We start from the raw sequence: 144,179 nt of genomic DNA on the forward strand, positions 1-144,179 counted from the left end.
GTTGTCAACAAATAGCTCTGTGTCATCTGTATTATTCTTCATTTTATCACCAAGTAGTATCGTTTTATATCAACATCAGTTTTTGCAATGGAGACTTTATTAAAGAGATTACAGCAACTGGAAAGCAAAGTTAAAGAACTGGAAAATAAACTTGTGCATCAGCAGCCTTGCAAATGCAAGAATCCAAAGACAGTGAATGTTTCTTCGACTTCAAATGTTTCTACCTCACCTGATAATACACCTGTACCAATAATTGCAACAAATGTTGAGGAACTGTGAAATGGTTTAACGTGACTAAAGGGTGCGGTTTGTTACCAGAACAGACAATGCAGAAGACATTTTTATTCATAAATCAGGAATTGCTAAACCGAACCCTAGACACAAGCGTGCCAGTGTTGGACAAGGTGAAATTATTGTCTTTGACATTATCAGTGTTTCAGGAAGGACTTCAGAAGCAGTAAATATAACTGGATGTGATGGCAATTGTGTCACTGGTAGTAAATTACCCACTAAACATGCCAAAACAATTCCTCCAAATGGATCATCAGTGTGCAAAAATATACAACTCTCAATATCAAGTTCACCAGTTGAAGTACTACATGTAAGCACTTCACCCACCCCAGCTGTAGACAAGTGTACAGGTAGGACCATGGATTCATCACAACCACGGAGTTTGGACATTTCAACTCCACCATCTGGGATGCCCATCTCTTCTCGTACTCCGTGCAATTATATTTCTTCTAAGGCAACTGACTATCATCGTGAACCTGAACCACAACGCGTATCATCAGAATCTGAAAACTCTATTCGGGTCTGGAGGACATTTGTTTCACGATTTTCATCTTCGCCACTATAAATATATGCCAGAGACCAGTTAATAACATGCTGAACTATAAAATATACAGAATTCATTTTTATACTGACTAATTTTGACTGAAAAATCGGGACTATAAATTGCTTTTATTTGTGATATGAACTTGTGATATATACTTTTGTTTTGTTTGTGGAAAGAAAAGGTTTGTGTTGTTTGTTTATCGTAATGTCCAGGTTCAAAATAGTTTTGCAGCTTTGAAGTGATCCAAAATTTTACTTCAGATATGACACTGTTTACATTTTGGATTTATCTTTGTTTTAATATTTGTCTATGTGCGAGAAAATGTTTTGGTGTAAAACCACGCTAAAACTAGCCAATTTATAGAGTGCGAATATTTGCACTGTTTATTTATTTTTATTAATATCCAGAGGGACTTAAAAATCCCGCCCACGCCTCCTCATTTTCGAACCCCCATTCTTTTACAAAATGGTGTCAGAAGTGGGATGAGGTTTTTTGGATATTTGTTTTGTTGTGTGGGATGGGTCGGCAAAATGTGTAAAGTGAGATTGTTTGGTATACATTGTGCCATTCATCGTTTTATACCTTTGGTTATATGTAGGAATTCATATGCTCATTTATTATTGTGTACTGGCTGGTACTGTTATCATTATTATTATGTCATTACACTGATCGTTAACTCTTGTTTTGTTTAACCCATTTTTTTAAAGTTACATGATGTGTAGCAGCCCAAATTTTGTTCCTTTTTGTTGGTGTCAGTGTCAGCCTTTTATGCCGGGCGGCATCGTCTTGATGGGGGCTCTGTAACAAAATTTGGGCGAGTAATTAAGACAAATGTAGGGTATTTTTTTACATTGCGAATTTTGACGGTTAATTTAGATAACTAATTAAAGGAACTGTATGAGTGTGACTGCAGTATGATTTTTAAAGAGGACTAGCCTGTGTTTAGGGAGAAGTATGCTCCGCCAATCATTAAACTTGGTCATTTTCTGTGTGGTTTGCCTGAAAAATCTTAATGATCTCTTCCCTAAAAATTAATAGGGCTGCTAAAGGACATGTTTTGAGCTTTACAAATTTTCTTGTTTATTTATCTTTTCGCATGGTGTCAAATCCATCATTTCTGCAATCATGTAAAACCCTGCATTGTTAACGATCAGCTGTTTCTAGATGTGTATTATTTTTATGTTATTATAGTGTTATGTGCCCTGAAAAGTTTTTGGTAGTATGCGCCCTTAGTGCAAATTCGCATTGTAAGGTCATCAACTTTGGTCACTAATTAATATTATTTTGTTTGGCTGAAAGGTTTATGATTGTTTTTGGTTGAGGATCATTAAAAATATTGATCTAATTGTGTACACAACCAATTTATTTAATTAATAGCAATCAGCAGAATTTGATTATGCATTGTTTTGTTTTGATATTTTGAAAGTTTATTAGTTTTGTTGTTTGGATATGTCATTTTGAAGGACATGATTATGGTAGGACTTAAAAATGTTCTACAAAGTGACAACATTTCTAAATTTAGAAACTTTTTATTAAGGTCATCACCTGATCTTAATTTATCTATTATTTTGTGTTATCTTATTAATTAAGGTATACTTCCTCATAAATGTGTTGGAAGTGACAAATATTGTTTTCATTTTGGAAGTTTACTTGTATTGCAAATCATGTGTGTTTCTTTCCTCAAAAATGCATTGTTCCAAGTTCAGTCAAGGTTTGTTTACATCAATTTGACCCCAGTCATGCTTTAAAGACATGTGCCTATCTCATGTTCTCTGCCTGGAAACTGATTATGTAATGTGAGTTGACCTTTCCACTTTCTAGTATCATGTTGCTCTTATTTGCATAGGTCACCCATCTCTTTAACAAGGTCAATGCCACTCAGTGCCTATGGTTATTATATGTTTTGGTGATAATAAAATTTGTAGTAGAGATTATATAATTAGCATAATGCTACCTATTGTTTTTGACCCGGTATGTTTGTCAGTCTAGCTCTGGTCTCCAACATGCCAGTTCCTTGCTAGACCACCTCCACCACTTTGCATTTGAGGACTTTTCATATAAAATAAATATATTGTTGTCAACAAATAGCTCTGTGTCATCTGTATTATTCTTCATTTTATCACCAAGTAGTATCGTTTTATATCAACATCAGTTTTTGCAATGGAGACTTTATTAAAGAGATTACAGCAACTGGAAAGCAAAGTTAAAGAACTGGAAAATAAACTTGTGCATCAGCAGCCTTGCAAATGCAAGAATCCAAAGACAGTGAATGTTTCTTCGACTTCAAATGTTTCTACCTCACCTGATAATACACCTGTACCAATAATTGCAACAAATGTTGAGGGAACTGTGAAATGGTTTAACGTGACTAAAGGGTACGGTTTGTTACCAGAACAGACAATGCAGAAGACATTTTTATTCATAAATCAGGAATTGCTAAACCGAACCCTAGACACAAGCGTGCCAGTGTTGGACAAGGTGAAATTATTGTCTTTGACATTATCAGTGTTTCAGGAAGGACTTCAGAAGCAGTAAATATAACTGGATGTGATGGCAATTGTGTCACTGGTAGTAAATTACCCACTAAACATGCCAAAACAATTCCTCCAAATGGATCATCAGTGTGCAAAAATATACAACTCTCAATATCAAGTTCACCAGTTGAAGTACTACATGTAAGCACTTCACCCACCCCAGCTGTAGACAAGTGTACAGGTAGGACCATGGATTCATCACAACCACGGAGTTTGGACATTTCAACTCCACCATCTGGGATGCCCATCTCTTCTCGTACTCCGTGCAATTATATTTCTTCTAAGGCAACTGACTATCATCGTGAACCTGAACCACAACGCGTATCATCAGAATCTGAAAACTCTATTCCGTCTGGAGGACATTTGTTTCACGATTTTCATCTTCGCCACTATAAATATATGCCAGAGACCAGTTAATAACATGCTGAACTATAAAATATACAGAATTCATTTTTATACTGACTAATTTTGACTGAAAAATCGGGACTATAAATTGCTTTTATTTGTGATATGAACTTGTGATATATACTTTTGTTTTGTTTGTGGAAAGAAAAGGTTTGTGTTGTTTGTTTATCGTAATGTCCAGGTTCAAAATAGTTTTGCAGCTTTGAAGTGATCCAAAATTTTACTTCAGATATGACACTGTTTACATTTTGGATTTATCTTTGTTTTAATATTTGTCTATGTGCGCGAACATGTTTTGGTGTAAAACCACGCTAAAACTAGCCAATTTATAGAGTGCGAATATTTGCACTGTTTATTTATTTTATTAATATCCAGAGGGACTTAAAAATCCCGGCCCACGCCTCCTCATTTTCGGAACCCCCCATTCTTTTACAAAATGGTGTCAGGAGTGGGATGAGGTTTTTTGGATATTTGTTTTGTTGTGTGGGATGGGTCGGCAAAATGTGTAAAGTGAGATTGTTTGGTATACATTGTGCCATTCATCGTTTTTATACCTTTGGTTATATGTAGGAATTCATATGCTCATTTATTATTGTGTACTGGCTGGTACTGTTATCATTATTATTATGTCATTACACTGATCGTTAACTCTTGTTTTGTTTAACCCATTTTTTTAAAGTTACATGATGTGTAGCAGCCCAAATTTTGTTCCTTTTTGTTGGTGTCAGTGTCAGCCTTTTATGCCGGGGCGGCATCGCTTCGATGGGGGCTCTGTAACAAAATTTGGGCCGAGTAATTAAGACAAATGTAGGGTATTTTTTACATGCGAATTTTGACGGTTAATTTAGATAACGAATTAAAGGAACTGTATGAGTGTGACTGCAGTATGATTTTTAAAGAGGACTAGCCTGTGTTTAGGGAGAAGTATGCTCCGCCAATCATTAAACTTGGTCATTTTCTGTGTGGTTTGCCTGAAAAATCTTAATGATCTCTTCCCATAAAATTAATAGGGCTGCTAAAGGACATGTTTTGAGCTTTACAAATTTTCTTGTTTATTTATCTTTTCGCATGGTGTCAAATCCATCATTTCTGCAATCATGTAAAACCCTGCATTGTTAACGATCAGCTGTTTCTAGATGTGTATTATTTTTATGTTATTATAGTGTTATGTGCCCTGAAAAGTTTTTTGGTAGTATATGCCCTTAGTGCAAATTGTACATTGTAAGGTCATCAACTTTGGTCACTAATTAATATTATTTTGTTTGGCTGAAAGGTTTATGATTGTTTTTGGTTGAGGATCATTAAAAATATTGATCTAATTGTGTACACAACCAATTTATTTAATTAATAGCAATCAGCAGAATTTGATTATGCATTGTTTTGTTTTGATATTTTGAAAGTTTATTAGTTTTGTTGTTTGGATATGTCATTTTGAAGGACATGATTATGGTAGGACTTAAAAATGTTCTACAAAGTGACAACATTTCTAAATTTAGAAACTTTTTATTAAGGTCATCACCTGATCTTAATTTATCTATTATTTTGTGTTATCTTATTAATTAAGGTATACTTCCTCATAAATGTGTTGGAAGTGACAAATATTGTTTTCATTTTGGAAGTTTACTTGTATTGCAAATCATGTGTGTTTCTTTCCTCAAAAATGCATTGTTCCAAGTTCAGTCAAGGTTTGTTTACATCAATTTGACCCCAGTCATGCTTTAAAGACATGTGCCTATCTCATGTTCTCTGCCTGGAAACTGATTATGTAATGTGAGTTGACCTTTCCACTTTCTAGTATCATGTTGCTCTTATTTGCATAGGTCACCCATCTCTTTAACAAGGTCAATGCCACTCAGTGCCTATGGTTATTATATGTTTTGGTGATAATAAAATTTGTAGTAGAGATTATATAATTAGCATAATGCTACCTATTGTTTTTGACCCGGTATGTTTGTCAGTCTAGCTCTGGTCTCCAACATGCCAGTTCCTTGCTAGACCACCTCCACCACTTTGCATTTGAGGACTTTTCATATAAAATAAATATATTGTTGTCAACAAATAGCTCTGTGTCATCTGTATTATTCTTCATTTTATCACCAAGTAGTATCGTTTTATATCAACATCAGTTTTTGCAATGGAGACTTTATTAAAGAGATTACAGCAACTGGAAAGCAAAGTTAAAGAACTGGAAAATAAACTTGTGCATCAGCAGCCTTGCAAATGCAAGAATCCAAAGACAGTGAATGTTTCTTCGACTTCAAATGTTTCTACCTCACCTGATAATACACCTGTACCAATAATTGCAACAAATGTTGAGGGAACTGTGAAATGGTTTAACGTGACTAAAGGGTACGGATTTGTTACCAGAACAGACAATGCAGAAGACATTTTTATTCATAAATCAGGAATTGCTAAACCGAACCCTAGACACAAGCGTGCCAGTGTTGGACAAGGTGAAATTATTGTCTTTGACATTATCAGTGTTTCAGGAAGGACTTCAGAAGCAGTAAATATAACTGGATGTGATGGCAATTGTGTCACTGGTAGTAAATTACCCACTAAACATGCCAAAACAATTCCTCCAAATGGATCATCAGTGTGCAAAAATATACAACTCTCAATATCAAGTTCACCAGTTGAAGTACTACATGTAAGCACTTCACCCACCCCAGCTGTAGACAAGTGTACAGGTAGGACCATGGATTCATCACAACCACGGAGTTTGGACATTTCAACTCCACCATCTGGGATGCCCATCTCTTCTCGTACTCCGTGCAATTATATTTCTTCTAAGGCAACTGACTATCATCGTGAACCTGAACCACAACGCGTATCATCAGAATCTGAAAACTCTATTCCGGTCTGGAGGACATTTGTTTCACGATTTTCATCTTCGCCACTATAAATATATGCCAGAGACCAGTTAATAACATGCTGAACTATAAAATATACAGAATTCATTTTTATACTGACTAATTTTGACTGAAAAATCGGGACTATAAATTGCTTTTATTTGTGATATGAACTTGTGATATATACTTTTGTTTTGTTTGTGGAAAGAAAAGGTTTGTGTTGTTTGTTTATCGTAATGTCCAGGTTCAAAATAGTTTTGCAGCTTTGAAGTGATCCAAAATTTTACTTCAGATATGACACTGTTTACATTTTGGATTTATCTTTGTTTTAATATTTGTCTATGTGCGCGAAAATGTTTTGGTGTAAAACCACGCTAAAACTAGCCAATTTATAGAGTGCGAATATTTGCACTGTTTATTTATTTTTATTAATATCCAGAGGGACTTAAAAATCCCGGCCCACGCCTCCTCATTTTCGGAACCCCCCCATTCTTTTACAATACCAATAAACTAATGTTGAAAGTTTTACATGATAGAATAAATTTTGATGAAGTCATTCATGTAACAATATCTCAAAAACCAAACAAGACATTGATTTACTTTTAAACAAATACTACCTGGTTTTGAAGGGATAGCATCATCTACTAAAAGTATTTCCCCCCAAAGGTATTGGCTACAGGTCTACTAACCAGAAGCCAAAGGGTGAGGGATGGCTTGTAGCCAATACTGGAGGGATGCATTGATTCCCTATTTCTTTGAAAGCTTGCGATTTCCAAACGCACATTTCAAATGCCTGTGCATCTATTCAAAATCGCTCTCATTGGATGGGATTTCGATTAGATGCACGGGTGTTTGAAACATGCGTTACAAAATGGTAAGCTCTCTATTGTAGCTATTTTTACCATGCTGGACTATGGGGATGAGTTGTATGGATATGATCAAAACTACCACATGGGAAAAAGTCCTTATCATTTGTGATTGTTCAATAAATTGGCATGATTAGCTCATGAATATTTATGAGGCACTGAACAGTGTTTTCATGAACAATTTTGAATACATCTACACAGATCTTGAAGATCATACAGAAAGATTTAATCACATACATCTCAAATAATTATTAAAACACAAGAATTTAAACAAGAATTTACATACAGTTACAGTTCACTTGCATCATATAGTACTGAAACATTTGATTCCTTACAAATCATCATGAATTTGACAGGCAGGTGAATCTGGAATAGTCTCTTTGTTAAATTCATGTTACGCACTAATTCTCTTGAATTAGTGAACAGGAGATCGGTGCTTCTGATCCAGAGAGCACCATATCAATTTTTAAACAATGATCAGCATAATATAAGTGAGTAGAGGGTGGTATAGAGTTAGCCAACAGTACAGTGCTAGGCAGTCAATCTCCTGTGCGCTAATTCAAGCATAACATAAATTGAACAAAGAGATTAATCCAGATTCGGCAGTCTGCCAAACTTGAAACAAAAAGTTTGCCTGAGTGAATTATTTCAAGATTGTATTTATTGCACTTCAAATTTTGAGTTGATATATAGTTTTGATTATTTGCACATCAGATAAAATTGATTAAATTGGCTGGTATTTTACATTTGAGTGAATTGTAACTTACGTATCAATATACATTATACCTAAGTGACAATTCTCGCATTTCACAATACAATGCGCCTCCATACAATACAGGAACATACATCATTTTGGGTTTAAATGTCATTATAATGATGATGTTACATGCGAATGCACACTAAAACAACAATTGGCAATATAGTAGATCCATTTTTGTCTCGCCTGATAAGGCAGGAGACTATATAATCACTTTTCCGTGCAGATGTGTGTAGGGGTGTATGTGTGTGTGTATGTGACAAATTTGGTTAAAGTTTTGGTTAAAGTTTGCCTTCCGCCTATTTTCTCGGAGACTATGAGTGGCATGTTCCTCAAACTTGGTGGGTGGGTGCATCTTGACCCGAGACAGAACCGGTTTGTATTGGTTAGTGCGTCAAGGTCACTGAGGTCATGTAGGGGTCATCTGAGGTCAAATTAGTAAAAACTGTCGTATGGGCATGAAACTTGGTTGGTACAGTCAACATTTAAAGCCAAATTTTTGGAAGGTCATTTCAAGGTCACCAGGGTCATCTGAGGTCAAATTAGTAAAACTGTCGTATGGGCATGAAACTTGGTGGGTGCAGTCAACATTTAAAGCCAAATTTTTGGAAGGTCATTTCAAGGTCACCAGGGGTCATCAGAGGTCAAATTAGAAAAAACTGTCGTATGGGCATGAAACTTTGTGGGTACAGTCAACATTTAAAGCCAAATTTTGGAAGGTCATTTCAAGGTCACCAGGGTCATCTGAGGTCAAATTAGTAAAAACTGTTGTACAGGCATGAAACTTGGTGGGTACAGTCAACATTTAAAGCCAAATTTTTGGAAGGTCATTTCAAGGTCACCAGGGGTCATCTGAGGTCAAATTAAGTAAAAACTGTTGTACGGGCATGAAACTTGGTGGGTACAGTCAACATTTAAAGCCAAATTTTTGGAAGGTCATTTCAAGGTCACTAGGGGTCATCTGAGGTCAAATGAGTAAAAACTGTTGTAGGGGCATGAAACTTGGTGGGTACAGTCAACATTTAAAGCCCAATTTTTGGAAGGTCATTTCAAGGTCACCAGGGGTCATCTGAGGTCACATTTAGTACAAACTGTTATACGGGCATGAAACTTGGTGGGTACAGTCAACATTTAAAGCCCAATTTTTGGAAGGTCATTTCGAGGTCACCAAGGGTCATCTGAGGTCAAATTAGTAAAAACTGTTAGTCGGGCATGAATCTTGGTGGGCATGAAACTTGATGGGTACGGTCACCATCAGCCAGATAATTGTGCCCAGCCGATAACCACCAAATTCATTTACCTCTACCAAAAGTAATCGCAAAAGCAGGTGGTCACGAAAGCAGGCGAGACTCGTGGTTCGAGAACCGCCTTGTCTATCTATTGATCACAGGGTCCCCGCTAGTTGAGTAAACGGGAGCGGTTAGTAAACGGGAGTGTTTAGTAAACGGGAGTAAACGGTGATGATAATCATGCTGTCTTGGTGTAGATTATTCATCCAGTAATAATCAAATGTTGATAATCATGTTAGCTCCTGTCATGTAAGAAGCTAAACTTTTATTTAAGTGAATATCCAGATCTGTGATAATGTTGTTATACTCACTCAATCCCTCAGATTTATTTTGCAAATCTGTCACCCAATGACCCCTTTTTTCACCAGCTTACACCCAATGGCTCCCTTTTTTAACCAAATCTGCAAAGACTGCAAATATTTTAGGTGCGCGCATTGTGAACAAATTTAACATTTTTGTAGCAATTTCAGTTTAAAAAAGGCAAATTTTCACAAAACGTTGCCCAGAAAGTTATATTTTACTTTTAATGGCACTGAATTTTAGCGTTCTCAAACATTTTCTTGGAGGCCCCACTGAATAACCCCTTTTGACCATAATCGCCTTCGACAGACCCCTAGTGTCATACTCTGGTAGGGACAGGTACGTTACTTTCATATTCGAGTGCCCCCTCCCAGCGCACCCTCCATCAGACACCCTCCCTCCGCGTATTGATAAGAAGCTTGTTTTGGACATCCAATAACTACTATTATAGTGTCAAAGTGGTCGCGAAATAGCTTCAATTCGAATCACCAGGAAAACAAAAATATCTAAACTTGATTATTTTTGAAGCAGCCTATAACAACTATAACTGGCGAGTCGGGGTCAACACACAAGCTGTATTCTTGCGTTTGTCAGCATTGCCATGGTAGCCCCGCGCGAGTGCAATGGAAAATTGACTATTGAAGTCTTTTTGTAGCTGACGCTATAAATAGCAAAATGTATTAAACTAAATGGGCATTAAAATTTGCAATGCATTTTGGGACAGTTTTGGGACATGTTGTAATCTGACCTATTGGGGAAATTGTTTTTGTGCGTACAAAATATTGTTTTAAATGTTTTAATTTAATGATAACATTATTACAATTATAAATGAATGAATAATAATTAAGCATTTTCCCCGATGGACAGAGTTCAAAGTGTCCCTAAACTGCCAAAACCATTCCACAATGATTTAGGAATTTGTAATGCTGATGTGAGTTATATATTTGGTGAATATTTCCAGTAACAGTAGGCTATATCTTTTTATATCTTGTTATAAGATCAAGCAATTTTAATCATTCATTTCATAGGCTATATGCTGAACATTCTGTCCAAGTTGGAAAGATAAAAATGTTTTTATTGCTGAGAACAACTAAAAGAAAAGTCTTACAGGATCGATTATAACAATAATTGACTAATTTTGCTTGATCATAACTTGATGTGAATAATTACATGAAATAATTTTGTGCATGAAATCAACTGAACCACACAACAAGCTGATATTCTTAAGTTTTAAATAAGCATACATGTATGTATAGTTTCATAAATAAGACTTGCGCACTATATATTTTTGTGCAATTTGAATTTTACATTGGCGTGGAAGTATAAACATTTTAATAGTGTGGTGTAAATTTTTATGTTAATGTTTTTCTTTTTAATGGTAATTTGTTTTTAAAAAACAATTCAATAAAAAAGGATATTCCTCAGAGTTTTCTTTTATTGGATCAGCAGGTGTATAAAATTCATAGTAAACAGAAACTTAAGATATACCAAAGGATATATCGCTCATTCTACAAAATCCGGTGCCAATAGCCCTTTTTCCATTCTTTGGTCCACAAATACTTTGTCGAGCATTTAGGGCATCAAATATGTTGTTTTTCTGGTCGAACTAAACGAGATCTACACGGACATATATAGTTGTCCATACTTTAAATGCTTTCTTCAGCCTGATTAACCCTTGCAAAGGCTCGAAAATCGCTAAAATTGCGTTTCCACTGCTCAAGTGTCAAATCTGATCCTTAATATTTTCTTTTAATAAATGCGATATCTTTACATATTTGTTGTTTTTAATTAGATAAGGCGTCATCATATTGCATATCAACATTATTTTTAGTGATTAAAACGCCTTTGTGTAATTCTAAAATAAATTGCACTTTCCACAAAACGCTGTGAGCTACGTTACCCCTTTTTAACACACGTTATTGGAAAGACGTAAAACAGAGGTATCAACGTAGTTTACGGTTATTGAAAGGAAACACTCACAGGTTTTTAAAAATAACAGTAAAAATCGTGATGCTGTAGCATTTTTGGCATAGAAATGTTGTAAACATTGAAATTTCGACCGACCATGTTAAGATTGGTGAGCTACGTTACCAGAATTCCATAGTATGCACTTGTATAACAAGTACTTCCTAATAATATGTGATAGGTACCAGTGATCGAACCCCATTTATATTAGAATTAACCGACATAACATTCTAACTTTCGCAAATCACATCAAAAACATTAAAAACCCGTGAACTACGTTACTGTGAGCTACGTTACGCACTCATTTATGCATCTTCAAAACTTCTATGAAATGGTGAAATCGGTGTTACATTTCACTCAAGTGATCTTTCGCTTGCTTTTTATGACCTTGGATTAAGTAAAACCAGTCCATTTTGTAGCCGTAACGTAGCTCACATTACATTGAGTTTTAGTGTTAAAAACATCATGAAGTCCTGAAAGAAAAATATACAAGTGGTGTTGACAATCTTTTACATCTGAAAGTAGTGATACATTTGCTCTTAAAAAACACAAAAAGCAGGTCTTTTTGAACAACTTTATTTTTTTCAATTTTTACAGTGGATTGGCACCGGATTTTGTAGAATGAGCGATATACATGGTATTTTGTCCAAAAATACTGTTTTGTTGAAATAAAAGCATAAAATGTTATGCTGTGTACATAACTGTTATGTAGTATATAAAATCTTAGTGTTATTGTATTATTTAATGTACTGCAAGGCTAAAAAAAACAAGTTTGCTTCCTGTAGGCCAAGTGCATTTCGTTTGTGGGAGCAATTTTTTATTCGAGAAAAAAAGCTTAACTAAAGCAAAAAATAATGACAAGAATATGAATGGGCATTTTGAGTTACAAGAAAACCCTGACATCTGCTAAAAAGCTGTTGTTGAGGTGGTGCTACACCCCTTGATAAATTTGTGACTATTTTTGCATTTTTCTCAAAAAATAATAACACACTGGTAAACAAAAGTTATGTGTATTATAGGGGCAGCGAATCCAGTTACTACATTGGAATTTCAGAGATATGATATATTTTTGATATTATTTATGACAAGAAAAGAGGTATTGATAGAATGTACCTCATTTCTTAGCATATATAATGAACCACTTGTCTTGAATCACTGAAATTTCAGTGAAGTAATTGGATTCCTTGCCCCTATAATATACATAACTTTTGTTACCAGTGTGTTGTTATTTATTGAGAAAAATGCAAAATTAGTCACAAAATTTTTCAGGGGGTGTAGTACCCTATTAATATGAAATAATGTGTCTAAAACAATTTTCACATCTAACCTACTGTGCACTGTAATTTGACACCATAATTTTTTGCCATACTTCCTTCGTGATTTAAAAATTTAAAAACAAAAATTGCTATTGAGGTTTTGAGGCCACCTACATGAAACAAACTTTTTTGCCCAATATGGCTTTCACAATTTGACCAATTGACCACCTGTCACATTACAACACTCCCTCCCATCTTGGAGAATCAAGGATAAGAATATAAACACAAATTACCATACATTTTTGGGCAACACAGCTCCAAAAGACCCCTGAATTTGATCAAAACAGCACTACCAGACCCTTGATTTAAATAATTTCAGTTCTAAAAGACACCCAAATTGCTCATTCCTCTGTTACCTGGGGTAATTGCAAGTGATTTTCAACCTAAATGCCAAGAAAGATTCTTGATTTTGACAGTTTGGAGCTCCAAAAGACACTCTTTTACCGATATGCTATCAGCTCCCAAAGACCCACCATTGAGGAGCATTGCCACCACTAAATTGATGTGCCCCCAGGGTTTCATAACTTCTCAATATTACAAGACTCACACTTACATCTGAGCAATGCTGACAAGATCATTTTCTGGCTTCAACATACTACAGGCTGTATCAAAATGATGGGTACTTAAAGTTTCCTATTATTATGGACAAGGCTGCCATGCCAAAATGCAACATAATATCCACCTAATTTGTTGGTTAATGCTGTGAGAGGTTATAAAACTATACATTCTGATTGTTTCAAGAGAACCCAGTGCTGTATTTGACAGAAACAGGCTTTTCAATAACCATCAAAACAGATGGGTACCAATCATTTTGATACAGCCTGTATCAGTGGACAAAGGGGGAAATCCAATTGCACAAATCTGACCTGTGATATTCACACAACATTAATAACAATTTCAACAAATTTTGTGAAAAAGTGTTTTATTGTGACCAGGTTCTTGTTAACAGTTTTAATACAAAAATACAAAATATAATTTGTTTTGTTACATTTTACATGTTTATTTATTTATACCAATAAACTAATGTTGAAAGTTTTACATGATAGAATAAATTTTGATGAAGTCATTCATGTAACAATATCTCAAAAACCAAACAAGACATTGATTTACTTTTAAACAAATACTACCTGGTTTTGAAGGGATAGCATCATCTACTAGTATTTCCCCCCAAAGGTATTGGCTACAGGTCTACTAACCAGAAGCCAAAGGGTGAGGGATGGCTTGTAGCCAATACTGGAGGGATGCATTGATTCCTATTTCTTTGAAAGCTTATGATTTCCAAACGCACATTTCAAATGCCTGTGCATCTATTCAAAATCGCTCTTATTGGATGGGATTTCGATTAGATGCACGGGTGTTTGAAACATGCGTTACGAAATGGTAAGCTCTCTATTGTAGCTATTTTTACCATGCTGGACTATGGGGATGAGTTGTATGGATATGATCAAAACTACCACATGGGAAAAAGTCCTTATCATTTGTGATTGTTCAATAAATTGGCATGATTAGCTCATGAATATTTATGAGGCACTGAACAGTGTTTTCATGAACAATTTTGAATACATCTACACAGATCTTGAAGATCATACAGAAAGATTTAATCACATACATCTCAAATAATAATTAAAACACAATAATTTAAACAAGAATTTACATACAGTTACAGTTCACTTGCATCATATAGTACTGAAACATTTGATTCCTTACAAATCATCATGAATTTGACAGGCAGGTGAATCTGGAATAGTCTCTTTGTTAAATTCATGTTACGCACTAATTCTCTTGAATTAGTGAACAGGAGATCGGTGCTTCTGATCCAGAGAGCACCATATCAATTTTAAACAATGATCAGCATAATATAAGTGAGTAGAGGGTGGTATAGAGTTAGCCAACAGTACAGTGCTAGGCAGTCAATCTCCTGTGCGCTAATTCAAGCATAACATAAATTTAACAAAGAGATTAATCCAGATTCGGCAGTCTGCCAAACTTGAAACAAAAAGTTTGCCTGAGTGAATTATTTCAAGATTGTATTTATTGCACTTCAAATTTTGAGTTGATATATAGTTTTGATTATTTGCACATCAGATAAAATTGATTAAATTGGCTGGTATTTTACATTTGAGTGAATTGTAACTTACGTATCAATATACATTATACCTAAGTGACAATTCTCGCATTTCACAATACAATGCGCCTCCATACAATACAAGAACATACATCATTTTGGGTTTAAATGTCATTATAATGATGATGTTACATGCGAATGCACACTAAAACAACAATTGGCAATATAGTAGATCCATTTTTGTCTCGCCTGATAAGGCAGGAGACTATATAATCACTTTTCCGTGCAGATGTGTGGGGGTGTGTATGTGTGTGTGTATGTGACAAATTTGGTTAAAGTTTTGGTTAAAGTTTGCCTTCCGCCTATTTTCTCGGAGACTATGAGTGGCACGCCCTCAAACTTGGTGGGTGGGTGCATCTTGACCCGAGACAGAACCGGTGCGTATTGGTTAGTGCGTCAAGGTCACTGAGGTCATGTAGGGGTCATCTGAGGTCAAATTAGTAAAAACTGTTGTATGGGCATGAAACTTGGTTGGTACAGTCAACATTTAAAGCCAAATTTTGGAAGGTCATTTCAAGGTCACCAGGGGTCATCTGAGGTCAAATTAGTAAAACTGTCGATGGGCATGAAACTTGGTGGGTGCAGTCAACATTTAAAGCCAAATTTTTGGAAGGTCATTTCAAGGTCACCAGGGGTCATCAGAGGTCAAATTAGAAAAAACTGTTGTACGGGCATGAAACTTTGTGGGTACAGTCAACATTTAAAGCCAAATTTTTGGAAGGTCATTTTAAGGTCACCAGGGGTCATCTGAGGTCAAATTAGTAAAACTGTTGTACAGGCATGAAACTTGGTGGGTACAGTCAACATTTAAAGCCAAATTTTTGGAAGGTCATTTCAAGGTCACCAGGGGTCATCTGAGGTCAAATTAAGTAAAAACTGTTGTACGGGCATGAAACTTGGTGGGTACAGTCAACATTTAAAGCCAAATTTTTAATCGCCTTCGACAGACCCCTAGTGTCATACTCTGGTAGGGACAGGTACGTTACTTTCATATTCGAGTGCCCCCCCCCCCCTCCCGGCACACCCTCCATCAGACACCCTCCCTCCGCGTATTGATAAGAAGCTTGTTTTGGACATCCAATAACTACTATTATAGTGTCAAAGTGGTCGCGAAATAGCTTCAATTCGGTCTTTATTTTGAATTTTTTTTCAAATAGGGCCTAGTCAGGGGGCCACATCCCCTGGGTATTAAGAAGTGTTCGTTTTTGCTTCTGCTTCGGACAGCTGTACACTTATGTTTTAAACGATGATAACAACATTAGTGTCAAAATGGTGCTTCAATTGAGCCTTTATTTTGATTTTTTCAAATACTCAACCCCCTTGATACCCCCTGCGATAAAGAAGTGTCCGCTTTGGCTTCTGTTTTGGACACCTGTACACTTTAAAGCAATGACAAATGGCTTCAATTAGGCCTAGGCCTTTATTTTGATCGAGTGTTCAATTCTGAGTGGACACCACCTCCCCCTCCTCAGACCATCAGACAACCCTCTGCGGCTGCGACCTATAAACCCAGACGCAGTACGTGTCAGGGTGCGTGACTCGCCACTAATCGCGCGCGTGCATTTGACGCGTTTTTGGTCATGACCTGAGCCCTAAGGTTATTGACCTCAACAGTCTAGCAACCGACCAATTTTTTTGTTATTTCCATAGTGATTGAATAGTTTTGCAAAAAAGAACCTCAGATGGTTTAATGGCAATATGTACCCGATCAATGTATCGAATAAATCAGAGCTGAAAGTGAAATCATCTCTGAGTCTATTCGCGAACAAGATTTAGCGACTTCCTTTTATTTATATAGATAGTAACCACAGAAGCACTCGAGTGAGGATGAATCAATGCAAGAATACACATGATTTGTCAATATTATCCATGGCAAACCTGTGTAGTGCAGCTAGTGTATGTATAATTAACTCTCAACTAGAAGTGTGCTGGTTAATTCCCACCAGCCCTGAAATTTGTTTTTTCACACTCTCGGTATATTAGGCCTATATGTCATCCCCCTGGAGTTTGCTCCCTTCACATGTTCTGATTTAAAGGGACATTCAGAGATACAGCAATCCTAAACTACACACCTTGGTCTGGGGCAGACATTTTAAAAATGAATTTAGAAGAGCAGCAACGGCATCACTTGCATTACATTCCAGATGTTGAATCTACATCATATGCAAAATTTGAGGAAATTCGCATACGAGTCCGCTTTTTATTTTAGGGCCATTTGTTTATAACTGGTCTTTACATGTAGCCCTATGGAGAGAGTGCCCGTTGAGGGCGCTTATAACCCCATTTTAGGAACAAAAATGTGATTTAAAAAATGGACTCGTGCGAATTTTCTAAAATTTGCAGAGTATGTAGTATGAACATGTAGAAATATTATCAAGTAGTTGCCCTACCTGCTCTCCTCCGAAAAAATAAAAAGTCCTATACCTCAATGATAATGAAACCTAGGTGTACCCACTGTCACTTTTTGCACTGTTAAAATATTTATGCAGCAAATAACCCCTACAGTGAATTATCTAAACACTGTGTTTTCACGTCAAGTCGTCAAGAGAGGTAAATTGTAATTCTTAATGCCCAGGTATACGGAATTCCATTGAGAAACCAATACAGCATAAGCTATTGGTTTTCTTCATATTTTGACAATATTGCTGAAAAGAAAATGGATTAAGGTCGGTTTCCTCAATTCGCCAACCATTTGTAATTAGCAACAGATTTTTGATCCTCCAGGAATCTCTGAAAATCCCTTTAACCAGTAATGCAGCATGTTGACATTATCAGGATACCAGGATTCAGGATCCCCTGTTCTGATAATCGACATTCGGCACTCTGTCAATCTAATGACAATTGAAATCAGATTGTTTGGCCATGTAAAAACATCTTATGCTAACAAAATGGGATAACAACCACCTTTTAACTTGGAACGTATCATTAACTTTGCCGTCCACTGCAGATGGACGGCTGTGGCTTAATTCCCAGTATCATGGCATATAGTTACTTGCCTTGGCTGCCAATCAGACACCCACATATTACCATCTCTATCTAATACCAGATAGTATGGTTTAATAAGGACACATATATTTGAGATGTTTTTAAATTGAACAGTGATAGATATATACTAATTAAGTCAACAAAAATACAATATATATTCATGATCAAAATGTAAACTATTTTCAAAATAAATACAGTAAATATTACAGGAAAACTCACCGTTTCTAGTACTGCATTTCTTTTTTATTAGAAACTGTTTAATACAGGGTGAGTCAAAAAAAGTGCAATAGAGCAAAGAATCAATATTTATGTAAGAACCACGTTGAACTTTCCAATTATTGAAAGTTTCTATAAATGCCACACTCAATAGTCACCTGTTGGGAAAAAATGAAGTCAATCACATCTACCGTTTAATTTTTATGAGTCCTTTTGCTACAATACCCAATTTCATTATTTGTCCACGAGGTACCATGTATTTTGAATGAGAGCACACAATGCACGATAAAGGCACCAGCTCTGAAACTGACTTTAACTTAAATAAGGTTGATTTTTGCGTTATCTTAATTTCTTTTTTCTGTTCAAACAAACTTTCTAACATTACTTTAAGTCCTTCGTACCTCACTCGACTCCAACTCCAGTTTTTTTAAATCCCAATATGTCCAACTTACTGGATATTTTATAATTCACTCCACTTCAATTTGCGCGCATTTCATTTCGACATTTGGAAAAGTTCGCCTACAAATGTGTATGTTTTTGATAGAGAATAAACATCTTTAAAGTAAAGGTAAAATCAAAATAACAACAAATAATGTTTTTCCTTAAACAAGACCAAGGACAATAACAATTTGGGTGCTGTATTTTATTTCAATGCCAATGAGGTTAAGGGGGTACTACAACCCTCGATAAATTTGTCTCTATTTTTGCATTTTTCTCAAAAACTAATAACACACTGGTAACAAAAGTTATGTATAATCTAGGGGCAAGGAATCCAATTACTACACTGGAATTTCAGTGACCCAAGACAAGCGGTTCGTTATTTATGATAAGAAATAAGGTACCGCTAGGATGTACCTCTTTTCCCATCATATATACTGAACCGCTTGTCTTGAATCACTGAAATTTCAGTGTAGTAATTGGATTCCTTGCCCCAATAATATACATAACTTTTGTTACCAGTGTGTTATTATTTTGAGAAAAATGCAAAATAGTCACAATTTACCACAGGGGTGTAGTACCCCTTAAGGAAATAGCAGTTGTTCCAAATCTACCTTACACAGAGTGGGCTGACATTCAAATTTGAGATGTCTCTTGGACAAACGTTAAAATTGGGTATCGCTATAAAATGTGTCATAAAAACAAAACGGTAAATGCTAATTCCTTGGTTTTTTCACACAAGGTCACTAATGGGTATATCATTTATAAAATGTTTTGAAACCTAAAAGGTTCAAATCAGTTCTTAAATAAAAATGGATTCTTTTCTCTATTGCACTTTTTTTGACTCACCCTGTATGTACAACATCAAAAATTTAGGCTTGAATGTGTGTCTTGGATGAGACTTGATACTGTAGCAAGCATAAATAGTATCCAGATGAACAGTTTCAAATAATTAATTTACTTTATCTATCTACCTGGATGATTCAGAATATTCACAAATATTCATAAGACCTCACTAAAGGACAAATAATTGAGTTCTACAAAGCACTTACTTACCCTAACCTCATCATAATACTAATTACTACAACATACTAGTATGTGACTGCCCTGTGTGCTTCCCAAGTATTTTGCCGTTTTTTTAACACTAAGAAAGTAAAAATGCATGTTCAGGTTTAATATAAGTAGTTTGATGTTTCCTCATGTTTTACCCTACGATGTGTTTGATAGAAGCCAAACATAGCATATTTCACCCTTTTTTATTTTGCCATTAAACTTTGGTACCCTAAGCAAGTATTTTGCTTGGAAAAGTATACCCTTTTTCCTGATTTTTGGCGTTTTTGACACCCTAAACAGGTACAGCGCTGTACTTGCCCAATGCTGAAAAACAAACCTTTTTACTTGTTTTTGTACCCGAGCATGGTGTCCACCTTGAAATACATGTAGCCCACAGGGGGGTACTACAGGACTTGTGAGAATTTGACATCATTGCATGGTTAGATCAAACCCATGTTGGCCACACTTCTTTCCCGCAATCTTACAACCAAATGTGATGGCCTCCAATAACGACATATCACCTTTGTTAAGTGCATGAATGACAGCTGCATTGAATGTGTCCCCTGCTCCCAGTGTATCTACTAATTTAGCAGGAGGAAAAGCAGGACTACTGACAACAATGCCATCAGGTCCTATTGCACAGGCTCCATGTTCACCCCAGGCACAAATGATGGTGCAGCTGCTGTATGAACATAAGGAAGAGAATGTATTAAAATTAATTATATTTACTCATAGATCCAACCTTTTTTGAGGTTGAAGTTAACCTTGGTCACATAGTGTTAACCCCCGATCGGGGGTGAATGACCCCTAAATTTAAAAAATATTAATTTTTCACCCTCTATATTGGGAATATGTGCAAGCTCGGGGGTGAACTCTGACCCTCTACTTTTGGACTTTATTCCTACCCCTGACTACACTGCAAAATATTTTTCACCCCCGAGATTTAATTTTCACCCCATGTATTTGGATTTTCTGCAAGCTCGGGAGTGAAAAACACGGGAAAACAACCCCCAACTTTCGGGCCTTAATGCTACCCCTGATTAGATCTTGTCAAAAACACAATCAGTATTTTGGCAAGAGTATGAGTCTGCATTTTGCAAAGTATCAATTACAACCTCTAACAGGAAGCCCAGCTTGGCCAGTTTGCCACAGAAGAACTGGCTTAAACCTGTTACTTTGATGACAGCCAATAGAATTTACATGGATACATTTTAACCTTGACTAATTTCTTAAAGAACAAAAACCAGGGCTTCCACTTTTTAACAGGCATATATGTGGATGTTTGTCACTGCATGCAAAGATATGCTTGGGTCCTGATACCAGGCAAAAGAGCCTGTATACAATTTAGTTTTAGCATGTTGGCTTATGGAAAGAAACAGAATTGAAAATACAGAACATTGAAAAGAAGACCACTCCCATAGCCTTTGGGTCAAGAGAGAGGAAATTTTGAATCCAATTTCAATTGCCACAGAGGATTATGTGGACATGTTGATCATTCTGAGAATGCAGTTGTCATATTCAACATAGTAATTATGCAAGGAGATTCAAAACACATTACACATTTATATTTTCAAGGGCCTATTTCACTTAACTTTATGAAGCTTCCTAAGTCTCAAAATCGTTTGTAACTTATGACGAGTCTTAAGGGATGGGGCCATTTTGTCTCAAATAGCTCCGAAATGGGAGAAATCTGCCATGTTTGCTGTGAATTTTTGCCTAGCAATATGTATCTCAGGTGCAAAATTTATGGTGCACATGAAAGAATGAAGTCTTTAGATTAATATTTCAGCATCCTTAATATTATTAGCTTATGGGAAATTCTTCAAATATGCCTGTACATATAACGATGCAAAACAGCCCACGACTTTTTTTTATACGCCGAACTGTTTTCGAGTAGTCCGTGTTGACGATGACCCTATCTTTCTGCTGAGGTATTTACAGGACCTTAAAATAAGAATTATGATAGATATTTGTGACTTCGAATGCGACGAAGGCATGTTCAAGCTCGTCAACAACACAAACTTCTACCTGATTTTACAGTCTCGCTGCGACCACTGTCTGGCGATGTTATTTTGTTACTCTAAATTCAACAAAATTCCATTTTTTATAGGCAAAAAGACTTCTGGAGATACCATCCTGCATGTCCGTGTTCGATTTATGGTAATACAATTAACCAATTTTGAAATATCAATATTTTCAGATTCACGGAAGCCATATTTTGTACATTTTCGACAGTAACGAGTTAACGCCAATTTTGGTACAAGTTTGTCAGTTTTGCGAAGTTATTTATCCGGTTAACTAACGAATATCAGGGTTCATAGGCGAGCTAATAGCGCTATGTTATTATATTACTTTTACTTACGATCTTCATAATGATTCCATTTGAGAACGAATATAACTCCTTATAGGTCTTCAACTTTGTCTTCACATGACTAGCCATATTTTATGGAGTGTTGCCAGGCAAGTCAAAAGCAAATTGGGACAAATCGGCACTAAATATGGCCCGTAACTACGCTCGTACATCAACATATCACCCAAATGTCCATGTTATTTAGGGTACAATGTTAATGTAAATACATTGTAATATAAAATTTTAAAACATTGTTGAAAATGTTCTAACATGCGTATCTTGCGATTCTTTCTCCCGCTTGAGTTTTAATGTATACCTAGTATAAGATATTGACAGTCAATTCATAAGAAGCCCAAAGTTAATACTAACACTGCAGCGCTGGCAATACGACCAATTCTGTAAAACGATATGACAAGAATCGTTCCGCTTGATTTATCAGGTCTATAAAGGTGACAAAGGAACAGGTCTCTAGTTTGATTCCACAACCATTCAAACCGATCTCATGTTTTATTGTATTATCATGTATTAAAATGAGGATGGCTATGTCATAAATGGATCGGAACAATATAACCGTATACTACCACCTGTGTTGAAGGACAGTTCTAAGATACAGGGTGTTCCAGAATGATCTATACCATGTTTGAAAAATTAATCAACAGTGTATTTAATTTTAGTACCGGTACATGGAATACAATGACATAAATGTCACCTACTTATTGTGTTACTTTCATTTCAAAAACTTGATTCGTTTTGGCGTGATATTGATATTCTTAAAACTGGACAAAAATTGCACGTGTGTAACTTACAGCACAGGCTTCATAAGCACCAGACATTGACCTGCTTTTATTTATCACTATCGCCCAGACGTAGACCTACTTTGCAATATAGTGTAGAAATCATTCAGTTGTCAAAGGAGATACACCAAATTTGGCACAAATGTAGAGCTTGAAACACTGAATAATTCTTAATATTGATTTAAGTGACCTTTTTCATGTGTTTTCAATATTAGTCCCGATATTTGTGCTGAATTAAAAAAAAACATTTTACGATAAATTTTACGCCAAAAATGTAATTCTTATAGAGGGTATAACTTGTTTAAGAAAAACTTGCTGCAAATGTAATCTTCACCTTTTCCTAGTTGTGTGTTTGCCAATAGGGACATAAATACATGCTGTGGCACAAGGACGAATCTCCTCTATAATATTTTTATAATAGGCCCCTAAATCAATCTCTGCCGGCATTTCAAATGATGAAACTCATACACCGCAATCATTATTTTCAAAACTGCCGCTAAAGACGACATACATGCAGTATTAGGTCAATCAAGCTTAACAAATCCTTTATACCATGCATGCTAGTAATCGATAGATCATAACAAAATTAGCTGCAAAACTTTTTCCAAATAACTTTGTGCTGAACGGTTATTCATTATTTTCATAATAGATTGTATTGTCAAAACTTAAACTTCACCATTGTACGCAATATTCTGTAATTTATTTTAGAAACATTCGATCTTTAAAATCTTAAATTACCAAGAAAGCTAAATATATGTAATATTTAGAACTCAAAACAATACGACTGATAACAATGCTACCTACAAAATTCAACTTTCCGGTATGGATCTTTCTGGGACACCCATGCAGCTTAAGATGACAGCGAGACAGGTTTCTCTAGATCGATTACACGGCCATTCATACCTATTACCTGTTTTAGAAAAAAAAAAAAAAAATCGATAACGTCTTATAAACGAAACCAGTTTCGCTTTAAGGGGTAGGGGTAAAAATACTCGATTACGCTTTGTACAAAAACATCGGTCTGAAGAATGTGTCATTATTATTATTTATGTCAACATGTTCCAACATTTCATTATTACGTTTCTGGCATGGAGGCTAGGGAGGGTCGGCTGAGAAACGAAACTAGTTACGTTTATTGGACGTCATCGATCTTTTGGTTTGTTCCCTTATTGTAACCTTATAGAAGCCATACTTTTATTTAAATGATAATGGCTCTGTCACGCCGTATTGATTACCCTCTGTACGGAATGTTACATCACAATCTTGATCGACTTGACAACAGGCACACCCGGTACAAATAATTGTAAATGGTGGAAAGTCGATTTATGACAAAATGATTAAAAAGTGATACTTTTAGGTATTATTCTGTTAGTTTCTGTTTGGCAAATCATAAATACTCACGTGTTTTGGTCAAAATGGCAATAATCTTTTTTCTACCCCTACCCACCTGAAATAGCTAAACACAACCCTTAAGTTCCATTTCACTAAACTTACTTACAAATGGTACCCTTTGAAAGTAATTGGGATTTACTACAGGAACCCTTCGTTAAGTTACGTCTAGTATTGGGTATTCATAACTTTTACGAACGGTTACTTGACTTACGAAGGGTTAAAAGTTATACAGGAAACAAACTTTTTAGCCTACTTTCTGTTAGCTTTCATAACTTGATTGTTCTATGGATTATTTCTATAACATTCATACAACTTGGTTTGTTTTGGGTCTACGGGTTCCTCATAGTGTACATACATGTACATGTAGGTGTGACCAGAAATCACGAAAAAAGGGTCTCTTAAGCAATGTGAGTCTGACAAATCACATTTAAGGGGTCGAAATGCCTATGTTTGAGAAAAAGGGATATTTTGTATATTTCTAGGTGGTGCATTTAGGGGTCATTTTGACTGACCTCTCCCCCTTGACCCCCCTGGTTGACCCCCCCCCCCCTCCCCCGGTTATGGCTCAAGAATGGTGATGGACTTACGTAGTGTCGCATTGAGAATGGAATCCTTTTACTGCAGCTTCAGCAGTATTATAACCCTTGTGTTTTGCTACATCTTTACTTATAAAAACCTGTAAAGAGAAGAAATTAAGAAAAGAAACTTACTCCAAAGCCAGCCATTCGCTATGCTGTCACGATGTAGCAACGGTATAATAGCAAAATTTCTAATTTTTGAAATTAATGTCCTATTATGCACAATCCTAAGAGTAGTGTCACCAATCAAAAATGGTAACTTACTGAAGTAATAAATTAACAGATTTTATGGTACATTTAAGTCATTTTGTTGAAATCTGAGATAATATTAATGTAAAATATGTATACCTTCATACTATTTAAAAATAATTTGGTTGCTATATAGTCTCAATCCCGGGTCTCAATATTAAGGGAACAAACTAAAAAGTTTGCTGACATTCTATAAACTAAAGTGCTCCCATTAGGAGGCTGACCCCATCCCTCCCTCCCTGAAACATAAGTATGAAATGTTAAAAATTCCAAACTGAAAGATGAACTTTGACCAATATTTATACTAGATTTTACAAACATAATCAATCAATTGGGCCCCACCTCATAAAACATGACCATATACAAGCTGTTCTGAAGCTCTAAAAATATTTTTCCCCAAGATGTGCAAAATGGCAAATACTGGCCCTGCCTTGCCCAAAGTACATGTACACTACTTTGCTCCCCATGTATATAACAATCCAATATGGATTAATCCATATTTAGTGCTTTATATGAAAATGCAAAAATCTCAATTAACAAAATTTATGACATGTGTCTCATTTACTCACATTGGGTCACATATTGATATGCGACTCAGCTGACCTTTTCAATAAATCCCATAAGCCTTTGTGAGTAGACATGAGATGTCGTCATTTAACATCACACTGACTTGCAATGTGCAGTAACGCTGTTCGCTAAATGATGTGCGCATCAGCATGACTACGTCAAATGACGACATCTCAGGTCTACTCGCAAAGGCTTATGACATTTTCCGAAGAGGTCATTGGAGCCCATAATCTCCTAGTTTAGCCTCATTGGTACTCACAACATGTCCTTTGTCTAATAAGTCAAGTAAATGTAATACTCGAGTTGCTTTCTCTAATTCCACAGATACTGTAATAGGTCTAGGTGCAGGTGTTTGGCTACATGAGTTGGTTGATGCTGATGCTGATGATGATGCGCTCAGTAGTTCCTTGTTAAATTTTTCAACGTTCTCTATCATCAGTAAAATTTGACTTACATTGTTCCTTCCCTGCAATAAATTAATAGTGTGCTATGAATTACATTTTTTTTATTATCATGTTTATTTTTTATAATTAAGTATACTAATTTCTGGGGTTCGTACATGTATCATTTATTGTGACACGCTTGTGTACTACATTTATTATGTCTATTACTGGGAAAACACAAACAAGATCTACAAACTGTAGCACATGGAATACATGACTTTAATACACACCTATGACGTCGCGCTATTGTTTTACCGCTCCATTATTTTCCACGAATGGAGCGATGATCACAATAACACGCCATTCGTAAATGCCTTTCTTTTTCTCTGAAAAGCAAATACTTTTCAGGGAAAAAGTACTGGCATTTACGAATGTAGTGTTAATATCAATTGCACTTTTGAAAAGCAAGTATTTGCTAAGTGCGGTATTGTTATCATCACTTCATTCATGCAAAACAATGATACGAAAAAACAAGAAGAAAATGATTTTCATTAATACAATAAATTGAGGAAGCGGATAGCAACATTTGCACAGTATTGTTATGGGACCTGAGAGCATATCAGACATATCGAATTGCATGCTGAATACGAGGATTGTCCCTATATCTAAAAATAATAATAATTTTGATTTTGTGAAATTCGCGATATAATACAAATTATTAAAATTTCATATTTTTTATATTTTTCCAAATTTAACAGTCCTCTAAGTAAACTTTATAAATCTAATGATATGTAATTAAACTATAGGCCTATGTAGCTGGGATGAAAAGCCGACTCAATTGAAAATTTGACCTTTCATATTGAACTTAAACATTTTTTTTCAAAAAGACCTACATTTTTTAGTGTTTTGAGGAATTTAATAAAAATCTAAATTATTTGATATCAGAAGGATGTGTCTGATTTGCTCTCAGCTGCCACCAAAAAAATACGTAAAAACGTCGCTATCCGAGCCCTTACAATGCAATCTGTGAAAAGCAAGTCAAGATCAAAACGGGCAGGTTAAATTGTTGGCTAAGTTGTACTTATTATGCAAGATGTGTTTTTACCCTCACTTTGAAAATGCTTATTTACGCTTTACTGTGAGGCCCTTTATTTATTTATTTGGAACTTTCTTTCTACGCTTACTGTTTTTTATAACATTTTTTTCTTCTTTATATTTTTATACGTCGCTTTCAGTGGCTTAGGCCCTACATATAATTTGTCATATTTTGGGCAACATTGCTACATACACATAATACACATTCTGTATCAATGGATTTAGGCCTATGAATCTGTTTATTTTCAAATCGTTCTCTTCGGGCATGTTTAATAATGATAAAAGCCACAGTAGGTCTATTTTCTGTATAATTTTTATTCGTCATTAGTATATCTGATGTTTCATCTGATGGTATTTTGGCATGCTTGAATATTTACATACATCGATCAGTAGGCCTATCCGATACCGTAAAATGGGGTAACTTTGGGCACTTTTCAGAGTTTTTAAACCACTGCTTCCAAACAAAATCAAATATATTTCTAATTATCTCTTTTTTATGACATTAGGGTTCCCTTCTACACCTTGAAGTTGAAAAAGATTTTTGAATAATTTTGAAAGGGTGCCCTAGGGGTTGAAAATAGCCTGACCAAAGTTACCCCGCATTTGGGGCAACTTTGGTCAGAGTATTACATTCCATGAAGAAAAAAATGAAAAAATTGATCTTCGCTGTATATGGGCAAGGTTTTGTTTTTTGTGACATTTGACCCCTTGCAAAATTAAGCAAGCACGCATCCTTGCTCACAAATATCGATTTTTATTTTGTCTGAAAAAAATGTAAAAAAATGTCATTTTTGGTCAAAAATGCCAATATTTTCGTAACTTTCAACGAAATTGGACATGAGCGACTTTTATTTCTTCCAAATATATTTCTTAACAAATTGAGACCAAATATGACTAAAAACAATATTGCTGTAATGGAAATATGACCATTTAAAAAATATATTTGAACGACCAAAGTTACCCTCTTACCGAAGTTACCCCATCTAACGGTAATTAAATATTACAATGTTAGGGACGCTCCATTTGATTTCGGAAGGGGACTGGAAGTTGAGGTGGCTTTTATTTCGGCGTCGAAGGCGGCGAAGTTTGTTTTGTTTTTTGCCGACAAAGTTCAGGGACATAATAGGCCTAGGTAAAATGTGTTGTAGTACATTTAAAATTTGCGTACCTTTTCGTACCCGATTTTGGTCCTTCTGCTGCGAATCAACAATATATATCCTCGGAATGATTCCATCACAAAATTATCCAAGATAAACAATAGTGTCCATAATTGCATGGTTGTTCCAAAATCGAACACTCGATTCACAGAGAAGAGTATCATTGCTCAGGTATAGCGATAGGTGTGGCTTTCTTGAGGTACACAACTGTAATGACCATTTCATATGAACCTATATGACCTTTTTGTCCATTTTCCTTATTATGTAAAATAGAGACCTAAACGCAACTACTTCAACAGTTAACGCATTAGAAGTGGGCATAAAGAACTATTGATTGTCTAATCACTTGGATGATTTTACGAATCTACGTTTATTCAATTTGTGTAACAAACATTTTAAATCTTTATAATTCAAGAAGGTGGTTACGGATGATTTGAACTAAACACCTAGATCGTGATATGATGGGTATTTCTATAGAAATTTTACATAAAGCTGAGTCGGACTATTTTTGCACTCGCACCTAAAATTTAGTACGATCATTATATTAGTGTATTGTCCGCATCAATGAGTAATTGATCAATTTGTAAAGAGCAACCTATTTCAATAACACTCCATTCGTGAAAAATAATGGAGCGGTAAAACAATAGCGCGACGTCATAGGTGTGTATTAAGTCGGTTAATGGCGCGATTAGAGCGTGAGTGGATAAGAATGGCTTCGTCGCCCGCGACTCAGCCATTCTTATCCACTCACGTTCTAATCCTTGGCCATTATCCTATACATAATATACCAAGTACAAAGGTGCTCAAACGATAACAAATGGAAATTTCCCAGAGAGTTCTAAGCTATACACATATGGACTCAAAAAATGACACTAAACTGTGACCAAGGACTAGAAATATATCCATTTGTGATAACCTGCTGATGCCCTTGGGGTGCAGCACTACATTGTAACATCCTATGACTTCATACTGTCAATCACATGATGTCGTCAAAAAGAACTATCCTGATTGTGGACAAGATAAAGATATCATCACAGCATCACCATCTGCTGAAGATGCTAGTCAACCTAGCGAACATGTTCCAGGTGATCGAAAAACAATGTAGTGCTGAGGTTTTAACTCTTCAATCAATACATATAATGGTACTGGGTTTTCTAAATGAAATCCAAACCTTTGGACTTGGTTGGAAGCAAACATTTCTAATGTCAAAATTTACTCCACTAATATAACCATGATTACCTCAAAGTGTATCCATTGATAGTTACATAAGTCAGCTTTCATGAAATCTTCTACACACAATTCTGGTAGTGTTCTGAAAAAGAAAACATTAGTTTACTTGTGATGTATACACACATTCATCATGTTCTTCCATGCTTCAACAGACCACTACTTCTGTACAGCAGATAGCACACTGCATCATCTGCAATCTACTGCAGATACACAACACACTTCATACACACATGTGCTGATCCTGGGGAGGGGCACATCATCAATTTTTTGGTGGTATGCTCCCGCAATTTTGAGGTGGTAGGTCTTCAGGAGCTGACAGCGTACCGGAAAAGGGGGTACAGTGGAACCTCATTATAACGAAGTTGTCAGGGACAGAGAAATTAGTTCTTTATATCCAAATTTCGTTATATCAGGGTTGTAAAAACAATAAATAACAAAAGAATTTTGTATCTTGGTTCTGGAAAAATACTTCTTTATAACAGGGTTTTTCTTGTATCAGATTTCGTTATAATGAGGTTCTACTGTATTTCGAAGCTGCTAATGGTAAAACTTAAGTCTTCCTTGGCTTTCTGGTTGAAAATCACCTGAAAAAAAACCCAGAAATGTGGCAACTGAACTAAGGAGTCTTTTAGAGCTGAAATTATCAAAATCGAGGGTCTTTCAGCACTCTTGTTTGGTAAAATTCAGCGGTCTTTATAAGCTGGGCTGTCAAAATCAGGTTGTCTTTTCAGGGGAGCACACCATATGGTCATTTGTGTTAAATGCCCCCCCCCCCACCAGTACTGATAGCCACCATTTATCATCCTACTATCTACTGCTGATAGCACACTTTTTCATCTGCAATCTGCTGCAGACACACAATATACTTCATACTACATGTGTACTGATATAGCCAATACATCACATCCTACTATCTACTGCTGATAAAGCACACATTTCATCTAATATCTACTGCTAATAAAAACTATTTCATCTGCTATCTACTGCTAATAGTACACATTTCATCTGATATTTACTGCTGATAGCACATATTTCATCTGTCATACTCTCTACTGGTAATAGCACAAAACCAGCTACAAGTCACATTTTTGACATTTCATGATTTGAATAAAAATGTAAGCACAAGACAATAAGCTTTATAATACTACCAAAATGATAAAAGTAGCATCAATACTTTTCAAGATATGGATCATTTGTAAATGATACCTTGCTATTTTTGCCAAATTGCTATTCTGAGTAATAGGCCAAATTTTAGTTTTGTGCCTTACACCATAGACCTTACACAGGATTAAATAGGGATTATCATAGTCCAACTGTTATTTATTGGTTAATTAAAGTTCTTCTAGTGCTGATAGCAAATATTTCATCTGCTATCTACTGCTGATAGCACATATTTCATTTGCCATCTACTGCTGATATCACACATCATCTGCTATCTACTGCTGATAGCACACATTTCATTTGCCATCTACTGCTGATATCACACTCCATCTGCTATCTACTGCTGATAGCACACATTTCATTTGCTATAGGCCTATAGTACTGAAAGCACATATTTCATCTGCTATCTACTGCTGATAGCACACATTTCATGTGCTATCTATTGCTAGTAGCACATATTTCATCTCATATGCTATCTACTGCTGATAGCACACATCATCTACTATCTACTGCTGATAGCACACATTTCATCTGCCATCTACTGCTGATATCACACTCCATCTGCTATCTACTGCTGATAGCACACATTTCATTTGCCATCTACTGCTGATATCACACTCTATCTGCTATCTACTGCTGATAGCACACATTTCATTTGCCATCTACTGCTGATATCACACTCCATCTGCTATCTACTGCTGATAACACACATTTCATTTGCCATCTACTGCTGATAGCACACATCATCTACTATCTACTGCTGATAGCACACATTTCATCTGCCATCTACTGCTGATATCACACTCCATCTGCTATCTACTGCTGATAGCACACATTTCATTTGCCATCTACTGCTGATATCACACTCTATCTGCTATCTACTGCTGATAGCACACATTTCATTTGCCATCTACTGCTGATATCACACTCCATCTGCTATCTACTGCTGATAACACACATTTCATTTGCCATCTACTGCTGATAGCACACATCATCTACTATCTACTGCTGATAGCACACATTTCATCTGCCAGTTATAGTCCGGTCTGAAACTATCACACAATATTTTTAACATTAATAACATCACAAATTCGCAACAAACCCAAATTGTGAACAAAATTACCCCGGTCAGATTTTTGGCTATTTCTCCATTTACGATCCTGCCCAAAAGTGTCTCCTTTTGACATGACACGTCACATATTTCATCCACTATCTACTATCTACTGCTGATATCACACACTCCATCTGCTATCTACTGCTGATAGCACACATTTCATCTGCCATCTACTGCTGATAACACACATTCCATCTGCTATCTACTGCTGATAACATACTACTTCATCTGCTATCTACTGCTGATATCACACATTTCATCTGCTATCTACTGCTGATAGCATACATTTCATTTGCCATCTACTGCTGATATCACACTCCATCTGCTATCTACTGCTGATAGCACACATTTCATTTGCTATCTAGTACTGAAAGCACATATTTCATCTGCTAGCTATTGCTAATAGCACCATATGGAAACGTAGTCTCTTTTGCTTTCAAGAATTGTCCACTGGCTCGTACTACAGCAAATCACTATGTCGATTTCAGCCGGAAAACGGGCGATGGTCATATTTTAATTTCTAAAAAAAAATTCAAAAAAGATACCAACACGGGCCATTCAGCATTTAATAGGTTATAGTATTTCCTAATTAAGCTGTAAAAGTCATAAATGTAGGTTATTGTCGCAAGGCGGACGGAAATTACAAGCCCACCTTTCTAGTATCAAAATGCCTCATATTCAGCATCCTCACACAGAGATTTCACGTCTTTCGCCGGCTGGGTGATATTCCTGAAACCAGTATTCCTGAACGGATTGGCCGATGATGGCGGGGTTTTTTATGTTCTCTTCGTAATTTATTCACAAAAAATATTATGTAAAAGTTTTTCTGATTGGTTAAAAAATTTCGACGGACGGTAGGAAAACGTGAAGCCCCATTCCAATCACGATAGTTGTGACATGAGCCGATCACACGAAGACCGTAGGATAGGAATGACTGCGCATGCTCCAATGAACTGGACGCTACCTCGCCATTCATGAGTACGGGGAACACATACAAAATATAATAAATTCAACTGTTGTAATTGTACATGTTTTAATATAATAAGATTCAAATGTAGGCTTACTACCAATAGAAACTAATTTATGCCTTTGATATGCTTCCGTTAGAGTGATAAAAGTATTTTGAACATGAAAATTAATGCTTTATGGTCTCATTGTTTATGTAGGCCTATTGATTTACCCGATGCAAGAAAATGGTATTACCCATGCGATAACAATAGCCTGTCCTTGGAATCATTGATCTGTGAAATGTAAACATGGTAAACACACATGCACTGATAATGCACATAGCTTGGAGCACATCGTTCAGCATTTAAAGAGACTTTTGCACTAAAACATTTCCATATGTATGTGACGTGTCATGTCAAAAGGAGACACTTTTGGGCAGGTTATCAATTCTGAGGTTCTTGCATATCATAAATACAGAGATATTTTGCTCCACAACGACGTTTTCCCCAATGAAATCGGACATTCCTAAGCGAAGATATTGAGTTGGTAAGTTATGGTATTGTAAAATTGGAAATTGAGATATCGGCCTTTAAAAATATTATTGACAATGTTGAGAGTAGGAATTACCTTAAAGAATGTCTCAAAAAATACAAGACGCCAGTTATAGTCCGGTCTGAAACTATCACACAATATTTTTAACATTAATAACATCACAAATTCAAAACCCAAATTGTGAACAAAATTACCCCGGTCAGATTTTTGGCTATTTCTCCATTTACGATCCTGCCCAAAAGTGTCTCCTTTTGACATGACACGTCACATATTTCATCCACTATCTACTATCTAGTGCTGATATCACACATTTCATCTGCTATCTACTGCTGATAGCACACATTTCATCTGCTATCTACTGCTGATAACACACATTTCATTTGCCATCTACTGCTGATATCACACATTTCATCTGCTATCTACTGCTGATAGCATACATTTCATCTGCCATCTACTGCTGATATCACACTCCATCTGCTATCTACTGCTGATAGCACACATTTCATTTGCTATATAGTACTGAAAGCACATATTTCATCTGCTATCTATTGCTAATACAGGGGCTATTTTAGGTGAAAAAGGTCACTGCACGTTTAGCAAGTTTAGTTACTTTTGCCGCAATGGTCATCGGAGTGACTATTCAGACTAATTTAACCCCCAATGAAGGTGTAAATGTTGGTATTGTGGGCCAATGCGCGCAAAATTGTGCAATTTTACGGCCCAAACCACTGTGGAAGTATTTGTCGGACTAAAATGGAAGATGCACATGAAATATTGCTTTAATTTTATTAGGATGTTTAGGGGGGAAGTCCCCCCCCCCCCCGTTACCACTACCTATGCTCGAGATTTTTAAAAATCACACGTTAAAATCTCACATTTTGGCGACACATTTGTGACATCATGTAGACTTTTTTAGGCAGGCCAGCCACATTTGTGACCACAGGTAGACTTCTTTTAGGCAAACCAGGCAGGTGGGGGAACGGCAACTTTTTCGAATTGACTCGCTAATACGCCACTGACATTGGTTACTCAGGACAAATGCGCGCGAAGCGCGTTAAAAGTTGTAAAGTTATAATGCTAAAATGTGCCAAATGTGGACACTTATTGTGGCCTAAAACCTGGCCAAAGAAAGATGCACATTACAGCTTTTGGTTAATTTTGTCCTGGTATTTGGAGCCCGGGGGATGTCTACAATCCATTAACACATGTGGTGGAGGCTCATACTCTACAATTCGTTACGCGAGTAGCGATCAAAACTTCCCACATTATAGTACTAAATTTAATATGGCAATAATGAGGGTCTTAAAAGGGGATTCCTCGAGCATAAGTTGAAGAAAGGCGCATTTGCAATTGTTAAGGGCGTACAACACCCCTATTTAGTGTGATACCTTCATGAGAATAAACTCCCGTTTTTTAGTATTAATGGACATTACACGCGTGAATACATGCCGTGCTTTCATGACAAAGTAATATTTTGCGGAAAAAACGTGTATCTACACCTTCTTTCCACTCGTAACTAAGGTAAACAAAACGTGACTTTGTTTACATCATCGGCTATCACGAGCCAAAATCGTTGATGTACGGTGACGTCATTTTGATTGACAGCATATATTAGCATAGATGAATGATAAATTTTGACCCTGCTGACCTAGGTCACCTAAACCCATTAAGTCAATATTATTCGTGCATAGACCCTGCCCTGGAAGATACCCCGGAAGATACGTGCCAGCAAAGCTTCGTTTTCTCAACAAACAAACTATACTCGGACTCAAAGATGAGTGCTGATTTGGATAGGCTTATCACCACTATGGTGGATATTGGGTAAGTATCAGCCACCAAGGTAAAAAGTGCATTTCTTTTAATGTAAGAAATTCGCGACGGTGCTATGGTCAAGCCTTAAGGTTCCGAATTCAACAACCTAGTACGGCATTTTCCCATTCCTTATTATCCCATTCCTTCCTTCCTTCCTTCCTTCCTTCCATATACGTGCTTACCTCAACTGACTAAGTATTAACGCACGGGCTTTACGTACACAGTTGCCTATACCCGATCCTGGAACCATTGATTTTGCATGAGAAAAAAAAGGGGGGGGGGAATTTGTATAGGGAATTTGATCACTCTGATGAAAAATCATTGCACATTTCAATGACATATGATTCAACATTGCATTGGTCATGTTGGTTGTAAAAGGGGGCCTTGAAAGATTAGGTAACTCTTACTTTAGGGTTTTTGATTTTTACATGTAATAGCTGCCTTCTGGTAGGTACGCTCATAAAATTTTGAAGTTCAATATTTTTAGCTGACAGTTCTTTCATTTGAAAGAGAATCAAATTACCTAAACAATAAGGGGTCAATCATGTTTCTAGTGCATATACTTTTGAAGTTACAGACAAAAATAGTGTCACCAAATTGCCCAAAATTTTGTGTGTAAGATTGTGACAGCGGGCACATGTACAATGTACACTACTGTATGTGACCCCAGATGACCTCCTATTCTTTACTGTAAGAAAGCTGTTTTGGATGGTCTTGATTTACACACAAATTGCTTTTGCGCTTTAGCGAGTGTCCACTTGGTGGAACATAGATTACACTATGTGATAGCTTATGAATCCATTATTATGCTAGTACCAACATAAGTCAACATCACTTAGGTTTTTGTTGTCAAAATTAATTTTTAGTAATTTTTTCCATTGAGCCCCACAGTAAAGCCATTTTTGGACAGTACAGGCACATTCCACTTCCCTATGGACGAATAGCGCCACCTACAGTGTGTGATGTGAGCCTGGCTACTTCTGGGCGGGTTAGGGTTGGGTTATAACCATGGCTCGAAAAAGTGGGGAATTTGGGAAGCTCATTCCCAGGAAATGTTGGTGTTTGGAGGAAATTCTGGTATTTGGAGGAAATTGTGTCTTTATTGTATATAAAAACATGCTATAAATTGTGGGAAAATTAGCTTGCTTCCGGAAATTAACATTTTTCGAGCCCTGGCTATAACCAGGGTTGTCACCAGAGCCAAAAAAGTATTGGTCGAAATATTTCACTTTTTAGTAAACGCTAGGGATTGGGGAATAGGCTTTGAGGGTACCACCCCCCTAAAAACAATTTTTTTTCTTGCTCTTTTTATGATGAATTATCATCATCCACTTCCGGAAATGTAAATAAAAATGTATTTTTTATTTTTTGTGAGTGCCGTCCGGCATACAAATGTAGTGACAACCCTGTTTTTAACACTACTTCCACAAGGCAGCTGTAACATGTAAGATTAAAAACCCTAAAGTAAAGAACGCCGAGAACTCTAGCTTCAAGTTGCACACGATACTCGATAGTTACACATTCGATGCTAGAGTGTGTTGCTTTTCGGACAGCGGTGCATACGCAGTTGTTTGCAAGGAAAGGAAAGGTATTTTGATGAGTGACCTGTATCTTTTGAGCAAGATTTACCTCTTTTGGACAGTCTTAAAATTTTGTGTAGGGCCTACCGGTAATTTTATTTTTAGCAACATTTTTGATGCAATCGCCTGTCGTGATCGGCTGTGTTTAATTCTGAACTTCCAATACACAGTGTCATGCTTCAGTGAATCCGACTAGATCATGTGTAGATGTTTAAGATTGAATGCTGGTCTCTAGCCTAGACAGGGTTCGAATTCGTTTACAAATTTTGTGTAGCAGTTTTTGACTAATTCATCATAATCAGGTTACTTCCATATACTAAAGCACTATAAAAAGTGCTATACAAATGCAAAATTGGGTAGCAGTTACTTCAAAATGTGGAGCAAACTGCTATGCAATACAGCCGAATTCTCACCCTGAGCCTAGATCGGTGAGCAAATTCTTTGCTAGACTTCTCGAGCAATCTCATGGTTGGCAACTTTTGTGTTGAGTTGGGGGACTGGGAACGGGGATGGTCCCTTTCTCTTTTGAATATTATGAACGTGCACATACACCATTGGCACTGAGTATGGAAGAATAGACTTTTTGCAGAACATCCTCCTATTACACTCGTAATTGGAAGACATCTTTCATTATGTGACTTATATGGTAAAATGTGTCCTGCAATGCGAGGGGAGCGTGGCCGAGCGGTTAATGGACTGTGAATCCAAGGGTCCCGGGTTCGAATCTGAGTGGGTCCACTTCAGCTCGACTGTCTCTTTGTGTCCTTGAGCAAGGCACTTTACTCTACTTGCTTAGTGCTTGGGAGGGCACTTTAAGCCGTCGGTCCCGTGTACATGTATTTTCTCACAGTAATGTAGTGTGCATGTTAAAGAACGTCACAGGCAATTCGAAAAGAGCAGGGGATCATCCCGTACTGTTGACTGTACTTCAAAAATACACTCATCTACTCCAGAGTAAAAAATAAGTACAACTTGTCAGTACGCAGTGCGATAATACTCATGAAGGAGGCACTAATAATATAGAAGAAGATGTAAAAACCCTGTTTGATGCAATGATGCTATTAATAAATGCAACTGGCCATTTGGCCAGGCCAGTTATTCAGCATCGAAGTGGTTACGTAATTCTCTTGGTTACCGGATCACGCTATTTTGATATGCCTTCAAGTGCCATATACTTTGTGTGGTGATTGTTTCGATCGTGGTTCATAACTCAAGCGCGTGATCCCGTTGACATAGTAACATTACGTAACTTCGATACTGAATTATGTGGCCTCTTGCTGGCCAGTTTTAGCCCTAACGCCGAAGTATACGTTCCTATAATTGCATGAACTTTGATTTACACAAAAATCCACTTGTACAATTGGCAGACCTTTTCTGCAGCAGATCTGATGTTTTGATTTTCACTTTAATTTTTTTCATCAAAAAAAATTGTTTACATGCAAAATGGTAAACAAACCAAACTGGTTTTAATTTTGGAATGGCAACAAAATGTAGCAGTAGCCCTACTAGTATAGCGCATTTTCACTGTGGTGATCCAAAACCATGCTATCATAAAACCTGGCTTTATCCAGAGAAATGCTAAATAACTCATTGACTGCTATTCCCCAGAAAAAAGGCCCTACAAATCTTGCCAAATCAATACAGACTTTCCAGTATTTGTAATCTAACACCAGCAATGCAGATCAGCCAATGGTAGCAATGCATCAAATTTGTTTGACAGGTAAGCTGCCCCAGCTACATGTAGCAACATGCCGTGATCATTATGTAATACAATTAGCAAACCCAAACTTCAGATACCCCTAGTGGGTTTTAAATTTGTCATTGGTAAAATTTTAACTTGACACACTGGTGGTACATGTATGTTATCAATATACCGTACACAAAAGTTGATGTCAAATTTAGAAGTTGTACTTCATGTTTAGGAAAGCTTGAAAACCAACTCCAAGGTGATATCTATTTTATATGTTTTAAATGAAGGCTAAATATTTTAGATATAATTAAATGCAGCAAATAAATAGTAAGCCTATTTTCAGAGTTCTAAGTATTTTTTGACGCAGCCACGTAATGATATTGCGGTGAATGACCGTAGACATGCTATGAGAGGAGGACGTAATAAATACGGGAAAAAGATACAAGTCAATGAAGGACAAAAAATGTACTGGTATGTGGGTTATAAAAAGAAAATGAAAACAGGAATAAAATAGGCTAAATAAGGAAAGAAAGAAACTAATCAGGAAATGTAAGAAGAAAAAAAATAACTAAAATAAGAAACTAATCATGAAAGAAATTAAAAAGGCTAACTGAGAACAGAAAATAAATGAATAATCCAACCTACAAGCGGGAAATCACAAGCTAAGCAGCAAAAATTAAAAAGAAAAAAGAAAAAACTGGCCCATGAAAAAGGAAATGTAGGCCTAAGGAGGATCATATTTAGATTTAGGAAATTAACCTTTTCAATGATTCTACCTGTGCAGTAATTCCTCCTGTTGTAGTGAACGCTCCCATTTACTCATCTATGATCTAGCGCACAGTGTCATCGCCCCGATATCTTCATGGCAGAAATCGCCATGATGGTAGATCAAATCCACTTTTTCTTCAATAGCCACACATTTTGTTCAAAGACACCAAGTAGATTTTGGACTTGTTGAGGGTTAGAATGGATGAGGTCTGTACTCTAGCACTGATAAGGATGATTCGTGGAGTGAATTGAGGTGTAAGCCAACTAGGCACTCACAGTCATTCTAAATATGCAAATATCCTATTCCCTGAATGATTGTGTGCATTTGTGCTATGCATGATATGTAACCATAATTTTTGTCATCTCATTGTATGTAGGTTGCAGTTACAATATCACCCAAAGCTATATACACTTTCATGCATGCTGCACCAGACCACAGAACCGCATGATGTATGCATCAGGAACAGGGGATGGTGATTTGCAGGACAGGAGTGCAACCAGTCTGCAGGCTGATACTTTTTAACTTAAAGCACTCAAACAGGAATGCTGATAGAACTCATCACCCGATGTGGAATCACATCCGAAAGACTGGCAATTCAGAAAGCAACTTATCAGATCTGAGGAACAAAGTCTCAGGCTTGTCTGATTTCAAGTAAGCAACCAATTCTCATGTATACTGCGTCCAAAAAGTATCCTTACACATGGAAATAAATCACAATTTTAAAACTAAACCATATTTGCTTAATTAAAATTTTTTTTAAATAGATGCACTATCTAATCCTGCACATTATAACACCCTGGCATTGTATGCAATGTGACCTCAGTAAGTCAAGTTACAAGCATTTGATTACACAAGGGTCCAGTTTTCAAACTGACAAACGGGCTTATTCAAAAATCCATGGACTACATGTACACTTCTGGTTTGAGTGTGGTGGGTGGCTCGTTTATACACGCCTTTTTAAATTTAAAACAAAAGGAACAAAAAGAAAATTGAAACAAAAAAACTGAAAAATGAAATAAAAGATGTGAAAAGTACAGAGCAGAAAAAACTGAAACAAAAACTGCTTTTTTTTAAAAATGAAGCTTGACTAAGGAAACTGAAAAAACAAATGTATCCAAATATGGTTTAGTTTTAAATTTTTTTTTGACAAGTGTAAGGATTCTTTTTTTGGCGCAGTATATTTGCTAATTGTAGCATGGGTCAGGATGTCCTGTATACAGTGGCCAAAAATGTTAAACACACTTTTTAGACCGTGCCCACAAAATTTGGTTGCTTGAATTATGAGAAGGAAGTGGCTTCTGCTGGAGCATTGTCTCAAACTTGGGTTAGCAGTTTGAGTCTGGGTCTGAGTGTATGCTACAATAAAGAGTACATGTAGGTAGCACTTAACGTTGGCATACAATGTCTACAGGTCCCCAAGCTAAGGGTTGTGTGAGCAATCTAACAAAATAGAACAAAGAAGAAAAGTGGGGTGGGGTGAATCGTCTCTCCAAATGTCATCAGCATCAGCATCTTAACTCTGCAAAGGATTTGGATATAAGTAACTTGTCAGTAGGACTAAAGGAACCTTTCAAAATTGTATGCCATATATGCTGGACTGGGACCTAAATTCAGATCTTAAATTATATGAACTCACACTCTTGACTCATTTCTTTGATCCTGCTGGAAGACTGTTATACCTGACCTTGCATCTTGAATAACTACTCCAAACACTTTTACTGCATGTACATTGTTTGACATGCAAGTCTGATACTAATGACCAGCAATATTTTTTTCCCTTTGCAGGAAGTCAAGAGACCTCAACTGGGAATAGGTGGTGAAGCGGGTAGATATACAAGTGGATTTGCACAAACAGTAGGACTTCAAGCAACCAAACATGTGGATTCCAAATTTGAAGCCATTTGACAAATATATGTCACGTTGAAGACAGAACCCTGAGTGCTTAAAAAAACAATAAACCAAATCATATGCATGACACAATTGTCATTGGATATCACTTACACACATAGATTTGTAATGTATTCTAAATCGAGGACCTCTCCAGTATCAGGCGATATCGCTGTCGTGATACAGTGGCTTGAAGTGAGCCCTCTGTTTTTCCAGGTACCATCAAAACTTGCCTGTATGCTAACTGGAGTGTTTGATGGCTCACTGGCAGGGGAAACCTGAGAAGATAAGGGAGCTTGATTTTTCTCTTCTTTGCCTTGACTCTGTCGGCTAAGGAAGAAGGTTTACCACCTTTAGGGGAACGCTCAGCATTGACTGGGGGCTGCTCACGACCTGGTGTTGTCACCATGGTCACCACTGTGTCGACATCTGAAGTATGATGTTGAGCGGCAACAGAGGGCTCCTGAGAAGACACATCAATTGCTGATGGGGAACCTTGAGAAGATGGTTTATCCTTTGGAATTGCTTTCACCTTCATAGCGGCCCGCTTCTTGTCATCCTGTGACAAAACTTCCAGCTGTCAACAAGTAGATAATAATAGTACAAAAAATAACAGAATAACATGTTAAATTTCAGCCATGTGCCAATTTGGCAGACATTTGAAAATGTGACCACAAGGCTGTTGCATATTGTTGTGGAGTTGGATGAACTTAAGCCTTTGTTAACAAATAAACTCAACCAATAAAGTATCGAAACGATTATAGATGGTCAGATATATCGGGAAATGAAATATATAGCAAAAACTTATTTAATGTATATAAAGCGCAGCTTTCTCCTGCGCATTTTGATACCTCTTTTGTTGCTCTCACGATATCATTTGGTCGAAGTTATGGGCTAGAGTGGCTTCAAGTCGGATTTTGAAAGTTGCACTTAGCTCCTATTCACGCCAAATGCGTTCGTCGTGTACACATACCCCCACACACAAAATCAAGACAAAGATGTGCTCTGTTTACTTAACCATGAACTTTACTTTATTTTACTCCTTCTACTTCCAACTTCAATACTTGCTACCCTTTACTTATCTCTGACTTATCTCATGAACTCTTTCTGCTGACATCTCAATACTTGGTGTGCCCACTATAACACACACTCATTTGAATTTGGCGGACACAAGCAATTATTGGTTACAGTACAACGCATTTGGCTTGAATAGGAGCTAAGTGCAACTTTTAAAATCTGACTTGAAGCCACTCAGGCGCCCATAACTCGACTAAATGATATCGGAGAGCAACAAAAGAGGTCTCAAAATGCGCAGGAGAAAGTCGCGCTTTATATACATTAAATACGTTTTTGCTATATATTTCAGTTCCCGATATATCTGACCATCTATAATCGTTTCGATACTTTATTGGTTGAGTTTATAAGCATCATGTCCATTAAAACACACAGTGAACCTGTTACTGCTCATTATTGTTCAATGTGTGGAGAGTAAAAATTTGGCAAATTCATAGTAAAATGTACAGACTGTGAATGAACAAATGGGTTAGGAGATTGTACCAAATTTTGACATGTTTATGGAAGAAAGTACCAACTCCAGCAAACAAAATGACCTGTAGTGTTACCATGGAACAGGATTGCTAATTTTATAAAGTGGTATTAAATGTGTGTTCAGGTACCAAATCTTCCTTCAGGATTTCCAATGCAACTTGGTCATAAATGTAATGTTGGTTCTCGAAACCCTGAAAAGTAAGTCAATGGATTTGGGTCTTTCTTCCACCAATATATTCATTTGCTAAAGGCAACCTAAGAACCACTTGACACATTTTAATATTATTCATTTTCCAAGAAACCTAAAGAAGGGTCTATTTTTGGCTAAAATTCTCTAATTATCGGTCAGTTTGTCAAAACTGACTACAAACTTCAGGTACGTAATGTTAAACCAAAATATGTTTATATTGTGGCAAAATATGGGTGTGCCATTTACTAAAACGTTAAACTTATTGGGCTAGGGTCACGGCCTTTTGTCATAAAGAGTCTGTGTGAATATTGTGTGCATCCCTAATCCCTATTGAAAACCATCAGTAGTAATGCATATTGTTAATAGATCGTTGTAACTGTGCCCAAGTCATGCCTTTCTCCATTTTAGTGACTGTGTAATGATGTTCCAGGTTATCACATCCTGCTGCGTAGCTGTCACTATGGTATTATTATGCTGTGCACTAATCAATACTTAATGAAAAACCCAGCAGTTTACTCAATGCAAGGTATGCGCATCAACCAAAGATTACCAGTATCTCAGTATGACTCAGCCCTTTTCCATGGAAACATTGAGCAAATGTATATATGAAGAGCTTTGTTTCAAAACCCCTTACATCCACTTCAGAAATTTTGAGAAAACATTAATAAATCATCAAAAAAATCATTGATGTAAGGGGGTCTGCAACAAAAGCAGTTTTTGGCGGGATGCCTGGGTAGGATGAGCATCCCGCCAAAAACTGCTTTTGTTGCAAACCCCCTTATATCAGTGATTTTTTGATGATTTTCTTATGTTTTCTCAAAATTGCTCAAGTGGATGTAAGGGGTTTTGAAACAAAGCTCTTCATATGTAAGTGAAGAAACCAAAAGTTTTATGAAGTCATTTAAACACAATTATAGTGCATTTATAGTTTCAGACCAAGACATCCATATTTACAAAATCCAAGTGGATTTTTAACCCCTCTATCCCTAAAGCAAGTACAGCTGTAGTTGCGTTTAAAGCACAGCACTGATCTTGTTGGCTTCAATAAACCATTGGAAACCAATGACTCTTGGACCTCTACTTCTGAGGAAGAGTACTTACTTGTTTGCAAATAATGTCATTATGCTTTTTCCATCTGCTGGCTCGGACAGGTGGTGGTAGATTGATCTTCCCTGCCCTTACCTATTGCACGCATGCCCAGGACAAGTGCACTTTGAAATTTAGGGAAGGTGACATAAACAATTGAAGAAAAAAAAAAGTCTGCAAATTAGGTCATTATATAATCAAACACAACATAGTTGAGAAAACGCAATTTTATGGATATTGGAATTTTTGTATATTTGCCTGTAACTACCGAACTGTTCAGCTATAGAACATATGTATAAGACTGCATGCTGTTTCTCATATCCGTATCATTTTGACCCGAGTTACGTGGATGTTTTTGCAAAAACACATGAGCATTTCAATTCTTTATCGGGATGGAGAAAAAAATTCTGCTTTCAGGTTTGGCAGTGTCATTTTAACAATGCAACAAAACCTGTGATGCTCACCAAGGCCCTATTTCATAGATCACATTGAGAGTTGAGAACGGTCTTAAGTCTTGTGTGACTACAGCAGCACTGATCAGTAAGGTATGGAGTGGCAAGAGGTATGGCAAAACACCATGGTTTTGTTACAGACGTTCATGAAGATCTTAATATCTTTTCAGGGAATGTGACCGAGTTATGATCATCTTAAATAGGGGAACGTAAGATGGCAAAATGTTTGTTTTAGATTGGAGTGTATCTTAACTTTAATTTTAACATAACTAGTACCAATACTTTGTTCATAAATTTATTCTCAGTATTTCCTTTGTGTGGAAGTATTGGTTTCAATTGTTTGTAAGTTTCTCAACAATAGGTTGGGCCTTCCTCTTCTATGACATTCATAATAACATGTGTGTTCTATCTACCTGCTATAAAGTTTTAAAGGAGTATTTACGTGATCCTAGCATCCTCTATTTATGTCATTTTTCATTAGATATCCACGTAAAAACCTATTCCCAAAATTTCAGTTGATTCCGATTTTATGCGTTCATGAGTTATGCATGATTATGTGTATATTACATTGCTCCATAAACAATGCGTTGTCGTTCTGGTGCACCAGAACGAAATTCAAATTTCACAATATCTTTGCTGAACGAATTAATCTGCAAGAAATATTTTGTACATAAACATTATGTAGCCAGAGGTTTCCAGTGATATAAAAATCTCAACTTTTTTTGAGAAAAGTGGGGGATGAGGCTGTGGATCACGAAATGCCCTTTTAATGTGAAATGTGTTCTTGTTTTCTGTCTTTTTCTTCTTTTTTATGAAATAGGGCCTAAGTCTATTATTAACTTTTATGAAATAGGGCCTAAGTCTATTATATTGCATAAATCGTCATGTGAATGCAAGAAAGTCATAACTGTCATATTTAGCACAAGTGAGTTTTTATATTGCAATAGAAAGTGCTATAAAAACACATTTGAAACTTTACCCCATGTCTGAAATCAAATTATTAACAATTTTATGACCAAAAAAAAACACCTAAAAACTAAGAAATACAACAGAATATTTAGCATAAAAGGGCTTCTCCTCAACAATTACAAAAATGCAGACCATTTTTTGGTATTCACATGACAACATGCATCTTCCGGTGTATTTCTGTGGCTAATGATCTGAATACCCCAAATTTTGTCCTATGAGAGGCATCTATGGATTATGTATGTTGCTAATACTAAATTTGTGACATGAGATAATTCATGCCCTAAAACCACTTACCCAGACATTATTTTCAGTCTAGGGTGGAAATTAAAGGTGAAGCATTTTAAGCTTTTATTGGCCCCCTGCCGCAAAAGTCATGCTAAATATTTAATATCTGAATGGTTTGTTAATATCTTATCAGTTCTTTCATAAATTACCGATTGATTTCTTTAGCTGCAGATTTTGTGGACTGACTGGACTCTGCACCATTAACATCACGTGAAGTGGGGAAGGTGGTGTAGGCCCCACAGCCCTTGCACTCAATACCGAAGTGGCTGGCCCAGCCTTCAATTGGTGCGTCTTCCCATAGCTGGAATCCCTGCAGTATTTACACTGCAGGGCATCATTCAGAGCAAACTCCATATTCTCTACATTGAATATGCGGTAGCCTATTGTCTCCTCCTCTTCTTGATCTATAATCAGATTTGTAAGCTACAAGTTCAAAAAAAATGTATAAATAAAAAACATTTATAGTGGTTTTGTTCCTGTTCTTTAGTTGCTCTTGTAGACCATGTACCAGTATATAATGCATTGTAATGAAGGTAAATGCATCATTTGTCAGCAGTATGAAATTTCTGTTGCACAATTGTGACAAGAATCTATACAAATATTTTTGAAACATTGAAGGTTGGAAAAGTAGTTTTGTATTCTGTTTGTATTGGATGTACAGATTTTGATCATTAAACCTGCTATGAAAATGACAATTATTGCACCGTGAGGTTATTTTCATGTACAAGGGCTGGTCAATCAGTTCCCCCAACTATGGTATATCTCCGCTCATGCATGACTTGGATGACTGTTACTTACGCTAAATACAAACTGTACTTTCGTCTTTCAAAACAAATATGTATTAATTAGGGATGTTGAATATTTGATTACGTAATGACATTAGCATAAACACAATAGCGTGTGGACACTGCGGATTTATGGTGAAAAATAGTCAAAAAATCTCGCGCCAAATTGAAGTATTTATACATAATTCCAAATATCTTGAGAAAAAAAACCTGGGGGGGTCATTCCCATTGTGGCCTGTACACCATCCATGATAATAAAATAAACTGAGCTCAAAAAGAAACTTATAATTTTCACAAGGTCATATCTTGAAATCCTGTCCATCAAATTGAACCAAAATTACACACAGATTTACTTCAATACTCTACTCTTAACACATGCCAGTAACCAAGCAGTTATCCAACTGACACAACAGCAAAATGCACTGACATGGAACAGCTTCCTGGACCACATTCACAGCCAGCCCTGTTTCATGAAAAAAGTGTATGAAAAGCAGCACCGTTTTATCATCTGTGCAAGGATCTTGTGTACATTCTCACAGATATTTTGTCCTGGGTGCCAAATGTTGGGTTGTGAAAGTGAAGGAAGTCCAGAAAGCTGTCCCATGACAGTGCATTTTGCTGTTGTGTCAGTTGGACAACTGCTTTGTTACTGACATGTGTTTTGAGTAGAGTATTAAGGTTATCCTGTGTGTAATTTTGGTTCATTTTGATTGACAGTATTTTAAGATATGACCTTGTGATTCACAAGTTGTAAAAATTATAAGTTTCTTTTTGAGCTCAGTTTATTTGTTTTGGTTTAATTTTGGAGATAATTTGGATTCTCGCTTCTACCTTGTGGGCTCTTTTCACACCATTTTTGTTTGTCGTTAAGACCTATTTTTTGGTGAAGTTCAAAGATTCGGTCCTTTCTTCATCTGTTGACAGATACATTTGTTCTTTCACAATTATGAATTGAATATACTTGGATTACCTCATACCAAAAATAAGGCTTGTAAACTGCTTTGGTCCTTACTGCTGTTTTTTTTTTATTACACATTCCTCAACTACTACAGGGTGATTTAAAATGAACTGTACCGTACCCAAGTTTACTCATTTTATATATATATTCGCGGAGATTGTACATATCAAAAAAAGAAATTTTTAATTTTGATAATAAGTGGTTTTAGTCAAAAGATATCGCATTTTAATTTATCATCCCATTTTTAGACCAACACATGGAACTAAGTTTATCCGTGTTCTCTACCAACAAAATTGGTGTGATACAAATGTAGTATGTACTTTTCTGCAAATGAGATTACGTAATCAAAGGTACTCTAATACTAATTGTGATGTGTTTTGAAAGACAAAGGTATAAACTTTTATTGATATTAATTAGTAACAGCCATCTAAGTCATGCATGAACGGAGATAAATAATAGTTGCGGGTTATTATTGACCAACCCTTGTATGTTTTATACAAAATGCAACACATGATTAATTTGCAGCTGTTCTTGATGACACCTATATACATGTACATGTACAAAGGGGTTGGCCTGTAACTTTTTGGCCTGGCCGGTAACTTTTCTGGCTGGCATCTAGTTGCCAGCCCGGCTGGCCGGTAACTTTCAAGCCCGGCTGGCCTGGAACTTTTTGAGGCATATTTGAACACTGGTCCACAACTCCTCCCCAAATACTTTTTAATAAATCGAAAAATGACGAAAATGCAAATGTGTAAAAAGATATAAGTAGCCGTATTCGTTTTACACATATGGACCAAATTATGTCGTCACACGTCACTGCGTTCAGTGTTAAAAGTGGCATCTGAGTCCATAGGAGTCAGATCTCAAACAATAGAGTAGGCCAGGCCTATTCATGTCTTTGTTAAAGAAAACCTGACTGCTATGGACTCAGGTGCAACTTTGAAAATGACCTCTTTTATTACACAATTAACCATTGTGACTGAACGCAATGATGTGTGGCGCTACAAATTGACCCACAGGGGTAAAAACAAATAGGGCTATATGTATCTGTTTACATTTTTTTATTTTTTAAAATATTTTTCGACTTATTTAAAAAAGTATTAGGGGGGAACTTAAAGTTGTGGACTGTATACAATGCATGTTATGCACATGATAAACCTTTGTGTGTCGCACCTTTTGTTGTGTGGTTAAAAACATGGTCATATCGCGACATCATGATGGCTGCAGCCATTGCTTCCAACTTCCTTCCACACAAGTGATGAAAGTGTGATACTAGTAATACTTTGCGACTGTGCACAAAATCAATTCCATTGCCAGCACACCTTCCCAGAGGTGATATTTGTAACCCTTTCCATGTTACGTAATGTCCCCAACCCTATTTCATTTCTTTTGCCTGAATGATCTTGGTTAATGAGGAGTCACCCACAGATCAGTGTACAGTGGGGGAGCATGAGGGGGAAAATGCCCCCAGTCAGAACTCTTCCCAACCCCTGTTTCTCCCCAGTAAAAACCCAAAATTACGAAAATTTCAGCTTTTTCCGCCAATTTTGCACCTCCCCCTGAAATTCACTTTGCCCCCCCCTGGAAAAAAATTCCTGGCGCCGCCACTGTCAGTGCACCGTGTATGTGGAAGGACCTGGCCGGGAAGGACAGCGCTTGTAATGACACTGAATATACATGTATGTGTTACGACGACGTTTGACTGATAGTCCTCAAATGCAACTGCATGATAGAGCATATTTCCTGTTTGCTATACGTGACCCAAATGACCTGTCAAATATGCAGTATGATACAAGTACCGGTACCAAATTGTGTTACAAATGGTTTTGGCATTTTCACAAAGTACAGATTCAGCTGCAGTACTTTCAATACGATTTGTTACATGGCAATAAAAATACATTCCTCATGATACATGTATATGGTCTTTTTGTTTTGGGTGGTCACTTATATCATACTGTCCATTTGACGTAGAATGTTCACAATAACGAACCACTATGATAACATCGGTTTAGTACTACTTGTTTGTGTTATTTTTATTTTTATTTTGTTATGATACATATACGTATGGCAATTCTATGATAATGAAAAGTTGAACATTGTTAGGGCAAGAAATAAATTACATTGTACCCAACAGATAATACAGGGTTATTTTTCACTTCCTAATTACATGTATTAGCCTGAAAATATGGTTATGAATACAAGATAAGAACAAGACAAAATTAATATTATACAAAAACACCTTTCATATTGCATATTAGGCACAACTACATCTCTGATGGACAGTGTTGGTGGAATTAAACTTAAAAATACATCATGAAATTCCACATAAAAATGGTGCAGCTTTCATTAAAGGGGGTACAACACCCTGACAAATTTAGTGACTATTTATGCATTTTTCCTCATAAATGTTAACACTATTTTTGCATTTTTCTCAAAAACTAATAACACACAGGTAATAAAAGTTATGTATACAGTGGAATTTCAGTGACCCAAGACAAGCAGTTTGTTATTTATGATAAGAAATAAGGTACCGCTAAGATGTATCTCATTTCCTATCATACTGAACCGCTTGTCTTGAGTCACTGAAATATCAGTGTAGTAATTGATTCCTTCCTAAAATAATATACATAACTTTTGTTACCAATGTGTTATTGGTTTTGAGAAAAATGCTAAACTTACCATAGGGGTTATAAATCAAATATTTACTTTTACACATTTTTGACTGCACTTGAACAAGTTACTGCTAATGTGGGATGTAGCCTTTGGAAGCATAATAAAATCTGCAGTGTGCATTTACTTCAGGCAGATACATCCCACTATTTAACAAATAAAAAGCGGTCAATATGTTGACTAATTAAAAATATTAGATCATAAATAATTACATAAATATATTACGTTTGCCAACTACTACAAACTTGAAGCCTTTTTATGTTTACTGTGCAGATGAACATGCGTAGAGACAGCCAGTCCAAAGTTGTCATCAAATTCAACATCACACTATTGACCAAGATTATGTGCTTGCAAAAGTTAGAAAATGGTGATAAAATTTTGTCAAGTGATTACTTTCTGCCAATAAATGTCATTTATACTAGCATTGGCGTGTGTTGCATCTCTTTGTTGCTCCCTCTCAACTTTCCTGCTCACAGCAATCTCCTGCAGTGCTGTGCCACAATTAAGTGAAATACATATGTTAAAACTTGAACTTGATGCACAAATTGCGGCAGGAAATGATCAACTGGTATAGACGAATCCAATGGGCCAAGTCATGGTCAGGATTTGGTCGGCCATTTTGGTAACCGCTAGCACCAACCTGGTGTTTTGAGCGCCCCATTGTGCAAATAAAAGCCGCCTAACACCTAGAGAAGATGCAAGGACGAGGAGGGTTAATAGAATAATATATACAATAGAGATAATTCCGCATCTATTCATACATAGTCCTTTTGTTCGCAAGTACAACCATTTGTAGCGTTTGATATGGTGTATGAGACTGCCATGGTTGGTCAATTCCAATGTTTCTATAGATAATTGGTTGGAAAGTATTAAAGACCCTAAAAAAAAAAAAAAAAAATTGTAAATAGGCCTATAACTTAAGTTTATGATTGTTAACATTTTTCAGAGAAGTGATGATTATTGATCATTTTTATTTAGATTTTTTCTGTATTTTTGGTGGTTTCCTGAAGCCTGATAACCAAGATATTCTGGTACAAGCACTACAAGCAGGTTGCACTCATCACCTGTGTATGTCTGCAATCATGTCTGAATACAATACCGCTTTTTCAAAGACACTTTTCGTTACAGGTGCAAGCGATCAGAATTATATGGTTCAATGCATAGATACCGTGTGTAGTTAATCCGATTATTATGTCACTTCAACAGCGAATAGACCATGTAGAAGCTGTGTGTTTTGCGAAGGAGGGCCTATTGTGTTGTAAACTTTCATCATTCTTTGGTCTACCTGTGTTTTTCGCGGAAGGTGTAAAACGGGTGATGGAAAGCAGTTTAAAATTTCCGCCAAGGCGAATCATTTCACATTTTGGGTGCACTGTAGCCGACGGCTACCCAACTAAAGGCTGCTAGTCAGGTGTAGGAATGCGTGGATTTGGATTCGTCGATATGAGAAATTTGCTAGTATGAATGGACATGTAGATGAAAAGTCAGTGACATTGGCCTATTCCACCTATATCCCCCCTCCTAATGGAAGGCACTTCTGGAATTTAGGGTGAAAACAACAGCTGGAATTCATGTCACAGCAAAACTCCATGGAAGGCGAATATAAAATACGAATATACGCTATGTGCGGACTGTACTATATTGGAAGAAGAAGAAGAAGAAGGCACTTCTGGAATTGGGGATGAAAATAGAAAATGGATCGCTAGAATTCTGATGTGTCCAGCAAAATTGCATGTTAAGCGCAAACTGGTGGAAGGCACTCGGGAAATAACACCTGGAATTTGCTTGTCTTCCAACTGGAAGTATTCCATTTGGGTCAGTCCATCTCAAATCACCTAATGGGTTGGCTGGTCACCCTCTCAGATTTTGTTTAAAATCACTTATATCATAGCCCTATGTGCCAAATGAACACATTTCAAATGGTAGGTCTCTACTCCTTGTCGTTTCCGAGAACCGGCCTATTGAAAATTGGGTCAGACCCCCCCTTTTTGGGCATGCGTGTCGCGACATTAATTTTCTTCCGAGTTTAGACATCCATATCTTCCCCTAGGTGTAAGGTACAGCGCTACAAATTGGAATCCAGGGTGTCTTTGACCCAAATAACCAGATTCTGGACTCATAAACAATGTATCTCACCCCCATTTGCTGATATAGACATATAAAAATGTATGTTCGTGTTGATGCACATGACAAATTCCTGTTTTGACCCCCCTCCTCTTCATCCTAGATGTCAGACATCATCTATTTTGCCTTTAGTAGGCAATATAGGTTCAGGTGTGACCCCTATAGCAGAGTAGACCACTCATTGGCTTAAATTAGTGTTTGAATCTCTCATTGAAATACAAAGTAAATTGATGAACTTTGCATTCTGGGAATTAGAACATTAATGGCAATTACTGTGTATTTCAATGCGATCTCCAAACAGTCATTTAACCATGAAGATGGCTTGACACCACTTTGATTTCTGGTACAGAGGAACATCATAGAAGTATTTTGAATATGTGTGAGTTTGATTATGGTGTCTCATTTCCCACATAATAAAATTTGGGTTGGTATTTAGGACAATTTTGTGTGTATTTCAATGGGAAGTGGACAAATAGCATCAAAAAACATCAAATATTCAACGAGCCATAACTCAGAAACGATAAGGAGTTGAGACCTACCATTTGAAATGTGTTCATTTGACCCATAGGTCTATGATAAGTGATTTTACAGAAAATCTGAGAGGGTGACCAGCCAACCTTCCCTGAAAATTAGGAGATTTAATATGGAATGACTCATTTGGACATGCCTTCCATGGGGTGGGGGTGCAGAATTCATCTGGAATAGCCCATTTAAACAAGCCTGGGGAGTTTGGGACCCTGAACAGGTAAGGGGTGGTGCAATAATTTAATTATGTGTATTATAGGGGGAGGGGAGATTTTTTTGGCAGGCCAAAAGGGGGGAGGGAGCATTTTGTGGCAGGTCGAAAGGGGAGTCAAGCAATTTTGGCCGGTCGCAAGGGGGGGGCAAGCGATTTTTGGCACTGATATTTTGGGCACCGTTTCTATATTACACCCTAAAAAAGCAAACTTGTCTTTGAATTTGGGTTCCCAAAAATCTTAGTGTGTAAAGGAGGGAGGGTAGGCAAAGATTTTTTGGCACGTCAAAAGGGGGGAGGGCAAGCGAATTTTGGCAGATCAGTTTGAGAATTCACCACCCCGGGGTACACATAATTATTGCACAGCCCCTAAACCTGAACAATCAACTATTCACAGGGCTGTGAATACCCCTAGCTTCTATCATTTACTGTTCGACTGAGGTTTGCAGATAAACATATCCACCTTATTTGCAAAAGCTATGAGATACAGTTTCATACTGAAATATATTTCCACAAAGTTAGGCCGTGTAGTTTGCTGTGTCACTAGTGCAAGTGGATCTCCAGGTGGATTTGTTAAATACTGGATCTCAGTTTTCCTGACATATGTGAATGTGATTGACATCAAGTGTTAGATCTTGCGTAATCCTGCTGACAGTGGACACTGAAGTCCTACCATTCTCCCAGATGTAGTTAAAGCTTCAGGTGTTTTTCGTCCTTTCCGCCCCTTTCTCCGAGTCATCTGCATTTAAAACAAAGATACATTGAAATGTGAGTTGTAATCATGCATGATCTCATGCCATCCTCTGTTCTTGAAGGCATTTTAACTCAAGATTGGAATTTTCCTAGGTTTATTCTGTCTAACTGTCTCCAATCAGCTTAAAGGGATACTCACAGATCCTGCATGGAGGGTCATGTGAAGATGTTAGATTCTCCTTTTTGATCTAATTTGGTTGCAAACTGAGACAAAAATACTGATAGAATGTACCTTTTTTTCTTATCATAACTAACGTAGGTTTAACCGCTTGTCTTGAGTCTCTAAAATTCCAGTGTAGTAACTGGATTCCTTGCCCCTATAATATACATAACTTTTAAAACCAGTGTGATATTATTTTGTGAGAAAACTCCTAAATTAGTCACAAATTTATCAAGGGGTGTATTACTCCCTTAATTAACCACAGCCTGGTCAAAGTACTAAACTCAAACTTTGCCATCATTGTTTATATTTATAGCAGCATGGTTGTAACTGTACAAGAAAGCATGACACACGTCAAGTTCATCGCACACATAATATTAATATTGCGTATTCCCTCGTTTTGTCGTCAAGGACCCAAAAACACCTAAATTTTCGGCATGGTAAAATTATACATGGGTGTTATTGAAGCTTTGGTATCTCCACATCTGTAATCCCAACAGTCACTACTTCGTGGCTCTTTAAGGTGGTACTACTTGTACACCCCTTGATAAATTTATGAATATTTTTGCATTTTTCTCAAAAATAATAACACACTGGTAACAAATGTTATGTACCGTAGACTGTATTATAGGGGCACAGAATCCAGTTACTACACTTGAATTTCACTTGACTCTAGACTAGCAGTACATTATTTATGATAAGAAAAGAGGTACTGCTGTACCTTAATAATGAACCACTTGTCTTGAATCACTGAAATTTAAGTGAAGTAATTGGATTCCTTGCCCCTATAATATACATAACTTTTTTTACCAGTGTGTAGGGTGTGTGTACCAAATTAACCTAAAAAGGCTGATCAAGCATTGACATTGGCAAGCAGTATATAAACTAGATGACCGGGGCGGGGAACTCAACTCTGGTTTGGAGTGCGAATGTGCCACACAGATTTCAAACACTGGGGCATAGAGTGGCCAAGAGGCCAAAAAGGCGTCTTTGGAACTGAAATTTAATTTTAAAAACAGGGTCACTGGAACTAAAAAATTGCAAAAATATAGTATGTTTTTGTTCAATTTAGTAAGCGAAATTGTGGCAAATTTGAGAAAATTTGACACACATTTTAACTTATTTTAAACCCATTTTAAAGGCAAACTCACTTAAAATTGTTATAAACTGAGCATGGGGTCTTTGGAGTGGAAAATAAACATGCATGCAACAGTTGCACATTATATTGCACAGGTGTAAAGTATACAAAACTTGTGCACTTAGGCGATATTTCAAAAATGAACAGAAATACATGTATGGGCCAAAGTTTACAACATGTTCATTTTTCTTTTCTGGTTAATGTAAAGCTTATTTTTTATTACATGTATATATGTATGTACAGCACCCTTGACACACCACCATTTGTGTTACATTTGTGTACATTTTCACAAACAGTAAAGGGTAAGTGTAATGAAAGCTGATCCAGTTTCCTGATATTCATTTTTACATTTCATATAGGCCTATACATACCTTGCCTATGTAACTCTACTTTATCTTTGGTAGAATTCACTCAAACTGGAAAAAAAAGAGAGCAATATAATGGTCAGCAAGAGACGTCTCATAATGACCATTGTACATCTTGATCTGTGAATACTGTAAGTGTAAAGCATGAAGATTTCGCATCATGAAATTGTGGCAAAAAGCGTCAATTAAACATTTACATGGCATTAAAATTTCAAGTGTTTTGAAGTCATCAATATGTTTGCCAATGTATGAAAACATTCAAGTGTGCATTTGAATTTTGCAAACTGCAAGCCTAGTATGAAATGGTTTTCTACAGGATCTTGTGACATTTATTGTCCTAAATACCGGGGGCACTCAACTTTAGAAGTGACGGGTATGTGCCTACCGGTGTCGCAAAGTAGGGGCCTATCAGTAACAAAGCGTTATTTTAAAAAAGGGGGTGATTGGGTACAAAAAAAATAAAAAAGGGGGTCATTGGGTGTAATATTTTGAAAAAAGGGGGTCATTGAGTATATTAAAGATTTCAAAAAAAGGGTCATTGGGTAGAAAATTTTGAAAAAATGGAGCAAAATTTTGAAAGTTTCGGCATAATTTTGAAAAAATGGAGCAAAATGGGAAAGTTTCGGCATTATTTTGTTGCATTTTGATTATGCTCTTCTAGAAAATCTAGCAAAAAAGGGGGTCATTGGGTAACCGCAACGAAAAAAAGGGGGTCATTGGGTAGCCGCAACTAAAAAAAGGGGGGGTCATCGAGTATGACTTTTAAAAAAAGGGTGTCATCGGGTATAGTCGACTTCAAAAGAGGGGGCCTATTGACAGGCACATACCGTCACTTCCAAAGTTGAGTGCCCCCCCCGGGCCTAAATACCAATTAAGACAAGGTAAAAATGGAAACCTAACCAGGGTCGGTACGGTAGTATGTCAGTAAAAGGTATTTGACTTAAAGTCAAAGTGAAAAATATGGACTGGGTCCTGGGTGTTCATTCAAGATATCTGCATTTAGGGTAGGATTTGCAAAGGCCTGAACAATGATATCTCCCTTTTTTTGGAGGGTAGGATTGACAAAGACAAGAACGATGAACACATGACTGTTTGTAAGTGGCCCCCTGGGGTAGTGGTACCATCAAGTTCTGGGCCCAGGTCCAGCCTACCCTCTCATTTTTTCATTGTACTTATTGCAATTTGCCTCCACACATTACGTGAGGACTAGTGAGTGGATAAGAAATTGACAGCGGAGGATACGAACGACACACTGATTTTTAGTTGTCATGAATTGCTGCAACGTTTTAGTATTTTACTGCATGGCATTCCGCAAGCACCATGACAAATTATGCCGTATTTTTCCAAAGATCATCTCATACATATGAAGTAAGCTGAATGCGATCTGTACTTTGTAACATTCCGATCACTTTTGATCACCTATTATCGGCGAATTTGCTTAAAAACATGTGAGTTCATGTTTATATGTACATAATTAGCATGGACACAAATGAAATTACGATACAATACAATGCAATTTGAATGTGTAGCAGACCTACAGAAATAACGCGTGCCGGTTTTATGCAGAATTAGACCACGTCTGCTCGAGGGCTTTAATTTGATATAAAATGATGCAGCTTGAATTCACCTTTCATACCTGCACCATATGACATCGGTTGACACGAGTCTGGTCTGCAGGTACAGGTTAGACTTAGTTTTAACATAAAATGCCATATAACTGAATTAGGGTTCATTCATATATTTTCATGACTAAACGGTTGTTTATGCCCGAGGGTTCATACATACCAAAACATTTTGTGATTCCTATTTCATGAAAATAATAACAAAAAATTACAAGTAACATTATTAACAAACACGATTTTCCTTCATTTTCCCTACCCAGTGATCGCACATCCGGGATACCGGGCATAAACGCTGTTTATGCCCGGCTCGACCAATCATGCGCACTGTTACATAGCGTGTATGTATGAACCCAAAATATCATTATTATAATATAAGAATGCCATCTTAATGATGTACAATAACTCTTGTGAAATGCTTGTACATGTTAGTCTTACAGTTCAGTTGTCACGCATACATGTACTAAAGTTAATTTTGATTACTTCCGTGGTCCAAGCTGTGTGCCAGCGTGAGCGGCGTACATACAGAAGAAATAAACAATCACGCTGATTGGCTGATCAATGCACTTAAGTTAAGACAACAAGCCGGTTGACCCATTGGTCGTCGGCGCGGCGCGTAGTAGGCGACCTTGTCACTTCTACGCGATCGCAATTCACCAGCGCGTACCCGGACCACTGAAGTAATAAAAATTAACTTTATGTGTGTATATTTAATTTACATTATCATTATTTATTAATTAAGCTTAAGCATACTCACCCGTACTGTTGATCACAGATCAGTCTATACAGTACCATCAACTTGACCACTCTCTCCGACCCACCTCCAGTTAAAACTCGCTTTGGAGTATTTACGAGGATGCACTACCAAGTACTCAAATTAAGTCTTGATGTAATTTACATGGCTCATGCACTGCATGTATGTTTTGATAGATCACATCACATGTTGTAATTCAGTTGTTGATGATGCACGGTCAGCTGTTTCCGGGTCAAACTATTTATAATATTCAATATTTATACTGTCTTTTCAAGACCAGCCCACAAATTCACCGCTCAGTGAGAACAGGTAGTTGCTGTTTCATTTACAAAACGTCTATTTTTAACTAATATGTCGGTATGCGCTTCGCTGATTACCATATTTCATAGATTAGAGGAACTGCGCACTTCATGGTGTAGTAGTTTCAATAATTTTCTCGAAATATGTTGCATGAATCTCGTGAAGAAGTACTGCTGATGACTTTTTTTCATTAATTTGTTTCTTATTATGGCCAATTTGCAGTTTAAAAATGAATAAAAATAGCCAAAACACGACTTAAATGCCAACAAATTAGTATGACACTGGCAAAATATATTTGTGTAATCCAAATCCATAAATAGCTAAGGTCTAACTCCAGAAATTGTTTCATTTTAGCAACGGACGATGAAATTATGTTAATTGTAACAACCAATGTTATACTTGCCTGCGCTTTCATGATCTAACGATCGCTATTGACGTCAGCGAAGCTATGAATGTTATCGATGGGGATTGTATTACGCAAGGTGAGCGACTACAAGTAACACCAAGTATAAACCTGGGTCCACATTTCAGAAATCAACAAAAATTCAAATCAAATATGGCGTGTGTGGAAAAGCTGAATGTCATCATTTTGCACATGGATTTATATAAAATGTTCTCAAAATGGAAGGATTTCAAAATATCCAACAGGTAAATGATGAAACCGTTATTACACATGAGTAAGTAGGATGTTTCACCAGTTTCAAATTGAGGGGTTACCATTGTGAACATAACGGTTCACATTGATATTCAGCGTTCGTATATTTCCGAGAAGACAAGCAAGTGCACTGCCTAAAATTCACATAATACTTAAAACCAACAATTGTGTTATCTTAAAGATTCTACTGTAGCAGACCTGAAACTTATGTGCTGGCTTGCGAACACAAATTTTGCATATCAATGTCAACTAGAAGGAAAAAAATAAGTTACTTGTCCTCGAGTCCTGAAAGTGATGCCCTTTTTGAACAAGCACATTTTTCCCAAAGCTGTGCATAATTAGTGAATTTCCCAAAAAAATAAATTTTAATACTTTTAGGGTCGGGCATTACTGCTAAATATGTGTGTGTAAGCGGATTCACGATAGAAATTCTGAAATTCAAAATATACTCCTGGTTCTGAATGTCGCCTGACGTACCTCCTTTTGGCTTCTATCTTTAAAAGCATGTAAGCTACATTGATACCGATGCCACCAATAAAACGAGAAGATTTGCCCCTTCATTTTGCATACCACTTTGTCCATTTTTTTTTTTCGAATTTCTTCACAAAATGCAAAAAAGCCACAAAAAAATGCAATGGGTGTAGTACCCCCTTAAGCTTTTTTTTCACACCAAGTTTTCCATTAATTATGATGAATGTTTGTCATAAATGGCCCTAAAAGAAGATGTCCAAATCCACTGCACTATTATGTTTTATTGTCCCGATATTAAGGCGGATGGGTTATCAATTATTTGCCTCATTATCGCCTACATGCCATTCCAGGCTGCGTCCTCGCTTTTGGACTCTCGTCGGGCCATCGGGACAAGGGGAGCGCAGTAACATTTCCAAATCGACCCAATGACCTGCTACATGGACTAAAATTACTTTACCGGAACAAATGCATGCAAAGCGCACGAAAATTGTCAATTTTGACACTAAAGGGGCACACTGCTAAATAATCGCCCATTGAAATACATGTAAAAATGACAGGTTTTTTTCGCTCGTATAATTACCAGTCGATTACAAATCGATGAAAGTTTTACATTATGTCGTTAATATTATGAGTCGTCTTTAACCTCGTTTTCCCCGTACGAGCCCATCAACAACGGATTCACTGTTTTTTGGCTTGCTCTCAAGACTGCAAACCTGTTTTTTAATTTTAATTTTAATTTGCGGACCGATTTTCTCGATAATTGTACAAATGCGACTTTGGCGATGGCGATTCAAACTCATGTATAGGCTTTACACTTTTATTTAAGCCATAACAAGCTACTCTCTCTCTCTCTCTCTCTCTGGCTATTAGTCCAAAGAGCAGCCCAAAATATCTCAAAACAGTTTTTGTACTTTTACTCACTAGAGTTACACAAATGGCGCATTGATTTAGTGTGCTCTTGGGTTTAAAAATGTGAACGATTGTCATGATTCTGGCCTCAACCTGGAACATCATAAGATGCTGAAGCATTAACATTTAGAGGGGAGGACGATCATAACTTTTGCCGGTTTTACTGGGACATCTTTGCGCGAAGCGCGCGAAAAATGTTCAATTTCAGACTATTTTAACTCAAAATAAAGGTGACGACTGGTATTGGATGGAACAGCAGTGTGCGCAAAGCGTGCAAAATTTAGCCATTTTACTCTATTTTTGCCCAAAATACAGTCTTGAATCTCAATGACATTGACACATATATATTTTAAGCACGGATTTTGAATTCTCACTGCACGGATTTTTAATCTCACTTAAATAGCCCCTGTGCTAATAGCACATATTTCATCCACTATCTACTATCTAGTGCTGATAGCACACATTTCATCTGCTATCTACTGCTGATAGCACACATTTCATCTGCCATCTACTGCTGATAGCACACATTTCATCTGCTATCTACTGCTGATAGCAAACATCATCTGGTATCCAAGACAAAAATCCTACTGTCCTACATAATTTTATTATAGACAAATTAATACCACTAACTTGTTGGCATGCAGAATCGTCCTTGTTCCTTCAGCAGTATTGAGAATCACACAGGAAGTTGGTGTCATTGTATCCTTATGGTAGCGACATAGATCTGAACTCACTCCATATTTTATCAGATCATCAACAATTAGACTTGAAAATTTAAAAAAGAAGAAAATTTTAAGTTTAGAAGAAAGTAATGCAAATATTCTCTGTTGACCATTTCAATCATAACAACCAACCCAATGTAATTTGTAAACTTACGAATATCTAACCATTTATTTACTAGTTTTTACAAAACAGATTTAAAGTCACAATTAGTGAAACAACACTTTTCTGCACCAAAGTGTTTTGTATTCTTAAAATAATTTGCTTCAAAACAAAACAAAATCACATCAAATTCTGATAATTTATCCTCTCCAGTATTAAAACAACCCTCTGCACACTTTCAAACAGTACCGTAATTACTATAGTATTTTGGAGCTATGGGCTTTTTAAGCACAGTGCATTCAACGAAACAGTTCCATAATTACACAATGAAGAGATGATCAGTATTTAAAATGTAATTAATTTGGTCAGTGGTCTAGCTGATGGTAGCCGAATGTCCTCTAAACATTTCCAAAAACTATAAATCAATTGTAATCTATTGCAGCTTACTCTGATAGCCTGTGTTTTGCTAGTGTGCCCATAAATGCAGTGTGAGTTCCCAATTGTGACAGCACCACAGCTGAGTTACTTGCATTGCCTCCACGACTCCAGATCTGCTCTTTTAACCTGAACAAAAAAAACATGAACAAAGCATCATAATAAATCTCAAGTATCGTATGGACAAGTCAGGGATTCTGGCAGTGCGTGCACCACAAGTGGCGCGTCGACACAAGCCAAGTGGCGCTTGAAAAAAATTAATAATAATAATAATAATTAAAAAATCCGAAAAAGAGCTAGATTCAGTGATAGCATAATCGAGGAAATGTAACTTCAGTCACTAATTGCCAGTGGTCATGGTGGTAATTAAGTTCATTTTCGTTTATCATTTTCCATCGATCATTAACCATAATTGTTACATAACTGTTTATATGCCATGTAAAAGCAACATCAGTTCAGCTCAGCCTCCCCAAATGGAGAGTTTTATTACATGTAAATATAGTCCACCAGCCCTTTTCACATCTATAAAATTACAATATTTACCAATTATAATTATGTTGGGTTAATTTGGAATGTTAATGTTAACAGGCCATTCAACAACTCTTCCTATACCTTTGTACACGAGCCAACCGTTGTTAAAACGTGATGAACCCACACTTTTACTGTAGCGTATACGCCGAACGCTGAGCGAGACTACGCGACGCCGAGAGCGCCGTAAAATTCGCCATGCCTGGAACCTTTGTGCGTATGCCAGCTTACAAGTTGAATTCAGTATTTTTCAGGTAGCGGCTAAACATTGCCGTTTTATTCTGTAGTTTTATTGCTGATATCAAAAGAAAAATCATCGAAGTTTTTGTTAGGCTGAGTGGCAATGATTAACTGACATTCCCCGTAAAATAATCGTGAATTATACAATATTTTAGCTTCTTTTCGTTGTTGAAAGGATTCAATCATGTTTCACGTTGTTCATCATCGTTTAACAACTCGCGTCCGGCGCTAAAAAGCTGCCCTCGCGAAGTAAACCACGCAGACGACGCGGCCGCATCGTTGTTAAACGGTGATGAACATCGGTGCAACATGATTGAATCCCTAATTTACAATATGTATAAAACCCATGAGCTTCAGGTGGGCTCATCCACCTCAACCACCACCAGGGCTTTGACCTTTACCATGCCCTTAATTGGACACCACGCTGTGATGCTTCACTCGCTCGCTAGGATAGTGGAGTTTGAGCAATTCTATTTTCTAAAAGTGGAACTTCAAATACTTTACTTGCCCCCCCAATATTTTTGTTGCTCCTCAGTTCCCAGTTTGCCCCCACCCCCCACTTTTGAGGCAAAACCCCCAAAATTACATAAATTTCCACTTTTTTGCGGCAATTTTGCATAAATTTTGCCCCCCTCATGAAATTCACTTTGCCCCCTAATTCCCCCCTCAAAAAAAACATTCCTGGTGCTACCACTGTCTAAAGCTAATAATCTAAATGGGCCTGAATAAGTTCTTTACCTTACATCCGTGTCTTCTGCAGGAAAGCCATCACTAACATTGACAATGTCAAGACAAGCTAGTCCTACCATAAGGACCTTCTTCATATCGTTTTTAGCTGTTGCCATTCTGAAACATAAAATCAGGGTTTAAAACATAATTTGTATAATTATGGTATATTATATGGTGCCCAATTATTTTAGGCAAAATAATTTACAGGGTGGGTATTTGTGGGCAATGGGGCATATCAGGCTGAATTTACTGGATGGGCAAAATAATTTACTGGTGGGCACCTTTTTAAAAAATAATATTAGTGAAGTAGAATTACACGGTTATTGTCCGACCAATCAAGAATTTGTGGCTATGCATAATTTGCATTTATCTCTTTGCCATTTGAAGACTTAATTTCTTGTTAGCAAATATTTCACACAAAAGCGGGATTTACTGGGCCAGTACCACCTTAACGGCCAATGAATCATATGACATTAACCTCCCTGGGATCTTCTCAAAAAGAGAACCCTTTTCACTTGGACAAAATATTTTGTTGGTCTGTGTGATATTAGATTGGAGCTGAGTCTGAGCCCAGACTGAGGCCCGGTTCCGGCACTCCATGTATCCGTGGGCACTCATGCTCGTCGGCGAACTTTGAAAACACCCCCTTTTGAATCTCATTTCGCAAAATTTCAGGACAAAAACACCCCTATTTTTAGTGATTTCACAAATGTTTTGCTCTTCTACATGACCACAAATGCCCCTTTTTTTGCTAAAATGGGAACAATATTTCTATGCCCCTTTTTGATGGAAACGCAAATTAATGCACTGCACGGCACTTGCGGTATGGCCTATACATCTTCAATCTTCAATGGTGAATCCTTTTGCAGCTTTAAAACCTATACTAGGATCGTACATTTATGTGATATCAGAGAAGTTGAGAACTCATCTTCTCTGGTTGTAGTAACTACAAATTTCGAACGTTTGAGGACTTGTTCTTATAATTAAAGCCATATTATAACATTTGTTGAGGAGAACGCCCTCAACATTTTTTTAAATTCTGGTTTTACACGATTGTAATGTACTTTAGTCAATAAAGATACTCTGCAAAAATCAAGACTTTAGGTGCTGTAGTGGACGTAGTTTTGTCAAAATCCGAGATTTTGAATAAAACGATGGAACCGGCGTTTTATTATGATGGAAATATTAGTTGAACACGTATGCACAGTACGCATTACGGCGTATGGATACACATACACACACACCCGATGATCGTTATTCGTATCGTATTACAACCGCGGGAGTAACATGCATGGGCGCTACTAGTAAATTCCAATTTTCTATGCTTTACCTCACTTGTTCGGCTCAAAATCCTGCTCAAAATTAAAAGGGGACATATCTGACAGTAAAAGCTAACATTTTATGGAAAATAAATACTAAAATCTATATTTACAGAAATGTTATAATTTATTGAAACTGGTAAGCTTATTATTATCTTAAAAACTACTAGTCTAACTCTAAACTAAACATCATGACATGATTAGACTACTAATCTTACAGTACAATATACAGACAAATTCAAGCAATGGTTCAATACACCGAAAATACTGAAATATATACTGTCTAATACATTTGCATAAATGTACCTGCTATCAGAGCTCATCAGGGAAGATGTAAATGAAGATGTGTTTACCAGAGAGTGTTTTTACTATAAGAAATATAAATATACGAAGGTTGGTTACTTACTATATCCACCTGATCACAAACATTTTCATTAAATTGAATCACCAATAATCACGTTACCTCTCATTACAAATTCACCAAAATTGCAAAAGTAAAGCTTTAATTTATTTATAATAGCTTAAAATTAACTACAAACACTGTTCACCATATTGCGCAATATCCAAGATGTCAGCCTCCATGTGTGACACGTTTTGATCAGCAGTGATCCGGAAATCTCTCGCTCTTGATGATAATAGATGGTATGGTATGTATGGTATGTGGTGATACTTTAATATTTTTTATGTTCTTTACAATTTCGCTGTGTACCATGAATGTAATTGTTGTAAAAGCAAGATATAGCTATATTGGTTTTTGTTTATTTAAGCTTACTTCATGCTTCATGTACTTACTCAACTTGAGTAAGTCTCAAGAATGCAAGTTACTCATACTTTAGGTATGAAAGGCAAACCTCAGTTAACATGTGTACCCCTCCATCAAGTCTTAATGCAGTTTTGAAAAGTTCAGACCATTAGCTTTCTGATGATATAGAGCTTTATGATGTGTATTTCAGAAAATGGCTGATGGATTTTTATACCAATTGAATCAATCAGTGCAGTGTTACTAATATTTTGGTATCACCCTACATGTACACTAATTTTAAGTGTATTTTTGGATTCCTTGGGCCGAGAGGTTTCCAAAAATCATGAAATGTATACTTTTGCTATCCTAGGGTGTATATTTTTCAAAATAAAGCGATGGTATTCTCGGGCAGTATATTGCGCTTGAAAATTTGGGTTTACTGTGTAGAGAATAGGGACGAATTTGTATGTCATGTGACTACCTGTGACTACCAGTCCTCTCATTTTCTTAAAAAGAAAGTTAAGCTATTTAAATGTGTACATGGACAACTAAATTATCTTTTGATACCAAATTTCAAGTAATGAGGACAAATTTGAAGTACATATGAACAATTTTACAATTGAGTGCAAAAATGCAAACTACCATAGTACCCATAGAGATTGTACATGAGTGCACCGCTGCCACATGCACCGCTCGGCACTGCCACCACCACCCCTGACTTAGTCAATTGGATTTGGTGCCATTCTACCAATGTTCCAGATATCTTAAAGGCTTAATGTACGATTTCCTTCAAATTTTAAATTTGTCATTATATACTCAAAATGCTGAAATAAAACTAGTAATAATGATCGGGAATGGTTTCTGTCCATTTTGAGCTGAAATAACGAGGTAACGTGAAAGAAACACTGCTTGTTATTTTGGCCGTTTAACACGCAGTTCTATGATGGACATAAAGTCATAATTTCTTGAATTATGACTTTGCTCTGTTTACCTACAAACACAACAAATTTGGCTGATTCCATTTAGGTGCAAGTTGTGACATGTGTAAACATTACAAAAATGCAAAAAAATCAGGTTTGAAAAAAATTAACCAAATTCATATTATGTAATATAAGAACATACATGACTTTAATGTAATGTTCCACAATTAATAATCAATATCTTAGCTTTCATTTGATAGCAAATTTACTGTCATATCACCCTTCCAAAGATACACTCAAAAAACAAAATGATCACAGTGAAAAGTGTGACACCACCACCCTTTTCAGGGGCGGATTTAGGGGGGGGGGTGCAGCCGGCGCGCGCCTCCTCTATGTTTTGACTAGCAAAGGGCGCCGGTAACTTAAAAATACAAAAATTGTAAGAAATTTTAAAAAGGAACCAATTGGGGTAACCCCTTTAACACATTTTTTTCGTCAATCACCAAAAAGGCGCCCCTTTATCAAAAATTCCTGGATCCGACCCTGCTTTTTGTTCACAGAGTGAACATTTCCCCCATTTGAACCCATATCTCATATGCACAGTTTATCCCTTACATACACTACAATGGATCGAATCCATGGGTTCCTACAGTCACCCATGGAAAACAGGGTACTGAAAAGTAGTACACCATGTCCATATGGGCCAAGGGATGGTTTGTTTATATCACAATCATTCCTTCAGAATAGGCAATACAGATTCCAAACATATAAAACTTACCTCATATCAGTTTTAGTTGCCCCTAAGGCCTAATAACTCCAAATTGACATGACAATTAATTCTATTTGCTCAATTTCATACCAAAATCAAGGAAAACATGGTTTTGTTATTGCAAAATAACAAGAAAATCAGAAAGGTTATATCTGGTCATTTGCAGTAGGCCACTTCAGGTACCGTAATCAATATTGGTACTTGAATTGCATGACTCAGTGACTTTCTGCTCATTGTAAGAGTGATAGTGTTGTAAACTTGATTGCATAACATTAAGATTGCCAACTGGCATCCTTTGTATTTGAGTTGTCTGTTGATGGTATTAGAACTGTCTCCATGTAAACATTTCACAAAATGTCAACAAAACATGCTACTGCAGAACTCTATGCCTGTATGTGTGTGTCTGAGGTCCGATCTGAGGGATGATGACACACATTCGATGGGTGTATACATACACTGTGTCTTGAATAACTATTGTAGCCCATCAACCCTGTGGTTAAGAGGCTAGGAAATAATTCCTAATGTCTCATACCCGGGTTTGTATCCCTTTATCTAATCTTGCTCCACGTGACATGACAAGGACTTTTTGGCACATCTTATATATCTTGTATTGAGACAATGGCAGCCAGGACTATTTTTTTTGCCTTTTTTCTAAGCATGTTTACTATTGGATTGAGCCATCACATGATTATAATAGGCTTTACTGATTGGTGGGTAAGGTCAACGCTATTGTTTATTTTGGGATAAGGCTGAGCATATTACTGATATATGAAAAATACACTGCTATTTTGATACAGGCGATTTACTCAATTTAATACTTCCAACTGACACCATTTAGTTCCTGTTAATGTTTGCTTATCTTAATTGGAACCTAAATAATTATTGGGCCATGTTTATTATCTGCATGGTATATTAACAGTGCCGCCAACAAGTGGGGGTAACCGGGGGCGTTACCCCGGGGTCCGGGGTCCTATGGGGCCAGTAAAAAGTGAAGAAAAGACACTTTACTATGGGGCAGTAAAAGCAAAGAAAACAGACCTCAGGGGCCCGTAAAAGGTTCAGAATAGATACCTTTCAACTAAGGCATATTTTCTTTGCTTTACTGTACGGGCCGACAAAGTTCTGTTTTCTTAGGCCTAAGGTATCTCTTCTTTACTTTTTACGGGTCCTCCGATCCGAGGTCTCTTTTTTTTTTATGGGTCCATTAAGGTATATATCTTTTCTTTGTTTATTAAGCTTTTATACATACCCACTAAGGTCTCTTCCTTTACGGGCCTATGGTATCTTTTCTTTGCTTTTTACCCGCCCACTACGGTCTCTTTTCTTTGCCTTACGGGTCCATTATAAGGTCTGTTTTCTTTGCTCTTTTATGGCCCATAAAAACCAAACAAAAGTAATGGGCCCATAAAAAACAAAGAAAAGAGATGTGCATTTTATAAAAAATACAAGATAGCCTTTGAAGCACACATTCTAATAAATATTTCACTTGAATTTACTCTTTGCTTTTGCCAAAATGATCAAGTGCAGCTTAATCGTGGGAACACAAATTGCAAATTTTCCCTTCTTATTTGATCATTTACTTTAAAATTGGCCATTTTTCCGCGCTTCATACAGAGTTTGTTTCAATACGTCCAATCTGGGAGCAAAAGTCGCTAATTTGAATTAAAAATTTTTGCGCTCTTAGCGCGCACCTGTCCTTTTCACCGGTTCATACTTGGATCAGTTTAGCTTCAAATTGGCTTTAAATTGGCAATTTTTTTGCACTTCGCGTGGAAGTTGTTCAGAGAAACTTAATCTGGGAGCAAAATGCCGTTCAAATTGCAAATCTGTGCGCGCAAGGCGCGCATTCGTCTCCTTCAATGTTCATATTTGATTATTGGCAGCTAAACATGCTACTTTCGCTCCGCTGCAACATATGTTCAAGGATTTTACACCAACCTCCCTCCCCCATTCTACAAAGAAATTTATGCCACTGTTGCCCCCCCACACACACACACACGGTTTTGTAGTGTCTCTGGACCTAGACCTAAATGCTAGGATCATGGTTGACCTAAAAAAAACCATTTTGCACATTGTTTTGTGTTTTTAATATGAAAATTGATACATACCGTATTTCGTCAAATAGTCGCCCCCCCTCAAATAAACCACCTCACCACCTTCTTCAACCCAGATGTTTCAAAAATGCTGATATTTCCATGCTATCTTGTGTAGTAAGCTTACCAAGTTAAGCACATGGTCGATAATAAGCGTCAATTGGCGAAAATCTGGATCAGAAACCCGGAAGTGAGCCAGAAGTCAGTGTTTCTAGTTCATAGTTCGTCATTTTAGCGTGTTTTTAGTTTACCTAGAATGATTTTAATGGGAATTATCGCTCTAAAATTGACCTTGAATAAACGCCCCTTTGGGAAAATGTAACGCCCGGGCGTTTATTTGATTTAATATGGTAGAATGTCATACTCTATTAATGATATCAAAATGCATTGAATTTGAATGCATTTTGATATCATTAATAGAGTATGACATGAAAACTATGTATCAATTTTCAGATTAAAAACACAAAACAATGTGCATAATTCAATTTTTTATTTTTTTTTTATTTCAACCATGATCCTAGCATTAGGTCTAGGTCCAGAGACACTACAAAACTGAAAAAAACTTTGAAAAAAAACTTTAAAAACTTTTTTTTTTTGCAATTTTTTTGTTGTTGTTGCAATTTTGGGTACCCCGTTACCCGCCCGAAAAATGCGCCGGGTACCCGGGCACAAAATTACCCGAAAATCACACCCCTAGTATCAAAAAGTTTTAGAAATCGCCCAGAAGTGAAAGAGCTATATCAATGAAATTTTGTCAGTGCAATCACTGGTCCTTATGTACATGTACACTATGGTGCAAAAATGGTCTCATAAGTATGTTTACTTTTTTTTACAGGAGCTAGATGTCACTACCTGCCCATGGAACCGCATAACCAGCAAAATAGAGAAAATTGAGGCATGCAGCTTGATTAAGTTCCATTTTAAGGGTTACAGTGTTCCTTTTCCAAAAAGCGACAGTGACATATCACAATCACCACCGAAGATAACTTTCATTTCATCATCAATTTTCTAGGTACTGCAACCCTTCAAAAGCAGGATCTTAATAATGCTGCTTGCCTCAAATTTCTCAATCTTGCAGTTTATGTGCAGTAACTGGGGCAGCAGGTTATTGGCATCTAGTGCCACCTGTAAAAAAAGTAAACATACCTATGAGACCATTTTTGGACCATAATGTACATAAGGACCAGTGATTACACTGTCAAAGTTTCATTGATATAGCTCTTTCACTTCTGGGCGATTTCTAAAACTTTTTGATACCCCCTCGTATATTAATTGAATTCCATGATAGTGATAGGCCTATTGATTCGAAAGTTTGTATTTCAATGAGTTTCTTGCTGGATAGAGAGTTATAAGCCAGAGTCAGAATGTAGGTATCATTATGCCTCAAATCACTAATTTATTGTAAGATCAGTGCAGAGTAGGTTAGATATGAAAATGGAAAGTTGTGTTGAGTTCAAAATGCATGGCCATAGTGTAATATAATGATCTCTGTATATTGCTTGTACTTTCCATCATTTTTTCACACAAATCAGTTCAGGAGAATCTTGACAGGCATGGTTTTTGCACTCCCTGTCACAGGCTCATGCATTAGATGCATCAATGATGCACTTTTATTTTGTTCAATGTCTGTCTCAACATGTAACACAGTTTAGAGTTGTTACCTCTAATTGTATTCATGTATTTACCTTTGAAAAACAGCATCCAATAAATAATCAATTTGAAATGTCATTGAACTCTCAAAAGACGTTTCCCCTCACAAGTTTGATACATATTGTTACATATATCACCAGGTGTACTTTTGTCAGACATCAGACGTTGTACATCTCTTACTCATCAATCACCAATAATCACTATGGTTGCTTTGAGATGTTCATGCTCTGATCCATTAACAGTTGTTATGGCTGTTATGCCCTGTTGTAAATGTGGTGTTCACATCGATGATTCACTGATACTACCAATGCCCATCAAGCGTCATCATGCTAGCAGATCTTGTGGCCCCTTGGCTTTGTAAAAAAGCAAGTTGTTTCAGACCATGTCTTAGTTTTAATAGTCCTTTGATCTCCATGGTTTTTCATGAATGAAATCACAAAGGAAAGTGAGAGTGACGGTGTGAAATACTACGGATTGCTATGATCCATCCAGCTATCTGGCAGCCCACAAAAAGCACATGTATGTGACACGATCAGGGGAAATGAGTCGGATGTCGCTAATATTGATTTTGAGATATTGGCAAAGAAAGTATTCAAATTCTATATTGTTTTCAGAGATCGATAAATTGACGTTATTTCGCAAAGAAAAGTCATACCTACATGGGGTTTTCAGATTCTGAAAGCTCTAAATGTCCTCTTTAGAAACTTATGTAAAACTCATTTTCGACCAGGGTCGACATGTGACTCATTCCCCTGATCATGTCACATACAGTCATGTATGTTTGAATTAGCTCCAAAATCTCACAAAATTAGAATCATCAACTTGGTTTAACACTTACTACAAATTATTGTTTTCTATTACAGAGAATTGATTACTAAATTTGCATCCTAGAATCATGGAGGAATGTGAAAATGTGAGAACCAAGAAACAAGGACACACAGATGCAGATAGTGAACAAAGCAACAGTGATGAGCAATATGAAGAAGATAGTGACAGCAATTTAGAAGATGAAGGTGATGAACACCAAATGTACAGTGATGATGATGATGAGGAGGAGGATGACGACAACGATGACGACGAGGACCTGGAGGAGGAGGATGGAGAAGAGCATGATAAACATATGAAAAGTAAACAAAAACAAAGTGATGATAATTCTGACCAGGAAGACGAAAAGAGTGATGACGATTTTGATGATGAAGCATCCAAAGATGAAGATGAGAGTGGAGAGGATGAATCCTCCCCTGGCAGGACTAAAAAGAGGAAAATAACACAGGATACATTGGACTTAACAAGCATCAAGGGAAAGGATAGCAAAAAGCCTACTAAACCAGGAATCATATACCTGAGTAGAGTACCACCATTTATGAAACCCAAGAAATTGAATTTCATCTTTGGTCAATATGGAGAGATTGGAAGGATATTCTTACAACAAGAAGGTATGTATGAAACAGGGCCAGTATACTGTTGAATATGCAGATATATTTTTACAGACCATTTGATTTCACAAATTTTGTAAGACTCCCAATTCATAGAATTTAAAATTACACAAAATTAGTAATATAAACAGTTCTTGAGAAGCAATTAACACATTTAAAGTTGTGAAATGCCTTCAGTCAATGGACTTTTGCTAGTTTGCAAGAAAAGTAGGGCAAATATAACTTGTTTTAGAGGAATATAGTGTTAGTAAAGGCATTGAAGCAATTGCATACTACATAGTTAAATGGTTTTAGGGTTTTTACTTGCCATTTAGTTCATTATGTAAATTACAGTCCAACCTCTTTTACCCAGCCATGATGGGACCAAGCATTGGTCCGATAAGTGATAAATCTGGATAAAAAATTGCAGTGTAATTCTATATTGAATGTGTGAAGTGCTAAAATTGGGATAACAAAAGATTGCTCAATATTGGGCAACAATATTGACAAAATGATGGCACCAGGGGTGAGGGTCACAGGATCCAGTCAGAACTCAGAACCCAGTAAAACCCCAAATAACAAGAGTATGATATGAAAGTGTCAAAGCATTTATTTTCCTATGAAGATCACTTGGCTGGATTACAGAGATCCATATAAGGGAGGTTGGACTCTACCATTATCAAGTAATTGCAGATTGAATAGAAATGTGTGCATGTCCTTGTTTAAGAGCCACATGAGTCCGATTGATTTCTGTAATATTTCATTTGATGGAACTACATGATGTTACATGATCATAAGATGGTCCTTTTATGAACCATGATTTTCCCTTTTTTTACTGCAGATAAAAGCTTCAGGAAGATCAGAAAGAAGAAAGGGGGTAATAAATCCAGGTCCTACACAGAAGGTTGGATAGAGTTCAAAAAGAAAAAGATTGCAAAGCGTGTTGCAGTCACTTTCAATAACACCCGCATTGGGGACAGAAAACGCAGTCGTTACTATGACGATCTGTGGAACATAAAATACCTCCCACGATTCCAGTGGGCACATTTAATGGAAAGAATAGAATACGAGAAACAAGTACGCCAGCAACGGATTCGGACTGAAGTGATGCAATCCAAGAAAGAGACTAACTTTTACTTGAAGAATGTGGAGCAACAGAAAATGATAGACAGAATGAAGACAAAGAAAAGCAAACAAGGAAAAGACTGGGACTTTCAAGGGAGGAATTTTAAGCAGTGGAAGACAGAGGAGGAAAGAAAAGAAGATCAGAGAATGTTACAACAGGAGATGGGTCAAAGGTCAGGGAAGGTCACTCCAAATGTTCTGGGCAAAATATTCAAGAAGTGAATTTAGTGAAATATTAATATGTTCCTAGTAACATTAGACTACATTCTTTCAGACCTATAAGTGCACTGTGACATTATCATGGGTCCTTCAAAATCAAAAATAATTTTGATCAAACAATACTAAGTGCCGATTTTGACGCCCCATTCAACAAGAGGGTCACCACCACTGATTCAATTAAGTTGAAAATGCCCCTCAAAGAGAGCACTTTGTCATTTGGGCCACTTAAATTCCCAATTTTGGTCAGGATCGCCAAACTTTGATGGCCCGCCATTCGCAAACAAAATGGAATTTGTATTTTTTTCTTGTGACCACATATCACCTAGGGGTCCATAAAAGGTACCTTTGAGCCAAAGGAGAGCAAAATCCAAGAGGGTGGGGTGTATACTTAGTCTAATTTGGCATGATCAATTTTGGTTTTGCATGAAACGTTTCAATATGAACATTTAAATGTTGGGTTATTTAAAGGTCATGAACACATTTTTAAAATGTTTTAAATAAAAACATTACAACAATATTTTAAGTGTCAAAATGTTATTGTAAAATATTTGTAGCAAAAGAATTTGGCAAAATATGTTAGAATGTTTTTTATCCTGTTTTCACAAATGTTTTTAAATGTTTTATACTCTTATATAACCCAACATTTAAATATTTTCTGTATAAACTGTTTTGTGTTTGCTGGGCATGTAGTAGCCCTGTAAAGAAAAACAAATGAGTGCAAATGGTGCAAGAAACAGTAGTTGATAACCACAGGTTAAAATAAATAACTTTATTCATTTTTTTCACATTTACATGTAATGTTATAAATAAGACACACAAGTACAGTAGTACACTGGGTAAAACTTTTAAAATTACAAAGTAAGAAATTCATTCGAGAATAATGCAATAATCTGTCTATATATTTCAATATACAATAGGCAGGTTTCTACCATTTTGACCTCCTGCAGTTTCAAGTGTTTCAGGTACACAAAGTAAATCTAAAAGCAAGATATAGTCTGAATGCGACCTGTTTTGTAGTATAAGGTTGTTTATCACCAGTGCTGTCATAGCTGTTACAGAAGAGATGGTTTCAAAATTTGTTTTCAATTTTCTTCCAAAATAAACCTGTTTTTTTCCTTTAAGTGGCAGTGATTCTTTCCAAAATTCGCTGCCAAATTCTCATGAACCTGGATAACAGAGGTGATACCCTTTTCTTATAAAAAGCAGTTTATTTATCATGAACAGAAGTGGCTCTTCTAAACATGAAACTGCTATAATTTGAGACAGAATTAAAGACTAGTTTGCGTCTGACGTCACTGTCAATCAAACTCCCACGACCCTTGATTGGTTATTAGCACGAAAAAAAAGCTTAATTCATCAGCCAGATCTGGTGCCTTCATCGAAGAAAAGGAATCGTAGAAAGTGGCAAAACAGACAGGGCAAAAAGCATTTTTTCTAGGCATTGTTGACAGCAAGGAGAGTTTGTATGTTTGAAGGTGCAAAATTAACCATAAGGCATGCTGTTTCATCGCCGATTTCGAAACTCAATCATCACAAATTCACAACAACTCAAGAACAAATGGTTTCCGAGTTTGATTGACAGGTGAAGTCAGATGCAAACTGGTCTCTTCAATACTGTCTCGGATTATACAGTTGCTTACTAACCTGTAAGATGGCGTGTAGTTGGAAATATTTTTAAAATTTTAATTTGACAATAAGAGGAGATCACCCCATAGAACCCTTGAAAAGAGTTTTGCACAATTTATGTAGGGAAAAAAGTAAGTGGGTAAAGAATGATTCGCAATGGCTTTTAAGAAAGTTACAAGTACCCCAATAAGCCAAATCAGCATGGAAATTTGCAATGCATTGTGGGACAGTTTTTGCAGTTTTGGGACACTTTGCCCTCTGACCAATTGGGAAAATTCAGAAAAATTGGTTTTTGTGCATAAAAAATATAATCTAAAATATTTTACAAGAATTATAACAAACCCCAAAAACATCGTTAATCTATTAAATTTTTTAATATTTTTAATGATAACATTATGACAATAAGAAAGTGATTGATAATAATTACAGCAGTTTTCCTGATATGTCGAGGTCAAAGTGTCCCAAAACTGCTCTCAAAAACCGGAGGTTACAATGCCGATTGGGCTTATTAGGCTATGAAATCATGAGTTATGTTAAACACTGATATCAAGTCACAGATTCTCAAATCAAGTGGTGTAATCCAGTATTTTATTTGTATTTCAAACCCAAAGGTGAGAGTACATGTATTGTATATGGTCCACAATTTATAAGTTCCCCCCTAATACTTTTTAGAACAAGTCAAAAAATATTTTATGAAATGTAAAAATGTAAAAAGATATTTATAGCCCTATTTGTTTTACACAAGTGAACCAATTTATAGCGTCACACGTCATTGCGTTCAGTTACAATGGTTAATTGTGTAAGAAAAGAGGCCAAATTTAAAAGTTGCACCCGAGTCCACAGCATTCAGGTTTTCTTTAACGCGGCTGTGTACTCTAGCCATTGTTTCTTTCTCAAAATTGAGTTTTTATGATATGTTTGTACCTTGTTATGTTTTTTATAAATACAAGGAATGAAAATCCAGATTTGTAAACTCCAACTGCAATATTTTAAGGATTTTATTTCACTATTCCACTCGTGTTTGAAATTGAAAAGGAAAGAAAATCTTTGTTGTACCAGCAAGGTACACGCTTGCAAGAACAACTCATCGCGTTGCGTGTCGCGCAATTTGTTAACGCACAAATCGCCGGGCGCTTATCTGTATGCGCCGGCGCATCTTATGGAAACACCACGGAAGCACTGATTTCACAAAAACCTAGTGGTCAAATGGCTCCGTTTCAGCTGATAAAATGTGGGTTTTTTCAAGTTCTTTCCCCCGATTTAAATATCAAGTTATGAATGGATTTTGCTCAAACTTCTCAAGGGGCTGTGGATTTACCCGATGTTCATGTAATGTAAGTTTCAAAAACGAAAACTGTCGCATTCTCCTGTGAGATTCGATGAAAGTGCAAAATGTGACCACTTTAAACTTCAACGGCCATTATTTCAATGTTCATTTTCTCGGTAAAATGACGATTTAGGTACACGATAACTCAATAAATACAGCATCTATAGGTAAGCAAATATGATCATCGTAAAAAGCATGATCGACTCAAGAAACGGTTTTCTCATTTTTTATATTTTGGTCTATTTCCGATTTTGGGCATCATTTTGTGCAAATAGGCGTTTTGAATTTTAAAAAGTTCATTTTGATGCCTTATATGGTCAATATCTCACAAAATAAGGCCAATATCAAAAAATAAAAAACCGTTTTGGAATGGAGCCTCAAGATTGAGCTAAAAACAAAATAAAATATTTTGGAAAGAGTGTTTTTTGTTATGATGTACCTAACAAATATTGCCAAAAACTCACTTTTTGTGATTTTCTTCAAAATTGTTGTTTTTACCCCAAATCTGTATTTATATTAAGATTTATTGATGTCTTGCCTTCATAAAATGTATACTTTTATATGTTTTATGCGAATAATTACAAAGTTATTGCACTTTTACTACATGCATGTCTGAGAGTACACAGCCACCTTAACAAACACATGAATAGACCTGGCCTACTGTATAATTGTTTGAGAGCTGACTCTATGGACTCATTTCAACTTTTAACACTGTTAAAAACGGTATCTTTTTTACATAATTAACCATTGTGACTGAACGCAATGATGTGTAAAACATATACAGCTACCCATACCTTTTTACATTTTTCTATTTATTTTAAAAAGTATTTAGGGGGAACTTATGTGGACCCTATATACGGAGATAAGCTTTATCACACCAAGTTCACCATATCCCTGTATTGGAGAATCTATTGACTTACTTTTGGTCTGCAAATCACATGAGGCAAGTTATGTATTAAGAGTTAAGACTGCACAGCTTCTAACAGATTACACTATAAAATGTGTACATCCATATCAAAACGATGCACTTGTCGGCTGCTACATGTGTCTCATTTCACATTATAGTTAGGAATACAACCCAGACTCATCTCAAGTGGAGGTCACTTCAAATCATCCCCAAATCACATAGTTTATTAATACTGAGAACATTCCTAAACCATGTGACCAATTGGAGATCATTGGAAGTGACCTCTTCTTGAGATGAGTCTGGTATTTATTCCTAGCTAGTATGTGAAATGAGACACATGTAGCAATCTTACAAGTGCATCGCTTTTGATATGGATGTACACAAATGGTAATATTTCTCTTTTCTCTTTGGGTATTTAATATCCAAAGCAAACAATGTGCACCAACAAAGTAATGTGAATAAACAAAAGTGAAACAAGAAACAGTCAATATTGCTTCCTTCTTTTACGATATTTTTTTTAATTTGATTGATTTTAATTAAGCAGTATTAAGTAAGGGATGAAATCAAAACTCGATCGCCAGTTTTGTCCGGTTGACGCCGGTTTCGTCCGGTTGGCGCCGGTTTCTATTGTTCTAAACAATTGGAACGCGGAGTAACCACCGGTCATCAAGTTTTGATTTCATCCCTTGTGAACCAAAGTTGACTCCTGCCAATTTTAAATGTCTTCACAGAAGATCCTTAGTTTACAAGAATCAAATTCCCATAAATGTCCTCTGAAAGAATTTATCTGTCAATTTGTGAAGACCTAGGATATTCTGTTACCAGTTCATGAAGGCTTACATAGAAACATGCAATTCAACCACTAACCAGGCTCCTAAACTCCCTCGGGAGAGCAACAAATAGCTTACTTGAAATGGACTATTCCAGTTGAAATCCATACACCCCCTATGTAAGACAGGACCTTAATCTCTCATGCAGGGTTTGTAGATTTTTAAATGGAGTCACCCATTCAGGTAACCCTGTTTGAAATTCACACTCCCTGACTTGCATCTTCCATAGGGGGTGTATGGATTTAAATGGCTCTCCTGCTGCAGCCTGTAGGGGTCCTATAAGCCTGGTGTTGCCTCTAAAAGGGAAAGCCATTATCACATACTAGGGCTGTTGTTGGCAAGCTTTTGGCTTGGCGACATGTCGGCAAAAAATCAATCCTGATGTCGACAATGTGTCGACAAAGACAACAAATTAGATCAACCAAATGCACTAAAGGTCCCAACAACCAAAAGACTGTGATTGTCACAAAACAAAGGGAAAAACAAAGTATGAATTTAAAACTTTCTGTAACTTGTTCATCCATCACAACGGTTGTGTGATTCTGGATCATGCTGCTACATACCTCGTAATTTTTTTTCTTTCTTGCTTGTCGACAATTTGTTGACTGTCGTGAAAAAGTCTATGAAGCAACATAAGTAACAACAGTAAACAACGTCGGCAATATTTCATAATCTGTTCATTTCATACTGTTAATTTTTGCAAATTTTAAGTCAAAAATGGCTTAAATATTTTATATTGCTAAATATACAATGTTACACAAAAAGAAGTTGAACACTTGTTTAGAATTTAGAACATCTCTGAAAATCAATTTAACAAGCATCTCAGCTCATTTTATTCATTGCTTAATCACAAAATATTATAGAACTATTACAGAATTAATATGGTTAATAATTTTAGGTTACAAAAATTTAATTAAATTTAAATTAATCAAAACAATGTACATTTTGCTGTCCATTCTGTAATGTGACTTGCGCCCTAATGACCAAATGGTCAACTCATTTGGAGGGGGGAACAAGGGTTCCAATCCACCCCTTGGTGGTTACACCACTGTCTCTAATTAGCACTCCTGTAAACATTTGTTGTCAACATACTTTTTAAAATTCACTGAATGAAAATGGCGTAAGACTAGTATTAAGGTATCGGATAGCAACGTTTGCACAGTATTTTTTGTGGGACATCAGACATACCAAATTGCATTGTGAACGTCCTTCTGATATCAAATAATGTTTTTTTTTAATTCAGGATATAATACAAATTTTAAGGCACATTATTAAAAATTGATATTTTTGATATTTTTGATATTTAACAGTCCTCAAAGTAAACTTTATAAATCTAACGATATGTATTTAAAGTGGAAGCCCCATTTTTGGTTCAGGTTCCTTAGGGAATTAGTCACAGTTAAAATTTATCCATGTAAATTATGTTCTGCCTGTCATCAAAGTAACAGGTGTAAGTGTTTTGTGGCGAACTGGCCAAGCAGGGCTTCCTGTTTAAAGTGTATGTAGCTGGGAGGAAAAGCCATCCATCCATTTCAAATTGAAGATAACATTTACCCCCAAAAAAGACTTTTAAAGTCTTTTGGGGGGGGGGGGGAAATGTTATCTTTAAGTGTTAAAACATGTACTTAAGTACATATCATTGAACTTATCATTAGATTTATAAAGTTTTCTTTGAGGACTGTTGTTAATATCAAAAATATCAATTTTGAATAATTTGCCATAAAATTGGTATTATATCGCAAATTTCGAAAATCAAAATTGTTTGATATCAGAAGGACATTCCCTGTATTCAGAATGCAATTTGGTGTGTCTGATGTGCTCTCATGTCCCACAACAAATACTGTGCAAACGTTGCTATCCGATCCCTGAAATCACAAATAATTGTGCTGGGAAGGTGAAATAGACTTTTTGTACGGGGGAGTGTGCTTGACAAACCCCCACAACAAATTATTACTAAGGAATCTGACCTACACATCAAGGAAATAAAGATAGGCATTAGGCACCTTGGCCTGAACTCAGCATTGCTCTGACCAGAGAATATGTAATAAAGAGGAGGTTGATCAAGCTATCCTCAAACAAAATATGTGTGAGACCGCTCATTCAAAGTAAATGATGAATCACCCTATTTAACTGCTTTACAATATAATACCACAATGGGGTTTGAACCCGGGATGGGTGTGATACACAAGTTGCAGCTAACTACTTTTAGGGATAGGTCATTGTGTGCATGTCATCATGCCATGCACACCATGTATGCAGACCCTGTCATCTTGTCAGATTTCAGATAAAATATGACTGAAGTTCCATGGCAAATTATAATTTTTGCTGCTTGTTGCCACTTTCAGCCTCTATTATTTATGATGAAGAATGTTTTCAATTATCAGAATATCTTTATTAGGTTTGCAGGAAATGACAGGAAAATACATAAAATAATAAAATAGAAAAGATCAACAATCATCACCTCTCTAAAAAATCCTAAAAATTTCTTCTTTAGAAATTTATATATTTGCAAAAAACGGTGGATTTGGGGGGAAATTTTACAGCACTTGATTTCTTTCTAGTATTATCCACATGTGGTATCCCATCCAAGCAGCAGGTCCTTAATACACACGTTTTGTACTTTTTAACAAATTCTCTATAGAAACATTGGAAATATTTTCAATAATGAAGTGAAAATCGGTCAACCATGGGCGGTCACACACATAACATCATAGGATATTTCAAGTGGATGTCTAACTACTTGAGAATAAAGGCCTATGAATAGATGCGACAGGATTACCTACGGGATTATCTCAAGGATATAATTCTGTTGACCCTCTTTATTACATCTCCTCTGCTCTGACACAAGTCTTCCCCGACACACCCTTTAACCCCTACTTTGCGTATAGAAGCTTAGGTTTATGGTACGTTAATTCTTTAACCTTACTACAATAAATGTATGCCAAGTGTATCAATCATCTAAATTACATACATTATACTTGCTCCCTTTTGGCACAATTCTTCTTAACACATGTGAAAACAATTATTGAGTTGATTATAGCCGATACAGAATCAATAAATTCATGCCCATAATAAATGAATAAGAAAATGATATTATGATCATTTTAAGAATATATTCTGAGGTACCGTACTCACTTCATATTATGCAAACAATAGGTTGGGATGATAACAGTACACAGCTTACAATGTCAATTAAAGATGCAATTCTGATACAAACAAATTAATGCAACCTGAAGTTCTCCCCAAAATGGGGGTTAAATTCTGGCATGCACCATAAATATTATCTTTTTTTGTCAAGGTAACCTTGTTTATATTAAATGTACCATACTTAAAATGAAAGACATAGAATTACACCTTTTAGAATCACATGTATTGATTAACTCCTAGCTAACAGGTTAATTTTCACACTATAAAATGAAACAGTTCAGCCCAAAAATTTATAGAAAAAAACAGATGAAAAGTGAAACTTTCCAGTAATGACTGACAATAGTTGCATGATGTACAAGATACAAAACTGCTAACTCCACTCTGCATCTCGTGAATATGCAAGAAACACAGCTTCATTCGCCTATTGCACAGTTCCGTCATGATGCAAGGAGAGCCTCGAACTGGCATGACATGAAAGGAAGAATTACATAACTTTATACAATGTTATATAACTGGTTCAACTCCCATTCATGCATAATGCCAGTTCGAGGCTCTCCTTGCACATGGCGGAACCATGCAATGGGTGAATACAATTAAGCCATGAAGACTTGACTAATCTATATGTAATCTATCTCTGGTCCAGGCCTGGTACAAAGTGGTTTAAGGTGCACCTAAATGTTTCATTACCTGATGTTTTGCAAGCTCCTGACATCAGATTAGCTAATTAATGATATTAACAAAACAGTATTGATGCAGGTTATATACTGTAAAGCATGATATTTTCGCTGCATTGAAACTTTCATACAGTACTTTAAGACTTGCATATATTATTTTGTATAAGTCCAGAATTTTGCTGACACTATAGATGTTTCAACTTCCTTTCTTGATGAGACAGTCTTCAGCATGATAAAATATTGAAATGGCAAGTAGAATCCTGAACTTGTACAACATAATTTACCACTTTTTACAACCATACAAGATTACATTTATATTCTTCAAATCATTACATGTATTGTATTGAGCTATACTCGATCTTGTCTCAAGTTGAGAGTAATGCCATGTTGGATTTTGCCGTGGCAGATTCGAATTATGCACGCTAACCTTATCTTGCAGGGCTTACACACAGGTGTAGAGGGATGATTTGGACGTACGCTGGCGACACAACCGCATAAATGCGCCAATTCAAATCTGCCACTGATACATCCAACATGGTGTAATTGGAGTTGCCCTTAAAACTTATTCTTAAACACTTGAGAATGTTCCTGCAATCTTATTGGTTCTTACCCAGCTTTACCCGTGTGATATGACACGATATCACACGGGTCAGCGCGTGTGCGTCAACGCGATACGCATACTCGCTATTTGGACCAATCTGAGGCGCACAGCAACATCGGGACTGGACGATTTTAAGCCCTAGGGAATTCCTTGCAAAATGTAGATTTAATTTGATTAAAATTCGTATAATATTTTTATTTGAATTGAAGTGTTTAAGAATGAGAATAAAGGTATTGTTTTTAGTCGTTGTCGTGCATCTATCGTCTCATATAACACGGCGACATCATTATTTTTGGCGTAAACAACACGGCTTCGCCACGTTGTTTTACTTAAAATAATGATGTCACCTGTGTTATATGAGACAATAGATGCACTCCAGGGGCTAAAAACAATACCTTTATTCTCTAAATACAAGACACACTATAGTCAGGTGACATATCACAGCACAGACATTTTGTTTGCCCACAGATAGAACAGTCTTTCTCCTCAGTACAGGTGTCTGACTTGACATTTTTGGTTTTATACGACTAACAATAGAGGACATTTAATATATATGATGTCACATATGACAGACTCAACCTCATTTAAATAAAATTATGTCCTCCATGAGGCCTTACCACGGGGCAATTTGCATGATAATACAATAAAACAAGTGATCGGTATGAATGGTTGACACCTGTCCCTCTGTCATCTTAAGCTATTGTAGAGCTGTCCTTTAACATGGCTACCATTTGAATTGTTATACCGTTCTGGTTGGTTTATTGCATACACTTTATACTTGTTTTGGCTACAGTTCATTGTGGTGACAACTAAATTTGGAACTACATGCCACTAACAAAACTGCCCCATTGACACTGTACTGAATTTCAATCGGCAGTCTGGGTATACGCACTTTGATATTTGCATAGCTAATGACACTACGTCCATGTGCAGAATGGGTCAGACAACACATTTTACCATTTTACAGGCCCGAATTTAGAGCTGCAAAACTGACTCAAAAGACTGATGAAAAAAATGCTGTAACTTATATATGCTGGTTATATTTATCAGAATTCGCCAGGGTATAAAAATATTTTGTAGAGCTGGGCTCACATACATACAAGAAAAGACAACACAGGAAGGGTATCACCATCTGTTTCGCACTAGCAGTAGCAAGTAAATTTTTGCCAATCGGGAGATCGATTGATTTGCCCAACTATTAGCTAAAATCAATTCTAGAATGACCAATTAACCCTAACCGTGCCCATGGTGGTACCCCCGGGATTCGAACATCAGACCCCCTCGCATGCCACGCAGATGATCACCAGCCTCTAACCACAGTGTTATGCTGGCCCAGCCAGTGATTCACTGGGTATAAGACTTGGGCTGACTGCGTCCATTTTTAGGGAATATTGGAATGTCATCTTTCCCTGGGAAAGATCTGACAGCAGGCCAGACCATAGCCAGAGGGTAACATGAGTTGGGTTTCTTTCACCTTGAAGACAAGGATAGTCTTGCAAATATGGGCTAACTTTCCCCTCGGCCATCCAATATGCCATGAATTACAGTAGTAGGACTACATACTCCTATTTCCACAGCTGTTATTTTTATGTGCGCCTTTAAGGTCTAAGTAAATTAATCTCAATCACAAATTTTATTTTACCCTTTCTAGCCTGAGCCATTAATTGATCAGCATATTCTTAACACAAGTAGCTTAGGTACTTTTTAAGAATGCAACAGATTTGTTGGGCCCCGGAGACACCCTGTACTTTGATAAGTACCAAATAGGCAGATCTTGTACATTGCACATTAATAGCAGCATCTCTGTTCCTGCAATAGGTGATATTGTTGTTTGTTTGTATTTTCAATCTTGACACCAGATTTGGCCCTAATTTGACTAATTCCCACTTTTTTGGCACTAATCAAATTGTATACGGAGCTGATTCGCTGAATGCAACACAAATGCAACAGACTTGGTCCATGTAGCATAAACAACATGCACAAGGTGGGAATTCTTTGATCGGCAAGTGAACATGCAACTACAGTTTTCAGCAAGGTTCTTCAGCTGTCTGCCGATTTGGTACTGTTTACACCGTAAACACTAATGTGGGTTCTGATTGGCCAATGAAATCCCATCATCACCCTATCTGCACCTCATTTGATGTCATCGATGAACAAGCTGGTGATAATCAGAGCAGTCAGACACTGACCTCGCCGGAAATGATACACTTTTCAATGCTGCTAAGGTGTCTTGATACATCTACGAGGAATTACAGAGATCAATTAAGTAGCTTCACCTGGATGTTGTTATCATCAAAATCAACATTCTGTTGATCTGTTCTTCATACATCTTGATGTTGCATGTTAACTCTGCCCAAATAATCAGCAAGACTTGGTCCTGGCGTTGGCGATGGCGATGGCTCCATTACATTGCTACCTGGTCTACACACCTACAAATGTAAACAAGATCAAGGTACTATTAAGGTCTAAAAACCTGTACATATACTCTAAACCCTTTCACTCCCCTACATTGTAATCTGCTGAGTAATAAGACCTTAACACACATATACTTTGATCAGCTCGTAATCAACCCGAATTATTAGGCTTTTACCACTACGCCGAAAAGTAGACCCACGTTAAGTAGGATGTAATTGATCTGCCTGGTCTATATTTTGTGTGTTAAAGAAAGTAAGACTTCAAATAATAATTTGTAATACTTCTGGCGAGATGTCACAAGACAACTCTCCAAATAAAATATTTTGATATTAATCCTCGATGTTATAAGGCCCGCCGATTACGAGCTGATCAAACTGTAATACTCTAGCCACTACCTGTGCTCTTGCAAACCAGCCCCAAGTATACATGTACCTGGGCTTGTGCCTGGATACTATACTAACGTAATAGTGTGCAAATAGTGCTAATAAAACTCATTCCAAAATACTTCATTTATAATTTGATCAACTCTTAATAGGCGGAAAACGTTAGGCTTTTACCAATACGCCGAAAAGTAGACCCACATTAAAAGTGCTATTAGTTGACCTGACTGGTCTATATTTTGTGTGATAAAGGAAGTAGACAAAGTATGGGACTTGAATTAATAATTTGTGATGCTTCTGGCAAGATGTCACAAGACAATTCTCAAAATAAAATATTTTGATATTAATCCGCGATAATATAAGGCCCGCCGATTACGAGCTGATCAAACTATAGATTCTGCACTCTGCAACATAAGAGGTCTGACCTCTCCATCCATGTCATCATTGTACACAGGTATGTGCTGGTGTTTTTAAATATGATTATGATTTTCTTAAGTTTCACATCTGGCACAGATTGAAAATTGTCATGCATGCAAATATTTGCAATTGCCCACAAAAAAACCTGTCAACTTACTGTTGCAGTGAATTGCCTTATAACAGAGAAATAGCCTCTACATCGCCATGTCTCATTGTGTGTTCCCTCTTCAAACCTGGCCATTTGTTTTGATGGAGCTCCACATATCTGAAAATTAATAGAAACAGGTATTTTGATTTATTTTATAAACTTGATGACCGAGTGGCACACAGACAAAATGTCGCACCTGCTGTTCCATACGTGTGTTTAATGTCCGATACATGAGATAACCCATGCATATCAATCATATACGCTATACATACAGCAGCTAATGGACATGTGTCTTTGTGCCGCTACTCCGTTGGAAGTTATAGTAATAAAGCTACTTAAAAAAAATGTTTTAGATAACTCCGGATTGGAAAGTTGCAAACTAATCTTTTTGGCACCATAATATCAAAATTCACGTTAGTGAGCTTTTTCCTATTTATAGGTAAACCTATTTGTTCCAAAAACCCTGTTTTCGTAGGTGATACATAACAATATCGCCAGGCATTGAGTTTTAAGGCGCGCGGGTGCGTTCATACACTATCGTACACCTTAATTAGCCTTTCCGAGTGTGATTTATAGCACACCTCAATTCCTAAACTCTCACAGAGTTCAATTTAATAGCACACCTGACAGTACACCTGAACATTTCTACAAGTGCAATTTGTAGCACGCTTGTTATTTTCAAAACTCAACTCCTGTATTGTTACAGTTGTTTTCATAAACATTATATTAATTGCACACAATTGCACAAATTGAGACAATATAATAACAATATCCTACCCGAAATAAAGCTTGCATCATTTTTGGAGGCACTAATTCATCTGAGGACCCTGATAAGAAGAGTGTAGGCACCTGTATTCTAGAGACTTTCCTTATAGAAAAATACTGAAATGAAAACAACATACAAACAGTTAGGATCACAGATCATATTAAATACGCACACACAAATGCAGATTATTGAAAAAGTATAATGACCGCATCTTGTCACGTAATACATAAGTAAGCTTTAGGATTGAGTGACTTAACACTAATAGCACTGATAGCCCTGTATCAGACTATCCTCCTCAAAGTAATTTGTACAAATAGAAAAATTTACAAATATTAAATGTTAATTAAAAGTTGATTTGGACATGGTCAAAATTCTTCACCGGGATGCTACACATGTAGATACTAGTACTTTGAATGGAGTGTGAAAGAGTCAATTTACACCAGAATCAACCAACCAACACTCAACCTCAACGGGGGCCGATACAAGTTACCAAGAGTATAAGACCAAGTTTTGGGGTCAAATGTCCACAAGGTAACTAATCCCAAAATTGGGTTGCTAGTCTCCAGATGAAGGTCAAAGTTGTGACCGAATATTTGAGGTATCTTTTGTGTTGAGATCTTGAGTTTAAATTATTAATTATGAAGTCTACCATTAACAGAGATGAACTTTCATACTAGTATTAAATGTACTCCTTTATGAGAATCATCATTAAGTACTGAACTATTGTGAGAAGAATTCTGCCCAGGCTGCTTTTCTAAAACACCATTCCCAAACCCACGATACACATACAATTAAAATCCAGATCTAACTTACCTTATTTTTTATTAAACACAAAGGCATCCACCTGACAAAATCAAGGTTAAATAGCACACTGCCCATGTCTGGTATACTAGTAAAGGTGTTCTCTAAAATTAATCCTGCTAATTTGTCTCTATTATGCCTGTGTGCTGCAATGTGAACGGCAACAGCCCCACCAAGTGATCGACCAAATAAAATGATGGCGCTCTGGTCTATGTCACTCCTAGAATGGAGGTAGTTCACAGCTGCTTCAGCATCGACATATAAACCTGAGAAGAGGAAGAGAATATGTTGTCTTATTTGTATTGACACTAATCATATTTAGTGGTATAAACTACCTATAAAGACAAAGAGAAGGCTCTTGGTTTTTTCAAATTAAACAAAATATGTATTACCACTATGGGGCCATATTATACTGCTGTTGACTCTTACAGTTCATGGTCAGAAATTCGCAACCAAGTGCGATCCTTTTGGATTCTCCCAGTGGAATTTTGTGAGAATCCATGGATTCTCGCCATTATAACTTTGTATGATAAACTGAAATATTTACAAGAATCCATTTAGATTCTTGCAATTTTATTGATGAGAATCTTTGCGAGAATGGATTCTCGGATTCTTGCCGAATTTCTGACCCTGCATTTTCACACAAATGTACAATATATAATACAGCTCAGACCTGTATGTCAACAACTGTGAAGATTGGGTGCTCCAAAATCAATTCATTGTTTTGTCATGACCCTGCATCCTGATCACTAACCCTGGATACCCTAGTTTTTGACATGGTTGTTACCTAGTATAATGCACTTCATGGGTTAGTTATGTTGGAATGGCTTATACATTGTTAACTAATATTCATCATTATTATATGCGGAAATTACCAAAATTTATTATTACCTAATTACTTATTGAATGATAAACTAGAATTTAGCGGTTCTGGACGTGCGCGGTGCTCGCCGCAAAGCGTCAGCCGCAATGCTCCACCTTGACGCCCATCATTTTAACCGGTGCAATTTCACTTTACCCCAAAATGACCTTCACATTATTTACCTCACTAAGGTAGCCATTCCCACCAAATTTCATGAACCTGCAGCAGTCTATGGCGATTTGACCCCAGATGACCCTGAATGACCGTGACATTTTTGCCTTGTTTCAGTGGTCGTCCCCACAAAATTTCATGAACCTGTGACAATCTATGGCAATTTGACCTCGGATGACCTTGGATGACCCCAAAATGGCGTGACATTTTTTTCTTCCTACAGTAGTCGTTCCCACCAAATTTCATGAACCTGCAGCAGTCTATGGCGAGGCATAAAAAATAAATATGAGCAAGTTTCAATAACCAAACCAAATGAAAATCTATTTACCTTCTTCACTTGGTACTCCTTCACTTTTTCCATAACCCCTATAATCTACAGCTAAAATATTGCACCCACACATTGCATAAAGCTCATGCAAATTCATATACCTGAAACAAAGAGGAAATCAAGTTAATTCATGTACTTAGTACTGGTAACAATCTAACATGTTTAAAAACATTCCTGACTAATATTGTTAGAAATTGGACAAGCCCTTAAAAGCCAGTGGAAATCATTGCAGGCCTGCTGATGTTATGGTAGGCTACGAGCCTGTAAAATATTGCTACCAAAGCCAGTGGAAATCATTGCAGGCCTGCTGTTATGGTAGGCTACGAGCCTGTAAAATATAGCTACCAAGTCACTTGAAGTCAGCAAGATAGACTCATTGTCTACATCAATTCCAACGGCTATTTTGATTGCATTACTGTATTTGTTCCAATAAGCGCTCATGCCCCAATAAGGGCCCACCCAGGGGATTTTCAATTTGCTAAAAGGGTACCATCAATGTTGAAGTGGCAGATATACATTGATATCGTGAATTAGCTGGAGGACTGCAAGTCTTGTGTAAACTTGCAATACATTTTCTACATCAGAAAAGCTACTAGAACATCCCAGGACCCTTTTATAACATACATAAATTTGTCTCTAATAAACACCCCTTACGAAAATTTAGGTAAACCAGGCAAAAAATAAACGCCCACCCAAAATGACTTTTTTAAGCGCCCTGGGCGCTTATTGGAATGAATACGGTATATATTTATTCACCTGTTATTTATTTATGAAATCTTAACCCTTGTCTTATAAAATGTCACATATATATGGACCAGTATAACATGAAAATCTTGAAACTGATAAAATATTTTGATAAATTGAGGGGTCAGTGACACAAAGACGTAACTCCATTTTTTGCAAAAATGAGCACTCAGAAACATGAGCACTTTCCAATAAACACATAGAAGTAACTCCATTTAGCACCCCATTGAAATCAATGGCCAGTGAAACATAGACTTAACTACATAAGTCAATGCCGGGACCATTATCTTCATCCCATTTTTTTAGAATGGCCAAAATGGAGTTGACTCCTTGCTGACTCCTGAAATATTGTATTATGATTATATACCAAGTGTCAATTCTACAATTGAGTTGAGGTCATTAAAAATTGACAAGGGCCCATAGATTTCAAACCTAACAGTCTGAATGGCATTTGAAAATGTTGGCTTACATGTATTTCTAACACAGTGCCCGACAAACTTTACTGATGCTTGCTTGTGTGTGTAGTACTGACTAGTGCATTATACATATTCTAAGGCAACATCATACATAGTTTGGTTCCTAAGAGTGACAATCCATTATGGCACATTTCCCAGAGTATTACACATTGGTGTATATACAAATATAGAGTTGAGATGCAAAATATGATATATGCAAAAGCTGCCTTGTGTAGGGTTGTATCAATATTGTTATGTTTGTAAAGAAATATCTTTGTAACTATAATTACTGATTAGGGAGGGTAATATTAAGAGTGAATACCGTAAGGTTTGTGTCAAGTCAAAAAACACATTAAAATATATAATCAGGGGTGTAAATGGGCAACATATCCATTTCCTGAAAATCCATTGGGTCCTTGGACAGGTGGCCGAGGGCTTGTGTGCGGTATTGAACATTTAGGGGGGTTTGTCCGGGAAATAGGCTGCCGGTTTTGATTTGTGAAATCTTTATTGAGGGATTTAAACTACTTCAGTGGCAAGCACTGCTTTCCATGCAGGCCCTCATACAATGATATTTACAACATTTTTACAGAATATTTACAAAATAACATGATATTTAGTAATTTATACAAAAACATCAATAATATCAAGTGTGAAAGAAAATAAATGTATCTCAAGTACATGAACGATATAAATCTAAAAATACAAATAATATAATTATATTATTATAATTCACCAGTAGTAGTGATGCTTGTCTTGAATTGATGCAAAGACAAGAGTTTCAAAGGTTTACACAATATGATGGTGGCAAGTTGTTCCATAAGTTTGCAGCTCTTACAATAAATGTACGTTTACCACTGTCAGAATTATATTTACGAACGATCAAATATTCAGGACACATATTTTTGATACATTTAAAGGTAAGAAAAATCATGTGATTACACCATCTATCAGAAAGTTCAATCCAATTTAAAGAATTTAACATATCATCTACAGGGCATCCCCCACTCCTAAAAATTTGCTTGGCTCTTTTTTATGACAAATTATCATCATCTCATTCCGGAAATGCAAAAAAATAAATAAATGAATAAATAAATAAATAAATTTTTGAGCCCTTTGAGCTTCCGCTAGTTACGGTACATAAAAATGTGCCTAATGAAATGTACACTGACCTCACTGATACACCAGGGTGGAAAATGTTACATCAGTTCAGGGCAAAAGTCACACTAAGGCACTAATGGTGTATATCACATTTTACATCTGAACTCTTCAGACTTAGTTCTCCCCGTCTAATGTCTTTGGCTTCAATATACTGTTAATCTAAACAGAAGCAAGTGTTGAATTCTATATGTTTATAATTTATATATATAAAGTTAAGCCTATTCTAATATTGCACCTACCTATGCCCTATATTCCCTGCATTCCCATGTAGAAATACTATAGTTGGCACACCAGGAGCTAGTTCTGCTCTTTGTTTGAATAGCACCGCACTCAGATGGACTTTATCTGGAGTTGTGATTGTTACATATTCAAATGGAATGCCAAGAGCAGTAGCTGGAGGTACATATAATCTAGATGATTCAGGCTCATTAGGAAAATATAGAACGCTATCTTGAAGATTGTAAAAGATACCTGCAAATTAAAAACAAAGAGCACAGTGATTTATAATGTGCTACACACCGGCTGACCGGCATATGTTAATCCACAAGCTTCAGCATACTTTACAATAATGAGAAACATAAATGTGAACAACAAACAAAGATATATATACAAAACTATGCACCAATTCATTCCAATTTTGCACCATATTTCATCAGTTTAGCTTCAATATGGCAAAATTTTTCATGCGCATTTGTACCATAAACTTATTCTGTTGCCAAAAGGTGCTGCATTCACTATACATCAAGAAATTTTTTCCACCCCCCCCCCATGACAACAAGAAATCTATGCCACTAATGATGATGACGATGATGATGATGATGAAAATGATGATACTCTTCCAATTCCTTGTTCATCTTTGACTGAAGTTCTCAAAATCACCAATCTCTTTTCACTTTCTATATTTACTACTATGGTTTTTCTTCTTTGATATATCATATAACCATAAAATTATGTTGATTTGTTCTAAGCCTTGAGCAGTGAATGCCTTTTGCCTAGCACACCTATAGACAAGTACTCCACTCAAAATGACATACTGGCTAGCTCAGCTAGATCTTACCTATAAGTGCAGCAATCATCAGACAAAATGTAGCCCATCCTCCCCATAACCAATATGTCAACATTAGTGATAATGCCACTGCAGTACATGCTTTCCAGAATTGTACTAATATCAATGTCAAAAGCCAGTACAGAATTTCAAAGAACAGACCTATACACTTCTTGAGTCTACTGGCCCCTGAGGGTCCTTTTCTGTTGGGCATTTTGGCTCCTTCTGTATGTGTATGTTGATTTGCAGTATGCCGAGACTCTTGTTCAAGTAATAAACTTTGCCGAGTCTCGTCAGTCTCAGTACTCATTGTAGTCTGACAAAAGAAGAACAGAGGTTTATGGAACGCTCCATTTACAAATGTTCCTGTGTGGAATAAAACAAACAAGTTTAAATTAGTGGCAATAGTCGCAGGAGAGACGGTCTGACATGGTAACTACATGTAGATACGAGGACTGATCTTGTTTATGCAACGCAGGGTCAGAATTTCGGCAAGAATCTGCGAAAAGATTCTTGTAAGTTTACAGATTTGCATGAATCAGAGATGATTCTCGCAAACTTTTATAGTTTACACAGAAGTTGATCTGTAAGAATCAAATGATTCCTGCAAATGTATTCTGCAAGAATCAAGATTGATTCTTGCACTGTGAAACGAAATGCTGAACCTGTAATGCAAGTAAGAAAATATGTTCTTAATTTCTATATTTTAGCTTCCTTTCTGGATATTTTCAGGCTGGGCAATAAATCTAAATTTAAAAAACAAACCATTACAGTAACTACCCATTTCATTTTTCTAATGATATTGTTCGATGTCCAATTGTAGCTGGCCAGGTGGTCGGGCAGGTGATTATGTGAGGACTTTTAGCAGGCGTCAAACTTTGGCTCAATATCGGGCCAAAAACTTGAAGTGGGCTTTAATTCTCATTTAGACTGGTTTATAATTATATGAACAGAACTCACATTCACCGTGAATAATCAGACCCAGAATAAAATATTAATTTCTGACATGATGCCATTCATGTAGGTATGCCAGGTGAATTCAAATTTGCCATCAAACTGCATCATTTTATATATCAAATCAAAGCCCTTGAGTAAAGAAAGCCAAAACTGAAAACCTTTTTTTCATAGCACTTTCCATAGCAAAGTTACATCTTGTCAAAGATTGACTTTCATCAAAAAGATTCAGCTAGCAAAATTCCCCCCACAAAGCATTTCGGTGGTGTTTCTAGATCTTAGACCTCATGTTGATAGCAGCTTTTTTAATGGAACTGCTATCAAAATCCCTCTAAAATTCCATGTGCGAGTGATCACCATAAAAAATCAATATATTTGGGTTCAAGTGAAGTACCGTATAGACAACATATTTATGTAGGTTTCCTTGACCGGCCAGTTCTTTTATATTTCTATGTAAATATATGCATTGTGTTCTAGGCGAATTTGGCTGACTAACAAATGTGTTTAAAACTTATAGGTGTTTCCATTTGACGCAACGGACACAATAAAGGCTTGTCATTGGTTGAAATGCCCTGCCGCTTGCCGCAGTGGCAAGCGGCAGGAAAGTATTTAAGCCTCCAGCACACTTTCCATACAGCAGGAATGGACTTGCATAGGATTACACAGAGATATTTCTTGCCAAAATTTGACCATTTCTAGGCAGGTTGGCCCTACTTTGTCTGGGTTTAATATATGAAAAAGGACAGTCTTAAGTAAGTAAAAGTGCAACGCTTTTGATGTTTTGGGAGACTGGGAGGGATCATAACACAAAAATGATGGAGCCTATTCTTGACTGTGTAATATTCCTTCACCACATTCCTTCTTTTTCTTCTTCCATAAAGTACAGTCCTCTTAGAATGAAGAATGAAGATGAAGATGAAGAAACACAAATTTCACTGAGTGCAGATAAACTTGAGCGGTGCTGATGTGCGAGTAAAAACGTCCCTCTTCCAGTCTAGCGAAGCGTCAGTGGATTCAGCCGGCTTCGGAAGATCTCCAAAGATGTGGCAGATACGACTGAGGCTGGTAGTTTGTTCCACAGGCAAATGACGCTCGGGAAGTAGGAAAACTGGTGAGACTAGATTCTGCAGTGTTGTTGTCTAAACTGCATGTGGTGACCTCTAGTTGTGTTAGTAGCTGGAATGAAGTAGGGTGGACCACTTGGAATGGCGACTAGACCGTGAACAATCCGGTATAACATGGTGACTTTGTTGTGTGCACGGCGTTCATGTAAAGACTGCCATTGGAGATCGCAAAGCATCTGGCTCACACTGTGTCTAGGATGGTAATCGGATTCAACAAACCTAGCAGCACGCCTTTGCACCATGTCTAATTGAGAAACCATGTCCTTGGTGTGAGGATCCCAAACGGAGGGGCGAACTCAAGCGTTGGTCGAACATACGTCTTGTAAGCCTGTTCCTTGATTTTTGGTGGGAACTTCCGTAGATTTCTGCGTAGAAAGCCCAGGGTGCTATTTGATTTCTTGGTGATGTTAAATTTACATGCGGTTTCCAGTTGAGGTTGCTCTGAATAGTGACTCCCAGATATTTAGCTTCGTCGACAATGCGTAGCGAAGACCCATGGATGGTATAATTGGCTTGGATGATGTTTTTCCTTTTGTTGGTAACTCTTAACACTTCGCACTTGTCAGGGTTAAAGGACATCAACCATTTACTCTCCCATACTTGAAGATTGGCGAGGTCATTCTGAACTCCAGTGACATCCGCTTGAGATTTAATTGGGCGGTACAGAAGACAATCATCAGCGAAGATTCTGATGTCAGATGTGACGAAGTCCGGTAAGTCATTTATGAAGACCAAGAAAAGAAGCGGTCCTAGGACCGTTCCTTGGGGCACGCCTGAGGTGACATTTGCCAGGTTGCTTTTCTTTCCTTCCAAGATGACTTGTTGAGTGCGATCAGTTAGGAAATCACGGATCCATGATAGCAGGGGACCACGAATACCGTAGTAGTTGAGTTTCAGGAGGAGACGCTCATGTGGTACCCTGTCGAACGCCTTTGAGAAGTCCAGAAGGATGGCATCGATCTGTTCTTTATCACATAGCCCTCTAGCAAGGTCGTGGACAGTCAAAAGGAGTTGTGATTCGCACGAGTGTTTCTTCCTGAATCCAAACTGTCTCTCCGTAAGAAGTCCATGGGTATCCAGGTGGTTGATGATCTGACTATGAATGATGTGTTCCATGATCTTGCACACAATTGATGTAAGAGATATGGGCCGGTACTGTACGGTACGATCTACCAGCTCGCATTCTCAAAGAATATGCTCAAGAGATTGCACCCGCCCTTGCCTGCATTTTTCAGAGATCAATTGACACAGGAAGTTTGCCGGAAGATTGGAGAAGAGGAAACATCAGCCCCATCTTCAAAAAAGGAGATAGGACGAAAGCCTCCAACTACCGCCCTGTGTCCTTGACATCGATATGCAGCAAGACATTAGAACATATCCTTCATTCATGCATAATGGATCACCTTGACCAGCATGGTATTTTGTGTGATGAACAGCACGGCTTCCGCAGAAAACATTCTTGCGAGTCACAGCTCATTCAGACAGTTCACGACCTGGCTCAAGCGCTTGACAAGAGGAAACAGGTGGACGCGTGATTATGGATTTCTAAAGCGTTCGATAAAGTTGCCCACAACAGATTACTCATGAAAATCAACCATTATGGTATCAGAGGGAACACATTCAAATGAAAAAATCATCCTTTTTAAAAGAGCGCCATCAAAGAGTGGTTGTTGACGGTCATCACTCGGAGTGGATCCATGTCGACTCAGGAGTTCCCCAGGGCACTGTTCTGGGTCCCCTGCTCTTCCTACTTTTCATAAACGATTTGCCTCATAACATCTCGTCATCTGTCAGACTTTTCGCAGACGACTGCATTCTTTATAGAACTGTCGGTGGACCAGAGGACGCAGAGCAGCTGCAACAAGATCTCAACACCCTAAGAGCATGGGAAACTAGGTGGCAGATGGCCTTCAATACGGAGAAATGCTTCGTCATGAAAGTGACTCATGTTAAGAACCCATCTACCCATAAGTACATGTTGGGAGGATCCATCCTTCAGGAGACTTCAAACCATACCTACTTGGGAGTTGAAATTACGTCTGACCTCAAATGGAACCATCACGTGGACAAGATCACTGCCTCTGCCAATCGTAGTCTAGACTTCTTACGACGCAACATCTCCATCTGTTCAAGAAGAACCAAGGCCAGGGCTTTCACCACATTCGTAAGACCTCATCTGGAATATAGTGCCGCTGTTTGGGATGCATATATACACAAGATCAGATTACTCAGTTAGAAGCCATCCAACGCAGGGGAGCCAGTACATGTATACCTGGTCTCATGTACCCATACCTAGTGTATGGGTACATGGTATAACCAGGCATTCAAACAGGTACGGAGAGAGCTGTCAAAGAGTGTATATTTCAAAACATGATAACTGCACCAGTTATAAAAAATTCCCACACACATACCACTTTCAAAATGCACTCTAAGTCCTTATTCCATATCTGAAAAATATGATCCCCAATTTGTACTTACTTTATTGATAAAAGTCTAAATATCCACATGACAAATTCAGCTGTACATGTCCATTGTATATGTTCACAACATGACCCAAAATCATAACCTTTCAGACCTTAGACACATGCACAAGGCCTGATAGCACTGCCATGTGTAGTCAATAGCCCAATTCATGCTGAACAAGAGACTGGTTGAGAGTCCACATGTTCATTCACCTGCACATGGTCAGCACATGCTTCAACTGCTGATGTGTCATATTTAGTGATGTCATGATATCAACCTCATAGTCACAGTCTCTGTTCTGTGGGGTATTGGTAGAATAACACATGTCTTTATGAAAGGTTAAAAGTTAGGGATTGTTTTGTCAGACATTTTGAGAGGCAAGAGAGCCAGATTTGATCAACACCATTTGAAGCATGGTGTAGCTTACAAGCAGGACACATAATTTCAGGATTATTGACTACAAATTTGGACCAATAAATTTCCAGAGACATAATACAACCAAGGAAGCTTACTTCAAAGATGTTTAGGGCAACAGTGACATGGTAAGTGAAATAGTTAGGGAAGAATACCTTGGTGTACATTTGAAATGTAATTCTGGTCTTTGTACATGGACTTCATGTCTCCCTATTCCACACATATAGGGAGCCAGATTTGTCTTCAATGACTACCAGTATACAAGCAGTCCTACATCTATGATCACCGCCTTAAAGTGGGATCCTCTCTCTTTGAGGAGGAAGGAGCGTCGCCTGAATGTGCTGTATGACGCAGTACACAGTCACCTATCCATCCCGGCAAGAACCATCTTACGCCCGACCACACGTTCATCTAGATTTGTCAACATAAACAACACCTACCACCGTATATCTATGAAGAAAGACTGCTACAAGTTTTCTTTTTTCCCAAGGACCATAGTCGATTGGAACCAATTACCTTTTCACATCACATCAGCAACTGACCAAGAAGTATTCAAGCAACAACTCTATGAACACTTAAGAAACTAAATCATAACTTGCGCACTCACTAAACCCTGCTCGGATTACTCCACCTGCATACAGCAACAAGGAGTGTTGGGCAGTATATCAGCAGATGCAGATGGTAACAGGCTTATACGATGGACAGATAGTACCAGTTTGTGAATGAGGACATCGTATAAGTTCCTGCTTGTACGAAGGCTTGACTATGCTTCAGTGGTCATGCATGCATGAAAGAATTCAAACGATAACCTCTGCCCCAATAATCCAAAGCTATTGTCTGAAACTGCAGCTCGGAAGATGTATGGTAAGAACTCAAATGATAGTCATATAACGACCAAAAGATAAGTGACTGACTATCATTGTGGACTGATGAGTTCCGCAGTCTACATTGCAATCACAATATTAATGATATTTTTTCAAGTAAGCTTAAACTTCAACATGCTAATTGGTGACAATAAAATCATGTAAACATATGCGCGATGTCAGAATCTTATTCTGCAACAATAATATTAGATCCCTTTTTAAGCTTTAGTACTATTCAAATGGTGAAACCCTTCCAAAACAAGCATCCAAGATGTAAACAAAAACTGCTTACCTTCCAATACGTGTACGCCGCCATGTAGCATAAGTCTGTACATATCAATTCGAATGACGGGAATCAAAACACATGGCTGATCAAACTGGACTTAGGCTGTTGTATTTTTTTCTGACAATCTAAAATTCCAGTCGTTTTATAAAAATATTATAAAATTTCAATTAAAATAAACCATTAAAGGCATATGGAATGTCATCTTTCCCTGGGTAAGATCTGACACCAGGCCAGCCCATGGCCAGAGGGCAACATGAGTAGGTTTGTTTCACCTTGAAGGCAAGGATAGTCTTGCTAATATGGGCTAACTTTCCCCTAGGCCATCCAATATGCCATGAATTAGTAGGACTACAAGTGGTATCTACTGGTCAGTTTATACTCCTATTTCCACATCTGTTAATTTTATATGGGCCTTTAAGGGATCTAAAATGAGCGTTTATTGTGTTTCGACAGTATTTTTTGTGGGACATGCGAGCACCTCAGACCTATCGAATTGCATTCTGAATACGAAGCATGTCTTTCTGATATCAAATAATTTTCATTTTTGAAAATCACAATATAATACAAATTTTATGACAAATTATAAAAATTGATATTTTTCAAATTTTTGATATATAACAGTCCTCGAAGTAAATTATATAAATCTAATGATATATTCTTAAAGTGTATGTAGCAGGAGGAAATGCCGACGGTCAATTGAAAATTTTGACCTTTCATATTGAAGATATGGATTTTTTTCCCAAAAAGACCTAATTTTTTTTTTGGGTGTTTTTGGTAAAAAAAACCACATCTTCAATACGAAAGGTCGAAATTTTCAATTGATCGTCGGCTTTTCATCCCACCTACATACACATTAAGTATAAATCATCAGATTTATAAAGTTTACTTCAAGTACTGTTAAATATCAAAAATATCAATTTTAATGATTTGCCATAAAATGTGTATTAAATTGCGAATTTCAAAAATCAAAATTATTTGATATCAGAATGACTTTCTTCGTATTCAGAATGCAATTCGATATGTCTGATGTGCTCTAATGTCCCAAAATAAATACTGTCCAAACGTTCATACCCCAGCCCTTAAAATGAGCAGAAATTATCATAATCATGCATAAATTTGCATAATTGTGCAGAAATTTACATAATTATGGGGATAGAAATATGAATGATGTACGCATACAAATGAATAAAAATCAGCGTTAAATTTCAATTAGATTAAATTAAAATAAGCAGATATTGGCATAATCATGCATAAATTTGCATAAGTTCGCACAAATTAACATAATTATGAGTCTAGAAATCTATAGGAATGGTGTACGCATACAAAATTATTCCAAATCAGCCTAAAATTTCAATTAAATTAACCATTAAAATGAACAGAAATTATCATAATCATACATACATTTGCATAATTGTGCAGAAATTTATATAATTATGGGGATAGAAATCTGATTTTGAAAGATGTACCCGTACAAATGAATAAAAATCAGCCTAAAATTTCAATTAGATTAAAATTTAAAATGAGCAGATATTGGCATAATCATGCATAAATTTGCATAAGTGTGCATAAATTAACATAATTATGGCTCTAGAAATCTATAAGAATGGTGTACGTATACAAATTATTCCCAATCAGCCTAAAATTTCAATTAAATTAACCGCATAGAAATGAATAAAAATCAGCCTTAAATTTCAAGTAGATTAAAACTTAAAATGAGCAGATATTGGCATAATCATGCATAAATTTGCATAAGTTTGCACAAATTAACATAATTATGGGTCTAGAAATCTATAGGAATGGTGTACGCATACAAAATTATTCCAAATCAGCCCAAAATTTCAATTAAATTAACCATTAGGCCGTGTAAAATTAATATTTTGGTTCTCGTCCAGATGATTTTCATGAATTGATGAGGAGGAGGTTTTTTTTTTTTTTTTTCCAGTGTAAAATCAGCATTGTCTGTAGTTTTCGGTCTTTTCCAACAGTGCTCGAGGAAACGATGAGGCACTTCTTTTTTTTTCAAATGTGAGATTCTGAGGTATAAACCCCCTAGAGTACCACAAAAAGACTTGGAAGTGGTCCTTGTTCTCTAATAAACTTATTTATATGTATGAAAAATTCATAAATCATTCCAAAGTCTAAAATAATTGAAAAATCTATAAAAAAAAAAAAAAAAATCTGACAAATCCCAGAAATTGAGGAGGGAGGGACGAGAACCAAAACATTAATTTTATACGGCCTTAAAATGAGCAGAAATTATCATAATCATGCTTAAATTTGCATAATTGTGTAGAAATTTACATAATTATGGGGATAGAAATCTGTATATGAATGATGTACGCATAGAAATGAATAAAAATCAGCCTTAAATTTCAAGTAGATTAAAACTTAAAATAAGCAGATATTGGCATAATCATGCATACATTTGCATAATTGTGCATTAATTAACATAGGCCCCTAATTATGGGTCTAGAAATCTATAGAAATGGTGTACGCATACAAATACACATATTCCAAATCAGCATAAAATTTCAATTAAATTAACCATTAAAATGAGCAGAAATTATCATAATCATGCATAAATTTGCATAATCGTGTAGAAATTTACATAATTATGGGGATAGAAATCTGTATATGACTGATGTACGCATATAAATGAATAAAAATCAGCCTAAAATTTCAATTAGATTAAAATTTAAAATGAGCAGATATTCGCATAATCATGCATAAATTTGCATCATACGTGTGTATAAATTAACATAATTATGGGTCTAGACATCTATAGGAATGGTGTACGCATATAAAATTATTCCAAATCAGCCTAAAATTTCAATTAAATTAACCATTAAAATGAGCACAAATTATCATAATCATGCATAAATTTGCATAATTGTGCAGAAATTTACATAATTATGGGGATAGAAATCTGTATGAATGATGTACGCATACAAATGAATAAAAAATCAGCCTAAAATTTCAATAAGATTAAAATTTAAAATCAGCAGATATTGGCATAACCATGCATAAATTTGCATAAGCTAGTGTGCATTAATTAACATAATTATGGGTCTAGAAATCTATAAGAATGGTGTACGTATACTAAATTATTCCAAATCAGCATAAAATTTCAATTAAATTAACCATTAAAATGAGCGCAAATTATCATAATCATGCATCAATTTGCATATTGTGCAGAAATTTACATAATTATGGGGATAGAAATCTGTATATAAATGATGTACGCATACAAATGAATAAAAATCAGCCTAAAATTTCAATCAGATTAAAATTTAAAATGAGCAGATATTGGCATAATCATGCATAAATTTGCATAAGTTTGCACAAATTAACATAATTATGTGTCTAGAAATCTATAAGAATGGTGTACGCACACAAAATTATTCCAAATCAGCCTAAAATTTCAATTAAATTAGCCATTAAAATGAGCAGAAATTATCATAATCATGCAGAAATTTGCATAAGTGTGCATAAATTAACATAATTATGGGTCTAGAAATCTATAGAAATGGTGTACGCATACAAAATTATTCCAAATGAGCCTAAAATTTCAATTAAATTAGCCATTAAAATGAGCAGAAATTATCATAATCATGCATAAATTTGCATAATTATGGGGATAGAAATCTGTATATGAATGATGTACTCATACAAATGAATAAAAATCAGCCTAAAATTTCAATAAGATTAAAATTCAAAATAACAGATATTGGCATAATCATGCATAAATTGGCATTAACCATTAAAATGAGCAGAAATTATCATAATCATGCATAAGTTTACATAATTGTGTAGAAATTTACATAATTATGGGGATAGAAATCTGTATATGAGTGATGTACGCATACAAATGAATAAAAATCAGCCTAAATTTTCAATTAGATTAAATTTCAAATGAGTAGATTTTGGCATAATCATGCATAAATTATGGGTCTAGAAATTTTACATGATATTCAGTCTTTCTTAGCATATCTTGACCAATTAAAAGTGAAATAATTCAAGTTTAAATATAATTCTGAGTCAAATTAATGCAGTCCTATGTGCATTGCTAATCATGCGCTATCTACTGAAGATAGCAACATTAAGATATAATAATCAGGCAGGGCCTAAGTTTCTGCTTCTCAACCTTTCAGATGTTTTTAATCTAGTCACAGGACACATGTGAAAGTTGAGACAAATGTTTATATATCCAGATCTATTGTCAAGTAGGCAATGTCATGTAGTTGAAATTACTAATGAAACCCAGCATCCCTTTTTAAAGGCTTTTCTTGTTTGCTGTTTTCTTAATGAATCTTGCTTGTAAATAGTCAAAAATGCTTGAAGGGTGCCTTCTTTTACTCCGTCCATGATACCATGATGGTCACACAACTGAAAAAGCACAAAATTGAAATCAGACGTTACTGCAACTGCCAGACCTAACCGAACTCGGTCTTAAGGGGTCACACCACTAAATCAAGTTCCTATTGTTTTATGTATTAAGAGGTACGTAAGAAATCGTCATTTTCTCATGGTTAGAACGTGCTAGGGCATTCAAAACAATCATTTTCTTAAAGATTGTGATATATTCTACCCTAAAACCACCATTATTTTGGTAGTTGAGTGGCTCGATTTTTCGCAGTGGTGCATTGAACATGATGTAAACCATACCAAAGCCTACATCTCAGCGCCTCTATGCTGTGACGTCATTTGGTGCATGGAACTAAAAAAGCTTCCTAAAATGTCAGAATTGTAATATTTTTTTATTATTTTATGCTTGGATGATAAGAAAAACATCCAAAGAGCACAACTATCACCACAAAATAGGCACATCAGCCTTCATAGGGTTGGAACTGATTTAGTGGTGTGATCTCTTAAGGGGGTACTACAACCCTCCATAAATTTTTGTATATTTTTGCATTTTTCTCAAAAACTAATAACACAGTGGCAACAAAAGTTATCTGTATTATAGGGGCAGGGAATCCAATTACTACACTGGAATTTCAGTGACCCAAGACAAGCGGTTCGTTATTTATGACAAGAAAAGAGGTACAGCAAGGATGTACCTCATATCCTATCATATTTACTGAACCGCTTGTCTTGAATCACTGAAATTTCAGTTAATTAATTGGATTCCTTGCCCCAATAATATACATAACTTTTGTTACCAGTGTGTTATTATTTTTTGATAAAAATGCAAAAATAGTCACAAATTTACCACAGGGGTGTAGTACCCCCTTAAGGGAGCAAAAACTGTTTAAAAAGACCATTTTACATGATATTCAGTCTTTCTTAGCATATCTTGACCAATTAAAAGTGAAATAATTCAAGTTTAAATATAATTCTGAGTCAAATTAATGCAGTATGTGCATTGCTAATCATGCGCTATCTACTGAAGATAGCAACATTAAGATATGATAATCAGGCAGGGCCTAAGTTTTTGCTTCTCAACCTTTCAGATGTTTTTAATCTAGTCACAGGACACATGTAAAAGTTGAGACAAATGTTTATATATCCAGATCTATTGTCAAGTAGGCAATGCCATGTAGTTGAAATTGCTAATGAAACCCAGCATCCATTTTTAAAGGCTTTTCTTGTTTGCTGTTTTCTTAATGAAATTTGCTTGTAAATAGTCAAAAATGCCTTCTTTTACTCCATCCATGATATCATGATGGTCACACAACTGAAAAAACACAAAATTGAAATCAGACGTTACTGCAACTGCCAGACCTAACCGAACTCGGTCTTAAGGGGTCACACCACTAAATCAAGTTCCTATTGTTTTATGTATTAAGAGGTACGTAAGAAATCGTCATTTTCTCATGGTTAGAACGTGCTAGGGCATTCAAAACAATCATTTTCTTAAAGATTGTGATATATTCTACCCTAAAACCACCATTATTTTGGTAGTTGAGTGGCTCGATTTTTCGCAGTGGTGCATTGAACATGATGTAAACCATACCAAAGCCTACATCTCAGCGCCTCTATGCTGTGACGTCATTTGGTGCATGGAACTAAAAAAGCTTCCTAAAATGTCAGAATTGTAATATTTTTTATTATTTTATGCTTGGATGATAAGAAAAACATCCAAAGAGCACAACTATCACCAAAAATAGGCACATCAGCCTTCATTTCAAACTTTTTCCATTAAAATGCAGCTGGTATGGTCAGCGAATAAAAACACTGGTTGTTATTTCTTCAATTCAGTCAGATAGGGTTGGAACTGATTTAGTGGTGTGATCTCTTAAGGGGGTACTACACCCCTCCATACATTTTTGTCTATTTTTGCATTTTTCTCAAAAACTAATAACACAGTGGCAACAAAAGTTATCTGTATTACAGGGGCAGGAAATCCAATTACTACACTGGAATTTCAGTGACCCAAGACAAGCGGTTCGTTATTTATGACAAGAAAAGAGGTACAGCAAGGATGTACCTCATATCCTATCATATTTACTGAACCGCTTGTCTTGAATCACTGAAATTTCAGTTAATTAATTGGATTCCTTGCCCCAATAATATACATAACTTTTGTTACCAGTGTGTTATTATTTTTGATAAAAATGCAAAAATAGTCACAAATTTACCACAGGGGTGTAGTACCCCCTTAAGGGAGCAAAAACTGTTTAAAAAGACCATTTTACATGATATTCAGTCTTTCTTAGCATATCTTGACCAATTAAAAGTGAAATAATTCAAGTTTAAATATAATTCTGAGTCAAATTAATGCAGTATGTGCATTGCTAATCATGCGCTATCTACTGAAGATAGCAACATTAAGATATGATAATCAGGCAGGGCCTAAGTTTTTGCTTCTCAACCTTTCAGATGTTTTTAATCTAGTCACAGGACACATGTTTAAGTTGAGACAAATGTTTATATATCCAGATCTATTGTCAAGTAGGCAATGCCATGTAGTTGAAATTGCTAATGAAACCCAGCATCCCTTTTTAAAGGCTTTTCTTGTTTGCTGTTTTCTTAATGAAATTTGCTTGTAAATAGTCAAAATGCCTTCTTTTACTCCATCCATGATACCATGATGGTCACACAACTGAAAAAACACAAAATTGAAATCAGACGTTACTGCAACTGCCAGACCTAACCGAACTCGGTCTTAAGGGTCACACCACTAAATCAAGTTCCTATTGTTTTATGTATTAAGAGGTACGTAAGAAATCGTCATTTTCTCATGGTTAGAACGTGCTAGGGCATTCAAAACAATCATTTTCTTAAAGATTGTGATATATTCTACCCTAAAACCACCATTATTTTGGTAGTTGAGTGGCTCGATTTTTCGCAGTGGTGCATTGAACATGATGTAAACCATACCAAAGCCTACATCTCAGCGCCTCTATGGTGTGACGTCATTTGGTGCATGGAACTAAAAAAGCTTCCAAAAATGTCAGAATTGTAATATTTTTTTATTATTTTATGCTTGGATGATAAGAAAAACATCCAAAGTGCACAACTATCACCAAAAAATAGGCACATCAGCCTTCATTTCAAACTTTTTTCCATTAAAATGCAGCTGGTATGGACAGCGAATAAAAACACTGGTTGTTATTTCTTCAATTCAGTCAGATAGGTTGGAACTGATTTAGTGGTGTGATCTCTTAAGGGGGTACTACACCCCTCCATAAATTTTTGTCTATTTTTGCATTTTTCTCAAAAACTAATAACACAGTGGCAACAAAAGTTATCTGTATTATAGGGGCAGGGAATCCAATTACTACACTGGAATTTCAGTGACCCAAGACAAGCAGTTCGTTATTTATGACAAGAAAAGAGGTACAGCAAGGATGTACCTCATATCCTATCATATTTACTGAACCGCTTGTCTTGAATCACTGAAATTGCAGTTAATTAATTGGATTCCTTGCCCCAATAATATACATACCTTTTGTTACCAGTGTGTTATTAGTTTTTGATAAAAATGCAAAAATAGTCTAAATTACCACAGAAATGTAGTACCCCTTAAGGAAACAAAAACTGTTTAAAAGACCATTTTACATGATATTCAGTCTTTCTTAGCATATCTTGACCAATTAAAAGTGAAATAATTCAAGTTTAAATGGTCAAATTAATCAAGATATGCTAATAAAGATATGATAATCAGGCAGGGCCTAAGTTTTTGCTTCTCAACCTTTCAGATGTTTTTAATCTAGTCACAGGACACATGTAAAAGTTGAGACAAATGTTTATATATCCAGATCTATTGTCAAGTAGGCAATGCCATGTAGTTGAAATTGCTAATGAAACCCAGCATCCATTTTTAAAGGCTTTTCTTGTTTGCTGTTTTCTTAATGAAATTTGCTTGTAAATAGTCAAAATGCCTTCTTTTACTCCATCCATGATATCATGATGGTCACACAACTGAAAAAACACAAAATTGAAATCAGACGTTACTGCAACTGCCAGACCTAACCGAACTCGGTCTTAAGGGGTCACACCACTAAATCAAGTTCCTATTGTTTTATGTATTAAGAGGTACGTAAGAAATCGTCATTTTCTCATGGTTAGAACGTGCTAGGGCATTCAAAACAATCATTTTCTTAAAGATTGTGATATATTCTACCCTAAAACCACCATTATTTTGGTAGTTGAGTGGCTCGATTTTTCGCAGTGGTGCATTGAACATGATGTAAACCATACCAAAGCCTACATCTCAGCGCCTCTATGGTGTGACGTCATTTGGTGCATGGAACTAAAAAAGCTTCCAAAAATGTCAGAATTGTAATATTTTTTTATTATTTTATGCTTGGATGATAAGAAAAACATCACAGGTCACAGCATAAGTTAAGGCACGTATGCGAAATCGGTGGCAAAATTACAGCATTTTATTGATATTTAGCGACATATATTTGGTTATTAGCTATAACCGAAGGAATATTAATATCATAGTGATCATCAAGGTTGAAATTTTTGTGCAGAAGATTATCGAATAACTGCCTATAATGGAGGAAAATGACAGCTACGCGGGGGCTTTAAACGCCAGTTCTGCTAACATGGCCGACACCAACGCAAACGGTACAAGGTCACAGCCTGTTACACGGCCTGCTGAACAACGGCATAATCACCCGGTAGTGTTCTTTAAGAATAGGGACGTGGTTACGGCACGCGCGTACGCAGGAATTTTTCAAGGGGGGTGTGAATTGAAAGTAAGTGATTTTCTAAAAGTCGGAATTCGAAGCGCGCAACGCGCGCGAGGCGAACGGCGTGGGGTCCAGGGGCCCGCTTAAGGGCCCCGGTGGGGTCCAGGGGCAAAGCCCCTGGTGGGGGTCCAGGGGGCGAAGGCCCCGGAAGCTCCAGGGTTTTAGAGCATTTTCAATGAAAAATACTGTTAAAATTTGCTTTATTTTAACAGATTTTCGAAAGCGATTATATTTAGATTATAAGCTGAACTAGGCCTACATATAAGCTTGCAACATGTTTTGACAGAAAGAATTGCAACCGATTTTCAACGATTTGTGTGCAACCATTTACTAGTTTAATGATAGGATCAATTGACAAGTCATATAAAATTAATGAACAATTTTCCGTTTGAGGTTTGACGGAAACTGTAATACTCATTGGCACCTGATAATATTTCTGCAAAATACACAATATAACATGGCGCAATGCGGTGTAAGAGATACAGTTTTGTAAGCGTAGTTAGCATAAAAAATACAGAGTAAATATATCCACTTGTTTTGAGCTACAACCATGGCCAAAATGTGTTGGGACACTTATGGAAAACGTACACTATAGTATGACCTTATTTCCGTTATTATTAACGTGATAAAGTGGAGGTTTCTTTGGTGTCAAGCCTAAACACTTTCCTAACACCCCAACCCTCCCCTTCCCCACCAATCAATGTTGGGTGCCACAAGGCTCGTGTGACCAAAAAGTCGAATTCAACATTGATCGGGGAGTGGGGGCTTATTTACATTACCCTATCAAACCGTCCCAACACTTATGGCCAGCATTGTCTCTAAGGTACAAAAAATCTAATTTTAAAATGTGTGTTTTGGCCCATATCTCCTCAACCATAGCTTGGATTTTCATCAAATTTTACATGAAAACGGAGAAACTATTTATCTTTTCACTTATATAAAAATTATTGCATTTTCCTCATGTGATTTAGGGATACGGTCACGTTTTATACGCAATATCATGTATTTTACAGTGCGTTCTGAACATTATTAGCCTATGCCAACTACGTATTTTGCGTAAAATGACGTTTTATTTTGAAAGAGTAGTGATTTAATCACCAGAAATACATGATATTTGTTGACAGGAATTGATTGAAGTCTTTTAAAAGAGTGATTTTGGGAAAAAAATACTTAAAATTAAAAAAAAAGCTAATTTTAGAAGAAAAAAAACCAAAACTTTAATCATTTTCATCGTTTGCATCAAAAACGTATGTGGTATTTGCAACGAGTATATCGTGTAAATATAATCATAGTCGGCAGGAGTAGGCTTAAATTACATTTTATGACTGAAATTTATTAAAGCGCTTTCAAAGAAACTTATAGTAAGTATAGAAAGTAAAATATAGGTAGACATACAGAAAAAAAAAAGAAGGACGGACATTGGCAAAAATTAATAGAACGACGAATATAATATGATGAAGGATATTGTAAAATAATAACAAAAAGAAAAGAAAAAGAAATCTAAATAAATTCAGGGGCTCGAACCCGTGTCCACTGCGCCTGTGGCAGATGCAGTATCCATTGCGCCACAGAGCTGTATAACTTCAACAGGCTTAAACTATAAAATAATGCTATTCAACATGCATGTATATAAATATACGCTCTACACGATATACAGTCCAAAAATACATTTTACGGCATTTGTTTCATTAACTGAATATTTATCATATAGCAGGTGTTGGCTGACATTGTGCTCCACATTTAGTTCAGTTTTTGTCCGGGATAAATGACTACGGGACAAAATCGGACGGTACACACGTCTTTAAAGAGTAAGAATTTTAATATAATATTACTTTCTTTTTTTTTACAAACGTGTATATCGTTCGTTTTGTCCCAAAATCATTACCCCGGCCCAAAACTGAAATATATGGACACAAAATGGTTCGAGCCCTGAAATATATGTTTCTTTTCTGTTTATCGTCCGTAAATTTTATATCCTTTATTATCATCTGTGGTGCAATGTCGTTCTTTAATTTTTTTCCGTCCTTCTTTTTTTCTGTATTTTGTTGCTTCATTTGTGGTAGACTGCGGTAAATTGGGAAAACAAGTGTGCATGGGTTCGATTCCATTTGTTTTTTGATCACGAGATGTTGTGATAACTTTTATTTTCTTCTATAGCTGTAATGTAACATTTTAATTGGTGGAAACAATAATTTTCCATTTTGAAACCCAAGTTTTGACAGTTAAAGTGACGAATAGTGAACTTAGACAGGGCCAAAATATCGTTTTAAGACATTTTAAGTGACCAGTCCCTAAATTTCAAATGTAGCCATCCAAAATATTTTTGGTAAAGCCACATGATAAGATCTCTAACTGCTCCAAATTTGGTGTCAATATCATATTTACTTTTTGAGTTATAAGCAAAAACTGAAATTAGATGATTTTTTTCAACTTTTCAAATACAACCATGGCCAAAATGTGTTGGGACACTTATGGAAAACGTACACTATAGTATGACCTTATTTCCGTTATTATTAACGTGATAAAGTGGAGGTTTCTTTGGTGTCAAGCCTAAACACTTTCCTAACACTTAACCCTCCCCTTCCCCACCAATCAATGTTGGGTGCCACAAGGCTCGTGTGACCAAAAAGTCGAATTCAACATTGATCGGGGGAGTGGGGGCTTATTTACATTACCCTATCAAACCGTCCCAACACTTATGGCCAGCATTGTCTCTAAGGTACAAAAAATCTAATTTTAAAATGTGTGTTTTGGCCCATATCTCCTCAACCATAGCTTGGATTTTCATCAAATTTTACATGAAAACGGAGAAACTATTTATCTTTTCACTTATATAAAAATTATTGCATTTTCCTCATGTGATTTAGGGATACGGTCACGTTTTATACGCAATATCATGTATTTTACAGTGCGTTCTGAACATTATTAGCCTATGCCAACTACGTATTTTGCGTAAAATGACGTTTTATTTTGAAAGAGTAGTGATTTAATCACCAGAAATACATGATATTTGTTGACAGGAATTTATTGAAGTCTTTTAAAAGAGTGATTTTGGGAAAAAAATACTTAAAATTAAAAAAAAAGCTAATTTTTAGAAGAAAAACACCAAAACTTTAATCATTTTCATCGTTTGCATCAAAAACGTATGTGGTATTTGCAACGAGTATATCGTGTAAATATAATCATAGTCGGCAGGAGTAGGCTTAAATTACATTTTATGACTGAAATTTATTAAAGCGCTTTCAAAGAAACTTATAGTAAGTATAGAAAGTAAAATATAGGTAGACATACAGAAAAAAAGAAGGACGGACATTGGCAAAAATTAATAGAACGACGAATATAATATGATGAAGGATATTGTAAAATAATAACAACAAAGAAAAGAAAAAGAAATCTAAATAAATTCAGGGCTCGAACCCGTGTCCACTGCGCCTGTGGCAGATGCCGTATCCATTGCGCCACAGAGCTGTGTAACTAACAGGCTTAAACTATAATATAATGCTATTCAACATGCATGTATATAAATATACGCTCTACACGATATACAGTCCAAAAAATACATTTTTACGGCATTTGTTTCATTAACTGAATATTTATCATATAGCAGGTGTTGGCTGACATTGTGCTCCACATTTAGTTCAGTTTTTGTCCGGGATAAATGACTACGGGACAAAATCGGACGGTATACACGTCTTTAAAGAGTAAAGAATTTTAATATAATATAATATTACTTTCTTTTCTTTTTTACAAACGTGTATATCGTTCGTTTTGTCCCAAAATCATTACCCCGGCCCAAAACTGAAATATATGTGGTGCAATGGATACGGCATCTGCCACAGGCACATATGGACATTCGAGCCCCTGAATTTATTTTATCGTCCGTAAACGTATATTTATTTCTTGAAATTTCTGCATTTGTCTTTTTCTTTAAACCTGTTAAACGTATACATTGTGGTGCATTATTGGACACGGGTTCAAGCACAATATCTTCATGATATCAATATTCGTCGTTCTATTAATTTTGCCAATGTCCGTCCTTCTTTTTTTCTGTATTTTGTTGCTTCATTTGTGGTAGACTGCGGTAAATTGGGAAAACAAGTGTGCATGGGTTCGATTCCATTTGTTTTTTGATCACGAGATGTTGTGATAACTTTTATTTTCTTCTATAGCTGTAATGTAACATTTTAATTGGTGGAAACAATAATTTTCCATTTTGAAACCCAAGTTTTTGACAGTTAAAGTGACGAATAGTGAACTTAGACAGGGCCAAAATATCGTTTTAAGACATTTTAAGTGACCAGTCCCTAAATTTCAAATGTAGCCATCCAAAATATTTTTGGTAAAGCCACATGATAAGATCTCTAACTGCTCCAAATTTGGTGTCAATATCATATTTACTTTTTTGTGTTATAAGCAAAAAACTGAAATTAGATGATTTTTTTCAACTTTTCAAATACAACCATGGCCAAAATGTGTTGGGACACTTATGGAAAACGTACACTATAGTATGACCTTATTTCCGTTATTATTAACGTGATAAAGTGGAGGTTTCTTTGGTGTCAAGCCTAAACACTTTCCTAACACCCCAACGCTCCCCCTTCCCCCCCAATCAATGTTGGGTGCCACAAGGCTCGTGTGACCAAAAAAGTCGAATTCAACATTGATCGGGGGAGTGGGGGCTTATTTACATTACCCTATCAAACCGTCCCAACACTTATGGCCAGCATTGTCTCTAAGGTACAAAAATCTAATTTTAAAATGTGTGTTTTGGCCCATATCTCCTCAACCATAGCTTGGATTTTCATCAAATTTTACATGAAAACGGAGAAACTATTTATCTTTTCACTTATATAAAAATTATTGCATTTTCCTCATGTGATTTAGGGATACGGTCACGTTTTATACGCAATATCATGTATTTTACAGTGCGTTCTGAACATTATTAGCCTATGCCAACTACGTATTTTGCGTAAAATGACGTTTTATTTTGAAAGAGTAGTGATTTAATCACCAGAAATACATGATATTTGTTGACAGGAATTGATTGAAGTCTTTTAAAAGAGTGATTTTGGGAAACAAATACTTAAAATTAAAAAAAAAAGCTAATTTTTAAAAGAAAAAAACCAAAACTTTAATCATTTTCATCGTTTGCATCAAAAACGTATGTGGTATTTGCAACGAGTATATCGTGTAAATATAATCATAGTCGGCAGGAGTAGGCTTAAATTACATTTTATGACTGAAATTTATTAAAGCGCTTTCAAAGAAACTTATAGTAAGTATAGAAAGTAAAATATAGGTAGACATACAGAAAAAAGAAGGACGGACATTGGCAAAAATTAATAGAACGACGAATATAATATGATGAAGGATATTGTAAAATAATAACAAAAAAAAAGAAAAAGAAATCTAAATAAATTCAGGGGCTCGAACCCGTGTCCACTGCGCCTGTGGCAGATGCCGTACCCATTGCGCCACAGAGCTGTGTAACTTCAACAGGCTTAAACTATAATATAATGCTATTCAACATGCATGTATATAAATATACGCTCTACACACGATATACAGTCCAAAAAATACATTTTACGGCATTTGTTTCATTAACTGAATATTTATCATATAGCAGGTGTTGGCTGACATTGTGCTCCACATTTAGTTCAGTTTTGTCCGGGATAAATGACTACAGGACAAAATCGGACGGTATACACGTCTTTAAAGAGTAAAAAATTTTAATATAATATTACTTTCTTTTTTCTTTTTACAAACGTGTATATCGTTCGTTTTTGTCTAAAAATCATTTTACACAGGGCCAAAACTGAAATATATGAGCCCAAATGAATTTATTTATATATCTTTTGTTTTCGTCCGTAAACTTATTTTGCATATTATATTACAGTTAAGCCTTTTACTCTGTGGTGCAATGCAATATCCTTCATCATATCATATATCTTTCTTTTCTTTTTGATTATTTTACAATATCTATTAATTTTTGCCAATGTCCGTCCTTCTTTTTTCTGTATTTTGTTGCTTCATTTGTGGTAGACTGCGGTAAATTGGGAAAACAAGTGTGCATGGGTTCGATTCCATTTGTTTTTTGTTCACGAGATGTTGTGATAACTTTTATTTTCTTCTATAGCTGTAATGTAACATTTTAATTGGTGGAAACAATAATTTTCCATTTTGAAACCCAAGTTTTTGACAGTTAAAGTGACGAATAGTGAACTTAGACAGGGCCAAAATATCGTTTTAAGACATTTTAAGTGACCAGTCCCTAAATTTCAAATGTAGCCATCCAAAATATTTTTGGTAAAGCCACATGATAAGATCTCTAACTGCTCCAAATTTGGTGTCAATATCATATTTACTTTTTGAGTTATAAGCAAATGAAATTAGATGATTTTTTTTCAACTTTTCAAATACAACCATGGCCAAAATGTGTTGGGACACTTATGGAAAACGTACACTATAGTATGACCTTATTTCCGTTATTATTAACGTGATAAAGTGGAGGTTTCTTTGGTGTCAAGCCTAAACACTTTCCTAACACCCCAACCCTCCCCTTCCCCACCAATCAATGTTGGGTGCCACAAGGCTCGTGTGACCAAAAAGTCGAATTCAACATTGCTCGGGGGAGTGGGGGCTTATTTACATTACCCTATCAAACCGTCCCAACACTTATGGCCAGCATTGTCTCTAAGGTACAAAAAATCTAATTTTAAAATGTGTGTTTTGGCCCATATCTCCTCAACCATAGCTTGGATTTTCATCAAATTTTACATGAAAACGGAGAAACTATTTATCTTTTCACTTATATAAAAATTATTGCATTTTCCTCATGTGATTTAGGGATACGGTCACGTTTTATACGCAATATCATGTATTTTACAGTGCGTTCTGAACATTATTAGCCTATGCCAACTACGTATTTTGCGTAAAATGACGTTTTATTTTGAAAGAGTAGTGATTTAATCACCAGAAATACATGATATTTGTTGACAGGAATTGATTGAAGTCTTTTAAAAGAGTGATTTTGGGAAAAAAAATACTTAAAATTAAAAAAAAAGCTAATTTTTAGAAGAAAAAAAACCAAAACTTTAATCATTTTCATCGTTTGCATCAAAAACGTATGTGGTATTTGCAACGAGTATATCGTGTAAATATAATCATAGTCGGCAGGAGTAGGCTTAAATTACATTTTATGACTGAAATTTATTAAAGCGCTTTCAAAGAAACTTATAGTAAGTATAGAAAGTAAAATATAGGTAGACATACAGAAAAAAGAAGGACGGACATTGGCAAAAATTAATAGAACGACGAATATAATATGATGAAGGATATTGTAAAATAATAACAAAAAGAAAAGAAAAAAAGAAATCTAAATAAATTCAGGGCTCGAACCCGTGTCCACTGCGCCTGTGGCAGATGCCGTATCCATTGCGCCACAGAGCTGTGTAACTTCAACAGGCTTAAACTATAATATAATGCTATTCAACATGCATGTATATAAATATACGCTCTACACACGATATACAGTCCAAAAAAATACATTTTACGGCATTTGTTTCATTAACTGAATATTTATCATATAGCAGTGTTGGCTGACATTGTGCTCCACATTTAGTTCAGTTTTGTCCGGGATAAATGACTACGGACAAAATCGGACGGTATACACGTCTTTAAAGAGTAAAGAATTTTAATATAATATTACTTTCTTTTTCTTTTTACAAACGTGTATATCGTTCGTTTTTGTCCCAAAATCATTTTACCCCGGCCCAAAACTGAAATATATGTGGAGCACAAATGTCAGCCAACACCTGCTATATGATAAATATTCAGTTAATGAAACAAATGCCGTAAAAGTGTGATTTGTTTGACTGTTTATCGTCCGTAGAGCGTATATTTATATACATGCATCTTGAATAGCATTATATTACAGTTTAAGCCTGTTAAAGTAATACAGCTCTGTGGTGCAATGGATACGGCATCTGCCACAGGCACAGTGGACACGGGTTCGAGCCCTGAATTTATTTATATATCTTTTTCTTTTCTTTTTGTTATTATTTTACAATATCCTTCATCATATCATATTCGTCGTTCTATTAATTTTGCCAATGTCCGTCCTTCTTTTTTTTCTGTATTTTGTTGCTTCATTTGTGGTAGACTGCGGTAAATTGGGAAAACAAGTGTGCATGGGTTCGATTCCATTTGTTTTTTGATCACGAGATGTTGTGATAACTTTTATTTTCTTCTATAGCTGTAATGTAACATTTTAATTGGTGGAAACAATAATTTTCCATTTTGAAACCCAAGTTTTTGACAGTTAAAGTGACGAATAGTGAACTTAGACAGGGCCAAAATATCGTTTTAAGACATTTTAAGTGACCAGTCCCTAAATTTCAAATGTAGCCATCCAAAATATTTTTGGTAAAGCCACATGATAAGATCTCTAACTGCTCCAAATTTGGTGTCAATATCATATTTACTTTTTGAGTTATAAGCAAAAACTGAAATTAGATGATTTTTTTCAACTTTTCAAATACAACCATGGCCAAAATGTGTTGGGACACTTATGGAAAACGTACACTATAGTATGACCTTATTTCCGTTATTATTAACGTGATAAAGTGGAGGTTTCTTTGGTGTCAAGCCTAAACACTTTCCTAACACCCCAACCCTCCCCTTCCCCACCAATCAATGTTGGGTGCCACAAGGCTCGTGTGACCAAAAAGTCGAATTCAACATTGATCGGGGGAGTGGGGGCTTATTTACATTACCCTATCAAACCGTCCCAACACTTATGGCCAGCATTGTCTCTAAGGTACAAAAAATCTAATTTTAAAATGTGTGTTTTGGCCCATATCTCCTCAACCATAGCTTGGATTTTCATCAAATTTTACATGAAAACGGAGAAACTATTTATCTTTTCACTTATATAAAAATTATTGCATTTTCCTCATGTGATTTAGGGATACGGTCACGTTTTATACGCAATATCATGTATTTTACAGTGCGTTCTGAACATTATTAGCCTATGCCAACTACGTATTTTGCGTAAAATGACGTTTTATTTTGAAAGAGTAGTGATTTAATCACCAGAAATACATGATATTTGTTGACAGGAATTGATTGAAGTCTTTTAAAAGAGTGATTTTGGTGAAAAAATAAAAAAAAAAAAAAAAAAAGCTAATTTTTAGAAGAAAAAACCAAAACTTTAATCATTTTCATCGTTTGCATCAAAAACGTATGTGGTATTTGCAACGAGTATATCGTGTAAATATAATCATAGTCGGCAGGAGTAGGCTTAAATTACATTTTATGACTGAAATTTATTAAAGCGCTTTCAAAGAAACTTATAGTAAGTATAGAAAGTAAAATATAGGTAGACATACAGAAAAAAAAGAAGGACGGACATTGGCAAAATTAATAGAACGACGAATATAATATGATGAAGGATATTGTAAAATAATAACAAAAAGAAAAGAAAAAGAAATCTAAATAAATTCAGGGCTCGAACCCGTGTCCACTGCGCCTGTGGCAGATGCCGTATCCATTGCGCCACAGAGCTGTGTAACTTCAACAGGCTTAAACTATAATATAATGCTATTCAACATGCATGTATATAAATATACGCTCTACACGATATACAGTCCAAAAAATACATTTTTACGGCATTTGTTTCATTAACTGAATATTTATCATATAGCAGGTGTTGGCTGACATTGTGCTCCACATTTAGTTCAGTTTTGTCCGGGATAAATGACTACGGGACAAAATCGGACGGTATACACGTCTTTAAAGAGTAAAGAATTTTAATATAATATTACTTTCTTTTCTTTTTACAAACGTGTATATCGTTCGTTTTTGTCCCAAAATCATTTTACCCCGGCCCAAAACTGAAATATATGTGGAGCACAAATGTCAGCCAACACCTGCTATATGATAAATATTCAGTTAATGAAACAAATGCCGTAAAAGTGTGATTTGTTTGACTGTTTATCGTCCGTAGAGCGTATATTTATATACATGCATCTTGAATAGCATTATATTACAGTTTAAGCCTGTTAAAGTAATACAGCTCTGTGGTGCAATGGATACGGCATCTGCCACAGGCACAGTGGACACGGGTTCGAGCCCCTGAATTTATTTATATATCTTTTCTTTTCTTTTTTGTTATTATTTTACAATATCCTTCATCATATCATATTCGTCGTTCTATTAATTTTTGCCAATGTCCGTCCTTCTTTTTTTCTGTATTTTGTTGCTTCATTTGTGGTAGACTGCGGTAAATTGGGAAAACAAGTGTGCATGGGTTCGATTCCATTTGTTTTTTGATCACGAGATGTTGTGATAACTTTTATTTTCTTCTATAGCTGTAATGTAACATTTTAATTGGTGGAAACAATAATTTTCCATTTTGAAACCCAAGTTTTTGACAGTTAAAGTGACGAATAGTGAACTTAGACAGGGCCAAAATATCGTTTTAAGACATTTTAAGTGACCAGTCCCTAAATTTCAAATGTAGCCATCCAAAATATTTTTGGTAAAGCCACATGATAAGATCTCTAACTGCTCCAAATTTGGTGTCAATATCATATTTACTTTTTGAGTTATAAGCAAAAAACTGAAATTAGATGATTTTTTTTCAACTTTTCAAATACAACCATGGCCAAAATGTGTTGGGACACTTATGGAAAACGTACACTATAGTATGACCTTATTTCCGTTATTATTAACGTGATAAAGTGGAGGTTTCTTTGGTGTCAAGCCTAAACACTTTCCTAACACCCCAACCCTCCCCCTCCCCACCAATCAATGTTGGGTGCCACAAGGCTCGTGTGACCAAAAAAGTCGAATTCAACATTGATCGGGGAGTGGGGGCTTATTTACATTACCCTATCAAACCGTCCCAACACTTATGGCCAGCATTGTCTCTAAGGTACAAAAATCTAATTTTAAAATGTGTGTTTTGGCCCATATCTCCTCAACCATAGCTTGGATTTTCATCAAATTTTACATGAAAACGGAGAAACTATTTATCTTTTCACTTATATAAAAATTATTGCATTTTCCTCATGTGATTTAGGGATACGGTCACGTTTTATACGCAATATCATGTATTTTACAGTGCGTTCTGAACATTATTAGCCTATGCCAACTACGTATTTTGCGTAAAATGACGTTTTATTTTGAAAGAGTAGTGATTTAATCACCAGAAATACATGATATTTGTTGACAGGAATTGATTGAAGTCTTTTAAAAGAGTGATTTTGGGAAAAAAATACTTAAAATTAAAAAAAAAGCTAATTTTTAGAAGAAAAAAACCAAAACTTTAATCATTTTCATCGTTTGCATCAAAAACGTATGTGGTATTTGCAACGAGTATATCGTGTAAATATAATCATAGTCGGCAGGAGTAGGCTTAAATTACATTTTATGACTGAAATTTATTAAAGCGCTTTCAAAGAAACTTATAGTAAGTATAGAAAGTAAAATATAGGTAGACATACAGAAAAAAAGAAGGACGGACATTGGCAAAATTAATAGAACGACGAATATAATATGATGAAGGATCATTGTAAAATAATAACAAAAAAGAAAAGAAAAAAGAAATCTAAATATTACTTTCAGGGGCTCGAACGTGTATCGTTCTGTTTTGTGCCAAATCCATTTTACAGAGCTGGCCCAAAACAGGCTGAAACTATAATATAATGCTATTCAACATGCATGTAACAAATATACGCTCTACACGATAAATCCAAAAAATACATTTTTAATTTGTTTCAAACAATATGCCATAAAGCAGGTGTTGGTTTGACATTTATCGTCCATTTAGAGCAGTTTTTCCGGGATACATGCATCTTGAAAAATCGGACATTATATTACACGTCTTTAAAGCCTAAAAATTTTAATATAATATTAGCTTTCTTTTCTTTTTACAAACGTGTATATCGTTCGTTTTATCCCAAATCATTACCCCGGCCCAAAACTGCCAAGGCATAGTGGACACGGGTTCGAGCCCTGAATTTATTTATATATCTTTTTCTTTTCTTTTTTGTTATTATTTTACAATATCCTTCATCATATCATATTTAATCGTTCTTTTTTAATTTTGCCAATGTCCGTCCTTCTTTTTTTTTCTGTATTTTGTTGCTTCATTTGTGGTAGACTGCGGTAAATTGGGAAAACAAGTGTGCATGGGTTCGATTCCATTTGTTTTTTGATCACGAGATGTTGTGATAACTTTTATTTTCTTCTATAGCTGTAATGTAACATTTTAATTGGTGGAAACAATAATTTTCCATTTTGAAACCCAAGTTTTTGACAGTTAAAGTGACGAATAGTGAACTTAGACAGGGCCAAAATATCGTTTTAAGACATTTTAAGTGACCAGTCCCTAAATTTCAAATGTAGCCATCCAAAATATTTTTGGTAAAGCCACATGATAAGATCTCTAACTGCTCCAAATTTGGTGTCAATATCATATTTACTTTTTGAGTTATAAGCAAAAAACTGAAATTAGATGATTTTTTTCAACTTTTCAAATACAACCATGGCCAAAATGTGTTGGGACACTTATGGAAAACGTACACTATAGTATGACCTTATTTCCGTTATTATTAACGTGATAAAGTGGAGGTTTCTTTGGTGTCAAGCCTAAACACTTTCCTAACACCCCAACCCTCCCCTTCCCCACCAATCAATGTTGGGTGCCACAAGGCTCGTGTGACCAAAAAGTCGAATTCAACATTGATCGGGGAGTGGGGGCTTATTTACATTACCCTATCAAACCGTCCCAACACTTATGGCCAGCATTGTAGGAATAAATAAAAAGATGGATCAGAACAACAGTTTGTGTTTAATTTTACGCGCGACACATGATACAAATTGTTGACACGCATAAAAAGAATCGCACCCAGATATATCTGATTGGACATTAATATGTAAAATATGTGGACATTCAGGTTATCTCCGCAATTTTTTGGCTACGTTGAGAGCAAACTTATGCTGAATTTATACAACATGACTTAAAAGCACCCCGCATGATGCGTGTTTCAAGTTTTTTGAGAGTAGGCCTACTATGAAAACGCGACACCAAATGCGGCGCCGCAAGATAAGTTAACCTTTCAGTGTATTTCTACTTGATTATGGCCGACGCGTGGGTAGGCCTACGTTTTGAGCAGCCATCAGTGGTTTAAGTTACCAGAGTCACAGTCAGGCGCAAAGCTGTCAAAAATCCAAGCTTTTTTAATCCATCTAAAAAAGGCCAAGAATTCATAATAATCAACATTAAACACAATCATTGCACCCGCGAACTTTTCTAAACGCTTTTCTGATTGGCTGCTTTATCTATGAAAGACGAAAATTTAACCGCCTAGGTGCTTCTTCGGCAAGAAGATTCAGAATTTGGTCCGTATTGACGTTTATCTCGCGGTGAATATTCAGCATTGCCAACCCGTTCAGCCGATCCTGTCCCATCGTGTTCCTCAGGTATGTTTTCAACCTTCTCAAAGTTGAAAACGATCTGCAAAAAAAAAAAGAAAGAAAAAAATATGTATGAACTTTAATAAAGATACATAAAATCATACATTCATATTTTACTGCAAATTTATAAATTTATTGTGGCATTGCAATCAGAAATCAGAATACATTATCACTGAGTATGAAACTTTGAAATGCAATGTATTGCGCTGATACTATGAAGGATATTGAGCACGTCGATCATCGACATCTCTCTTTTCAATCTGTTTTGATCAGAGTTGCGAACACACAAGCTTTAAATTATGGGCCATTTTTCAAATGTTTTGTATTCGACTTTTTATTGCGAACAATTTATGGGCCCAGATTCTTTGTTTTCGAATTCAGACTAGAACAAGATAATTAGCATTTTTAGTGGTTTATTAGCTTACCAAACATGGTTGAACTCATAAAGATAATATTAAAGTTGTATAGATCTGGTTGGACACAGACATACATACAAAGACAAAATTTAAAATAATTATTAAGATATTTAAATCATACCTTTCATTTGAGCTTGTAGACACTGGAAGGGTTGCAAAAATCTTGACAAGTTTGCTGAGATTGGGGAACTCTGTTGAGTTGCAAGACGAGAGTGCACCCTGTGCGTTGGTTGGTTTAATCGCCATACTTGAAACCCGACGATAATACATCTCCAATTCTCCTTCCGCAGTAAGATGGTCACATTCGACATCAGATGCATACTTATCCACAAGAGTGTGCAACTGAGTCAACTGTTCACAGGTAGGAATCACAGAATCCTTGAGGGAATCTTCAGATGGAAGCAGACACATGAAGCTTGCGAGGAGAGTCTTGTGGCTTAATAGTCTGGAATCTAGCTCACTTAAGAAATGGTCCACAAACGGTACGAATATGGAAATGCGGAAGTAGTGTTCTGGTGAACTAGCATTAACGTTGTAGCGCTGGGTTTGTCTTTCGACAAGGCGGGGAAGACTGACTGTCACACCAATTGCATCGCAAGTATTGCTAGCTTGTACATAGATGTTATGAAAGTATGCTTCTGCATTGCTTCTCATCTCTCTCAGCGCTTCCTCCAGTTCCGTTGCAGATCTCATGGCTTCTGCCAGATCAGTAGCTTCTTTCTGAAGACTTCTGCAAAGAGGTAGGCTCTTGGAGAATACTTTGGCCAAAACGTGGAGGGAGATGATGAATTCTGGATGTCGTATCGCACAGAGGAGCTGGGATGCGTTAGTAGCGGAGGTTCTGTCTTGCCACTCTTCAATAGTTTCCAATGTGTCAATGACTGGGTGAAGCAATTCTAAAAATATTATAACAGATTTGTGTCTCTCTACCCATCTGGTAGGGCACAATTGTTTCAATCTCTGTATGCGTTCTGTCGGTGCTTTCATTTTCGCTACATGTTCTTGAAGAACAGCTTGGCGTTTTGCCGTGTTTAAAAAGTTATACACGCTGGATATGGTGCCGAGACAGTTTTTAATCGGACGCTCATTACAAGCATCTGATACTGCCAGATTTAAGCTGTGTGCCGCACAGTGTACATAGGGAGCATTTGGAAACTCCTCTGAAATGTGACTTTGTACACCGTTAAAACGGCCGCTCATTGCTGCTGCTCCGTCGTAACCCTGTCCACGAAGATATTGGAGATCAACCCCATACTCATTTAGACTGGCCTTGATGACATCAGCAAGATTTCTTCCTGTCAGATCATATACAGGGACAAACTGCAGAAAGTCTTCACGAATGTTGAGCTGCTCATCGACGTATCGTGCGCAAAGCGAAAACTGTTCGACGGTAGATATATCCGTGGTTTCGTCTGCCAATATGGAGAAACACTTGGAGGCATTTATACGCTTTACCAGTTCATCCCTGATGTACGTGTTGCAACAATTGACAATCTCATTTTGAATTCTTGGGCTGATATAGGAGGCATTTTTCTTACAATTTTCAAGGTGGTCCTTCAAATCCTGGTCACCTGCGCTGCTTGAACACGATATCGAAGAAGGGCTCTAAAATTTCCTTCATTCGCCAGTTGTTCTTCTAACACGGTATCAAGTGAACCAGAATCTCTGTGTCCTCTAAGGGCTAACCCCTGCCTTCCTAATAAAATAACCGTGTCAATTATCGGCCGAACTCTTTTGCGATTTTCTTCTACCCTCTTCTCTGCAGCCCTGTCTACTTGGTAGTGGATCGACGTTTCCTGCGCATCAGCTATTTTTAATAGGCGTACGCCACTCGCCATGCATCCCTTATGATAGGCATGGTTTTCGTGAGCTCTGAAATTTTCAACGGCTTTGTTCCAGTTGGTGTAGGGATCCTTCACCAGTTTTCCGAGACGTTGACCGCCAGCATTCTCTGGTGCAAACAAAACACAGTACTTACAAAATGCACCTCTCTTTGTTTCACTGTAAGCCAGCCAATTCCAACGTTGAAGCCACTGATACTGGAACTTGAGGTTACGTTTCTCAACTGGAAAGGGATGGTTTTGGTCTGGTACCCAGGTATGACGAAGGAGTCGCACTCGGTTGTTCCTGTCAAGCTGCAATGTACAAAATAGCATACAAAAAGGTGAAATAAGTAGAATTAGAAAAGATTTTTGAATATCTTAACCTTAAACATGTTAAAAGATTAAGATGGTGCGCTCCATCAACACTTGCATTTTACGGACACGCCCATTATGTTTACCGTATGCCGATAGTAAGACATAAATGTGCCCATTCAGATCGATAATATAAGGCGTTGGAGCTGCAACCTGTAATGATTACTACATTCTACAAACAGACAGGTTGCAAGTAATGTTAAAACCGTTATGGTTTTGCCAATTTGCAATTATGTAGGCCGTATTGGTTGCAGTTGCCATTATATTTTCTATTTTGCGTTTTTGAAGTTAAGTGTACCTTCAACAGCACTTTAGATTTGGTCGTTATTTATAAACCAAAGGGCACTTTTTACTAATCGTTTCCGATCGTTACGTTAATTTGGTTTATTTTTGTGTTTCAAGAATTATATATATTTATGTTCATGTCACGAACAAAAAACTATGCATCCTATTCTAAATTATATAGGCGTTTAGCCTTCTTGAAAAATATAAAAAAACATTATAAACTTACCTGTGTGGAACGTTCGCCGCTGAACAAACCGATATCATTTCGTGGGTTCTCAAACGAGGATGCTTCAGTTGATGGTGAGGACAGTGACGATACGGATGCATTTGGCGGAGCTGATGGTGAGGCCACTGACGACGGGGATAGCGGCGCTGATGGTGAGGTTACTGACGACGGGGATAGCGGCGCTGATGGTGAGGCCACTGACGACGGGGATAGCGGCGCTAATGGTGAGGTTACTGACGACGGGGATAGCGGTTCTGATGGTGAGGCCACTGACGACGGGGATAGCGGCGCTGATGGTGAGGTCACTGACGACGGGGATAGCGGCGCTGATGGTGAGGCCACTGACGACGGGGATAGCGGCGCTGATGGTGAGGCCACTGACGACGGGGATAGCGGCGCTGATGGTGAGGCCACTGACGACGGGGATAGCGGCGCTGATGGTGAGGCCACTGACGACGGGGATAGCGGCGCTGATGGTGAGGCCACTGATGAGATAGGCTCTGGGAACATAAGAAAACAAGCAACATTACAAAAGTATCATTATTTCTGTCATTATGGAACGGGTATGGATGTATGAATATTGAGAATGACTTGTTATGAACCTATACGTGCAGCGCGTATAATACGTTTTTGACAGACCCATTAATTGTGTATTATGCAATGCTACCTTCATTTCCTGGATCTTCATGCACGTTTATTAGGCGTGAAGATCCGTTTGTCATGAAGTACCTGCAATTGTATACCAGATACCATTCTTCTAATTCTATGGTATATCATATTGTACATAAAGTAGTCTACTGTTAATATATAAAAAAAATTTCTTTTAAAAGAGTGGCTGTATGGTTTAGCAAAGAGGAAAATACAAATTCAACTACTTATAATCAGAGGAGCAAAGCAAAAATAAACAATATACCTAAGCTGATATAATGGTAGTTTCCTATATTCCCCAAAAGGAATGGCTCTCCAGGATGATCCGCCCCTTCTTCCACTTTGGTCACCAGACTTCCACTTCCGGAACTTGGCTGCTCCTGACTTGTGACGACCCATAACTTTCGCTGTAACATCCTCGATACGGCAGAAAGCTCCAAGTGATCAGCAAATGTCCTGTTTTTGGCCATGTTTGTCAAATATTGATCATCCAAATGTGTTGCTAATGGATCGTCAGTATTTTGCTGAAAGAGTATTGGTGATAATATTTATAGAATTATAGTCGCAGGATAGCCTATATGGAAAACTGGAGTGCAAAGTTAAGTCATATTATTCTTATCATGTATATTATATAATTGTTGACACTGAAGAATCAGGGTATTGCACTGTAGTTCTATTATGATTAGATATTCATTTTCAGTTACGCATAATTACAATAATAGTCATAAGATGCTCTTGATATATATATTTAATTACTATAGGACTTGACAACCATTCGAACAATCTTATTCTCATCATTACACTTACTAGATTCCTCATGAATCGTACCACATCCTCTCGCAACTGGGCTGCAGTTGGAATATTGTCTAACCCAAGTCGCTCCATCTGATCCACGACTACAATAAAAAAAGCAGTTGCCATCACCGACAACGTCTTTCCTTATCTTCAACTGCAAAATCTTCAGGTTGTCTTTCAGGTGCTGCATATAGGCCTTGTTTGAAGTCCGTCTTCTTGTTTCCATTCGCCGGGAAGCACGTATAGCCTCTTGTAGGTCATTATCTTCAGCATGCACAGCTTCATCTGCACGATCTGTAAACATATTGAAAAAGATATTCATGTTTTAGTACCTATACGCATTATCACCAAAGAAATTAAACACGAGTCAACTTGACTCGTGCAAATCCGTCTTTCATCAGTTCATGAATATATAAGTAAATACTGCTAAAAATATGGAAAACGCATACCTTGAAAACAACTTTTGTAAACATGATCAACTGAAACATACTTATTGATGTACAACGTATCAGAAAGTCACTTACAAATGTTAAATTTTCAATACGGAATAGATCATCCGGAGTCTGGACAGTGGACAGATTATATATTTTCACATTTTCTTAATGTCTTTCAAACATTATAGCAGAGAGAAGAGAATACACTTTTAGTTTGCATTACTGATATAATATGTATGCCACTTTACATGTTAATTACATTTTCATTCAATGAAATGAACAACTGTATTCATATTTTCGGCAGGTCGTGTAAAAATGATCATTAATGTCTCTACCACTGCACTGTTGTCTCCACAATAGATTTCTTATTATACACACTGTGAGGATTTTTAGACTAAATACAAATTTAGAATTCATGCATGTTTTATACCTTCATTTTCAGGCTCATTGGTATCGAGTCTGGCTTTCTTCAGGTCAACAAGACCAAAACTATAGAGAGTTGTCGATTGTCGTCTTCCTCTCGGGTTTACCTCTTCCTGGAAGTTTGAAAAACACAAATAATATTAATAATAAATAAGACGCTATTATAGGCCTAATTAAATTATTATAAGTCTTCAGTAATTTCTAAAACCACTTTCAGCGAGAAGCATGAAAGATTTTGATTGTTAAGATAAATATTGTTAGATGTACATTATAGGCCTATCTGCTCTTTATAAGTAGCCTACCGATGCCTATAAAGTTTTGCCAGAAAATTAACGTGTTTTTTTTTCCAATGCGACTTCGAAAAAAAAAAATATTATATTGTAAGATTATTACTAACTATTAAATATTAAATCTTTTAAAGCGTGGAACGCAGTTAATGCAAGCTCCCAGACTTGATTGGTGGAGTTTTCGGTTTATTCAATTCGTTCTAAGAAATCTTAAGGGCATGATGCTGACCATTTCAAGACTGCATTTTTATCAATCAGATGACGCAAGCGGTAACATGACATCAAGTCTGAGTAACTTAGATGAATGTTGAGAAAGGCCTATTTTGTAAGTTTTCAAAATAAATAGGATTCCGGAGTCCAAGCTTAAACTTCTGCTTGGACATAATTAGGATTGAATAAAATTATTTTTTTTAAACCATTTTGCTCTCTTAAAAGTTATTCCTTATTGTTTAACATCTTTTAGGCCTACATGTTCAATGTCATTTTATTTTATCAACATAAACATTAGTACGACGGCGTTCACACACTCGATGATCAGACGTTACTTTGAACTTCGAAGCTCCAAGCGTCAACAGTTTGTGCCCATTAATACTCCTATTCAGGGCAAGGGCGGGGGTATCGGAAACTTTTAATAAGCATCGATGGTTAGACATGCTGTGTGAACATGACTACTGTCATGAGTGAGACAATGCAGGCCTCTTGCAGGGTCAGGGGGCATAGCATTATTTTAGAGAAGTGAAAGTAGCTGGTAGGATGATCGAGGCATCATCAAACCCTGCGGGCTGGAGTTGCTTTGGGCAAGAATTTTATACCTCATAGGGGTTGGGTGATAATAATGAAGATGTGGATATGTTCATCTTGAATAATCAGCATAGGCCTATCACGCCTAGGCCTAAGCATAGGCCTACATGCCGGTAGCCCGCTACAAGTTTCTTTTCATAACTGTATTTTCAGATTTGTTCTAATATTTACCAAATATTGCTATATATTATAGGATTCATAATTATAGGCAGGGTCCACTTACTGACCTTCACTTCAGAATTGTTGTAGGCATAGGCTATACTACCACGCGTGCGGCAACCACTGCCTATTTCAGACTTTCACTAATTTTACTTGCTATTAAAAATATCTAATAAAATGTTACAAAGAAAAATCAGAAACTTTCTTGCTTTGGGCAAGAATTTTATACCTCATAGGGGCTGATGGTGAGGTCACTGACGACGGGGATAGCGGCGCTGATGGTGAGGCCACTGACGACGGGGATAGCGGCGCTGATGGTGAGGACACTGACGACGGGGATAGCGGCGCTGATGGTGAGGCCACTGACGACGGGGATAGCGGCGCTGATGGTGAGGCCACTGACGACGGGGATAGCGGCGCTGATGGTGAGGCCACTGATGAGATAGGCTCTGGGAACATAAGAAAACAAGCAACATTACAAAAGTATCATTATTTCTGTCATTATGGAACGGGTATGGATGTATGAATATTGAGAATGACTTGTTATGAACCTATACGTGCAGCGCGTATAATACGGTTTTGACAGACCCATTAATTGTGTATTATGCAATGCTACCTTCATTTCCTGGATCTTCATGCACGTTTATTAGGCGTGAAGATCCGTTTGTCATGAAGTACCTGCAATTGTATACCAGATACCATTCTTCTAATTCTATGGTATATCATATTGTACATAAAGTAGTCTACTGTTAATATATAAAAAAAATTTCTTTTAAAAGAGTGGCTGTATGGTTTAGCAAAGAGGAAAATACAAATTCAACTACTTATAATCAGAGGAGCAAAGCAAAAATAAACAATATACCTAAGCTGATATAATGGTAGTTTCCTATATTCCCCAAAAGGAATGGCTCTCCAGGATGATCCGCCCCTTCTTCCACTTTGGTCACCAGACTTCCACTTCCGGAACTTGGCTGCTCCTGACTTGTGACGACCCATAACTTTCGCTGTAACATCCTCGATACGGCAGAAAGCTCCAAGTGATCAGCAAATGTCCCGTTTTTGGCCATGTTTGTCAAATATTGATCATCCAAATGTGTTGCTAATGGATCGTCAGTATTTTGCTGAAAGAGTATTGGTGATAATATTTATAGAATTATAGTCGCAGGATAGCCTATATGGAAAACTGGAGTGCAAAGTTAAGTCATATTATTCTTATCATGTATATTATATAATTGTTGACACTGAAGAATCAGGGTATTGCACTGTAGTTCTATTATGATTAGATATTCATTTTCAGTTACGCATAATTACAATAATAGTCATAAGATGCTCTTGATATATATATTTAATTACTATAGGACTTGACAACCATTCGAACAATCTTATTCTCATCATTACACTTACTAGATTCCTCATGAATCGTACCACATCCTCTCGCAACTGGGCTGCAGTTGGAATATTGTCTAACCCAAGTCGCTCCATCTGATCCACGACTACAATAAAAAAAGCAGTTGCCATCACCGACAACGTCTTTCCTTATCTTCAACTGCAAAATCTTCAGGTTGTCTTTCAGGTGCTGCATATAGGCCTTGTTTGAAGTCCGTCTTCTTGTTTCCATTCGCCGGGAAGCACGTATAGCCTCTTGTAGGTCATTATCTTCAGCATGCACAGCTTCATCTGCACGATCTGTAAACATATTGAAAAAGATATTCATGTTTTAGTACCTATACGCATTATCACCAAAGAAATTAAACACGAGTCAACTTGACTCGTGCAAATCCGTCTTTCATCAGTTCATGAATATATAAGTAAATACTGCTAAAAATATGGAAAACGCATACCTTGAAAACAACTTTTGTAAACATGATCAACTGAAACATACTTATTGATGTACAACGTATCAGAAAGTCACTTACAAATGTTAAATTTTCAATACGGAATAGATCATCCGGAGTCTGGACAGTGGACAGATTATATATTTTCACATTTTCTTAATGTCTTTCAAACATTATAGCAGAGAGAAGAGAATACACTTTTAGTTTGCATTACTGATATAATATGTATGCCACTTTACATGTTAATTACATTTTCATTCAATGAAATGAACAACTGTATTCATATTTTCGGCAGGTCGTGTAAAAATGATCATTAATGTCTCTACCACTGCACTGTTGTCTCCACAATAGATTTCTTATTATACACACTGTGAGGATTTTTAGACTAAATACAAATTTAGAATTCATGCATGTTTTATACCTTCATTTTCAGGCTCATTGGTATCGAGTCTGGCTTTCTTCAGGTCAACAAGACCAAAACTATAGAGAGTTGTCGATTGTCGTTTCCTCTCGGGTTTACCTCTTCCCTGGAAGTTTGAAAAACACAAATAATATTAATAATAAATAAGACGCTATTATAGGCCTAATTAAATTATTATAAGTCTTCAGTAATTTCTAAAACCACTTTCAGCGAGAAGCATGAAAGATTTTGATTGTTAAGATAAATATTGTTAGATGTACATTATAGGCCTATCTGCTCTTTATAAGTAGCCTACCGATGCCTATAAAGTTTTGCCAGAAAATTAACGTGTTTTTTTTTCCAATGCGACTTCGCTTGCAAAAAAATATTATATTGTAAGATTATTACTAACTATTAAATATTAAATCTTTTAAAGCGTGGAACGCAGTTAATGCAAGCTCCCAGACTTGATTGGTGGAGTTTTCGGTTTATTCAATTCGTTCTAAGAAATCTTAAGGGCATGATGCTGACCATTTCAAGACTGCATTTTTATCAATCAGATGACGCAAGCGGTAACATGACATCAAGTCTGAGTAACTTAGATGAATGTTGAGAAAGGCCTATTTTTGTAAGTTTTCAAAATAAATAGGATTCCGGAGTCCAAGCTTAAACTTCTGCTTGGACATAATTAGGATTGAATAAAATTATTTTTCAATAAACCATTTTGCTCTCTTAAAAGTTATTCCTTATTGTTTAACATCTTTTAGGCCTACATGTTCAATGTCATTTTATTTTATCAACATAAACATTAGTACGACGGCGTTCACACACTCGATGATCAGACGTTACTTTGAACTTCGAAGCTCCAAGCGTCAACAGTTTGTGCCCATTAATACTCCTATTCAGGGCAAGGGCGGGGGTATCGGAAACTTTTAATAAGCATCGATGGTTAGACATGCTGTGTGAACATGACTACTGTCATGAGTGAGACAATGCAGGCCTCTTGCAGGGTCAGGGGGCATAGCATTATTTTAGAGAAGTGAAAGTAGCTGGTAGGATGATCGAGGCATCATCAAACCCTGCGGGCTGGAGTTGCTTTGGGCAAGAATTTTATACCTCATAGGGGTTGGGTGATAATAATGAAGATGTGGATATGTTCATCTTGAATAATCAGCATAGGCCTATCACGCCTAGGCCTAAGCATAGGCCTACATGCCGGTAGCCCGCTACAAGTTTCTTTTCATAACTGTATTTTCAGATTTGTTCTAATATTTACCAAATATTGCTATATATTATAGGATTCATAATTATAGGCAGGGTCCACTTACTGACCTTCACTTCAGAATTGTTGTAGGCATAGGCTATACTACCACGAGTGCGGCAACCACTGCCTATTTAAGACTTTCACTAATTTTACTTGCTATTAAAAATATCTAATAAAATGTTACAAAGAAAAATCAGAAACTTTCTTGCTTTGGGCAAGAATTTTATACCTCATAGGGGTTGGGTGATAATAATGAAGATGTGGATATGTTCATCTTGAATAATCAGCATAGGCCTATCACGCCTAGGCCTAAGCATAGGCCTACATGCCGGTAGCCCGCTACAAGTTTCTTTTCATAACTGTATTTTCAGATTTGTTCTAATATTTACCAAATATTGCTATATATTATAGGATTCATAATTATAGGCAGGGTCCACTTACTGACCTTCACTTCAGAATTGTTGTAGGCATAGGCTATACTACCACGCGTGCGGCAACCACTGCCTATTTCAGACTTTCACTAATTTTACTTGCTATTAAAAATATCTAATAAAATGTTACAAAGAAAAATCAGAAACTTACCGACTTCTTCGTCATCTTCAGATCTATCGTCGTACTCGTACTTCAAAGGGCGAAGGTCCAATCCTGGGCCGTTTAATCCAAGTAGTGTTAAACTTAATGAAATACGACCGGTCAGTAGGTTTAGACGAAATGGAGAGTTCCTTTTTGAAACGCAGCACCTACCACATGATGTCAGCGCAGGAGCGTCAAACCCTGGCGGGAGGGGGGGGGCACTTCAATATGAAATGGGTATAGATGTAGGGCTGACACTTTCACAGTAAGGTGCATTCGGTGAGAGCAAAATGTAAAAAATATGGGGTCATTGGGTGAGATCATGACCATTTTCTTAAATGGAAACTTTGGGTGAGAGCCGAAACAGTGCCACGGAAACCTCGAACATTCAATGAATTCTAGTTCTAAATGGTTTCAAATTTCTTTATTTTTTTCAAAATAAGTAACAAAATCAGAGATTTATAAATCACTGATATGTGTTCATATATGAAATTTGCTGTAGGCCTACAAGTTGAAAAATAAGGGTCTTTAGGTGACAGATCAAATGGGGAAAATAGGTGGTCTTCGGGTGACAGAATATGTATTCATAAATAAATGGGGTCTTTGGGTGACAGCGACGATGAAAAAGGGGGTCGGGGTCTTAACAGCCCTGCATACGCATCATCTCCAAAGTGGGAACCCCCCCCCCCCCTCCCCCGGATGTCAATTGGCCTTGCATGAGCCAGGGAACTCAGTCGAGATGGCCTGGTGGTTGTTTGGTCCACTTTCTGCTCACTTTTACTTTTCGTACTCTCGTATTGTGTGGGGTGTTATGAGGGGATGGGATGGTACCTGGTACGTGGTATTAACATGTAGGCCTATATTCATATCAATTAACAAATAAAACTTTTAGGCCTACGGTACGTTGCCGGGGTAGGGGTGTGGGTGTGATGAAGCTGGGGGGGGGGGGGGTGTTGGTGTTTAGTATGTATATCCATATCAATTAACAATTAAAACCTTTATGTATAGCCCATACGATGCCGGGATAGGGGTGTGGGTGTGATGGTAGGGAGGGGGGCGTTGTCGGTCAATGGCGGGTAGGTCTATAGGGGTGAAATAATTTGTGTGGGGGTTGTTAAGGCATCTATAGGCCCATACACACTAAAAACTACGGGGTTATATTTTCCGTGGTCATTTTGAATTGACCACGTTTGGGGTTGTTTTGACCCTTCAAGGGGTTGTACTGTTTTAATTTGACCACATTCACGAGGTCATTTTAGCCACGACGAACGTGGTCAAAAACTTAGTGGTCATTTTGCCGATACCGTCGCGCATTGATATCAGTTTCAATCTTCCGCTTTGAAAATCTCAATTCATAAATGAGTTTAAACATGAGCTGCAATTAATGTTTGTTGATTAATAAATAAAACTAATTTTTTGACCGAAGTTACCCAATTTGTCAACTTTATAATGACTTGCATTTCGGAACTATTTGCACACACGGTGTGCATCGGCTCACGTCAGCGCCATATTTGTTCTGATTGTGCAGCTCAGCGGATTGTCGTGTGTGCTTGTCTGCATGATGGAATATGAAAAGTTAGTTGAAAAGTGAGACTGCAAGGATGCATAGACCCTTGTCTATGCACGCAGATTCATTCAATTTCATGCTGTCGTGGCTGGTGTCTTGGCTGCAGTTGTTATAAGCTTATATCATGTAAGCTTATAATACCTGAACTGTCATAGGCGATGACTGACTGTGTGTGAGTGTGATACACAGACGCATTTTGCAGTTTGCTGTTTATGTAATGCTTTCTCTGTGCAGAAACACACTTATGTCTTGGTGGGACCAGCATGACCATAGGCCTACTAAAAAATCCAAACAACCCCTAAATGTGGTTATTGAGTAACCCTATAAAACAACCCTTTCAAATGGGTCATTTCATTTGACCCCGAAATGAGGTCATTAAGTAACCCAATAAGGCAACCCTTTTGAAGGGGTCATTTCATTTGACCCCGAAATGTGGTAATATTTTGACCCCAATGGGGTTACTATTTGACCCAAATACGTAGTCATTGCAATGACCCCGACCAATGGGGTCAAAATGACCCCGTTAGTGGTATGGTGTTTAGTTGATAACTATGCTGGGGTCAAAAATGACCCCGTTTGGGTCATTTTTTGACCCCGTAGTTTTAAGTGTCAATTATCACAATTATCACAATTATCATCGGCCTATAGGCCGATGATAATTGTGATCATGTCCATTATCTCCCACCTCTCCTCTCCTCCCCCTCTCTCTCTCTCTCTCTCTCTCTCTCTCTCCTCTCTCTCCCTTTCTCTCCCTCTCTCTCATTTTTTATTTTTTGGACCGACCCAAGGGGGGTGTTTCACACCCGTAACACCCCCCCTGCGTACGCCAATGGGTTACGGACATTGAATGGAAAGAAAACAAGTATCTAACAAATGAGGAGGTGTACATAGCTATAAGTAAATCAATCAGACAGGAGTACATTGAAGGCGTCCAACGCATTGGCAGTTTATGGCGTCTATATATCAGTGACTTAACATCAAGATGCAAGCTGATGGCAGAGGGTCTGAATATCAGAAGTAAGAACGTTACGATTCATGAAAACAATCCGTACATAATACAACCAGATTCCACGACGGTCCGTGTATGTGACGTGCCCCTGTCGGTGAGTGACAGTTGCATACTCGGTGCTTTGAGAATGGTAGGAGCTGAAATCAGAGGAGAATGTAAGAAAGAACAATTGCGAGTTGGAGGTAAACTAGTCAAGTGCTTAACAGGGAATAGAAGAGTAGAAATAAAGAAACCTAAAGAACCGTTACCCAGATATGTTGCTATACTCGGCTTCAAAGCCAAGTTATACCACCAGGGGCAACCCAAGACAAGCGAAGTAACATGTAGTCACTGTCTGCAAAAAGGACACTATGTTGGCACATGTAAGAATGAAATAAAGTGTGCAATCTGCCAAAATGAAGGACATGCAAAAGGGACTTGCCCGGATAAAGTATGCAATATACCAGATGTATACATTGCGCCTACACCAACAGAATCAGAACAAGAAACACAGTTATCACCTTCTGTGTTAAAGACGGCAGAGAACGTGTCAGTTCGTCCAAAGCAACAACAAGGACTTTTAAAACTAAGAGCTGGCAAACTGGAGTTTACTAAGAACCCTAGCATTAGAGACGAGTCTGACTCGTCAGATGATTCGCAGTCAGATGAATCTGTATATGAAGACACAAGTATGAGCGCAGTGACTCCGTCGCCTACTCAGATAGGTGAGAAGAGAAAGCAGAAAAGCAAAAGTAACCATCAAAAGAGAAGGAACAGAGGATCAAGATCAAAAGGAAAAAGAAAGTAGTTGTGTTAAAAGATGTAATGTTGATCAAATGTGAATAAACTCTAATACCTATGAATAGAAATTACGTACACTTTGTATCCCTAAATGTAAGGGTTACGAAATAAAGAAAAACGTAACATTTTATATAAGTGGTTAAAAAATCAAGAAACCGATATTTGCTTCCTTCAGGAAACATATCTTGATAAAAACTTGGAAAATATTATATCCAAAGAATGGAACATGGAAATAATTAGTTCTTTTGGAACCAATAGAAGCAAAGGTGTTACAATACTATATAAAAGTAAGCTTGATATTGCAATAGAAAAAATATGTGTAACAGATGATGGTAGAAGAATTTTAGTTAATATGTCTATAGAAAATAAGAAATTTACACTGGTTAATTTGTATGCGCCAACAAAAAAGATGCATAAAGATATGTTTTTCAAAAAGACATTTCACTGGATTAGAAGACATGCAAAATATGCTTTGATTGTTGGAGGCGATTTTAATTGCGTTCAAAATAAAATTAAAGATACTAAAGGTGTCAAAGGAAACTATGAACAATGTAAATACTTGCAAAAAATGATTAAGCGTTTGAAGCTTTTAGATATATGGAGAAAAATATGGCCTGAAAAAGGCAATTTACCTGGCGTCAGTTATCACTAGGTATAGCTTCAAGATTAGATTATTGGTTAATTTCTACAAGATTACAAGAATATGTTGAGAAAACTGATATTAGCCCCTCCATAAAATCAGATCATAACGCAATCTCATTGAAATTGAAAATTAAAACAATAAAATCAGGTCCTGGTTACTGGAAATTCAATTCATCACTCACTGAAGACCAAAATTACAAACAAGATCTAAGACAGGTAATAAATAAATGCCGGAAGGACGGTGAACGACAGCAATTGTCCAAACAACTAATATGGGAGTTGTGTAAAAGAAAAATAAGAGATTTCACTATTGATTATTGTAAGAAAAAGTCCAAATGTAAAAACAATCTTCTGGAAAACTTAGAAAAAGATGTTCAACTATTCGAAAATAAAATGGACAAAGATGCTAATTTATACAAAAATGAATATATTGAAGCCAAAGCAAAACTAGAAAAAGATATAAAGAAATTACCAAAGGGGCAATTATTAGAGCTAGAGTAAAATGGTATGAAGAGGGTGAAACCAATTCAAAATACTTTATGGGCCTTGAAAAACATAAAGTAGTCAAAAATTCAATTACGGAGCTTAAGTCGAAAAATGGTAAAAGTATTACGAATATAGATGATATACTCAATGAGACAGTAGAATATTACAGTAATTTGTATAAGTCAAAGGAAATTAAAGATGAAGATATTGACTCGTATGTCAATAATATTCGTGTAGAAACATTGACAAATGAAGAATCAGATATATGTGAAGGTATGATAACTGTAAATGAGTGTACAAAAGCTGTCCAACAGTTAAAAATAAACCGGTCTCCTGATGGAAGTGACGGTTTAACTTCAGAATTCTACAAATGTTTCTGGGAGGATATTAAAGTAATGGTAACTGATTCATTAAATGAAGGTTTTGAAAATGGTGAAATGTCTTTTTCTCAAAGAAGAGGGATAATCAATTTACTTTACAAAAAGGGTGAAAAAAATAATTTAGATAATTTTCGTCCAATATCTCTGTTAAATTATGACTATAAGATATGTACTAAAGTATTGGCATCACGTGTTCAAAATGTCCTGAACAAAATAATTAGTGTTGATCAATGTGGTTATGTTAAGGGTAGATTTATTGGTCAAAACATAAGAATGATTGAAGATGTTATTGAATATTGCAACGAAATGGATAATGAATGTGCTGTTCTCTTTATTGATTTTCAAAAAGCTTTCGATTCGTTAGAAATTAACTTCTTGTTAACGTGTCTTGAAAGGTTTGGTTTTGGGGTACAATTTTTAAATTGGGTTAAAACCATATATGCCAATATAAATAGTTGCATTTCTATGAATGGGTGGCTATCAAAGTCGTTTAAACTACACAGAGGTATTCGTCAAGGATGTCCTCTTTCAGCTTTGTTATTTATTATGGCTGCTAAATATATGTCAACATGCATTAGAAATAACGATAATATAAAAGGTGTCACATTTAATAATGATCTAGAATTGCAAATTAAAATTGTCCAATTAGCTGACGACACTACGGTTTTTGTTAATGACATGGTTTCTGCAAACAATGTCATGAAAGAAATAGAAAGATTTAGTTCTGTATCTGGTGTTATAATGAATAAGAAAAAAACAGAAGCTATATGGCTGGGCAAAAACAAACCACCTGGTTTAAATAAAGAGATCAAATGGACGGAAGATCCAGTAAAATGCCTTGGAATATATTTTGGTAAAAATAAAAAAAAAGTCGAGGAACTCAATTGGGAACCAAAATTGAAAAAATTAGAAAAATTACTGAATTGTTGGAAAGCCAGCCAGAAAGTTGACATATTACGGTAAAGTCAATATTATTAAATCAGTAGGTATTTCACAAATATTGTACAATGCTAGTTGTATACATGTCCCTGATTACGTTTTTAAAACTGTTAATAAACACATATTTACCTTCCTTTGGGGTTCAGGTACAGAAAAAGTAAAGAGAAAAACTATTACTGGTTGCATGGAGCAAGGTGGGATGAAAATGATCAATCTTGAACATCAAGTACAGGCACTTAAAATAAAATGGGTATCTAGAATGTTAGATGGAAATGACAATGCGATTTGGAAAAGAATATCAAAGTACTGGTTTGAACCACTTGGTGGGCTATCGTTAGTACTTGAATTTAATTGTAAGAGTGCTGATGTAAAAAACATGGTGTACAAGGATTTTCCACTTTTCTACAAAGATGTATTGGAAGCTTGGTATTATATGCAGGGAAACAAGATGAAAGATTCTAATGTTAATACAAACACAATTTTGTGGGGAAATAGCCATGTGAAATGTAAAGGTAAAATATTATTATTCAAAGAGTGGATCAATGCCGGTATTATTTATTTGAAAGATATTATAGTAGAAGACAGATTTCTAAATTTAAAAGAGTTATCACGAATGGTTGTAAGCCCTATGAATATATTTAACCTTCACAAAATAATTGAGGCAATCCCAAAAACTTGGAAGTTACAAATTAAGGAAAAAAGGTTATATTCTTGTGAGAGAATTCCCAGTTCATTAGTTGAGTTAAAAAACAAGAAAGTTAAACACATTTCCTTACTAAAAACAAAAGAAATATATAATATTTTAAGTACATGTTTCGAGAAACCAGTTTGCATCCAATACTGGGATAAACAATTAAATGTTGTAGACAAGCCGTGGAATAAAATCTTTTTATTTAAAATCCGAAATAGACTGATTAATAAATTAGGGCATTTTCAATTCAATGTTCTTTATAATCTCATTCCATGTAGAAGAAATCTCCACAAATGGAAACTTAGTGACATTGATATTTGTGACTTTTGTAATTGTACTGACAACTATGAACATTTCTTTATAACATGTTCAAAAAATAAATCGTTTTGGAAGCAATTTTCCGCCTTTATATGCCATATTCAAAATATTAGAGTGTTTAATATATGTTTAGAAAAAGTTATTTGTGGATGGCATATTGACAAATCTGAATACAATTTATCAAATATTTTGATTATTTTAGGCGCTTATTCAATTTATAAATCAAAAATCATATATAAAAAAAAAAAAAAATCATTCCAATTTCGAGTTTATTTATTCAAGAAATTAAAAACATTGACCAAATAATTTCAAACACGAAAAGAAAGTTAAGAATCGACATTGATTCAAATGGTTGGCAGTACGGTAAAGTGTACTGGAATGTTATGTCTTGTCTTAAACTATGAGGTTCTAATATGTATAGACCTGTAAAATGATAACATGGTGTATTGAACATGTAATCCCAATCAAAAAATATTGTATGATAATAATACATGTAGGTCCATTATGAATAGGCCTGTAAGATGATAACATGAGGTATTGAACATGAAATCCCAATCAAAAAATATTGTATGATAATAATACATGTAGGCCCAATGTAGGCCTGTAAGATGATAACATGATGTATTGAACATGAAATCCCAATCAAAAATATTGTATGATAATAATATATGTAGGCCCTATATGTATAGGCCTGTAAAATGATAACATAATGTATTGAACATGAAATCCCAATCAAAAAATATTGTATGATAATAATACATATAGGCCCAATATGTATAGGCCTGTAAAATGATAACATGATGTATTGAATATGAAATTCCAAATCAAAAATATTGTATGATAATAATATGAGTAATGTCAAATCAAGTGAAGCATGATATTATGTATTAATTATGATATAATAAGGATATATGGAAAAGAGATAATAACAAAGAAATAAAGGCAATTTGCCGCACCTCTTTGAGGTTAAAGATAAAAAAAAAAAATAAGAAAAACATCCAAAGAGCACAACTATCACCAAAAAATAGGCACATCAGCGCAGCCTTCATTTCAAACTTTTTTCCATTAAAATGCAGCTGGTATGGTCAGCGAATAAAAACACTGGTTGTTATTTCTTCAATTCAGTCAGATAGGGTTGGAACTGATTTAGTGGTGTGATCTCTTAAGGGGTACTACACCCTCCATAAATTTTGTCTATTTTTGCATTTTTCTCAAAAACTAATAACACAGTGGCAATAACAGTTATCTGTATTATAGGGGCAAGGGATCCACTTACTACACTAGTATTTTTTTTACCTAAGACAAGCGGTTCGTTATTTATGACAAGAAAAGAGGTACAGCAAGGATGTACCTCATATCCTATCATATTTACTGAACCGCTTGTCTTGAATCACTGAAATTTCAGTTAATTAATTGGATTCCTTGCCCCAATAATATACATAACTTTTGTTACCAGTGTGTTATTATTTTTGATAAAAATGCAAAAATAGTCACAAATTTACCACAGGGTGTAGTACCCCTTAAGGAGCAAAAACTGTTTAAAAAGACCATTTTACATGATATTCAGTCTTTCTTAGCATATCTTGACCAATTAAAAGTGAAATAATTCAAGTTTAAATATAATTCTGAGTCAAATTAATGCAGTATGTGCATTGCTAATCATGCGCTATCTACTGAAGATAGCAACATTAAGATATGATAATCAGGCAGGGCCTAAGTTTTTGCTTCTCAACCTTTCAGATGTTTTTAATCTAGTCACAGGACATGTATGTAAAAGTTGAGACAAATGTTTATATATCCAGATCTATTGTCAAGTATAGGCAATGCCATGTAGTTGAAATTACTAATGAAACCCAGCATCCCTTTTTAAAGGCTTTTCTTGTTTGCTGTTTTCTTAATGAAACTTGCTTGTAAATAGTCAAAAATGCTTGAAGGGTGCCTTCTTTTACTCCATCCATGATACCATGATGGTCACACAACTGAAAAAACACAAAATTGAAATCAGACGTTACTGCAACTGCCAGACCTAACCGAACTCGGTCTTAAGGGGTCACACCACTAAATCAAGTTCCTATTGTTTTATGTGTTAAGAGGTACGTAAGAAATCGTCATTTTCTCATGGTTAGAACGTGCTAGGGCATTCAAAACAAACATTTTCTTAAAGATTGTGATATTTTCTACCCTAAACCCACCATTATTTTGGTAGTTGAGGGCTCGATTTTTCGCAGTGGTGCATTGAACATGATGTAAACCATACCAAAGCCTACATCTCAGCGCCTATATGCTGTGACGTCATTTGGTGCATAAAGGTAACCACACTTCCCTAGAATGTGCAATAAATTATCATTAAAAATTTTCTTATTTTAGCAGCATTCTAGAAACTCTGGCGTACGGCAAGTGCTGCTGTAGGGCAAGGTTTTGTTGTTGTGACATTTGACCCCTTGTAAAATTAATCAAGCACACATCCTTGCTCACAAATATAAATATCGATTTTTATTTTTCTGAATAAAATGTAAAAAAAATGCTCATTTTTGGTTTAAAATATATTTCTTAACAAATTTACACAAAATATGACTAAAAACAATATTGCTGTACGAAAAAAATATATTTGACCGACCAAAGTTACCCCGCTGACCGAGTGGGCACATCAACGTTGAATCAACGTTGTGTAGGCTATGGGGTATCAACGTTGAAATCAGGTTGAGTGAAAGTTGACATGAACCTTTTGTCAACGTTGAATCAACGTTGAAGCTACCTAATTTCAACCCGATTTCAACCCTGATATCAACCTAATTTCAACCGGATTTCAAGCTGATTTCAACGGTGAATCAACGTTGAAGCTTCAACCTAACTTCAACCCACTTTCAACCCGATTCATTTCTACCCGATATCAACCTGATATCAACCCAATTTTAACCCGATTTCAACCAGATTTCAACATTACTTTTTAGCTTCAACCTGATATTAACCTAATTTTAACTTCATTTCAACCTGATTTCAACTTCATTTCAACCAAATTTTCGTAGGCTTTTTCCTTGGGAAGGGGCAAATTCCTTGAAGAAAAGCCGCGATGTTCTCACGCTTCGTGCACATTTTCAAATAATATTTCTTTCATGAATTTTGAAAGGGCGCGCGGCGATTGAAGTTAATTCTGCAGAATTTTACACCAAACTCCATCTTGATTTTAACGTAGGCCTACTTTCAACCAAAATTGACATCTACAGATGATTTAAAGTCATTAATATGCACAAGCTTGAACACGACATACTAGCATCTAGACCTAAGTTTTCCCAGAGTATTTCGCACTTAGAGCCTATATCATTCATATTTGTAAAAAGGACAGTTTAAATTTGTCCTAAAAATCGAAGACGCACAAACTCAAAACCAATTTCATTATTCGATAATTGAATTTCATATTTGTATCATATTTCACATTTGTGTCATTGATATTGGTCAAATCAAGGTTCAATTTCGTCTCGTATGAATTAACCATTAAAATGAGCAGAAATTATCATAATCAAGCATAAATTGTGCATAAATTTACATAATTATGGGGAAAGAAATCTGTATATGAATGATGTATTTTGTATACGCATACAAATGAATAAAAATCAGCCTAAAATTTCAATCAGATTAAAATTTAAAATGAGCAGATATTGTCATAACCATGCATAAATTTGCATAAGTGTGCATAAATTAACATAATTATGGGTCTAGAAATCTATAGGAATGGTGTACGCATACAAAATTATTCCAAATCAGCCTAAAATTTCAATTAAATTAACCATTAAAATGAGCAGAAATTATCATAATCATGCATAAATTTGCATAACTTTACATAATTATGGGGATAGAAATCTGTATATGAATGATGTACGCATACAAATGAATAAAAATCAGATCTGAATCCTGAAGCCCGGTCCTGAAGCGTGAGACTTTCACTAGAGTTGTGATTTTTTGTTCTGACAGATTCTCTCAAATTTATTTGTGTGCATTTTAATCTACTTTATAAATTGAGGAAACCATCCTCTCCGTGAAATGATCTGTTCATTTTTTATAGTAGCCTGGGCTACTGCGAAAACGTCTCTAGTAGGTGTGGGACTATTAGAGCTTGTGGTGGTGGTGGGGGGGGGGATTTCAAGTGGCATGCCAAAATCCATTTGACCACCCCCAGGCCCATACCCAGCCTCCGAGGAATTATTTGGGGTTGCAGGACTGTCAAAATCTGAAACACATATTTATAACTACGAACTGAAATTAACCTCACCTGCCCCCCCCCACCCGTGAAAAAAAATTACGGTGCCGCCCACGAATTTTTGAATGGCATGTCACCCAAAATTGAACATTTTGTCCATTTGGACCTTTTTATTGGAAAATGGCCAAACGTGGAAGGAATTCTAGTTGTGACACGGAGACTCACTCCGCTGCATACTCTCTAAATTCCAAAGAGTGAAAAAGTCAGTCCTCTTCGGGTCAATCGAAAAAATTGACATTTCAATCTACCAAGAGTGAAAATAACATCTTTTCCTCCATATGGGGTAAAAATTTTCACTCTGCAAAGAGTGAAATTTCAATCTTTTTAGAGTGAAATTTTCAATCTTTTCACAGAGTGTTCCCTCAGCACAATCTCTCTCGATTGAAGTGTGTTTAAATTTAATAAACATAAATTAACTTCAATCGAGAGAGATTGTGCTGAGGGAATACTCTGAAAAGATTGAAAATTTCACTCTAAAAAGATTGAAATTTCACTCTTTGCAGAGTGAAAATTTTACTCGTATGGAGAAAAATATGTCATTTTCACTCTTGGTAGATTGAAATGTGAATCTTTTTGATTGCCGAAGAGTCACTCCGAGGAGGATTGACTTTTTCACTCTTTAGAATTTAGAGAGTAGGTCTACCTACAGCAAAGTTAGGCTGACTCACATTGATGCCACTTTGCCAAATTTTCAATGGTCTCTAGACAATAATGCAATAATCCGTCCGGGGTGGGGGTGGGTAATGATTTTTCAATGCAAAAAGGGGGGATTTGGGCAGGAAATTGTGAAACAATGTATGTTTTCTATCATAAGCTTTTTCAGCGTTTTATTTAAAAGTATTGGCTTATCCTTGAGTGGAGGATATAGCAAAAAAATGTACTTTATGGATGGGCAGGCTCCCCTGGCATACAGGCCTGGACCTCTCAACCAACAGACACTTTTTTTTTGGGGGGGGAGGGGGGAGGGGGGAGTGCAAATTTGGAAAAATCCCAGGATTATGTTATCAGTGGTGTAATGCGAGTCATTTGAAGGGTGGAGTGGACATCAGGGCAAAGGCACGACTTGATTGGTTGCCGACCTGTGCAGTACATAACATTTAAAGCCCCTCTTCCTGCTTTTTTTTTAAAATGTGGATGTGAAACATGTTTTTATTTTAATACTTGGCCTTATTTCTACAATAATGATACACAAGTGCATAGAAAATATTAGTGTATTAATTATTTTTATTCTCTTTTTCCTACCATTATAAAAATAACTACTCTATCATTGGTGACCTGATCTGATCCAGTTGGGGCCAAATGAATGTGAAACTGTTAATGCCCTGGATACAACTTCATATTTTCATGTTTTATGCTATCTAGTTTATTTTTGCCAGTATCCTGGACCTGTATCACAAGTAGCCTTTTGGCCTAAAATCAGATCAAGCCACATTTGCTTTCAGAGAAGGTTCAAGTATTTTCGTCCTTCTTGAAATTATAAATAACCTATACAAAATAATTAAACAAATAGGCAGCACAGTCTATAAGGACACAATCTAAACCCCCACTAATATAAGGGCATAAAGTTAGAATCTGGTACATCGGTCACTCCTGTCCTCTTGATCATGAACTAGTGCATCGTCACAGCATGAAGCACAGCTCATGGGTGTCCTACGTA

At 36.3% G+C, this 144,179-nt stretch overlaps 3 protein-coding genes and 2 long non-coding RNA genes across 7 annotated transcripts; 2 read left to right on the plus strand and 3 right to left on the minus strand.

The window, feature by feature from the left end:
- Positions 1 to 19,483: 19,483 nt before the first annotated feature.
- Positions 19,484 to 63,039, minus strand: LOC140158606 (ketohexokinase-like). Its single transcript, XM_072181766.1, has 7 exons — positions 62,935 to 63,039; positions 61,441 to 61,557; positions 60,802 to 60,936; positions 29,741 to 29,813; positions 26,126 to 26,332; positions 25,060 to 25,148; positions 19,484 to 20,615 (listed from the first exon to the last, which is right to left on the minus strand). Exons 1-7 carry the CDS (start codon positions 63,018 to 63,020, stop codon positions 20,366 to 20,368), a joined length of 957 nt encoding a protein of 318 aa, XP_072037867.1. The 5' UTR covers positions 63,021 to 63,039; the 3' UTR covers positions 19,484 to 20,365.
- LOC140158608 (uncharacterized) lies at positions 35,187 to 41,969 on the plus strand. The gene is made up of 3 exons (XR_011859800.1): positions 35,187 to 35,327; positions 39,734 to 40,008; positions 41,143 to 41,969. It is a non-coding gene; the product is annotated as an uncharacterized lncRNA (long non-coding RNA).
- Positions 53,331 to 57,919, minus strand: LOC140158609 (uncharacterized). The gene is made up of 3 exons (XR_011859801.1): positions 57,840 to 57,919; positions 55,470 to 55,514; positions 53,331 to 53,786 (listed from the first exon to the last, which is right to left on the minus strand). It is a non-coding gene; the product is annotated as an uncharacterized lncRNA (long non-coding RNA).
- A 1,768-nt stretch (positions 63,040 to 64,807) lies between the features above and the next one.
- LOC140158610 (uncharacterized) lies at positions 64,808 to 73,787 on the plus strand. Of its 3 annotated transcripts, none has more exons than XM_072181767.1 (3): positions 64,808 to 64,886; positions 71,282 to 71,854; positions 72,675 to 73,787. In XM_072181767.1, exons 2-3 carry the CDS (start codon positions 71,314 to 71,316, stop codon positions 73,178 to 73,180), a joined length of 1,047 nt encoding a protein of 348 aa, XP_072037868.1. In that variant the 5' UTR covers positions 64,808 to 64,886; positions 71,282 to 71,313; the 3' UTR covers positions 73,181 to 73,787. The 3 variants fall into 3 exon arrangements, with proteins under 3 accessions (XP_072037868.1, XP_072037871.1, XP_072037869.1); XM_072181770.1 differs by having other exon boundaries at positions 64,828 to 64,891; XM_072181768.1 differs by having other exon boundaries at positions 64,878 to 64,900.
- A 10,433-nt stretch (positions 73,788 to 84,220) lies between these two features.
- Positions 84,221 to 98,168, minus strand: LOC140158611 (protein ABHD13-like). The gene is made up of 8 exons (XM_072181771.1): positions 98,093 to 98,168; positions 91,995 to 92,348; positions 91,177 to 91,408; positions 88,578 to 88,678; positions 87,229 to 87,482; positions 86,427 to 86,531; positions 85,659 to 85,766; positions 84,221 to 84,718 (listed from the first exon to the last, which is right to left on the minus strand). Exons 1-8 carry the CDS (start codon positions 98,133 to 98,135, stop codon positions 84,611 to 84,613), a joined length of 1,305 nt encoding a protein of 434 aa, XP_072037872.1. The 5' UTR covers positions 98,136 to 98,168; the 3' UTR covers positions 84,221 to 84,610.
- Positions 98,169 to 144,179: the final 46,011 nt, after the last annotated feature.

The sequence above is a fragment of the Amphiura filiformis genome, chromosome 8 (assembly GCF_039555335.1).
Source record: "Amphiura filiformis chromosome 8, Afil_fr2py, whole genome shotgun sequence".
Taxonomy (NCBI): Eukaryota; Metazoa; Echinodermata; class Ophiuroidea; order Amphilepidida; family Amphiuridae; genus Amphiura; species Amphiura filiformis.

What these genes read in the sequence shown, in the direction of transcription:
- LOC140158606 (XM_072181766.1), bottom strand. Translation starts at nt 63,020, where the DNA reads ATGAAGAAGGTCCTTATGGTAGGACTAGCTTGTCTTGACATTGTCAAT. An exon ending in GCAAAACACAGGCTATCAGA is followed by an intron (nt 60,937 to 61,440) that starts GTAAGCTGCAAT and finishes TAAATTTTCAAG; the next exon opens with TCTAATTGTTGATGATCTGA. An exon ending in TATTAGACAAAGGACATGTT is followed by an intron (nt 25,149 to 26,125) that starts GTGAGTACCAAT and finishes TTCTCTTTACAG; the next exon opens with GTTTTTATAAGTAAAGATGT.
- LOC140158610 (XM_072181767.1), top strand. Translation starts at nt 71,314, where the DNA reads ATGGAGGAATGTGAAAATGTGAGAACCAAGAAACAAGGACACACAGAT. An exon ending in GATATTCTTACAACAAGAAG is followed by an intron (nt 71,855 to 72,674) that starts GTATGTATGAAA and finishes TTTTTACTGCAG; the next exon opens with ATAAAAGCTTCAGGAAGATC.
- LOC140158611 (XM_072181771.1), bottom strand. Translation starts at nt 98,135, where the DNA reads ATGTACAGACTTATGCTACATGGCGGCGTACACGTATTGGAAG. An exon ending in GATGATTGCTGCACTTATAG is followed by an intron (nt 91,409 to 91,994) that starts GTAAGATCTAGC and finishes TTTAATTTGCAG; the next exon opens with GTATCTTTTACAATCTTCAA. An exon ending in AGGAGTACCAAGTGAAGAAG is followed by an intron (nt 87,483 to 88,577) that starts GTAAATAGATTT and finishes TCCTCTTCTCAG; the next exon opens with GTTTATATGTCGATGCTGAA.